At 42.7% G+C, this 121,896-nt stretch overlaps 21 protein-coding genes across 46 annotated transcripts; 9 read left to right on the plus strand and 12 right to left on the minus strand.

Moving 5' to 3' along the window:
• Positions 1–18,134: 18,134 nt before the first annotated feature.
• On the minus strand, positions 18,135–23,078 carry Syx7 (syntaxin 7). Of its 2 annotated transcripts, none has more exons than XM_089259463.1 (6): positions 22,946–23,078; positions 19,707–19,942; positions 19,567–19,636; positions 19,329–19,473; positions 18,842–19,258; positions 18,135–18,780 (listed from the first exon to the last, which is right to left on the minus strand). In XM_089259463.1, the coding sequence occupies exons 2-6, from the start codon at positions 19,870–19,872 to the stop codon at positions 18,685–18,687; spliced, it is 894 nt and encodes a 297-aa protein (XP_089115589.1). In that variant the 5' UTR covers positions 19,873–19,942; positions 22,946–23,078; the 3' UTR covers positions 18,135–18,684. The 2 variants fall into 2 exon arrangements, with proteins under 2 accessions (XP_089115589.1, XP_017957966.1); XM_018102477.3 differs by lacking the exon at positions 22,946–23,078 and adding an exon at positions 20,148–20,333.
• On the plus strand, positions 21,277–23,680 carry Alp1 (Alkaline phosphatase 1). Its single transcript, XM_018102475.3, has 4 exons — positions 21,277–21,467; positions 21,710–21,969; positions 22,030–23,137; positions 23,206–23,680. Exons 1-4 carry the CDS (start codon positions 21,395–21,397, stop codon positions 23,334–23,336), a joined length of 1,572 nt encoding a protein of 523 aa, XP_017957964.1. The 5' UTR covers positions 21,277–21,394; the 3' UTR covers positions 23,337–23,680.
• Positions 23,644–29,672, plus strand: Cpsf6 (cleavage and polyadenylation specificity factor subunit 6). Of its 3 annotated transcripts, none has more exons than XM_018101075.3 (7): positions 23,644–23,930; positions 24,142–24,840; positions 25,875–26,018; positions 26,394–26,878; positions 26,939–27,238; positions 27,303–27,368; positions 27,429–29,672. In XM_018101075.3, exons 1-7 carry the CDS (start codon positions 23,862–23,864, stop codon positions 27,628–27,630), a joined length of 1,965 nt encoding a protein of 654 aa, XP_017956564.1. In that variant the 5' UTR covers positions 23,644–23,861; the 3' UTR covers positions 27,631–29,672. The 3 variants fall into 3 exon arrangements, with proteins under 3 accessions (XP_017956564.1, XP_030238781.1, XP_017956565.1); XM_030382921.2 differs by having other exon boundaries at positions 27,432–29,672; XM_018101076.3 differs by lacking the exon at positions 25,875–26,018.
• Positions 29,552–31,398, plus strand: BI-1 (Bax Inhibitor-1). Of its 2 annotated transcripts, XR_016196689.1 has the most exons (5): positions 29,552–29,783; positions 30,019–30,472; positions 30,531–30,701; positions 30,794–30,932; positions 31,179–31,398. XR_016196689.1 is itself a non-coding variant. In XM_018101088.3 (4 exons), exons 1-4 carry the CDS (start codon positions 29,716–29,718, stop codon positions 31,218–31,220), a joined length of 735 nt encoding a protein of 244 aa, XP_017956577.1. In that variant the 5' UTR covers positions 29,552–29,715; the 3' UTR covers positions 31,221–31,398. The 2 variants fall into 2 exon arrangements, 1 of the variants encoding a protein (XP_017956577.1); XM_018101088.3 differs by lacking the exon at positions 30,794–30,932.
• A 217-nt stretch (positions 31,399–31,615) lies between these two features.
• Positions 31,616–33,582, plus strand: Gr66a (Gustatory receptor 66a). Its single transcript, XM_089259460.1, has 3 exons — positions 31,616–32,002; positions 32,056–32,658; positions 32,725–33,582. The coding sequence occupies exons 1-3, from the start codon at positions 31,762–31,764 to the stop codon at positions 33,480–33,482; spliced, it is 1,602 nt and encodes a 533-aa protein (XP_089115586.1). The 5' UTR covers positions 31,616–31,761; the 3' UTR covers positions 33,483–33,582.
• Sbp2 (SECIS-binding protein 2) lies at positions 33,479–34,806 on the minus strand. Its single transcript, XM_018099258.2, has 3 exons — positions 34,129–34,806; positions 33,846–34,066; positions 33,479–33,794 (listed from the first exon to the last, which is right to left on the minus strand). Exons 1-3 carry the CDS (start codon positions 34,758–34,760, stop codon positions 33,568–33,570), a joined length of 1,080 nt encoding a protein of 359 aa, XP_017954747.1. The 5' UTR covers positions 34,761–34,806; the 3' UTR covers positions 33,479–33,567.
• Positions 34,807–34,948: 142 nt separating this feature from the next.
• On the minus strand, positions 34,949–37,258 carry LOC108651409 (uncharacterized). Its single transcript, XM_018101074.3, has one exon. The coding sequence runs from the start codon at positions 37,256–37,258 to the stop codon at positions 35,141–35,143; it is 2,118 nt and encodes a 705-aa protein (XP_017956563.1). The 3' UTR covers positions 34,949–35,140.
• On the plus strand, positions 37,131–39,183 carry LOC108651417 (BTB/POZ domain-containing protein 1). Of its 3 annotated transcripts, none has more exons than XM_089259461.1 (4): positions 37,131–37,272; positions 37,689–37,808; positions 37,863–38,199; positions 38,262–39,183. In XM_089259461.1, the coding sequence occupies exons 1-4, from the start codon at positions 37,265–37,267 to the stop codon at positions 38,859–38,861; spliced, it is 1,065 nt and encodes a 354-aa protein (XP_089115587.1). In that variant the 5' UTR covers positions 37,131–37,264; the 3' UTR covers positions 38,862–39,183. The 3 variants fall into 3 exon arrangements, with proteins under 3 accessions (XP_089115587.1, XP_017956571.1, XP_089115588.1); XM_018101082.2 differs by having other exon boundaries at positions 37,267–37,509; XM_089259462.1 differs by lacking the exon at positions 37,131–37,272 and adding an exon at positions 37,438–37,576.
• wrm2 (wurmchen 2 transmembrane micropeptide) lies at positions 39,082–39,729 on the minus strand. Its single transcript, XM_089259464.1, has one exon. It carries the CDS (start codon positions 39,727–39,729, stop codon positions 39,556–39,558), a length of 174 nt encoding a protein of 57 aa, XP_089115590.1. The 3' UTR covers positions 39,082–39,555.
• wrm1 (wurmchen 1 transmembrane protein) lies at positions 39,082–40,731 on the minus strand. Its single transcript, XM_018101091.3, has 3 exons — positions 40,550–40,731; positions 39,968–40,391; positions 39,082–39,909 (listed from the first exon to the last, which is right to left on the minus strand). Exons 2-3 carry the CDS (start codon positions 40,259–40,261, stop codon positions 39,733–39,735), a joined length of 471 nt encoding a protein of 156 aa, XP_017956580.1. The 5' UTR covers positions 40,262–40,391; positions 40,550–40,731; the 3' UTR covers positions 39,082–39,732.
• A 139-nt stretch (positions 40,732–40,870) lies between these two features.
• Positions 40,871–43,753, minus strand: eco (Establishment of cohesion). Its single transcript, XM_018101070.3, has 2 exons — positions 41,284–43,753; positions 40,871–41,215 (listed from the first exon to the last, which is right to left on the minus strand). The coding sequence occupies exons 1-2, from the start codon at positions 43,653–43,655 to the stop codon at positions 41,011–41,013; spliced, it is 2,577 nt and encodes an 858-aa protein (XP_017956559.1). The 5' UTR covers positions 43,656–43,753; the 3' UTR covers positions 40,871–41,010.
• A 215-nt stretch (positions 43,754–43,968) lies between these two features.
• Positions 43,969–46,420, plus strand: lark (RNA-binding protein lark). Of its 2 annotated transcripts, XM_018101083.3 has the most exons (4): positions 43,969–44,120; positions 44,422–45,279; positions 45,549–45,787; positions 45,850–46,420. In XM_018101083.3, exons 2-4 carry the CDS (start codon positions 44,587–44,589, stop codon positions 45,965–45,967), a joined length of 1,050 nt encoding a protein of 349 aa, XP_017956572.1. In that variant the 5' UTR covers positions 43,969–44,120; positions 44,422–44,586; the 3' UTR covers positions 45,968–46,420. The 2 variants fall into 2 exon arrangements, with proteins under 2 accessions (XP_017956572.1, XP_017956573.1); XM_018101084.3 differs by lacking the exon at positions 43,969–44,120 and having other exon boundaries at positions 44,128–45,279.
• On the minus strand, positions 45,397–50,403 carry Cln7 (CLN7/MFS domain-containing 8). 4 transcript variants are annotated; one of them, XM_018101078.3, is made up of 5 exons: positions 50,250–50,403; positions 48,213–48,467; positions 47,498–48,153; positions 46,845–47,441; positions 45,397–46,787 (listed from the first exon to the last, which is right to left on the minus strand). In XM_018101078.3, exons 2-5 carry the CDS (start codon positions 48,402–48,404, stop codon positions 46,631–46,633), a joined length of 1,602 nt encoding a protein of 533 aa, XP_017956567.1. In that variant the 5' UTR covers positions 48,405–48,467; positions 50,250–50,403; the 3' UTR covers positions 45,397–46,630. The 4 variants fall into 4 exon arrangements, with proteins under 4 accessions (XP_017956567.1, XP_089115584.1, XP_017956566.1 ...); XM_089259458.1 differs by lacking the exon at positions 50,250–50,403 and adding an exon at positions 49,128–49,261; XM_018101077.3 differs by lacking the exon at positions 50,250–50,403 and having other exon boundaries at positions 48,213–48,572.
• Positions 50,404–50,595: 192 nt separating this feature from the next.
• LOC108651415 (uncharacterized) lies at positions 50,596–52,304 on the minus strand. Its single transcript, XM_018101081.3, has one exon. It carries the CDS (start codon positions 51,944–51,946, stop codon positions 50,696–50,698), a length of 1,251 nt encoding a protein of 416 aa, XP_017956570.1. The 5' UTR covers positions 51,947–52,304; the 3' UTR covers positions 50,596–50,695.
• Positions 52,305–52,306: 2 nt separating this feature from the next.
• On the minus strand, positions 52,307–53,046 carry Srp19 (signal recognition particle 19). Its single transcript, XM_018101090.2, has 2 exons — positions 52,860–53,046; positions 52,307–52,800 (listed from the first exon to the last, which is right to left on the minus strand). Exons 1-2 carry the CDS (start codon positions 52,922–52,924, stop codon positions 52,392–52,394), a joined length of 474 nt encoding a protein of 157 aa, XP_017956579.1. The 5' UTR covers positions 52,925–53,046; the 3' UTR covers positions 52,307–52,391.
• A 233-nt stretch (positions 53,047–53,279) lies between these two features.
• qm (geranylgeranyl pyrophosphate synthase quemao) lies at positions 53,280–58,083 on the plus strand. 2 transcript variants are annotated; one of them, XM_018101087.2, is made up of 7 exons: positions 53,280–53,579; positions 53,782–53,936; positions 56,306–56,414; positions 56,490–56,750; positions 56,811–56,913; positions 56,981–57,108; positions 57,182–58,083. In XM_018101087.2, exons 1-7 carry the CDS (start codon positions 53,514–53,516, stop codon positions 57,335–57,337), a joined length of 978 nt encoding a protein of 325 aa, XP_017956576.1. In that variant the 5' UTR covers positions 53,280–53,513; the 3' UTR covers positions 57,338–58,083. The 2 variants fall into 2 exon arrangements, with proteins under 2 accessions (XP_017956576.1, XP_017956575.1); XM_018101086.2 differs by having other exon boundaries at positions 53,282–53,579; positions 56,270–56,414.
• A 355-nt stretch (positions 58,084–58,438) lies between these two features.
• On the minus strand, positions 58,439–61,359 carry CTCF (transcriptional repressor CTCF). 2 transcript variants are annotated; one of them, XM_018101071.3, is made up of 4 exons: positions 61,199–61,359; positions 60,687–61,028; positions 58,682–60,627; positions 58,439–58,625 (listed from the first exon to the last, which is right to left on the minus strand). In XM_018101071.3, the coding sequence occupies exons 2-4, from the start codon at positions 61,021–61,023 to the stop codon at positions 58,518–58,520; spliced, it is 2,391 nt and encodes a 796-aa protein (XP_017956560.1). In that variant the 5' UTR covers positions 61,024–61,028; positions 61,199–61,359; the 3' UTR covers positions 58,439–58,517. The 2 variants fall into 2 exon arrangements, with proteins under 2 accessions (XP_017956560.1, XP_017956561.1); XM_018101072.3 differs by having other exon boundaries at positions 61,089–61,358.
• A 218-nt stretch (positions 61,360–61,577) lies between these two features.
• LOC149091370 (putative RNA-binding protein Alsin2) lies at positions 61,578–64,557 on the minus strand. The gene has a single exon (XM_089260202.1). It carries the CDS (start codon positions 64,417–64,419, stop codon positions 63,142–63,144), a length of 1,278 nt encoding a protein of 425 aa, XP_089116328.1. The 5' UTR covers positions 64,420–64,557; the 3' UTR covers positions 61,578–63,141.
• A 259-nt stretch (positions 64,558–64,816) lies between these two features.
• Positions 64,817–66,825, plus strand: LOC108652475 (U4-U6 small nuclear riboprotein factor 60K). Its single transcript, XM_018102666.3, has one exon. It carries the CDS (start codon positions 64,969–64,971, stop codon positions 66,589–66,591), a length of 1,623 nt encoding a protein of 540 aa, XP_017958155.1. The 5' UTR covers positions 64,817–64,968; the 3' UTR covers positions 66,592–66,825.
• A 15,258-nt stretch (positions 66,826–82,083) lies between these two features.
• On the plus strand, positions 82,084–121,636 carry Mp (collagen XV/XVIII-type protein multiplexin). 14 transcript variants are annotated; one of them, XM_089260355.1, is made up of 24 exons: positions 82,084–82,191; positions 82,465–83,003; positions 103,386–103,475; positions 103,686–103,748; positions 103,836–103,910; positions 104,096–104,162; positions 104,259–104,404; positions 104,619–104,756; positions 106,536–106,673; positions 108,584–108,613; positions 109,084–109,203; positions 112,037–112,255; positions 113,084–113,161; positions 113,229–113,481; positions 113,724–113,804; positions 114,604–114,776; positions 114,953–115,045; positions 117,347–117,469; positions 117,840–117,866; positions 118,552–118,566; positions 118,951–119,081; positions 119,669–119,848; positions 119,909–120,136; positions 120,282–121,636. In XM_089260355.1, the coding sequence occupies exons 1-24, from the start codon at positions 82,101–82,103 to the stop codon at positions 120,403–120,405; spliced, it is 3,222 nt and encodes a 1,073-aa protein (XP_089116481.1). In that variant the 5' UTR covers positions 82,084–82,100; the 3' UTR covers positions 120,406–121,636. The 14 variants fall into 14 exon arrangements, with proteins under 14 accessions (XP_089116481.1, XP_089116483.1, XP_089116484.1 ...); XM_089260357.1 differs by having other exon boundaries at positions 120,294–121,636; XM_089260358.1 differs by having other exon boundaries at positions 120,300–121,636.
• LOC108652124 (uncharacterized) lies at positions 96,021–97,095 on the minus strand. The gene is made up of 2 exons (XM_018102218.3): positions 96,765–97,095; positions 96,021–96,709 (listed from the first exon to the last, which is right to left on the minus strand). Exons 1-2 carry the CDS (start codon positions 97,014–97,016, stop codon positions 96,233–96,235), a joined length of 729 nt encoding a protein of 242 aa, XP_017957707.1. The 5' UTR covers positions 97,017–97,095; the 3' UTR covers positions 96,021–96,232.
• Positions 121,637–121,896: the final 260 nt, after the last annotated feature.

The raw sequence follows: 121,896 nt of genomic DNA on the forward strand, positions 1-121,896 counted from the left end.
TTGAAATTGCAATAGCAACAGCAGCAGGAGCAGCAGGAGCAGCAGCAGAGGCACAATAAACTGCGCCTGAGCGACTCATTTGGAAATGGATTGGCAGATAAATCTATCGGCTGCAGTTTACACATAAACCATATGGCAGCCGGGGTCCAGAGTCGAAGTAGGTGCTAATTTATGGTAACGACAGCATCCAGCGCGTAACAAAAACAGACATTGTATTTTGGCATTTGAATCTGCATCGATCTGCCCTCTCGCTTGGCAACCACCTAATTGGCATTGGAATCGATGGATCGCTGGATCGGTGGATCGCTGGATCGCTGTTCACATTCATCCGCAACGGCACGGTAAATATTTATTGCTTTGTTTAGGTAACCCAGATTATAATATAAAGCCAGCAGCAGGCAGTAAAATCTTCAATTCCCATCTAAATGGTATTGATCGGATCATAGATCATAGCGATCTGGCAACGCTGTCTGTGCGCCAGTCTCTGCCAGTTTGGATTCAGATCGATGGATATTAATTTGTTTGCAAACACATTTCGAGCGTTTTGCCCAATTTGTAGCCGAAAGTATCTGTAAGATACAACACATGCCAAACTCGTGCATCTCTAGCTGTAGCTGTGAATGTGGATGTGGCCTCCTCAATGTCTGCTGCACTCATGCTGAGCGTCGAAAAGTCTACGATTTCCGTTCGTCATATAAATCAAGTGAAAAACCTAAAGCAACAGCATTTCTACATTTTTATTGGTGCTGAGCATCTATTTTCTTCTGCTTCTTCTTCTTCATCGTCTTCATCGTCTTCATCGTCCAACGTGCTATTTATTTGTGCATAATAAGTTGTTGGGCAGGCGCAGGGCTCGAGACGGTGCGGTTGGGGCCAGGTCGAGGGGCCATAGACGCCAGCCTGGGGCGTGGGTGTGGGTGTGTAGCCGCTGGCTGATGCCTGAAAATTTGTTGTCGATATCAAAATACCAAACAAATCGTCAGCTCGTCATTTTTCAGTCAGTTTTTTCTTCAATTTGTTATGGGCGAGAGAATGTGAGCAGCTAACGAGAGACTATACACTGGCTGCTAAAAGTATGACAAGCCTGTGATGTTGGATGGAGTCATGAGCAGGGATGGAGTGGGAGGATGTTAGATATGGATAGATAAATCGATAGATGGATAATATAGATACGTAAATAATATGAAATAGAAAAGCTAAAGTGGGTAGATAGATAGAGAGATAAGTATAGGAATAAATGTCAGCAGATAGGATAATGGATAAATAAATAGCTGAAGCTAAACAACAAGAATAAATAGCTGAAGCTAATAAAGAAGAACATTCATATTATTAATAATAAATACAAATATAATTTGTAAACCAGATATTTACGTGTTTATTCTGGTCTCATTATATATAATTTTATTGTTCTATTTATTCGCTAAAACTCACCTTTTAACTGCTCTTAGATTGTTCAACTTGTATGCCTATAGAATTACTTATTATTCCCTCCCTTTTATTCCCATTCTCTTCATACACTTCCCAACTGTATTATCCTACTGCCGCTGTACACTGACTTCTGCTACGCACTGTACACATGCCAACCTGATGCTTCATATAGACATTGGGGCGCGCATGTTGTTTCTTATTTATGTACATACATATGTATTTTGTTGTTGTTGTTGTTGTTGTTGTTGCTTCTGCTGTTTGAGAAACAATTCATTAATGAATTTTAAAATGCTTCTAATCGATCGTTTGCGCTATAATTAATGTCAGCCAAAAGGCAATTGGAATGTGCGGCGTGAATGTGTTGCTCGGATATGAGAACCTGATTCATGTTTCATTCACGAGTGGCTCAAGTTGGGATTTAAGGCTGTGCACCTGCTGTGCCACTTTGACCGACATTGCCAAAACTGAAGAGAATGGGAAGAGAAAATGGCAAGCATAATCGAAATCGAAATGGATATAGGAAGTGAACTAGCTCTCGGTTTGTGGCGATGCGCGGAATGCGCTAGAATTCTATTCTCTGCCCCACTCGCCACACTGGCATTTGTATTTATTTCGCTCATAGCCTCATGGGATGTGAAACACTTGGTGCCGCGCTGTCTGCACGAGCCGCAGCAATAATAACAAGAACCACAATGACTCGGAACATGGGCGGTGGTGCTGGCGGCGGTGGTGGCGGTGGCGGTGGCAATAATTGTAACAACAACAAACAGCAACACACGCGTCTACTGCATATTTATGCAAGAGCCAACCACCAGATGCAAATGGATATAACTCAAAAACTGGCCTGACCCGAGGAGGCTGTGCGCTGTTTTTCCACGCCTAGCGTGAAAAGTGAAAAGTGTTGAGAAAAATGTATAAAACAAATGGCAAAGTCAAGCCAAGATAGCGAGCGACAAGGCTAACAGAACAGACCAAACTGCAAATGAGCGAAGAGGCGACTCGACTCGACTCAAGAATTGCTGTAATTTTTAACCAGTTTACTGAGCAAATATTTTATCAACATATTTTCAGAGACAACAATCAAATGTTTGTCTTGAAAATATTTAAATATTTACATTGTGAAAACAACTGCAGTCAACGAAGAAGACGATGACGACGACGACGACGTCGAGGAGGAGCAGCAGGGGCAGGAGAAGGAGGAGCAAGATGTGAGCAAGACTTTGACGCTTTAAGAAACTGCGAATAGCTACTATATTTGACTAGCATATACATATGTATGTATGTGTGTGTGTGTGTGTGTGTGCATGTGACTGTGAGTAGAGGCGTGGCTAGGTGAAGGCTGTTGCCTTTTCCAATTGCCTTTAACAATATATATAAACAGTCAATTAACTAAAAAACACGTATCTGTCAGAGGATTGCACTAATTAATTATGCCCAAACACAAGCTGGCAAACACCGACAAGCACAATGATAACAATAGAGATTTATATTGTATTTGAAACTGTGAAAATTATCCGAGCGTAGCAGCTGGAAAATTTGTCGTCAATGGCGCGCGGTTAAGCAAACAAAACGCAGAGCGAAAGACGGACAAAAAAAGCAGCTAAAAAGTAAAGATGCAGCCAAGGCCTTGGAGCCACAAGTTGAGTGCGGGTGTGGGTGTGACACACACACACACACACACACACACGCACACACACACCAGCACATGTAGAAGCGAGTGATTCGAGATTTCGCAGTCAATTTAACAAACGCCCCTGAAATGATTGCAAGGCGCGTGTGAGTGTGCGTGTGTGTGCGTGTGCGTGTGCGTGCACAGACGTCGCGCTGCTGTTGATAAATACCCTAACCCAAAATGGAGCATATTAATTGGTAAACATCAACTTTTTTTCCTCTCCTTTTATTATTATTATTTTTTGTCTGCGACATAGTTTAACAAGGTAGTTGAGCCGCCATAACTTAACCCTGGCTAAGTACAATGAGCAATTTCCTGCTGATGCTGCGGCTGATGCATTGGCTGTGTCTGTGTCTGTGTCTGTGGCTATGGCTGCCTACACACACTCACACACACACACACACTCACACACTGACAATTTTGGTCCTAAATAAACATTTCAACACCAACGAAAACGACGTTGACGACGACGATGGCTTTGACTGTGTGTGATGGCAGCGCAGCCTCCGTCCCGTCGCCTCGGCGTTAAAGCGTTTCGAAAGTGGCGCGCGACGTGGACGAGAGAGTCTGTTAAATTGTCTGGCCAAACATATAGCAGCGTTTAACCGCAGCCAGTCGCTGCTACCCCTGGTTCGCGCACTTCCGCAGCCCGGGCCTCCTCCCATGCCGCGGCAGCCCTTGGCAGCCAAGCGTCGCTCATTCGCCGTCGCAATATGCTAAGTAAACATTGGGCCACGTCATGGCTTATTGAATTGTCACTTATGCCCGAATTTGAGTTTTTGTTGCCATCACTGCGACTCCTGCTGCTACTCGGCTGCTCTCTAGCCGTTTCTCCCTCTGTCCCGAGTCGCTGCTGCCCTCTCTTCCGCTCTTCCGCTCTTCCCCGTTTCCCTGCTTCCACGTTTCACTGTTTGTCACATCATTTCAATGGGCATTCATAATGGCGACTATCTGACGTCTCCTTCTGCCGGCGGCTGCCAGTTGCCAGCAGAGTGCTTCCATTTAATTGGTTTTACTCCCATGGAAATTCAATTTCAGCACTTTGCAACTCGAAAGGCTCAAATGCCTCACATGAGATACCCTAACATAATCAATAATCGATTTATGTTGTTTACACAAAGCGCTGCAGCAGAAGTCGGGGAATTCAGTTTTGAAATGAATTCCATATTGTTTATGTGGCTTAACTTAGTACAGAAGAACTCTCTTCATGCGAATTATTAACGAGGGATCACACAGTGTTCTCTTGAAGATCTTTGGACTGGAGTGTTTTTTAATGAGCTTTAACTATTGATTAGATATGGCGATGATTTATATAATAGATTAAATTTTTTTATCTAGCAAATCTTCAAGTTAATTGTTAATTGAATTTCCATATTCATTTCATTAAATTATATTAATTAAGCTCTGCCTATTACCAAAATCCTCACTATAAATTGTCTAATAATTTACTAGAAATAAAAATCTTATATAAATCAAATTTTTTATCTAGCTCACAAATCAATCGATTCACACATTTGGTTTTTTCTTTCATATTAATTAACATCCACATACATGTGTGTGTGTGTGTGTGTGTGTGCACTGATATAGAAATCAAATTATGCACTGACAATTTAATTGAAATATTGCAAATCTATGCGCCATAAAATGTTAGAACAAATCTTCCACAAAATAACAACAACAACAACAACAGCAACAACAATAACACACAATAGCAACAACAACGGTAATAACAATTGAAATAACAAACAATAAATGGCAATCAAAATTGAAATGTTTCAAGCTTCATTTAAAAAATAAAACAACACAAAAAAAAAAACATATTCTATGCGCATTACATAGATATACATATGGAGCATATGGAGCTATACGAATTGATGCGCCGGATACATTTCAAATAAATAACAACAATGCAGAAAAAACAGCGTGACTGTATTACAATACAATTACAATTAGAATTTTCCATTTTCCATTTTGCATTTTCGTTTTGCATTTTCAATTTCATTTTCATGACTTCCGTTTAATAACAAATAAATCGCATAATCCAAAACATAATATTTTTACAATTAAAATTTCAAATAAATTTTAGCAAAGCAGCAGCAGCAGCAGCAAATCAAAGCAATTACAACAACAACAACAACTCACACACAAACACAGATTCAAATACAATAAAATAAATTAGCACAATCGTCAAAAAAAAACGAAGCTACGTAAATATAAACGATTATTGACACAAACACAAAGCCAATAAATGATTGGGCTGGCAAGTGGGCGGGGCAAGTGGGCGGACGGACGGTAGGTCGATTGAGATCGATTGTGCGTGGCGCGCAAATAAACAGCAAAATTAGCGAAATTATGCAAAACGATAATAAACATAAGTCCGGACTCCGGAGACAGCAGCTAGGCTACGAGACAGCAGCGGCAGCAGCAGCAGCGGCGGCAGCAGGAGACGGACGACCTGCCCAGGTTTATCGGCGGCATGTAATAAATCAAAAAAATCGCAAGCAAAATAAATAAGAGGCGGGCATGAAATAAAAATTAATCAGCAGAAGCAAAAAAAAAAAAAAAAAAAACAAGTAAATAAAATAAAACTAAACTAAATGCCAAGAAAAAGAAGAAGAAAAAGAAATATCAGCCAAGCAGCCATTTTCGATTTTGCATTTTGTGGGTCGTTTGGCAAACTTTTTCATAATCTTCGGCCAAAATAAAGCTTTTGCACCTTTTGCGGCATTACAGCAGCGGCACAGCTATCTCGCTCGCACTCAGCGGCGCGCGCTCGCCAGCGCTCTGTCTCTGTTGCACGCGCTCTCTCAGTCAGGCGCAGTTCACACCTTGGTTAAACCTTAGCAAAAGTATCTATCGTGCATAAATATTTATGTATCTAACTGGGGCGTGCCGCTACAGTAACAATAACAACAACAACAGCAACAACAACAACAATAACAATAGCGACGACGAAGGCAACGGCAGCAGCAGCAACAGCAACAACAACAACAAAACAAGTTTTAGCATTTAAATGAGCGCCAAAGTTCGCCAAAAATTGTTTTGCTTGGCTCCGCCCACTCGCAGCCGACGCTGACGCTGACGCCGCAGTCAGCTGCAACGACGACAGCGCACAGATGTATCTCACCAATACACACGCACAGCAACGGCGCTGCTACTGCTGCGGTTGCTGCTGCTTAGAGCATTTATGAAAATAACCACCTCGACTGCGCAGCCAGCGTCAGCGGCAGCAGCAGCAGCAGCAGCAGTGACTGCGAGAGCGACTACAACAATTGGCATTTGGCAGCACCGGCATCAACTCGTTCGGGCCGCGCAGTCTGGGTCGCAGCAGCGGCCACATTCACAGCCATAGCCAGTGGTTACTTCTGCTGTTGTTGTTGTCGTGCTTGTTGTTGTTGTTGTTGTCTTTGTTTTGACCAGTCGATCGCCGTTGCTGGCGCTGCCATTGCCCAGTTCGCTCTTGCTCGTTTATGGCCGCCAGCAGAGCCCGCACATAAATTACTCGCTTCTGCCGACCTACCGTTCGCCTAGCCCACTGTCCACCGTCTGTCCGCATGTCGTCAGCTGTCCATCCATCTATGTTAGCTAGCTGGCTGTGACTGTGGCTGTGTCTGTGACTTACCTGTCGACACATACACAGGCATGTATATATAGACTACATCAATGTATTGGTGCCTGGTGAAGCAGTGCGTCCTTCTGTTTTGCCGTCGCTACTTTGACTCCGAGGTGAGTTTGCCATTCGTTTTGGATGTTGAGCGCTTGAGAGAGGTTATTAATTATGTAATAAATGGGTAAAATATATTAAGTATTAATTGAAAAGTATTTTAAATATTTATTAGAAATATTATGAGGCTTACTGATATATAAATTGAACGGCATAAATCTTTTTTTTTATGCCCTTCATAAATTAAAATTTAATGTACAATAATACGTTTAATATATAGACCTTAAGCCCATTCGAATTGAGAGTTTATGATTGAATTTGTTTATGACTATATAAAGACTGATTTTTATACAGTATTCTCTTCTAGATAGTAAGTCTATCTCTATATTTTCTGCGTATTCTCTTCTAGATAGTAAGTATATATCTATACATTTTTATAAAGATAGACTTACTATCTAGAAGAGAATATAGTATAAAAATCAATTATCAATTCTATTCTTGTAGTATTTCATTTAAATATGCATTTTTTATATTACTTAAATTATTTAAGCAAGAATAAAATTCGTCAAAAGTCTGCAGCTCTATACTAAATATATATAAACCTAATTCTTATCTCATATATAGTTGATTCATATAACAAAATATCCTACAACATACATATATAATCACTATGCTATTCTGTTCTTAGAGATTTTAAATATTATGATTATTTTATTTATGTTTTATCAAACATTGAGTGAGTAAGTTAAGCTTTCATTTACATTGATGTAAGAATCGTCCTTTAGATTGTTAAGTGAACTTTAATTTTAGTTGCCATTTTATTTGTTTCTATTTAATATTTATTCATTAGTCAATTAAATGTAATTTCATATTCAAAGCGTAACTCGCCTTCACTTCATACTGTATATGGCTATTCTTTATAGACTCGAGAGGCATAAAAAGTCATGGCAAGTGCCATTCGATACGATGCAGCAGAAATCCAATAGATCACAGCTGGTGGCCATTAAACCTCCAACCACTGCAGGTAATTGCATTGCAGGCGACAATTGGAAACCGCGACGATGGAAATTTTAAACCAATTAAAACAGCTGCTGCGGCTGCTCCTGCTGCCGCTCCTGCTGCTGCTTCTGCTGCTGCGTATGCGTAATGAAAAGCAAATATTAATAAATCATACGTGACCAATCAATTTCATACTGCGGGGAATGTCCACCCAATGCAATAAGGATACAAACGCACAGATGCACACGCAGTTGCACATGTACATGTGTGTGAGTGAGTGTGTCTGTGTGTGTGTGTGTTTACAGAAGTTGGCCAACTGACGGGGAAGATTTGATGAGCGCCAGCAACTGTAGCCCGAACGCACGTCACAGAATCAATATTTAATTTATAATTAACTTTACAACATGAAAAACAACGCAACAGCCCAGAGTCGAGAGTCGAGAGAGAGAGACTGAGAGCCAGAGCCCCAGATCCATGTTTCCAGGCGCCGTCGTTTATCTTTTTAGCACACAAAACCAACTTTGAGGCCTAGGTGAAAAGCCCGAAAGAGACAGCGGCAGCGGGAGGGTGACTGCTCTTGACATGAGGCTGGGGCGGGATTTGTGGCGGCTTTAAACGTTTGCCACTATGGGCAATTAACGCGCCCATACGCAAACACGCTCCTGATCCTTTAGACAAACAGACGAGACGGTGGCCAGGCACGACAGAAAAAGAAGAAAAAAACCGAAGCATTACGCAGAGCTACAAAGACTGAACAAAAAGCAATCGAGGGTAAGTTAGCCCAGCAAGAGAGAAAAAGAGAGAGAGAGAAAGAGAGGGAGATAGATACAAAGATGGGAGAGCGTAAACTTTTCGGGGGTGCTAATTGAAAAACTCAATATTTATCTATGCGAACAACTTACAGTTACAGCGTCAACTGAGTTCGCTCTCAGGGTGGTTCAACGAGCGGCCATTTTGTACAGGTCGGAGGAAACTCCAGATTACACGCAGCTACATCATAATGATGAGAGACATGATTAAGTTCAGCTACCAAGATCGTTGACAAACTTGTGGAGCCGAAGTGGAACTAACTTTTACCTCCATTGAGGAAATGTTGTGACCTCTTGTAATTGGAAGTGGAGCACAGAAATCAGTTAAATAAACAGGAAGCGCTCTGCTTGTAATTGAGCCGGGGCTACACGCTGACGTCGACAGGTAGAGCCAAGTATCAAGGGCACTTTCAAAGGCCGGGAGAGTGTCGTTGAGAAAATATGTTAATTTCTGTTTCTTAATTATAAATGGAGACGATCAGAAAAGTAAAATGTGCGCATGTAAAGGGGAATATGGGCTTGTAGGTATACGAAATTGTATGTTAGGAAAATGTAAAAGGGAATAAAATGTAAAAATATATGATCAGATGAATCAAATAAAAATTCGATGAGTCTCCTATGCGATTCTCATGAAATCAAGTCTTGATAAATAGTTCGGAGGCATGGATAAAATTACGGCAAAGCATTGAGCACTTATAGCAAAAGAAACTACTAAAAAGAGTTTTATATCAGAGATATATATAAGATATAAGAGGACAACTCTTTGGCAATGTCTTCTATTCGAATTTCCCCTCACACCCACAGCTTTTCATCCACAATTAATCAATTAGTCACAGTTGAATCGCTTCGCCACGCTGCGTCAATTGGTCTAATCGCCATTTAGCACTAAATATATACTATATATAGAGAATACAGCACATATATATCGCATTATATTTCAACGATGTGGCCATAAACTGCAGCGTCGTTCTGCACCTTTTTAATGATCTTATTGCAGTTATGCGCTCGCCTGAGTTTTATGGAGCTGCTGCACACCGTAGACGTTGCGTCGACAGTTTTTTCCCAGAAAAAAAAACACACATGCAATCAGCACCCGGTCAAATACAGATATAGCCCCATAGAGTGAGTGAGAGAGAGAGAGAGAGAGAGAGAAAGAGAGAGAGAGAGCAGTTGAGCCCTGGCAAATGCACTCAGCACTTATTAGGCTTTTGATATATGTATGTCCGAATGGAGACGACAATGGGGCGTGGCTGGATGGCCAAATGTTTGTATTATTGTTGGAAATAAACTCGGATTTTATATTGTTGGCATTAATGATTTTGTTCCCCTAAATTTGTTAATTACCAGCAAACAAATTTGTGTATACAAACCATGCTTGACTTTTTATGCATTTTCTATAGAATTTCTGAGTGATTGCAGCGGGCGGAGAATGCGTAAATTGTGGATAGCAAATGAGAAGATGTTGCGAGAGTTAAACGTTTCTACAAATCCACAGAGAATACAGATATATTGCAATATCTATATATTATATTAGCTCAAGTGGTTCTCCGCATTTCAAATCATCTCGGTTCCAGCAGCTAAGCCAACCAATATTAAGCACTTGATGTGCTGCTAATTGCACTCCAAATGGAAAACTGCAGCGATCGGCATTAGTTTTAAAGCAATACAAAGTAAACAAACAGCTCGACATGTGTTTAGACACGAAGCAGGGCTGAGCAGGAGCCGGGGGGAAGGAGGTGCCAATATATCAATTACATGTCGATGTCGACGTCGATGTCGAACATAATGCAAGATCTAATGCAATGCAGCATGCCAATGACTACCGGAAAACCCCAAGCAACAACAACAACAACAACAACAACGACAAACAGTGTAAAAGTGCCCGAGCATCCATTCAGAAGGGGAGACCAAAGAACTAAAGCGTATCACAAGGCAGGCAAGAGGCCGGGGCGGGGCGGGGCGTGGCGTGGTGTGGCTGTCAGCTCAAGTCAATCAAATCGTCAGTTAGCATCGCTGAAAAGCTACAAATGCCTTATTGTCAAAACAAACGGCAACAATTAGTTTACCAAATTACAAGAAAATATTTTTTAAACGTTCCACAAACATGCAACGAGACTTGACACATGGTCTCTGGTGGTGCGTGGTGCGTGGTGCTGCTGCCTGGTGGGTTGACTCCTTACAGCGATCAGGGGCGCTGTCACAGCGCAGTCCATTTGTGGCATGTCGCCGGCATCTGTGCGCCTTGGAGCTGCAGATTTTACATGATTCTGTAAATATATATATATATGCAGGAGCACTTTGCAGTTGGCTGCCCCTTTCAGCTCTCGCTCTCTCTCCTCTGCTCTCTACCTCTCACTCTTTCTGCAGTGTGTTTTATTTCAAATTCACACGAATGGCGCACGCAAGATTGCTTGGTTTTGGATTTGAATTTGGATTTGGATCTAATCATTTTTTTTTTTGTATACAATAACGAGTAGAGAGATGTAGAGGCGAAACCATGGGGAGTATATCTCGTAAATTAACGGCGTTCCTAGGCCCCAGCCATTGTTGCCGCAGCCATAAAATAAAGTTTCGAGAAGCGTATAAAATTTATAGCGCCCGCTACCCAAGAAAATCTGACAGCGAACACCTTACGTCTTGTGATTGACAGGACCGCAGGGGCGTTCTCTTCTTCTTCTACTCGTTGTTGTTGTTGTTGCTGCTACTGTTGCCCTAATGCAATTCGCATTTCAATGCAATTTCACAGGCAATTTCGAGCAACTGCACAATGGGCATTAAGCAGCTCACACAGCCTACAGCCTGCAGCTCAGCCGAATTCCCAATGGATAGAGCCATGGACGATGGCTTGGACCCTCATGCGCACGATTAGGCTCGATGTGAGAAAAATATAAACAGTTACAGTTAGCTCTAATGCTGTTCAGTTATTTAAGGTGCTTACATGGGTTGCTCTTTTATTTTTTACGAACAATTGTGCAACAATTTGTCTTGGTGGTGAGCTTAGCCTGGCCGCTGGCTAACAGAACAATCTATTCGCTCTCCCCCTCTCTCTGCCTCACTCCTCTCTCTCTCTCTCTGCCTCTCTCTATCTCATTGAACTCTCTAGCCAAGTCCAGAGCCACTTCAACCTGGTGGTCTTTGCAACCCCTTTTTTGGCAATATGCCCCTGCTCCACACACACACATACACACATAGAGAGAGAGAGAGAGAATTCCCACTTAGCATAACAATGGCGTTGCGACTTCTTCCTTTCAGGGTTTATGGAAATTAGCCCTATACACAGCCTCCAGCCTTCAGGATGGGCTGCTCTCGATACACGTATATGTATGTGTGTGTGTGTGTCTGTGTGTGTGTGTGTGAGCATCAACTGAAAATTAATTCATTTATATGCAGAAAATTCAACGTTTTGTTGTTGCGGACAATGTTACAATGTTATCAATTTTGGCCCAGCGGCTACTGTGGCTCCAGCCGGGGCTTAAAGGTGTGTGGCCCGAAGATACGAATACAAATGTTCCTCTTAAGCAGCAGCAGCAGCAGCGGCAGCAGCAGCAGCAACAGCAGCTGTTAGGTGGGTGAGTGGGTGGGTGGATGCTTAGAATTTGACGATAGAGTTAATTGATTGTGGGCGCGTGCAATATAGGCTTGACTGGGATTTGATTGTGGGCATAGAGATGCGTAGTTAATTCCGGAAATTTCTCAGCTTTATACCGAGAGCGACACTTGCACAGTTTTTATATCTTGTTGCTTTAAATTTAGGGTTTCTGGGCTTATTAAATGCTAATTAAGACTGCATTGAGTTGAGCTGACCTTGGTAGTTCCATTACTAACAGATAATATTCTATATTTAATATAAATTCATTTCACATAACATACGTTTACTTTAATTTCAATAGTTTTTAGATTTATCTGAGAGTCATTGAGTCAACTTTCAGTTTGAGGGCCGAAGAGTCCACCGCTGTCACGCCCATTTCCCCTCGGCAAAAACCGTCACGAATGTAACCCAAAACAAATAATCATTCAACTTAAAATTTCGGGGTTTCGGTCATCGCCTTAAGTATTTCCGCATTGCAGCAGAGCAGACCGGAATAAGTGTTGGAGGAAAGGCGCGACAAATACTAATTTCCATGCAATTTCAAGTGCATATTCAAATTACACCCACACACACATAGAGAAAGAGAGAGACACACACACAGAGAGATGATATACTTAACTGCCCAAAATATTTGAATGGGTAGCAACGGACCCCGTTAATGAAACATGACACGTATTTCCCCTGCGCCGCTGACCCAGCTTCAAAGTGTGGATCTGAATGTGTGCCTATCCCTGTCCCGAGCTCGATCTCGAGCCCGTGCCCATCGTCAGTCCAATGTCAGAGTGTAATAAATATGAGACTCATTAAGAAAACCATAAATAAATGCAACGTCAGTGCATGACCAACAATTAAGAGCGAGGAGCTGTCCCAAGATGGAACCGAGTCGAGCTGGGCAAACAATGTTGTGAGCCCAGCTCGGCCCGAGATCGTGCTGGATGCAGCTCAAGCTCATGTAACATGAACAAATAGTGCCACAGAGCTGAATGATGTCTAGAAATTGTCGCCCGGCAGTCTGGCATGCTCGTTGGGTCCACTCCACTTGAGGCGAACAGGCGACAAATTTTTGAGACCAAAAATAGCATGACACTTGAATTCGGATTGGTCTTTGTGACTGGGACAGGTTTTATGGTTACGCACTCATTGTATAATTTACTGTATGCAGATGTTGCTCGTGTTACGCAGCGTCTGAGGAAGCACGGGAATGCCGCTTGCCCCGAAATTCTATTGAATTTCAACAGAACTGGAAAAAGGTCTCCGTCTCCGTCTCTGTCTCTGTGTCCGTGTCCGTCTCCAAGTCACTCACTGGCTGCCTGCACCGAGCTCCTAGTCCAAGTGCCATGTGAACTTTTGCACCTGTGCCACTGATATACAAATATACATGAAGTCTATTATAAATTGTGACCCGGGGCTTCTTATGGATAAAAAACAATCAGGCACAAAAAAAATATGAGCTACCAATATGTACCGCAATATATCCCTATATGTGCACACACACACATATATACATATATATATATATAATACATACATATACTCCTAGCCGCACCGATGCGAGGCGAACCTTTGATTTTCCGGCAGCTCTCTTTGATTTCACTTCAAGCCAGTCCAGTGGCAGTGGGAGGCGGCCCCGCCTACTCTGGCTTTTTGCTTGCCAATCGATTGAAAATTTTTCGCATTGTCGCGCGCTCTGGCCAAGCAACCGGAGGCTACTTGGCCGCGCCCCATCTGTGTCCGATCTGCGCCCCCAGCGTGCATATGAAATGTTGTGAACACATTGTAAGGAGTAGGGGCATGGTCATGGGCATACGCAACCCCCTCTTGTATGATACGACAATATTTACAATCATAATATTATTCGCGCATATGGACTTGAGGTTGTAATCCATAATTGGTTTGCCTCTTACGCAAGGAGTGAACTGTCCGGGTTACTGGCTTAATTTAATGAAATTTTATTAAAGTTGCTTTCTCTGGATCTCTGACAGAATAAATCAAATTTAATGTAGTTCAGCCAAATCAAAACTGAACACAACTGAGGAGTGTTCAGAGTTCTTGGCATATCTTGTGTAAAATATAAAATATAGCAAATTTATATATTGATCTATCGATCTAGCAGTATAAATTGAGAACTCAAAACGGCATTGCTATCAGCTCATGTTAAGCTGAGTCAATAAAGAGCTCACCTAAGACATAAATCAAGATATGGTGGCTGTATCTCTAGCTTTACCTCAACTGCTTGATCAACATTCAAAGACCAGAGCGTTAAATCATTTAACCTAATGCCTTTCAAATTAGTCCATAGCCCATTGCATCCGGAATGGCATATGAATCATTCTGCCTAATGAATGTGTCTGTCACTCGCTGTCAACACGTTGCTTGGTCGGAGCCCCCTCTGACGGCATGATCTCGCAGGGCGCACGTATATGACTCCCAAATATGAATTGGAGCTGAGAGTGTGGAACTGTCAGACAGACAGACAAGCAGACAGACAGACAGACTCTCTGTGGGCAGGCTATATTTAATACAGAGTGACATTAATGTCAGCCACAATTAGTCGTGAGGAGCGCCAATGGATATAAGAGGAAAATGCTACCCAAACACGAGCAAATGAAAAAAACAATCAAAAAACGATAAACGAGACGCGCGGAACGAGCCACAAGATATAATTTGACATGCCTCCGACTACGTCGAAGAAGATTCATGGCTGGAAGATGATTTTGTTATTGCAGCTTTGGATTTCGATTTTGATTCATTTCTCGTCCGCTCTTCTCGTTCAGTTGGTACGTGTGTGAACCGCTGAACTATAAAATCTCTTTTAGCCATGGCCTTTTGTCTGGGCTTTGTTGCAAACTGGTAAACAAACAATTACACAACAAAGCGGCTGCAAATGGGCCACAGATAGAGCTAGAGACACCTACCAAAATAATAGAGAGCACAATAGACACCCGAAACTCAAGCACGGTGGCATCCCCCTATGCCTGCCCATATAGCCAATCCCATCCGATCCCAGCCAACATCAATTGTTTCACCCCTAATCCCGTCCTGCGGCCAACAGACAACTCAATATACACTTTCCTCTGCTTCGGCTACAATTGCGATTTTTCACTGCGTTTGCGTTTGCGTTTGCGAATCGCCGCCGCTGCGCTCGAATTGATCTTCCACGGGATCACATTGCCCTAGGGGAGATCTGAGTTCTGTTCGAACTGGGGCTGCGGCTGTTGCCTCTGGCGTTGGTGTTAATTTATAAAAAACAGCGCCTCCGTTTCGCATTTTTGCAGCGTTGACGCTTTTTTTGCAGGCGGCGCGTGGTATAAAAACCAAATCAGATAAAAGATATACTACGTGTTTATATTGAGAATAGCACAAACGATACTAAAGTGTGGCACAGTGGTTCATGGTGCTTGACTAACACAATATTGGATACTGCGAAAGATCGATTCGGCTTGAAGAGAAAATTATATTCATTTATTTTAATATTATTTAATATTTAATATAGATCATTTTTATATCCAAATTCATTGACCGATAGATATTCATCTCAATCAATCCACTTGATGGTATTCACCCACTGTACAGAGTCAAGTAGCTAGACAGGCTCCACTGTGGCAGCCACATAAACGCCTCGACGGCGTCTGCGTCGTCGGCATAGATCAAAGCAAACTGCAAAACGGTTAAATCTTTTGAAATGTGCGCACTTTTTGACACCCAATTTGTTTAGAAGTGTACGCCCCACCAGTTCCAGTATAGTATAATGTAAATGTATCCACGATAGGGGCCTGAGGCCTGAGAGATCGTGCTCAGTTGTAGCTCATGAGAATGAGACGTGGCAAGGTGAGAGCACTTCATTCGGTTCGTCAGTGGGCCAGCTTTTCTGCGAATTTCATTAATAAAAATGTCGAAAGTGTTGGGCGTAAAGTGTGCAGCGATAGCAGCCGTCCCAGCCCCCAATCTTCGCCGTAAAAGTCCACTCACACACACACACACACACACTCACACACAGGTGGCACAATCAAACGAATTTCCATTTGGCGCTTTTGTTTTTAATAAAAATTCAAAAGATTTACAGGCCACAAGTAATTCCACTTAAATTGCGGTAATAGTGGAGACGGACGGAAGGGTGGTGCTAAATAAAATTAGGGCTGAGAGAGCAGCAGTTCGTCAGTTCATTCATAAAATTGTAGCCAAGGAAATGCTTAATTAAGATTTTTCCGTATAAAAACCGAAGAGGGGGACCTGAATTGTAAGATATGTATGTATATACGTATACATTGATACATATGTATGTGTGTAAGGTATGTAAGTACTCGTAATAATAAGTTTATTGATTTGGGAAATGCCACAGCCGGATGTTTACGTCTCGGCTACTGCACGGCTATGGCTAAGGCAAACCGTAAGCAACGTGTGAAATGTGCAGGGATTAGACTGCAGCAGCAGCCGATCGCTTACCAATACCCCGATCCCGTCCAGCAAGTTGCTAAGTTGGTAAGTCAATCCACGCTTAGCGCAAAAAAAAAAAAAAGAAGAGAAGAACTGCGGAATTTCCATGTGCATTTCCAATGCTCCTCGGTGGCAAAGTCCAAACATGCGGTTTGTGTGTCCGCGCATTAAGTTGGGAAAAATAAGAGGAAGAGTGGAAGAAGCAATGCAGAGGCTGGATTTATTTGTACAAAATGACTTCGCAAATGAGATTCTGTGCTGACCACCGAATGTGTCAATATTATCATGGGCCCGGCCTATGCAAACACAGCAGAGCTCGCACACGGCGCGGGCCATCCGGGCTACCTGCTGAGCGAGGTGTGCATGGTCCTGTTAATGTCCAACACCTACGCATTCGAATCAGCCGCAACGTGACCTGTGGCCTCGGCACTGGATTTTCACTTATGAATGGATGCGTCCACGGCCAGGCGATGCCAAGTGCCATGTACATGCACCGATAATCGATGTGATTAGGCCGTGTCGTAAACTGTAAACCTCAACCGAGCAATCAATAATTTATTTCAAAAAAAAAAAAAAAAAAAAAAAAACATGGTGACGTATTTAGACAGCCACTGACAGCCAAGCAGGCTCACAAGAAAGAAGAAATAACAATATTGATTGCTACAAGCCGAATCTCTAATACCCTATCACATATATGTATATAGCAGAGTGTAAGTATTAACCCACTACGAGCTGCTTTCGAATCCACGTCTTCTAGCTCTAGAATCAACTTGAAATTGCCAACAGTTCGGCATAGTTAATGTACCACTCTCTGCAGTTAGGGCACAGATATGTCTTAGTATTAAAAATAGCTGGATGACAGCGCACAATATTTGGCTGCCCCAGGGCGATAGAGAAGGAAATGAGCTGCACTTAAATGCATGCGAGAAAACCACTCGATGCCAACAAGTGGATAAGAAGCCACCACCACGACACAAACGATGCCCAAACGAACTATCAATGTCAGTGAATTGGCAAAAAATTTAAACTCAATTTGTATGCAGGCCACAGTCCGAGCCCGAGCCCGAGCCCGAGCCCAAGCCCGAGGAAACCCTTTACTTGACACACCTCAACAACGGCTGTGGCTCAAGTGGCATCCACACACACACGCACACATATAGATAGGCAGACACACACACACACACACACACACACACAAATACGTAGATCGATACCGTCTGCCGTTGCATTAATGTGATGTGATGAACACCCAGTTGGGCAGCCCAGTAAGCACAGGCAGCACTTCAGCCAGGGGCTAAGCCGCTGAAGCATGCGTATCATCAGTGCACAACAAATCTTAATGATCGTTATGGCTATGCGCGAGGCGTTGATGACGCGGCCAGGGCCATGATCGGGCACATTTTGAATGCCCAAATGGTGCTGAACTCCAGCCCATTCATCGATTCATTCATTTCATGCAATGCCCCGAAATGAAGTGCTCGAAATGCTTTGTTAAAGGATTTTGCCCTGCATTGATCGTACATATCATATATACATGTATTTTTGTTTCGTTAATTTTATATTTTAATGTGTATTATCATGTACCACCGTATATTTATATACTTTGTATGTCACTTAAACTTAAATACAAAGCGCTAGCAAATGAGTTTGGAAATGTTTTAGAAATTGTTGCTAAACAAATTTGAGAATGCGCCACTCAATCAATATAATACAATACAAAGTGCATTATTTATAATCATAATACATATACATATAAAATATAAGATAACTTGTTAGAGAATAAGAATAATATTTATATAACATATGGATGCGTGCATGTATGTATGTATGTGTAAGCGCCGCTTAACTCTGTGCTAAACACGTTTCGATTCATGCAACTGAGTTGACAATTTTTGCCATCATTTTTAAGAATTCTTTAGCCAATTAGTGTTTGGTTTCTTTTGTTTAAGTTAAATAATAGTATTAAAGCCACGAATGCGTCTAAAATACGGATGGGAGGCCTGCATGGGGCAACACTTGTCTTTTCACAACAATTTACTAGTTTTTATTTAAATTTCTTGATGCTCTTTAGTATATTGGATTCCCATTTTTAGTTCTTAAACTGAAACACCATTATTAAAACAATGGCTAACAGAACAGCGGTCAGGATGGCAACCAATATCAACTTCTTCTTACGCACTTTGTTCTGCAATAAATATTAAATGTAAATTATGAACAAATTCAGATTAGATATGCACAACATTTACCCGGTAAGAGCTAGCCTTGCGCAAATTTTCAGTGCCTTGTGAAACGAAAATGCTTGTTTGCTCCACCTGAGACTCGATCGAATCGACTGTTAGGCCTTGTTCGTAGACCATAACACCTAGCTTTTTGTAGATTTCATTGACGCCCACTATGTTGTTCTCCAGCTCGCGTATGGCACGCTCTTGCTCCTCAAGTGCTTGCAGGTCAACATCTTCCTGCATTTGCGTTTGTATTTGCTGTTGTTGCTGCTGATTTGATTTACGATTGAAGAAGTTGTCCTCAAAGAAGGAACCATTGTCACTGCTACTGGCATTGGTATTGGTTCGTGTCGAGCCAGGTGGATGTGAAATACTGAAGTTCTGGGCGCGCGCCTGTTGTAAAGCACTTCTTTCAATATCAGCTGTTTTACGTTGAATAGCCTGCAAAAATAAAAACAAATAATGATGACTAGGGTTGTTACTTTGCTTATCATTAAACAGATTAGCAAACCTGGAAAGCAGTCAATGCCGCTGTGAACTCATCCACTAGACGGTCGCGTTGTATTTTCAGGTGCCGCTCTTTGCACTTGTCCACCTCCATCAACTGATTGTTTGTATCGGTCACCAGCTGCTTAGTGTAGGTCATTAGTTGATGACTATGTACAGAAGACATATTTTGTTTAAGTATTACAAATATACGTTTAGCTTTGCTATTTGATAACTAAGGCAAAACTCTCACAAACACTTACAGCTTCTTCTTCAGTTCGGGCGAGTCCTGTGGCGTGTTCAGCTGATTGACCATTCGCTGCATAGTGGAGACTGTGTCGTTCGAGTATGCATAGTAAAGTGATTAGTCATAGATGAAAGATATACGCCCCAAACGACTCACCATTTTGTTGGACTTTTTGTATGCTTGTCGCGATTATTTGTGCTAATCGCTGAAAATCAAATTCACTTAGGCCACCGCCCACACCTCCTGCTCCTCCTCCAGCACTTCCTCCTCCTGCCACACCGCCTCCTCCGCTGAGGCCATTCTCCATATGCTGTAAGTCCATGCTTTCGTATGCAGACACCTTGCCAATGTTCTTTATATTGCGACGGAAACCAGTTGTTACTCTTGCTTTTCTGAAATTTGCAATAAATTATTTGCAATTAAATAAATTGTTCACTGCAAGATTTCTACTTATATCATTATATGCGTTTCAGACAAATGCACCTGTATGCGAGCTTATGAGTGGTTGTATGTGTATTGTTTTCTGTTTTTGCTTATCGAAGGGGACTTGAGTAGTCTTTGTTTTACTTTTCGCTGATATGTCATCACATCTCTCACCTTGCTTGTCCTTGTCAACCAATCCAGCAACCTTTGCAATCAAAACCTAATCAACTGCATGTCTATTAAATAAATTAATTTACAGAGCGATTTTTTCTAAAAAAAAAACCAACAAATTTTGCAAGAAATATGTAAGTTTATAGAGGTGGAGAAATAATTTAATCGATTATTTTAAACAATCGTAATGACATTAATGAGTGTGACCGTTTACGAAATATGCAGAGATAAAAATGTACTATCGATATTTCACATTTCAACTTGTAGTAGTGTTAGAAAATGTAAAATATAAAACATTCAATTCAAATTCAAAAAGGACCTGAATGGATTATGAATCCTTTTTTCGTATTTACATTGTGTAATCACATAGTGTTTAAATTACCTAAGAAATCAATTCCTAACGTAAAACAAAAGTAAAATTTTAAAATATGCTCTACAATATCTTCTTTAAGCAATTATTTAAATCGTAATTAATTTAACCCTCACAAAGTTTTTAATATTATCTTATGAATAATGCATATTCACTCATTAACAAACTCTTGTCAATATAACAAAATAAACTAACCACGCTGTCTAAAACTGGAATTAAATCTCGCTAGAGTTCTAAAAGTAATTAGTTAAGTTTTTACTTTTTAATTAATGAGCGAGAGCATGAAGAACACAAAAAGAAATACTACAAAAATTTAAGAGCATTTCTTTAATTATTAAGAAACCTGTTTACCAGGGAATCACTTTTAATGTATTCAGAAAAACTGTCTACCCAGAGATTAGTACCTCTGGGTAGACAGTTTTTCTATAAAAATGCAGAAAATCTTTTAGAAAACGGAAAATATGAGATCCACTTATATATTCTCCAAAAATAGTTAATGTGTAGGCTGTAGAGTTGATGCAGTTGCATCTAACGATTTATAAAGCGGGTTGATCAATTAATTTCATTTGAATAAATCTAATTCATATTCAACACTCAGTGTGTTGCCCCCAGATATTTGATAGCCGTACTGCAGTTATGTTTCCTGAGCAACCGGTTACTTTATATACCAGATCGAGTTTTTAAATTTAATATGCTATTCATCTATACTACAATACATTTTGTTATGCCCAAAACTGATATAAATAAGCACGTAATTCCTTCAACACTGCTTAATCGGTTCTCGACCAACGCTGGAGTACGAAGCAACGAAGCCGAAGCAGAAGCTACCAGTTGACAGTCAGTAGTCGAAAGTTTTTCAGTTAGAGTTCATCAAAATTCGATGATGCATACTTTCTGGTTAATGATCTCCATTCAAGTTGCGTTGTGCTCTTGTCATTACATGTATGGGCCAGGTGCGTGACTTTTAACGGTGTGCCAGAAATATTTAAAATAAAATAAAAAAAACAGCGAGTGTTAAAGATCGTTAACCGAACGCGAGCACAAAACAAACAAAAGGTTTTTAATTACCATAATCGAGTATTAATCAAGCAAATGTGCACATGTGTAGGAATACAGAATTTTGTATCATTTTTTAAATAAATAAATATTGATCAAGAACTTTCACTTAACCACGTGATTAATATCTCTTATGCAGATCGTGCTTGGAATATACGCTCTAAAGATGAGCTAAAAAGCAAAGATTTTTGGTTTCATGATGCACAACGTACGGTATATGAAAAGACTTCGACTGTACCGAATCAGTATTTGGCCAAGAACATAATCTTATTCCTTGGAGATGGCATGTCTGTGCCGACTGTAACGGCAGCCCGCATCTATGATGGTCAAAAGAAAGGCATTGTAGGGGAACGAAATCGTTTGGAGTTTGAAAAGTTTAACTACGTCGGATTATCAAAGGTAAGCTAAAATATAGAATAATTTTTAATCAATACACAGCTTGATCGCTGTTTCCTTTAGACTTACTGCGCAGACAAACAAGTTTCAGACTCGGCCGCTACTGCCTCTGCCTATCTGTCGGGTGTTAAAGCTAATTATCTGACAATCGGCGTTTCAGCTGATGTAAAACTTAATGACTGTGAAGCAGCCAAATCGCCCAACAATCGTCTCTCCTCCATTGCGACATGGGCCATGCGTGGACATAAATCTGCGGGACTAGTAACCACAACTCGTGTCACTCACGCCAGTCCAGCTGGAGTTTATGCCCACACCTCGAATCGTGACTTTGAGAGCGATTTCGATGTTAAGGATCAAGGACATGATCCTAGCAAGTGTCCAGATATCGCGCAACAGTTGTTGTCCGATGAGGGCCAACGCTTGAAAGTTGTCATGGGCGGAGGTACTAGGAAATTTCTGCCAAATACAGAAAAAGATGTGTACGGCAATGTAGGCGAGCGCTTAGATGGCCGCAATCTGATAAATGAATGGCAACAGAGCAAACACGGCAATGCGGAAGTTGTTTTCAATCGTACTAATTTGTTGAGCATCAATCCTTACAACACGGACTTCTTATTAGGATTATTCAATGCCTCTCATTTGGCATACAAATTGGACGATAGCATTGATACTCCAACGCTCGAGGAAATGACTGAAGCTGCAATTAACGTTCTGTCAACTAATCCGAGTGGCTTCTTTCTATTTGTCGAAGGCGGTCGTATTGATCATGCTCATCACGAGACTAAAGCCAAGAAAGCCATGGAGGAAACTGTACAATTCTCAAACGCTGTCAAAAAAGCAAGACAGTTGACCAATCCATGGGAGACTCTGATCGTGGTCACCGCTGATCATGGACATACCATGACAATTAACGGATACCCCGATATAAATAACGATATAACTGGCCTAAGCTCGGAATTAAGTGACCTCGACTATTTACCTTACGCCACATTATCTTACGCCAACGGTCCTGAAATGAATCGCTTCTACGAGGTGCAAACTTCAAATAACACAGTTAAACGGGTTGATCTCCGCAATCTAAACATAGGTGATAAGGACGAAAGGTATCCACATGGCGCTCCTTACTCTGAAGAAACTCATGGAGGTGGTGATGTAGCAGTTTACGCTAATGGTAATAGTTAACAATTATAATAAGCAAAACAATATTTATTCATGATATTCTTTATATTGATTCTCTAGGTCCCTGGTCGCATTTGTTCAGCGGCGTTTATGAACAAAACACAATTCCCCATCTAATGGGTTTCGCTTCATGCATTGGTCCTGGCATAACGTATTGCGATCTCCGTCCGAAAGCCACCTACAATCCATAAACAATTATTTAGTTACTAATTTCGAGTAATTGTGTAGAACATTAAATCAGAGTTAAAAACAAAAATTACATTAAAAAACAACAAACAGTTCAACTATTTTAATTACAAAATACTAAAAATCACGAGTTTGGTATTATGCTAAAACTAGCGCTAAAAATGGCTAATTTAACATTTATATCAAATGGAAGGTACGGTCACTCTAAACATCTCCGCCATTTTAGCTGTAGCTGCAGAAAAATTTTCGCAACAATAGTTGAAGGAGCTGTTGTTTATAATGTAAATATATTATATGTGTGATTATCGCATATTCGTAACAGCTTTATAAATAGTAATTTGTCAACAACGGGCTTTACTTGCATTTATACGTACGCCGCACGCCGGTGGCTAGTTGTTCGACTGTACGAGCGGCTTGTGATTGTGTGCGTGTGTGTGTGAAAGTGGAAAAAGTGTGCACGGCACCGCTAAATAAATTGGTCGCGTGCGCCTAAAATCAATTTTGTTGTCCAGTTAAACGCTCACGCAACCATGGCCGATGGGGTAGTGCTGGACTTGTATGCCGAAGATTTGGACAAAGATTTTGCCGGGCAAGCTCAGGTAAGGTTGCATTACCACGCTTTGTATGTCAGATGTGTATATGTGCCATGTATACATGCATGCGCGCATTTATATGCAAACGTATGCGTGTGTGTGTAATGAGGGTATATTAAATAACAATGTTGATACTTTTACAAATATCGATATACATATATTTATTTTTGTACGTAAATGTATCGAAATATTCAACATACTAAAATTTTACGAAAAGGATGAATTTGGTGGCGACGGCGTCGATTTGTACGATGATATCGGCGGCCCCACCGAGCCAGTAGCTGCAGGCGGCGGTGGCGGTGGTGGCACCCCAACTGGAGATAATGCATCCGGACCTGGATCCATCGACGGCTCCTCTAATGTCGGTCCCAATGGAGTTTACCATCAGGGCAGTGGTAACCAAACTCCAACAATGAATCGCCGCTATCAACTATATGTGGGTAACCTGACCTGGTGGACCACAGATCAAGATATCTCGAATGCTTTACGCGAAATAGGCGTCAACGATCTGCAGGAGGTGAAATTCTTTGAGAATCGTGCAAATGGTCAATCGAAAGGATTTAGCGTAATATCGCTGGGCTCGGAACCTAGTTTACGCACTGTACTCGATCAATTGCCAAAAAAGGAGATGCACGGCCAAACCGTGGTAGTCACCTACCCAAGCAAGCAAGCGCTTACGCAGTTCGAGAGCTTGCAAAAGACACGTCCAGTACCGCCGCCGCAGCAAAATGGACCACCACGTGGTCCCGCACCGCCCAACATGGGCGGTCCGATGCCTCCACATCCGGGCGTCCCCCAAGGTGTGCCTCCAGGACATGCGCCACGCATGAATCCCAACTTGCCGCCAGGTCAATACCGACCACATATGTCGCAAGTGCCGCAGGTTGGACCCAATTCTGGACCTCCTCGAATGCAGGTGAGCTATTGCAGTCTTTTAGTTGTTCTCTTCATTTTGCTTTCTTTTACCCGTAAGTCGTAGCTTTTTCAATTTCCCGTTAGCAAGTGACCATAACAAAAGAGTTCTTGAGTTTGATTGGGATTGTTTGGCTCGTCAGCCCGTATTAACAACGCCATTTACATTTCTGTTTAACTATTACTCATTGAAATTGTTCTGAATGCAAAATTTGATATCTTCAAAGTCGAATATTTGGTCGTATAATTAGCTGATCAAAGATTGGTAATTTTTAATTTAACATAGATAAGTGGAGTTGAAAATATATCATTATATCATGACATTTTCTTAATGTTCTTGTAAAAGCAAGTAATGTAACTAGTCCTTAGCTGGACCTCTATATTTGATATTTATAGAACTGTATTTAAAAAGAATATGTATACAAAAATGACAATCCTAAAGTATTAATAATAAATGTTTGATTAATTTCAAAGGAAGCTAATATTTTTTATCACCTGGAAGAACATTTTTTTTTTATTTGGTTTATATTTGATAACTTAAGAGTAACTAGACATGCAAAAATACGACTGTAAGGTTATTATTGTTCATTATTATGATTTTAAGTACGAAACATGTTTTGGTTTAATAAAGAAAAATTTCAGAGCAATTTTATAGTATTGTTGAGTTAAGACATTATTATATCTATGAATTCTTTATGCATAAGCCTATATATTACCATTTGATTTTTTTCCTTTTAATGTAATTTAGTGCAAAACTTAATTGCAAATTGCCTAGACATCAAATTTGTTGGAGTATATCTAATGGTAGCTATCTTAAGGCAATACTTGTTACTGTAAATGTGCTGCATTTGTTTTGCGATATATATGTACTTGATATCTATGTACTATCTATTTAAATATAACTATATAAAAATGTTTATGTATTACGCTTTATATTTATATTCCATTCCATGTGTTTTATGACAACGCTTACGCACACTTCTACCCACCACAACAACAACTACATCTACAATAATAAAAAAATACGTAAATTATTAGCCGCCAATGCATCCACAAGGCGGCCCAATGGGCAATCAACAGCCACCTCCCAGGTATCCACCAGCGCAAGGTCAATGGCCAGGTCAACGTCCCGGTGGACCCCGACCGGGTCCACCAAATGGACCACTCCAACGACCACCAATGGTAACAAATTCCTAACAAAAAAAAAAAATGCAAAAACAATACCAAAGTTATCCTATATATTATATTATTATTTAAAAAATATCAAATTATAATATAGTAGAAAAAACGAAACCAAACTAACCCGAGTTAAGTTAACTTAGTGAACGACATTAGAGTGTCTCATCAATTGTATTCAGAACATTTAAATAACTGCACAAGTTTGTAACTGCAACAGCCACAATACACCCAACCCATCCACAGACACAGATCTCATGTACATCATGCACGACGAGGCTACTTCCACTCAACTGTAACTGGCCTTATTTAATTTCTAGGGCCTTCGATGTCATTTTAATTGCTGTTGCTAATTATTTACTTTATGCTTTATTTTTGCAGTTCCAGGGACCAATGGGAATGCCAGTGCGTGGTCCTGGACCGGGTCCTGATTGGCGTCGTCCGCCTATGCATGGCGGCTTTCCGCCGCAAGGTCCGCCACAGGGTCCACCTCATATGCAGGGTCCGCCACGTCCGCAAATGGGTCCTGGTCCACCGCCTGGCTCGGGTGGACCACATGGTGCTCCCGCTCCGCATGTCAATCCAGCATTCTTTAATCAACCGGGTGGTCCACCTCCGCATCCAGGTATGGGTGGTCCTCCGCATGGTCAACCAGGTCCACAGCCAGGCATGAATATGCCTCCTCAGCATGGACCACCACCTCATTTTGCACAACAGGGTGGACCGCGCAATCCGTGGCCAGGACCTCCGCAAGGAAAACCGCCAGGCGCTTTCCCCGATCCACAAATGGGGCCGCAATTAACGGAAGTTGAATTCGAAGAGGTAATGAGCAGAAACCGCACTGTCAGCAGCTCGGCGATTGCCAGGTAAGCCCAAAACTTATTAAGCATTTTACTTTTATAACCAAATAAATTATATTACTACAGAGCTGTTTCTGATGCCGCTGCTGGCGAGTATTCAAGCGCCATAGAAACATTGGTTACGGCCATTTCCCTCATTAAGCAGTCGAAGGTAGCTCACGATGAGCGCTGCAAGATTTTGATCAGCTCACTGCAGGACACGCTGCACGGCATTGAGGCCAAGAGTTACAATCGACGCGAACGTTCGCGTTCCCGCGATCGTTCTCATCGCAGTCGTCAGCGTCGTGAGCGTTCAACTTCGCGCTATCGTGAGCGCTCTCGTGAACGAGAGCGTGATCGTGATCGCGAGCGTGAGCGTGATGGAGGGTAAGTTTCACTGTGGTAGTTTATATTGCTCATTAACCTACAACTTTTGTGCATTCACCAACAGCTATCGAGAGCGCTCGCGCAGTCGGGAACGCGAGCGCCAGGCTCAGGACCACTACAGAGATGACAGGTAGTTGTGATCTTATAAATTAAATACCCTCGACCTTAACATTTTCACTTTGTGCTATAGCAGCAGCCGATCGGCACGGCCACGTAAGTCTCCGGAGCCTGTGGTTGCAGAAGCCGCTGAAGCGCCGTCATCTAAACGCTATTACGAGGAACGCGAACGTTATCGCTCTTCGGATCGTGAACGTCGTGATCGGGATCGAGACCGTGAGCGTGAGCGCGAACGTGATCGGGACAGGCGTGAGGAGCATCGTTCCAGGCATTGACTGCTACACAAGCGAGAGCAGAATTAATACAACAACCAATACACACCCAAATACATCTTACACCCCTAGACTCTTATTAACACAACATAATAATAATGCAGCAAGCTGAAGAAGGCCAGCCACAAGATTATCAAATTTTGATTTGTATTTAACATTACCAATACGTAGGATATGAATATGGTATAACATAGTTTCTCCTAGACGTACTAAAGTAAGCCGAAATGTTGACAAGCCTCTACAACAAATAAAAAACGATACACAATTGAACGACGGACTGCCAAGCCCACACAAATCATCATATTAACGGCATTAATACTGCATTGCATCTGCACACAGCCCAATTGAGGTCGTCAGCGCGGATGAAGGTACGGGACGGATGGACAGCAGCTACAGACGAAATAAACTTCAATCAACATCATCGACGTCATCTTCGCCGCAGAATTTCAATATTATTGTACTTTAATATTTCGGTTTATTTAATAAAACATATATATATATGAAAACTAAAAAATGTTCGAAAAAATACTCAAACTGTCTTGCGTTGTGTGTCTTCTTGTACCCTATATATACAAAAATATAGTTTACGAATCGATATACATATATATATTTATACATTTAAATTGTACAATTACAACGCATTTATGATAAATAATAATGTTATATTAACACTTGCATCTTTTTGCAAATTTCAAAGAGTTTGCCAAACAAAATATGGCCAAGAATCGTAATAAGCTCAATTGTATTCAAACTTTTTTTTTTTGTATATCTTGCCTCAAGCATTTGTTTAAAGTTGACTTTATTTATATAAATTTAAGCGAGCTTATTGTGCGCGTCTGTGTGACTGATCCATAACTATAATTGTTGACTGACCTTATCCAATGGATAAGTAGTATATATATTTATATACATTTATAGCTAGAATGACAATATTAATCAATATAATGTAAATAAGTGGAATGAATGAGCTGTTGTGTGACTGTGATGATAAATTACACTATTTATAAACATATTGAGGTCCTAACAGCATTTATTGTAGCGTTTCTAAATGCGATCAAGCTTTTATGTAGTTGCTATGTAACACTGACTTTTTTATTTTTTTTATATATACTATAAATTTGATTTTGATTTGTACTATGTACACAAACATTTGTAAATGAAATTTAACCTAAATCTTGCTACACTAATCCATATGATATTTGTGTATATTATAGTTTTCGACATTTAGTACCTGTAACTTTCTTAGGACTGATCTAATACGAAGTATTACGACCTATACGGCCGTTTAATGCTTCTAAGCAAACGAAATATGTCTTGTAGAAACTTAAAACTGTGATTTTGATTGAAAATGAATATACATATAACTGTAAATCATGAACAATACAGGTAACGTTATATAGACAAATATGTATATGAAAAATACTTTATAAATGCGTGTCTTGTTTAATTTAATCAGATAATATCAAGATTACAAAAACATATTTATGTCACCCATACCTACGGCAAATCGTCATTATTTTTCATTTTTCCATTATTGTTTAAAACCATACGCACAATAATTCATAATTTTCTATTTAGAGCAAAGACTAGTGCTAATGACCCGAAATAAAATGTAAATTTATAATTTATTACGATGGTTTCATAATTATTGATAATCATAGCATAGCTTACATACAAATATTTATCTTAAAGCACATTTCCGTCCATATTTGTCGTCAATGGTCCAACAATAAAGATTCCTTCAATTGAGGTGTCGAAAATTTATTCAAGCTCAATATTTCAAAAAGTTATCGCGCGCCGATTATTATGTCAAAGCAAAGTGTGCCCATATGTTCGTTTCCATACAAAACGGCTACCCTATCATCTGGAAGCTTCGCCAAGTGCGTTATTGCTCAACACTAATTGCAATAGAGATAAATAAAAGTGAAATACCAATACGGAAAGATCGACGTAGTATTCAGCGTAAAATCAGTCAATCCAATACACACGGCTTTACTGTTATAGTTCACATTTCGTTCACACTTCTCCGTTCGATTAATATAAAATAAAGAAACAACCAAATTTTCAATCAGAAAATAAGGATTCAGTATGGCGGATACAGCCCAATATCTAAACGACCGTTTCCAACGATTTATGCATGGCATCGGCGAGCGCTAGTGAGTATGCAAATATTTATGCTTTAAGCTAGTACAAAAGTCATCGTACGATACGTATTTGAGTCTAAGTGCAAACACTTTTCGAGGGGGTAAAGCGGGGACCTTGCGTCACTTTGTGGCTGACGTGTTGTTTTGTTATAAATCCACATCAACAGTTGGTCCCGTCTAATCAATAGTCCTTGAAAGAAATGGACACGCACAGTTAAACTAATGATTCCGGCTTTTCTGTTTTTAGTGAGCCATTCATCCGTCAGCACCTGTCTAAGGTGTATATGGTACTGGCTAGCACCACCGCTGCTTCGGCAGTCGGCGCCCTGGTCCAAATGCGTGGAACTTTCGATATGGGCATGTTAGCGGCCATTGCTTCATTGGTGCTGGTTCTTGGTCTGCACTTTTATAAAGATGATGGCAAAAACTATTACACACGCTTGGGAATGCTTTATGCTTTTGGATTCTGTTCGGGACAAACATTGGGTCCATTGTTGGACTACATTTGCAGCATTAATCCGGCGATTATCCTAACTGCACTAACTGGGACATTTGTAACTTTTGGTTCCTTATCGCTAGCCGCTCTCCTTGCCGAACAGGGCAAGTATTTGTATCTGGGTGGCATGTTAGTGAGTGTTATAAACTGCATGGCTCTGCTCAGTCTCTTCAACATGATCTTCAAATCATACTTTGTCCAAATTGTAAGTAATATCAAAGTGTAATCAGATTGATAGAGCTAATATATTTTCGTCGTTTTAGACTCAATTATACGTTGGCGTCTTCGTAATGGCTGCCTTCATAGTGTACGATACCCAAAATATTGTGGAAAAATGCCGCATGGGCAACCGCGATGTGGTACAACATGCATTGGATCTTTTCTTCGATGTGTTGAGCATGTTCCGTCGTTTGTTGATTATCCTAACGCAAAAGGTTTGTTGATAAAAATCCTAATTTCAATTGTCATCCGTTAAGGTAGCAATAGTATATTTGACTTGTGCTCAATGTTGTGACCTATCTTACAGCTCAAGAGCTTTATGGTTTGATAGACGTTAGAACAATTTAGCAACAAACCCAATAATGAATACCTTTGATCTGACAATTTTGTATCAATCAATACCTTTAAATAGTGCAAAGCAATATTTTTTATATTCAATCGATACGGTATTAACGATTTAAGCTTCTACCTATATTTCGTATGTCCAAGGCAATAAGTATACTTTCACAAAAGTCTTTAGGTGCTACTGGCTTTTCGCATTTGATTTTTTTGATGGAAGTATATTTATTTCCAGGTTTACGAATAACTCGCTTAAAGTCGATATTCTTACATAAAGTTCGCCATTTGTGAAACTATATTTATAACCTTGGAAGCAGTGATTAACATATTGTAATATTTCATTTAATTTTCAGGAGGAACAAAAGCAGAATGATCGTCGCAAGAAGAAGCAATAAGAAAGATGATCTACTGACAAATTTTAAATGATAAAATTTTAAAATTCAAATAAAAGGAGGGCCCGTGCTAATCTTTTGGCTTTCTATTATATATTACACCAAAATTTAATATATGGTACACGAAAACCATGCAAATCCCGACCTAATTACCATCTAATAAAACTCAATTCATTCAAAAGACTATAAATGTAATTCATATGGCCATATGCTGTTGAATAATTCTTAACAAAAGGTCCCAGGTTTATAACTGCATGTTGTTAAATTTATAATATATGTATCATCTATTTTGGGTTGATAATTATTTATTGTATTATATATACATACAGTGGAAGATGATTGAATAAAAGTACATTTTCCCTCATATAAACCCTTTGCTATTAAGCGAAAGGACCATTGAGATTGCATTCGTTGATTGTATCGATTAGCTGAACAATTCACTCGACCAACAAACCAATTTAATTAGGTAAAGTGGTAGTCAGCTAGGAATGTTTCTCGGTCGATTATTATTTACCATTTGAGTTTGTTCTGACCAGCGCGCAACATGTCTCAGCCGACGCCAATAGTGCAACCGTTGTTGTTGCAATTCCAGCAACTGTTTTTCTTATCCAAATTAGTGGGCGTATTGCCACAGGACTTGACTAAGTTTCGATTTAAGAATGTATTGGAAAAGTCGCGCAATGGCATGATCTATATGCTGGGCATGTTGATGCTTTATATAGTCCTTTATAATCTGCTAATTTATTCATTCGGAGAAGAGGATCGCTCGCTCAAAGCAACTCAAAGTGAGTAGGATTAGACAAGTACATTAATTCAATTAAATAACGAAAGCATTCAGGCACCTTGACATTCGTTATTGGCCTGTTTTTGACCTATATCGGGCTTATCATGATGGTCACGGATCAGGTGACAGCGCTCTTTAACCAAGGACGACTGGGCGACCTCTACGAACGCATACGCGTAGTTGATGAACGTCTGTACCGCGAGCAGTGCCTGGTGGACAACAGCACTATAGCAAAGAGAATTCGTATAATGCTTCTAATGACGTTTGTTTTCGAGCTCTTCATTCTGCTGAGCACATACGTTAAGCTCGTTGATTATACGCAGTGGTTATCAATATTGTGGATTGTCTCGGCAATTCCAACTTTCATCAATACTCTGGACAAAATTTGGTTTGCCGTGTCGCTGTATGCCCTTAAAGAACGTTTTGAGGCCATCAATGCAACGTTGGAAGATCTAGTGACAGAGCACGAAAAGTTCCTAACCTGGTTAAATGGAGATGATCGCAATAATTCCATTGAGGAGCACGCAGCAGTAGAATCTGTATCGCAGCCGCCACAATACGATACTAATCTGGAGTACTTATACAAGGAGCTCGGTGGTATCGATGTAGGTTCACTGAGGGGTTCAGGTAGCAAAGGCAAGAACAAGGTTGCCCCAAGTAAGTAATACAAATTTTTGACTTTCTGCTCACAATCATGTGGTTTGTTATATTTAATGAACGTAGTTGCCCACTCGCTGAACTCCTTTGGGGAATCAATTCAATCGCCTCGCAAGCTTCAACAGTCGAATGCAACTCCAATGATAAACATGGCTCACGAAAGCGAGCTAAGCAATGCAACCAAAGTCGAGGAAAAGCTGAACAATCTGTGTCAAGTTCACGACGAGATCTGTGAGATAGGCAAGGCAATGAATGGTTTGTGGAGCTATCCAATTCTTTCGCTAATGGCCTACGGATTCTTGATATTTACGGCTCAGCTGTATTTTCTTTACTGTGCCACGCGAGCACAGTCGATACCCTCGTTGTTTCGCTCTGCGAAGAGTCCCTTTATCACGGTGGTCGTACTGATCTATACATCGGGAAAATGCATTTATCTGATTTACTTGAGCTGGAAAACCTCGTTGGCTTCCAAGCGCACTGGCATCAGTTTGCATAAGTGCGGAGTCGTGGCTGACGATAACTTGCTGTACGAAATTGTGAATCACTTGTCGCTAAAGTTGCTCAATCATTCCGTGGACTTTTCGGCTTGCGGTTTCTTCACGCTGGATATGGAAACTCTGTATGGTGTGAGCGGCGGCATCACTAGTTACCTCATTATTCTCATACAATTCAACCTGGCGGCACAGCAGGCCAAGGATGCAATCAACTCATTTAATAGCTTCAACGACACCGCAGGATTGGTGGGAGCTGCCACAGAATTTGGCAATGAAAGCTCTTCACTATTCGATCTGGTTACTACTACCATGATGACACCTTTGAATTAGTGTACTTCACGAACATCAATTTATGTTTATTGACATATTTGTGTAGGCACCTTTTTGGCACTTTCTCTACTTGATTAAATAAAAATCACGTTGCAGTTAAGCATTTATATTGGTGGCTTGCTACATCCAACTCTTGAAGCAGTTGCTTAAACGTTTCATTGGCTCCATCGTAGTTCAGAATGGCGACGCACGATATTTGTGCTCGCTTGTGCAAGGCATGAGCTAACTCCCGACGCATTAGCGAAAAGCAGTAAGGCACATTTTGCTGCTGACACACAGACTTCAGCTCATCTATCGTATCGTCTAGGCCGCCTAAGCAGATGTTATAAATAAAAGGTTTTTACATATGAATATCTTAGTTACCAGGGATAGGACAGATCTCACAATCGGGTGCCAGGATAAGCAACTTCACTTTGTAAATGCGCAACCTAGACAATGATTCCCGAAAGCCCACCACGAAGCGGGGATGTGCTCGTGCTTTAATTTCATTGTGAGCGTAGGCGCGTTTCTGAAAACGATCCAGGTCATTTAGCAATTGAATTGTCAACTCTTTCAGGCGGGGTGTCGTGCAGTTATCGCAGTAGCTGTATACATATATGAAATTTGAGATTAGTTGGTGGGCAACATTAATTTATACTTTACGCACCTTCTAAACCGCCGGGAATGTATTTTATGTGTTGCGGTAGATTGGGCAACTTTTTTTGATGTTTTCTCATCCAGAGAAAGACATTTTAAGTCTTCTATAACTTGTATGGCAATGGGTTCGACGCCCTGATGAGCTGACGGATTCTGCTCAATTCCTTTATTTTCATTTGCCGTGACACAGAAAGCTAATTTATGGACCTTTTCTTGTAGAGTAGAATTAACATTTGTTATATCGAAGCCCAAAGCAACACATTCTGAAGCCGTTTGCACCTGTTCCACACATTTTGTGTTGTTATCAACAATATTGTGCTTAAAGCTGCGATAATTTCGAATGATGCGTTTTAGACGTGCTATTCGACGCTTAGGATGCAAACGCGTCTTTCCCTTTCGCTTGGTTTGAAGTGACACCGACTTTCTAGCAATGATCAGATGGGGCCGTCTTTGTTGTTTCGTTTGCTGCTTCTGCCGGGGCACCGTAAGAAAATCGAACAGACACAACTTTTGTTCGACATTGTGCTTGTTCTTATACTTGGAACTGTGAAGTAACTTTCGTCTGCAGGCCCCATTACCCTCTTTTAAAATTTGATATGTACTTTGGTTTATTATATTAACTTTATCTGAATATAGTGACATATTAAGCGACAGTGATGCAGAGGTCGAGCAATGTATTGGTATAAGTTTAATCGAAATATGTATGTTTATCGATAGTAACAGGTTTTACCATATATTTCTTCATACCAGATGGCTGGCCACACAGATATCGGATTTGAAAATAAAAATGTAGCTTACTTTGAAAAAAAAAAAAAAAAATCACATGTATGTACATTTCATATTACATTTATTTATTCTTTAAGTCTGTAACGTTTAGTAATCAACAAATACTTATCAATCAGTCAACGCTTATCTGTTGTCCTACTAATTCTTTAAACTAGACTTATTATCTATTAACGTATGGAATTCAAATATCCTGCATTAAACTTACCCAATAATTACTTGATTTTTAATTTCATATACTATAGCTTTATGCTACTTTCGATGGCTATGTGCATCTCATTAAATTGCTTTAGGTGTGACAAGATAATATCACGCTCCTTCACAAATATTTCCCAGTATCTCAAATATTGACTGACGTGCTGAAGCACAAGCTTCCCGGCAAAGTCCAAGCAACTCCGCGCATGTCGCAAACGTCTTCGACAACTGGCTAAGACTAAGCGTAACTGCTGCTCCGGCTCCAATTGAGCCAGTATGAAAGACATAACGTTAGCCGTGTCTACTCGCATATCAATTGGAAATATTGCAGACTCGGTGGGACGCGATTGGGGAAACACGAGCAGCGCCGGCGTCACTGACATAGTTAGCTCCCAAGGCAAATCGTTTGCCTGGCTATTAAAGCGTATAAAATTCACATCGGGACTTCGTAACATAGCTGCTACTTGCATCACTTCTTGCGACATGATGGCGGATAGTTCACAATCCGGACGGTGTATGAGTACTACATTTGTTGCATTAGCGCGTTGCAATGCCTGGAGCAATAAGTGGCGATTGTAATTCTGTATATATGATGCATCCCGAGATGGGGCAGAGTTTAATATATAGTTCCTTTGTACACGTGGTAGCTGCCGGGCATAGTACTGTTTAATAAATTCAGTCAGTGCCTGGTAGGTGAACGTCTGATGCTGTGGCATAACATGCACTGATTCTGCGGCGGCATCCACTATAAAAACCTGTACTCCTGAATTGTCTCTTCGGTGATTCCCATTCAAATGGACTTGATCGACGCCAAGCTGTTGCAGAAAATCTCGATATTTGGCGCCATCAAAGAGCACGACGGCCAGCGAACGATTCTGCGATAACTCTGCGGGTGAATGCTGCCACAGCAACTGACTATATTTGGCAAGCATCTTGGCTATGCCAATTTTTATGGCTGGCGTACCCTGCTGTGAATGGGTGTGCGCTAAGCAGCGATTGCGTCTGTGCAGCCCCATGAGCTTGCGTGTTTGCGACTCCAAGTCGTTTTCGTGAGAGTGATGTGACCATAGATAATTGAGAAACTCGTTAATGGAGTAGTAGTTCGTCAGTGTGGCTGCTGAAACCTGAAATGCTCGATAACAATTGTTAGCTAATTGCTCCGAAGTCTTTGCGCCTTCATACAGATGCATCGGCATCTGCATCAGTGACCTGTAACGCAACTCTTGGTAGTCGAGAACATCTTCGTGCGAGTATTTTTCGCAGTCAACATTTTCTCCACGAAGTGCCTCTTCGCCCATGGCTAAGGGCATTGCAGTATGCTCTTTATGCATTCGTATGCTCATGGCCAGCACGGGCATGTGACGCGCTTTAATCGCAATCTTTGCGGGTGTTCCATAGCCAGCTGCCTGTAGAGGATTAACCTTGGGTCGTATCCAATGCAAGATCTCCATTGGGCGCCATATATTCGATTTATTATAGCTGTGCAATCCATGCCGATTATCTATGAGCACTAGTTGTGGCAGTATTATCTGTTCCAATTTGAGAATTTCTTTAGTTCGTTGGCCAAACGTAACCGCAAACCGTACGTTCCGCTCCGGATCAAACTCCAGCCAATGTATTGCAGTCGCCAAGAAGCGCCTATAAGCCTGACTATCTGCCGATTCCAGCAGAGCTAGCACAACGGCATCCGAGATCCTCCATAGAGCGCCCAACTCAGAGGTCGTATGTATACGGTCAATAGGCTGTATTAGATTATTCATGAATCTTGTCAAATCTTCGAAATGCCATGCACCCTGGTACTGCAGCTTCAATTTCCGCCCATAGTTCACCACTAACGTGGGCCATTTGTCTGGATAGCCGCCGTTAATTGCCATGCCGGGAAGCTGTCGATGTGTGCGACTGCAGTTACATTGTAGATGCCAGCAATCTACGGCGCCAAATGAAGCGTAATCTTTGTAATAATGCGCCACGCCATCGTAGACCAAACGGGCCTGTCTGGCATCGCTCGACCAAGACACGTAGTAAAACATCAAAGAGACTTCACTAGCTGCCTCCAATTCGGCACGCATCAATGGTACATTGTATGTGGGGCACTCACTTATGGCTGCTTGAATTAGTGGCAGTAGGCCGACTCCGATCCAAATGTAAATAAGTAAAATCATTTTTATATGCGCATGTGGGTGTTTTACTTAATATTGAATTTAACAACGGCAACAGAAAACAGTAAACAGCTGATTCATCGGAGTGACCCTATTCTATAAAAATTCGCAGTTCTTATTTAGACGTTTTACAGCACCGTATATATTTTGCATCGACGCCGCAATTTTTATCCGTGCGCAAACCGCTCTTTTATTCTATTTTCTTTAAACTTTATTAGCAAAATGAATACGGGATCAAACTGGCAAGATCTCCGGTAAGAAATAATCAAGCAATTTTTACACGTAAGAAAATCAAATACAATGCGAAATTAATGTATATGGGTATGAAATGTCCTTATTGGCCATTAGAGATTGTTTTTGTGCAGATTACAAACATTTCTCAAGAATATCTTCCAGATATCAGTTGTTAACTATATTTGATTTTTTTTTTCAGACCGAGAGAACGCATGGAATATTTGTTGAGGACCGGCCACTTGTCGGATTGCAGTTTTGTTGTCTATGATAACGATGGTGAAAAAGTTATCTTAAAATGTCACAAATTTATTCTCATGAGGTGCGTAAAATATAAACTGTATTTATTCAAAGCATATATTAAAATAACTCTTAGTGTTTCTCCTGTTTTCGAGCGCATGTTTGAGGGCGACTTCGAAGAGGCAAAGATACCCGATAATATTGTCCTAGACGATGTGTCGGGAAATGACTTTAGGAAGTTTATGGAATATTTGTACTGGCACGATAATCATCGCCTGGACACATATGATCTACAGACATTGCAAACATTGATATATCTAAGCAAAAAGTTCATGGTAACCTTTTTTACCACCAATTGCTTGAATGTGATTAAACGGCGGCTATGCAGCGGCTTAGATGCGGATGTGACTATCGATCTATTTGAGTATAGCCACCAGCTCGAAGATGAAGAGCTAATCAGCAGCATTACATCGGTGAGTATTACTGACTTAAATCATATGGTAAGAAAATTCAATATTCGAAGTCATTCTTTTAGAAATTTCGTTTTAACCCGAATGCCTATATCAATGCGGCGGCAGTTTTTGATCTAAGCTCGGAGGTCTTTTTAAAATTTGTCGAGGAGCTAAATGATCTTGTTAGCGATAAGGTACGATTTAGTGTAATAGATCGTTATTGTAGAATACATGGTCTAGTTGAAAGCTCGGCAAAATCCTCACAACTGAATTCAATCGCTGACAGTGACCACGAATATGAATGCGGAGATTACTCACCGCTCACCAAAAGAATTAAGCCATTATTAGAATTACCAAATGCAAATATTCAAAATGCCGAAGCATCAGATCGAGAAATAGGGAATGAATCATTCAAGAAAGATGAAAATGAAAACGACACAGAAAACAGTTCAGATGCTAATACAGAGCAAATGACGAGTGAACAAAGCGACGAAAAAGAGAACCAGAAAAAAGTAGAATATATTAGTAATCTATTAAAAACTATTAAATTTACGTCGATGACTCCGTATGACTTTTGCGCTGGCCCAGGAACATCCAATTTACTAACAATCGAAAAGAAATACGAGGTGCTTTCTTCCATTTGCATTGCCGATTACAAAATGCGTCTGTTATCTACTTTTTAGTCATCCTTTCATATGTATTTGAAATTTAATACATATTTAATATAAAACGTTTCTCTATTTTATTGTAGAGTTAACAGTTTCATTTTCTCTTTTTTTTTTTTTTTGGTAAAGTCGATTTCGAATATCAGCTATCTGGAGTCGTTTAAGTTCATTCCATAAATATATGGCTATCCAAAGTATATTCCACCAAATTTTTTAAACTACGCGATCGACTTTAAAGTTCCGTTTCTATTAAAATTCAATTTTTATTAGTCAAATGTGGTATAAATGTTTTTAATACAAATGTAAAGTTTGTTTCTAAATTATGTTCCTTATAAGTGCATTATATCTGGTTTAATTCAATATAAAAGGGCTATAAACTTTTCTGTACGTACCAAAAGGGTATATATGTATATGTATTTTAAACTGAGCACTCTTAAAATTCTAGAAGACACTTGGACGGCAAACATTTCTCATTGAGATATTGAAGGCACATTAGTTGTAAGTTTTCGTAATGGAATGATTTAAAAGCTTGCTGACGAATGCTAACTAAATGTAGAAGGCATTTTGTACTGCGTGTATGTAAAATAAAAATTGTGCAATTCCAGCAGACACAATTAAATTTTGTTGTGAAAAGTTAGTTATGGATAATATAGAAACTTATGAATATGGTTAGTTGAAGTGGTTGCGTGTAAAAACATATGAAAATGGCGGATCAGGCATAACTAATCTCATGCTCGTAGGTCTTTTCCCGCATGTCATGATTGTCGGGTAGAGCATGATGGCGCAGCCCGCATAGACGCGGCCCATAGCGTAGCATGACAATGATGACGCCAATAACGAAGAGAGCTAAGGCAGCTACGGCGGGATATAGAATATATAGAGCCATGGCTTAAATGTCACTTTCACGCTTCTGCAACTCAACGTATTCTTCGCGCTGGCGTTGCTGATGCAATGTACGACCCTCTGGGCGGGGTGGCCGCTGCTGATGATGCGACTGATGTACTGGCTCTAAATCGTCAACGGAAACGACAACGTCACTGGGAAACACTTGCTGGTGAGTGGTTGGCTGCAATGCATTAATATGTCATGTTGGGAAAGCTTTAAAAGTTGAATTGTTTACTCACGTGGAATCGATCGAAATAGCTGGCTTCCTGTAGCTCAGTAAAGTCAAGTGGGGGTTGCTTATGCGGTGTTGAAGACCAAATGGAAACTAGCCAGCGATTGCCCGTATGCCGGTCTTGCCAATACTTACGGTGTTTGGAGCAGCAGCCCAAGATAATATTCAATATAATTATCGAGCCGAGCACAACTGTGCAAATGGCAATAGTCACATAAAACGGCTTAAAGCTGCCGTATATGGGTCCAGTGAAATATGGATTATTAATATACGCTTTACGCTCCTCTTCGATTGTGGACATAGTCCCACACGCTCTGCCTTTATTGACTTATAAGTGTAATTGAAGAAGCCGATGACTGATGAAGTCACTGGCCTATTTCTCTATTAGCTACACGCTTTTGTTGCTGACCACAAGTGCAACGCCGTATTGTCTGGAATATACATACACTCAATAAGAAACGTTGACAACTATCTGCATTCAACCCCAAATACTGCTGTTGATTTTACTTCAATTCAGTTACTTTGGGCGTGGCACTCATTGCCGCGTTGCTTTGCTAGCCACACCATTTATTTCATTGCGACGACTTACCATTTGCGCTCAATTAAGGATAATTGCGGTTAAAACTTAGCACGTTTAATTTCAGTTTCTGGACACTCAATATACGTTTGTAATTAATAGTTTTTATATTTCTTGATCTATAATGAAAACAACGCCCAAAGCCTGGCTCACAAGCTAAACTCACACACTAAGATATCGATGCGTGTGTTGCAATGCTGCTAGTGATCAATATTGAAAATATCGATATATTACTATCGACTAATATTTGGAGTATGCATTTTAGAAGGCATCTCGAAGTATGCTTCGAATAAAAACAAACCATATACAGAAGTGAAACACTATTATGCAAAATATTGCTTAAATATAACATAATTTCATTCCAAAGTATAAATTTTCGTTCTTAATAATTAAAACAGAGATGTACAGTAAACGATATTCAACAGCGTCAAATTACTAGCTATTCAATAGCCAAACAAATTAGGTTTCTCACTTCACTGGTCGTATGTCAGGAAATTGTCAGTCTGCGTAAATTGACGAATCAAAGCGCGTCCATCATCTGTCGGGGTGCTAAATGCAATTCGATCACGATGTATTTCAACGCCCAAAATGGTGTGATATTGCACTGCGCGCAGCAATTTTGTAGCAATTCCTTTACGACGTTGCAATGAGGAAACCCAAATACGGGAGACACCGCAACTAGATCAAATATAGAGAACTTTACTAGTAATAAGCGGTTAGGATTAGTCTTAACAGTTTCCACTTACCTAGCCTCAAAAGTCTCTTCGCTAAAGTAGTCGGTGCCATCGACTTGAATGAAACGATGCGCCTGCGTCAGCGGGTGAACAAGGCAGAGTCCCACGATTTGCTGTTTACGCACAGCAAAGAAGGCGACAAATGTCTTTGGGACAATATACGAAGAGTAGCCCAGTTCCTTGTCTATTACCTTGATCAGTTCTGTAAGCCGCTGTAGGCGGGCATGAGGTGCACGTTCATTCAAACGTATAATCCGTCCATCAGGCGACCACTCCGGATAAACGGCTACTATATCTTCATCTATCCAGCCCTTAAACCGTAGCACATGGACAGAATCATGATATTCCCTATGCAACTGTTCCTCCTCCGGCTCATGGACGGTATAGACTAGTCCACATTGTTGACACTGCCTGGCTCCAAAAGCCTTTTGACCAGCATCGATTTGATACTGATTCGAACCACTCGCACCAACCATTAACCTCATCGAAGAATTAGCTTTATGACGCGTTGACTTTTGTGGCATTGGTTGGAGGCGTTGTGTGAAAATGGGAAACAATTTAGCTTGTGGCTCAACGGGCAATGAAATCGTCTCTGCTTTGTTGCTATCCACTATATCCACCGCTGGACTCTCGTCTTTTCCAGGTACATGCTCGATTTCAGTTTTAATGTAGTTCTGTTCTTCAGGCTCTATAAGATCCAACTGATCTGCATAAACTACCGTGTATAAATTATCGACAATGCGCGTGGCCTCCTCTTTGTGATTATCTGGATCAGCTATGAATATTTCAAAATTCTTATCTGTACATATGTTATTGGTGATTAAAAACTCCAGCAAGAGTGTTTGCTGTTCAATGACAGCCGGATCATCTGTTTTGTACGGCAATTGCTGACGGTACTTTTCGTATGGATCTGGCACCACCAGCGGCTCCTCTATTTCAGGAACAGCCAGAGATTGAGAAACTGTTTTCTGTTGTGATTCTGGTTCAACAATTTCATCGACTACGGTCTCGTCGAGATTTCGCAGTATTGCATCCACGGTTGCCTGTTCTGCTGAAAATATCGTAGCGGATTTAACGCGCACTTGTCGATGTGTTTTTATGGGGGCCTCCATCAACGATATCTTGCCCTGGCTGACACTAGCGCGAATGTTATCAGTGATCCGCACCTCCATACACGTACTGCTGCGTCTGCCGGATTTAAAGAACTTACGATTGTTGGGAGGCTCGGAGTTAGGCGATGTGTCTGTTGGATTAGTATGACGTATAATTGGTATAACTGGTTCGAGTTCCATAGCAACAGGCTGTGTTTCCTCGTCGCTAAGGTCAGAAAAATCCAGGGCAGATAAAAATTGTGCTTCACTTTCCTTATTATTATTATTATTGTTATTATTATTATTGGCGTCGTCGAGAGCGATTACACTTAAAGGTTTAGCCATTTTAATCGGATCTTCGGCTTTGCGCAGTATGTCGTGGACCTCCTCTATCTTAGCGCGTTCCTCCCTCTTCGTGGTAATCAGCTGCCGCAATTTCTCATTTCGCAACGAGCCCAATATATCATCCAAATTAACCGATGCACTCGCTCGCTGACGTTTTCGTATGTTATGATGCACGCCCTTATTGATACCCAGTCGAGGGCGAGACGGGGGTGAGATAGTCTTAGTCTTGCGTTGGTGTTGCGCAGATTTGCGTGTACTTTTCGAAGACATCGAACCTGATTTGCGCGAAACGCTTTGAGCACTGTTGGAGTGCGAATAGAACGCCACTGTCGGTATACATTCTTTTTCCGTCCTGCGCAGCTTGCACTGCGGCGACGTAGTGCTAGATTCCGGTGAAGACTCGATTGTCACTGCAGGCATTTCATGTGCTCTTTTAGTTATCTTTCGTTTCTGGCCAGTTGAAGACTCGTCGGTATCTGTGCTAGATTCATCAGAGACTGCGGCATGATCTCGTGCCTTGGGTGTGCTTGGACTGGAACTGTGACTTTGGCTGGTGGTGCTATTGCTATTTATGCGCATAGTTTTAGTAAACAATTGCGGTAATTGCTCCACCGTGCCCAACGATACAGTTGAGCCACGTGTCTTCTGCATCCTCTTGTTTTCCTTATTGGTCTCGGGAGAACTGCCTGTACTACTCCGATCATCTCTATCAGCAACACTCTCGAACAGGTTGCGACCATGAGTTGCCTTTTTAGTTGCTTTTTTTGACGAACTTTGTTGTCTTGGCTTCAGAGGTGCAATGCCCAACAAGGGGTCCTCCACATCACCGTCGTCTTCTATTTGATCCAACATGGAGCTGCGGCTACAAAATAACTGTTTCTTGCGCTCGGAAAGGCGTGGAGTAGCAGTTCGCGTAGGGCGTTTAGCACGCCCAGTAGGAGTTTCCATAATTATTGTTTGGTTACAACTACATGTATTTCCCGCTTTTTTAATAAGAGCGCTAATTCAGAATACTAGTGTTGCAAACTGCAACAATATTGCATCCCTTATTTATCGGCAGCTTTGATACTGTTGTGCAGTATAACACAATATTTTGTTATACGTTGAAGTTGTTAAATGATCGCAGCCGAGTACCATTGTCGTAATAAATATAAAAACGTAAATAACAATGATAGTAAGCAAGTGCGATAGTTATAATTTTTGTAAGCTTCACCGAGTGTATCGATATTTCAACTCGATGCTTATCAACAAGGACAAGTTTGATATAATCGATATATCATTTTGCAGCACTGGGACCACATACACATAAAAGTCATTTTGACTAAATGTTGGAAAGCGAGTCTTGTGTGAGCTGCTGAACTGAATTGTGAAAAAATTTGGGAATTATTTTATTTTATATTAGGAAGTGCACAGGTAAGAAGTCTTTAAAATTTGAACTCATATACAACTATAGAAGCCGCCTTCCTGCACTACTGCATACTACTGTTTCTTTCGCCTTGCCGCCGTCGCTATCGCCGCCATCTTGTTTTGTATATTGTGTGGAAATTATAATGATTTTTCACGCGTTGTGCATGTGTATGATCTTAGAGTTTAATGGACGCGTTGTGACCTTTCTTTGTTGTTAAAGTTGTATCGAGCTACTTGTCTCTTGCCCTGCCTCAATATAAATCAAAATCAAAATGAAAATTTGCATTGCTTCTTCTTTCACTTTGAGGTCGCGGTCGCCGCCGTTGTCGTTCTCAAGCTGTGCTCCATTTACGTCAGTAACGCGTAAACAAACCAGAATCCAAAACTCGCGTACGCTAACGCCTCAAGCTTCCCAAGATATTGAATTAACGCAAGAACCGTGGAAGACGCCGCAGCCGAAACCGTCGCCGTGATGCCCGGAGCCGGCACGTTCAAGTTGTTCATCGGTAATCTCGATGAGAAGACGCAGGCAACCGAATTGCGTGCGCTATTCGAGAAATACGGTACTGTCGTCGAATGCGATGTGGTGAAGAATTATGGCTTTGTGCACATGGAAACCGAGCAACAGGGTCGCGATGCCATACAGAACTTGAACGGTTACGTTTTGAATGATAACGCCATCAAGGTGGAGGCCGCTAAAAGTCGACGCGCCCCCAATACGCCAACAACGAAAATCTTCGTTGGAAATCTTACCGACAAAACGCGTGCGCCGGAGGTGCGCGAACTATTTCAAAAATACGGCACCGTTGTCGAATGCGACATTGTGCGCAATTATGGGTTTGTCCATTTGGATTGTGTCGGTGATGTGCAGGATGCTATCAAGGAGTTGAACGGTCGCGTTGTTGATGGCCAGCCGCTGAAGGTGCAGGTGTCTACTAGTCGTGTACGCCCCAAACCGGGCATGGGCGATCCGGAGCAGTGTTATCGTTGCGGCCGTTCCGGTCATTGGTCGAAAGAGTGTCCGCGTTGGACAGGCACTGGTGGACGCGAGCCTCCACCGCCACTGAGCGCCGGCTACAGAGATCGCATGTACAGTCGTGATCCGTATCCGCCGCCACCTCCACCACCGCCATTCCTGCGTGATCGCATAATGGACGGTTTTAGGGTAAATGCAGACAAATATGGCTACTCTCGACAGGTCGGCTAAAAGATTTAACTGCTTAAATATGAACGGTTCATAATGATCTTAAGAGATGTGTAATTTAATAGTTTACAAATTGAATATTTTAATTTTAAATTAATTACCAGGGTTTTTAAGCAGTTATTCTATAAATCGACTCGCCGCGAATACCCTTTAAATATCAAATTACACAATTCATTTTCATCCGAAATGTCGCACCTTAAAATTTACAATAACACTTTGTTCAACTCTAGGACTACGATTACTATGACCGCCGCTTTGAGGATACACGCGATCTATACGAACGTCGCTATGCGTCATCACGCATGCGTGATTTTCCACCGCCACCAATTTCGCGTCGTGAACCTATGCCATTGCCCCCACCGCTAAGCGGCAGTTTGCGCTCCTGTAGTGTATCTCGTGGATACGATTCCATGTTCAGTAGGCGGTCTCCTCCGCCGCCACGCAGCAGTAACGGAATGAGTCGCTACGGGTGAGAATATATTTATAAATATGATAATGCGTAGATGTTAATTATTATATTTTGTTGAGCAGCTCACCGACACCGCATGGATATGAGGACTTTAGTCGCGATTCTTTTGACGAGCGCATGATATCGTCGCGTGGCATGCGCGGTCCTTCGCCGCCAGGTCGCCGGTATGCGCCCTACTGAGATGAGTTTTACTATAACGGCAGCAGCTGAGTGACAGCAGCAGCAGATTTGAGAGGTGCACTTGCAACAAGTACACCACCACTAGTACCCGTTTACAACTATAATGCTTTTAGCGGCGCATCATGTTGGCTCCTATGCTGGTCGCCGACAATTCATCATTATCACCAACTGCAGCAGTTGCCGTTCTTACATATGTGGATACCACCTTGGTAGTCCCTTACACGTAGCAGCAATAACACAACAGAAGAAATATTCATAGTCCCTTTAGCATCCCTATCATACTAATCATAATTAAGTAGCATTGTCTGACTGATAATGACGACGTCAATGTTCTGCTGCTGGCAACCAAGATTGCAGGCATCACAGAAGTTGCATCATTATTTCATCAAAGGAGTTCATTCTTAACCGTAAATAACTACGAACTATTGGATTTGTGTGATTAGCATATATATATATACAAATAAAAAGTTAAGCACCAATGCATGTTTGTGCGATTGTGGAAAAAATGAAAAACCCTGTACGTATGATTTTTACCATGTAAATGACCTAGTATTAAAAAGCATCATAAGTTACTATCAAAATATATTTTATGTCTATAAATTCATAGTGAATGTGTATACTAAAGGCAGTCATTGGGATAATATATTAAAGTCCACGATGCTGCTATGCCTGCGATGAGGGCACTATGCGTAACGCCTTTGATTCCACCAACAGCTCATCTGACTCGTCGTTAGGCGTAGCATCGTTTTGTTTGTCTTTCGGATGTATCACCTGCATAGCTATCGGTGGTTTCTCAAATACTGGTGGAATAAGTACACGACTGCAAGTAGGACGGAGGTTTAGAATGTTAGGGATTAATACTTAGTGATATACTTACTTGCTGAACAGCAGCCATATCATAGAAACGAGCATCATAATAGATGTAAAACCGAACGTCCAGTAAGTACCCAAACGTGTGTAAATGGAGCCAACGAAAACAGGGCCCATCACACGAGATAGACAGCCTGCAGCTGTCATAATACCCATCCACACGCCTTGCGGTCGCGGACCAAGTACCTTGGAGAATATTGTTTGTATAAGAGTAACGCCAATTGGATAGCCAACGGACGTTAATGCAAATCCAATGATGAACTGCGTCAATGTCAACGCTGGCAGTTCTGGGCACCAATCCTGTGTGACCGGACAGCCCAAATACAAAGGATCATCGAGGGAGAGATTTGAACTGGCATTGTAAGCAATAGCCAGCTTTGGCGGATCCGGTCCCCACGGTATGTAAAGTAGCCGACCCACCACCATCAACGAAAATCCGCCCCAGATGAGAACATAGCGCTCGGCAAATATTTTGCAAAGTGGTTCAATAAGTACAAAAGTAACCAGAGATATGATTGCTGCAATGGTCATAAAGATGCCCATGTTGTAGAGTGCCTCATTATTCGTCCAGGCGAACATATCCATGGTCAGCGACGTTCCCAAGCTGTGAATACATGAAAAATAGAGTACAATTTAAGAACAAGTGGCTGTCGAACTTACGTTTCTAGCAACACAAAGTTAAAGACCAAGACGAAGAATGCCACAATGAGTGTCCAGGCGGAATAGTAATTTGGTTTAATTGCCTTCCAGGTTTCGCGCTCAGATGTGCCGCCCTGCATCACCATGATCTCACGTGCGGCTATTCTGTGCTCCTCAAAGAAGCCCGGCAGAAACATTACGAAGTTGCCCAAGCTCATGATCACATTTATCCAACCGGAAGCGGTGTACATGTTCACATGCATGGCACCCCAAAACCAGACCTGACCTTTCCGACCTAGCGGTGTCACTAGTGCCTGAAGCCCAGGACCGATGATAAAGCCCAGTACCTGGGCCAGGGACACCATGGAGACGGCATGGGTGCGCTCGTTAAGACGTGTAGCCGCTGACAAATAGGAACGGCAGAGCGCAATGTTGGCCGAGCTGACTCCGATGAGGAATCGGGAGGCAAGCATCCAGTACTTAACATTGTTTACGAGCTCCAATGACGAATACAGCGCACTGGCCACAGAGAAGAGCGCCAACGAAATGAGGAGAGGAAGTCGTATAGTGCCCAGTTTGTTGCCCCACCGACCGAAGATGGGACTGAAGATCATCTGGCCCAACGGATTAGCGGCCACAATCAAACCCATAAACTCCTTGCCGGCAGTGGGGTCTAGCTACAGAGATGATTGCGTTTTAGTCTTTGTACATAAGTATATATAGAGGAAATAAGTACCTCGCTCAGGAATGGCCAAATGCCGGTGAGTATAATGCTGAAGCCGAGAGCCATCAAGAACATGGTAAAGTAAATGACGCGCACGGAACGCCAGCGCTGAGTGTACTCCTCCAATGTCTCCAGATCATCGTCAAGCTCTGTGGTCCGATTACGTGCTGCCACGCGTTCCCGAAACTTTCGCCAGTACTCCATGATGTACCTGTGGACGCCGTTGTAGTAGTTGTGTCCCTTCAATGTTACCGTCGCTGGCTCATGCTTTGGTTCGTAAAGAGATTTGTTCATTTTGATTGGTTCAGTTAAGATATGAGTGATATGTATGTATGTATGTATGTATATGTGTATGAGTTTATAAATATCGTATTCTCCTACAAAAGCAATTTATATTCGGCTTGCTACGCCTTGAGCTTATCTACTTAAGCAGGTGGCCGAACTATACAAGGCGGTATTAAAATAATTAATTTAGTATACCCTAGAAATACATACATATATGTTTCTATGTATATATGTATGAGTGTGGATGGCGGGACAGCCAAGGGTAGGTCAACTCTGCTCGTTGTTCGCTTTAAAAATATGTATATTTACTTGCTAGAGTCTGGCACGCCTCCGTTTGTCTGTTACATACAGCCATTATACCCTAAACTCTCATTTTTATCGAGTTCAGGCTATAAAAACATTTTAGCGTATTCAGAAAAAATGAGAAAAAATCTTCACTGGCAATCGACAAGGGTATATAACGAGCTTCCATAAGCTTAGTTAAGTATGAACAGATATTGAAAATATTGCTAAAATATATACATACATAGCTGCTCATCCTTATCACTAATTAGCTGAGTACAAAGCTGGACACACACAACTAAACTATTTTCCCGTAGATTACATGCCACTCGTCGTTTAGCTTTATCACAGCCAACTTACAGACTCGCAGATAAACAAATGCCGATTTCTCAGCTGTTTTCATATTTTTTTGTGGTTGTGTGAGTGTGTTTTTTATATCAACCAACAAATTCATGCACTTATCGTAGCCAACTAGTTAATACAACCGGCTTTATACATACATGTATGTATGTGCGTTTGCGTATATGTATATGTGCATATGCATGTATGTGTTAACGATGTTTGTTATTTGGTTTAATCACTCATCGCTGTTTTAGTTATCATTTATCGCATTAGCTGTTGTGATATTTTATCATTTAGTCGTCCCCAGTTAAGCAAAAAACCCATATAAAGCTCCCATATTTACACAATGTTGTTGAGAATTCGGCTCCGGTGTCGAAGATCAGATTGTACGAATAATTTGCAAGTGAACCCATTCAACAGGTGCTTTCAAAAGGGTTTCATTTATGTGCCATATGTACATAAATACTATTAATATGAATATGGGTGTACACATGTATACATACATATGTATATTTATATTATTAATTAGACTGCCAGAGATATGAATCACATTCATTGATTCCACATTTTAATTGACCAACAAATTTCAATCAGCTTTCTTGGGGGTAACAACTATGCTCTCTCCAGCAGTACAGTACAGCCCAGCTAATTCCTATTCTTGGTTCAATGAGCTCTATCACACATATGTATCTGGAGGCGCATATTTACATTTTTGTCTTTAAATATATATAGCTCTGATAATATCTCTTGCTTGTTTCAATTCCTATGTATAGATAATACATAACGCACGACTTTACTTCTTTGTTTTTATTTTTGTTGCTGCATACGTTCACATACTCACGCACACATACACACACACACACAGTTGAATTAACACACAGATACTTATTGTCATCTGCTGGTGTGAGCACCAGCAAACACAAGTGGGGACCAAGGGAGCAGTCACTTAGCCTTCTATGTTTTATTTTATTTCATTTTATTTTGTGTACTTTGTTGCACTTTGTAACATTACAAATACATTGATAATGAACTGTTTGCACTTCGCTCGTCTATACGTTCGCGTTTAACCCGTCGCACTGCGTTCATATAGTTCTTCTTTGTTTTTTCTTATTCTTTTTCTTTTACCAATTTGTTAGCTACCTGTTGAAACGCTGCTAATATGTTGTTAAAATCTCCTCAGTGCAGAGCAACAGCTGAAGACGCACTGGTCGCTCCAACTGATTTACTCAACTGAAAACCGTTGGCGTCTGTTGCCAACGTTTGACCGACTCGTCGCTCTCTTTATTGCTCTTCCGCGACAATTCATTTTCATTAATAGCGATCCTAAAAAGTATGAGACACTACTCTGACTTCTTAGTTTAAAGGAAATGCCTAAAAGTATACAATGTAATAAAGCATATGATTGCGTTGCTATATGTATTTTCTAAATGCTCAAACCATTTGGGTGCCTTTAGTTATATTATTGTTAAGAAATATTTATTTGCGAATAAAATTTACAGGCCAAAACAACAAACATACATACACAGCCATTCTCAAATTCCTTAAAATATAAAACATAGATAAATTGAATTATCCAAAATTTACATCTATTGCTCTCCACGGAAGCGCCTCAAACGTCGCTGACGCAGCCAGGGCAGGAGAAGACCACGGGGTGCCAGTGGGGCTAATGGAGCCAGGGGTGCTGAAGGTACAACGGGTGCCCTAGTAGTGGGTGTGGGCTTTGGCTCGACATCTTTGTCACGAATATTTTGCCTAAACCTTCTAAAGCCCTTCGCTGGTCCCTTGCGTGGAATTTTCTTTGGTAGCACATCGTTCATAATGTTAAGACTGAAAACATCACCACTGTCATCATCGGCGGCTAAGTGACTAACCGTGTCCTGTAACACGCGAGGAATACGCTCTACTACCTGTAGAGCATCACGAAATGGACGTATATCTGGCTTGGGCTTTGGCGCTTCTGTTGCGGGTACTTCTTCAATGGAGTCGGGTCTGGTATTGCGTGAAAAACTTTTCTTTGACTTTCTAGTTTTTTGACTGTCCTTCTCGCTGAGCTGATGCCGTTTAAAAAGGGGTGCGGGACGATTGAGTAGTGGTGCTGTCTGCTCCAGGAACCATGGTTCCCGATGCCCCATTGACATTGGCTCTGCCGCAGCTTGACGTTTAAACGCGGATTGTTTTGTCTCGCGCTGCTTCTGGGCGCGCGTGCCCAATGGAGAAGGTCGCACTAGAGAACTGGCAAAATCGTTAAACCACTCCAAATGTTCCACGGAACGTTTGTGACGTGCCAAATTCGATTTGTCTCCTTTTGTGGATGGTGATTCCAGTGCGTTTAATGACATAGCCGGCCTTTTGTCTCCCGACCTTGATGGCTTGTAGATGGTAATTGTGGAACGACGACTACGGGCAGCTTTGATCTCCCCAGCAGGACTGGCCAACAGTTCACGCTTTTGCTCGAACTCCTTAGCATTTCGCACAAATCGATTGCTGCTAGGTCCCTGAATGAGGATCTCAAATGGTGTGTTCAGCGTGCGCGCGTTCACCTGCATAGTGTGGATGCATTCCGTGTCGGAGTTCTCGTTGTTGCACTCGCAAATGCACTCCTCGCCGCAATAAAAACCAAGGCAGCCGCAATGCTCGCAGAGCGCCTTACAGTTTTTCTCGTGCTTATGCTCCACGAGCGGATTATCATAGCGGGATGTTGTTGTTTGTACAGTAGACGCAGTCGTCGAGGCAGTGGTTGGTACACCAGCGGAAGTGGATATCTGAGTAGCCAGCAACACTCCAATCAACATAATGGAGATGGTGATATTGATGATATAGTGTTTAGCCCGTATCATTTTGTGTGCTCTGCCTTAGTGTCTTTCCAATTGGGTTTTGGCTGTGCATTCGCGACGCGCTGAGTGTTATATACGCTGACTGGGTGAAATCGTAGACGTTATTTTAGTTTTTCGTTGCTGCCGCTTCGTGACTGTCAGTCGAATTTTGATTTGTTTTGCTTTGGCGTTCGCCGGAATTTTCGCTGACACTGTATGATCTTGAGACATTTTTAATTGAGCACATATGCAATCGTTATTAACTGTTTCAGTTTTAGGGTCAGCTTAGACATACGTACTAAATATATAAATTTATATTCTTATATTTGGCCAAGGCCAAATTCTTGCACTTGAACTTCATACCAGACAAGAGATGTGTTGCTATTTCACAATATATTTTGAATTTATTACAAAAAACCAACTAAACAAATTTCACAATTCTCACAAAGAAATGTTTGCCTATAATGCTTTATCGGCGCTTGCCCTTGCCCTTCTTGCCACCGCCTCCACCACCAGCTCCAGCCCCACTTGACTGCGACTGCGGCTGAGGGTCATTTGTTTTGTTCTGCCGCGTTTTCAGCTGCGGTATTTTACCGGCTACATACTTCATGACAGACTCGCGGGTGGAGAAATCGTTGTTGCACAGTGTACCGTCCGCATTGCGTAGTTGCACGCGCACTCGGCCCCGGAACTGCAACTCTCTGCTCTTTTCGCGACAGTACTGTTTATTCTCCACCACAAATTGCAGGTTAGATACTGAGAGTACATCGCGGATTTCCACATACGTTGGATTCTCAACACAATTCTCTTTTGGCAGGCGACGACCTTCCTGGCGAGTCTTCTTGCTGTTTATGTATGCTGGGTAAATGCAAATCCATCTAAAAACGAGGTGGCAGGTGAAATTGATGAGGCTGTTCTTTTAATTTGCGTAAGTTACCTCTCCACTTCATTGTGTTTCATATTTGGATGCCAATTCATGCGCACAGGCTGTGATGTAGCCATTCTTAAAAATAGCTTTTAATAAACAAATTGATGGAAATAAAAGTTTATTTATTTTCCACGCAGGCACCTTACTGATTAGTTCATAAAACTATCGATATCGATATAATTCGAATTGCTGAGCTGTCATTTCTAAAGTGCTGCAAAACGATATTTTTAAAGCAAATGCTTGGGGTACTCCTATGCGAAATAGTCCAAAGAATTATTTTAAAATCAGCTGAAATGTAATACGATATTTCCTAAATTCATATTGAATGGATTGTTGCCCGTTTTTCTATTTAATCCAACCGATAGTAGTTTTCTAAAAAAAATCCTATCGATATCAGTCGTGTGCAAGCTTCCAAGCAGTATATATCGATTAGTCGATGATATATCAACAACTTCCTCATTCTGTTTATAGTTGGTTTAACTGCTGTGATGTGCACTGCGTCTGTCTGCTTTCGAGTTGAGCGGCCAAACAAACAATTCTAGTCACGCGTATTGAAAGCTTGGGCACTTCAATAACCCGCTTGCATAGCCAGCCTTTGCTGTGAACAACCAACAAATACAAAATAAACACAACCGCAAAAGCTCACACAACACGCTCCACAAAATGGACGAGCTGAATGGAATATTGCAAAAAACCAAAGATAAATCAACTCAAAGGGAACAGGACGAGGTACACAACCCACCCAATCCCAAAAACCAGTTAACCGTTAACCAGTAGCAGCGATGTCATTTGTGAACTTTGACATTTTTGAGCTGCCTGCCGCCTGTTTGCTGACCAAAATCCTAACCGTAACCTTCTGCGCTTACTTCATTAAATTTTTTTTTTTTTGTGGCTTATTTACATGCCGTTGACATCGCCCACGCACAACCAGATTCTACTGCAGCCCTTTACATATATACAGCAAATACCTGGCAAACAGTTTCGCTCCGAATTGGCCTTGGCCTTCAATCACTGGTTGCTTATACCGCCCGAAAAGTTGACGCAAATTGGCGAGATTGTACAAATGCTGCATAATTCCAGTTTGCTGTGAGTAAAAATAAAAAATATTTTTTACATTTAGATATAAATTAATAAATTTAATTTATGCATAGCTTTGTTAATATATTGCATTTATCTTACTAATCATTTGACCTTTTCCCGATTCCACTTTATTTCGCTTTGGCATTTTGCCTTTTTGACCTTTGTTTACATTAGCTGTACAACCATCACATTCGCACCATTACCTTCACCTCATGAACCATATCGCCCCATGCTTTATCTCATTTCACACTTACACATTTGCTATTTACATATGTTTATTTGTTGTTGCTTGCCTCTTTGTTGCACTGTTTACGATTTAAGTTCAAAATTTATTAGCGCTTAAAATTGAGAAAAATAAAAATAGAACCAAAAAAATAGTTTCCTGTGAAACTGAAAACTTCTTTCACTGGAAAAATAGGCAATTTTAATGAACAAGATCGAATGTTTTTTTGAATTATACTTAAATAGAGGTAATGAATTCCATTCCAGCTGGGAATATTTAAACTTAATGCAACTGCAGTTTTACTTTGTAAACTTTTTATAGTTATAGCTGACTTCATTCTTTGGCAGCTGTTAGGTTAACGAATTCTAGAAGTTGCGCAAATAAGAATTAAAACTCCTCCAACAATTTTTGTCTGTTCAGGTTATCCCACAGCTGGTAAAGTTATGAATTTCATTTCACATTCATATTTCATATCAGACTTTTTTTTTGTATATATTTAGCATTATCATCATTGTGTTGGCACTTAGCAATGGGTATTTGTATAGAACTTGGACAGATGACTCAGACATACGTACACACACACGGATCCACTGGTGCCCAAGCGCCACCCCCCGGCCTTGTTTGTGTGTGTACGTACGTGTGCGTAAATTTCGGTTATTTGCCTTCGAAATCAATCGAAAAATTTGAACAAAAGCCCGCAGCATTCTGTTTATGATAAAATTCAATTGAATTTGTTTGCAAAATGTGCCTTCTCATTTCCCAATATGGAATCGCATTAAATGTTTAGATTTTTCATTGTTGTATCAAGCTGAATGCAGACCCGAGAGTACATTCATATACATATACATATATGTATGTATGTATCTGCTGTAGGGTATTAAAGATACGCAACAGTTAATCTTTGAACTTCTTCAATTAAAGTGCCTGACAAAACGTCGCACGCTTCAATTGATGCATTGCCATGCTAGCTGTTTTTCTAGAGAAGTTTTCAACGAAAGCTGGCTCAGCAGCTTCTTGGATAAACGTATATATGTATGTCTACATATACCAATACATATGTACATATATATGTATGTTTTCGTATATATAGCTATAAGTCGCTTATCTGCTTCCATTGTTTGGTTGCGCTTTCCGACTTGTTTTTCGCTTCAATCATGCAAGCTAATCCCGTCTCGTTGCCACCTGTCGCACCATGCACCCACCAACCCACTGCTGCTGCCTATTATTCAAATGCAAATGTGCTGAAATGTCCTTAATGCCGCTTAATATCCTGCATTGTTCGCTGGCACCAGTTGTCGACAGTGCCTGACAGCTGAGAGCTGTTATCACAGCGTCTCGGTGCGCACTTACTAATAAATGGCTTTCTACCCACGCACACCCACACACAAGGCGTTTGGGCTCGTGTTTTTTGTGTGTTCAAATGCATTTTCATATCGACAAAAACTTGGTTTTACAACTATGCCAGCATTCGCACAGTGGCATGAACGAACAGCTTCAAAGGCGTCAGCGCCGTCATCGTCATCGCCATTGTCATTAAGTCAGCTTGTCGACAGCCATTGTCACAATATTGTAACTCTTGCAATGCAACAAGCTCACTCCGCTCCACTGCTCTGCCCACCCACCCGTTTGCCACCCATTCTCCATCCTTCTTTCAGTTGGGTTGACTGCCTTTGCGCGTCGCTTGAACGCCCACGCCTCCAATTCCCCACAAATGTTTGCAGCCCCCTCCTCAACACGCGCAAACATTTTTTAATTACGCAAAATGTGTCGGCTGCCCAGTTTGCCTTGCTAGCTGGCCTGGCGTGTTATTGAAGTGATATGGGCCTCAAAATGAGTTTTAAATTTATGTACATTTAGTTGATGTGTTCTCTAGCATATTGCGAGGGCTGCCCCATAGCCACAAATTATATTCGCCCTCACATTTGTGGGGTGAATAGTTAACAGCTCTAACTTTGATCCAAGTCTTGTTTGCACTTTGATAAACTTAATTACAAACATTATTTTTAAATGTATTACTTTAGTAAATTAACACACATAAATAACATCTGTAGAAATTAACTGAGTGCTTTACATATACATATATATGTGTTCTTGTGTTCTGACTGCTAACTTACAGCATTGATGATATTGAAGACAATTCGATACTTCGCAGAGGTGTGCCCGTTGCGCATTCTATTTATGGCGTGGCGAGCACCATCAATGCGGCCAATTATACTCTGTTCCTGGCGTTGGAAAAAGTGCAGCAACTGGGCCATCCAGAGGTACGCTTGTTCACCCTCATTCATCAGGCCTTATCAATAATCAATAAATTGTTGTTTGTTTATTGTGGGTGACAGGCAACCAAGGTGTACACGGAACAGCTATTGGAACTGCATCGCGGCCAAGGCATGGAGATTTACTGGCGCGATAGCTTTACATGTCCCTCCGAATCTGATTACAAACTGATGACTATACGTAAGACTGGGGGCCTGTTCATGCTGGCCATACGCCTGATGCAGCTGTTCAGTGAGAACAAGGAGGATTTCACAAAGTTAACAGCCATTTTGGGCCTATATTTTCAAATACGTGACGATTACTGCAATTTGAGTTTGAAAGAGGCAAGTGGACCGTAGTAAGTCATTGTAAGTCTATATACTATTCTCCTCTTGCCTTTGCAGTACACGGAAAACAAGAGCTTCGCGGAGGACTTGACTGAGGGCAAATTTGGGTTTCCAGTCATACATGCAGTGCGTACGCAAAAGCAAGACAAACAGGTTTTGCGTAAGTCTTTCGAACGCACCTCGTAACCCGTCACAATTGCTTATTCAACTGTTGTATTACTTCTCAGACATTTTGCGACAGCGCACGCACGACATTGAGGTCAAGAAGTACTGCATTAGCCTGTTAGAAAAGCTCGGCAGCTTTCAGTACACACGCAAGGTGCTCGAAAGTCTTGATGCGGAGGCGCGTGCCGAGGTTGTTATGAACTTATGCTTCTATTCCTTAGCAATCATGTGACTAATACATAATTCTCTTTATTGCTTGACAGTTGACTCGTCTGGGTGGTAATCCCTTCTTGGATCGACTGCTCAATAAGCTGTTGTCCTGGAAGAACAGCGAGAGCGCCAGTATCACGCAGTCGAACCAAATCAATCACAACAATGTCACACGCAGCCCCAACCAGAACACGCTCAACTGCAATTAACAGCCAAAGAGGCAGAAGAGGGAGCAGTTGTGAATTGCGAATGGCAGAGCCAAAGCCCGTGCCGCAGCCGCCTCCTCTTTTGCTGCTAATCCAAAAGCAACGCAACAGCCACAGCCACAGCCACAGACGCAGCAGCAGCAGCTACCACGACACCAAGCAGCCTGCTTCAGTGCGCCTTTGTTGCGTTTTCTTCGTAAACTAAAAATCTTTTAAGGATTTAATATGTACATGTTCACTCACTTTGCCTCCCAAAGCTGCTCAATGGCGAATGTTTGATTTTATTTGATCACACAACCTAGAAATTCTTGATTGATTACAAAAAATGTTAAGCCAAAAGTTAATTGATAAGCCAAGCTTACGAAGAGCTAGCGAAAAGCCATAGCACAGCTTCCCATGAATTTGTTTATTTTACTAAGCCCTATATGTTAATTTCAATTTAATACTAAGTATTTAGTTGGTACTAGAGTGTAATTATATAAGGTTCCTTCATTTTGACTGTTGTATTTCTAAATGTATTTTGTATGGGTGTACTTCATAATGCAAGCAATTTTTTCAAACGATTTCTAAATGTCTCATTATTTAATTTGTGTCGAAGATATGATCGAATCTTTTTGTGCACTTCCCTTATTGACGTTGTTCCATTTTACATTAGTTAAATGAAATGTTCAAATAATATACAATTACAACAGAATACAAGTTCTAACAAATTGTTAACGTTTGAAAAAAAAAAAAAAAAAAACGAGAAACATATTTAAATAAGAAAAGTGTTAAAACATACACTGCACAGCAGACAATTTTTTGCACATATATATATATATATATATACATAAACATATATAATATATATTTTTATTGTATACATGCACGAGAAAAAACTACTAAAAATGCTGAAGAGATTTATTGTAAAAGAATGGAGATGCAACAAAGAGCCGAGAATTTATTGTGCACGCCAAAATGCACCTCGTTATAACTATGTGCGAATATTACATACATATATTGTCATACACGAAAGTATCTGAAATATTTAAATAAAAATATTGTATTTATGCCAACCGATTGTATATATGACGTGATATATTCCGGTAGAAACAAAGCAGTGTATTAATCAAGTATGTAAATCCAGTTTATATATTTATTAATACTCTATACATTTGTTCCATATATTTACTTTACTGCTGACCTATGTATCCTGCTCAATCATGTCCATTAGCTGAAGAAACTGCTGCGATGTTGCATCCACTTCAGCTACAGGCTCCACATATTCTTCGTATTCAACATTGGCGTCATCCTAAAACAGTTGATAAATATATATTAAATATATTTGAAATTACGTAATTTTCTCACCTCGAAGCCAAAGCAATTATCGGCATTGATCTTGGGTTCACGCTTGACCACTACCTCACTATCATCGTTAACCAGCTGAACGACCATAAACTGCTCGTCTTCACCTTCAAGTTCTACTGTAAATTCGTTTGCATCCGGCTCTTTCTTGATACGGAACGTGCCGGCTTGCGTAGTTCGTTCGCGGTGCGCACGCGGAGCCTTTAATTGCCGATTGATAATGATCGGCTTATTGGATGAGCTCTGTGCTCGATCTCTTACAGCGACAGTTTTATTGTCCCTTCTTGTCCTTATAGTGGGTGCAGTTAACGTTTCCTCGATGGGTTCGCTTGGCACTGACTCTTCCTCATCAATCTCCTCGAATTCAGTGATCTCGAACTGTTCTTCGATGTCAATGGAAATGGTGTCGCTTTTATCAAATTCCTGAACGTCGTCACCATCTAAAGTCACAATGCTTCCATCAGGCTGAAGGCGAACGTTACGCCCAAGTCTTAATTTCAACTTCTGCTCCTGCGCATTCAAGGAATCATCGTGTGATTCCATATGACGCATCAGGTTACCCTTATGCGTAAAGACACGCATACAACTGGGACAAGAGTGAACCTTTACACGTGGCTCCGGTGGCTTGTAGTCCTCATTGTGCATCAGGTTGATATGGCGACGTAGCAGTTGGCGCTGACGGAACGCCTGGGAGCAAAAGTCGCATTTAAACGGCTTCGAATCGGTGTGTATAAGCATGTGGGAGTCCAAATGTCGTTGAGACACTGAAGCATAACTACAAAGGGTGCAGCGATAGCATTTCTCGCCCTCATGTGACTTGATGTGCAGCTTGTACTGATAGCGATCAGGCAGCTCCTGGCCGCAGCGCTTGCATGTATGTCGCTTATCCGAGGTGTGCATATTGGCCATATGGGTGCGTAGGTCAGCCTTGCGGCCGCATGTGGTGGGACACAAAGTGCACTGAAATACTGGTTTATCCACCACGCTATGAATAAGTTTGTGTGCCTTGAGCGAGTTTGATTGAGTAAAGCGGGACTTGCAGATATCGCATTGGTACTTCTTCTCGCCAGTATGAATGACCAGATGCCGCTTTAGCTTAAACATATCCTGTGAGGCATATGTACAATGCGGACACTGGTACGGACGCTCACCCGTATGGCAAGTCATGTGACGACGTAGCTTTGTCAGCTCAACGCTGGCATAGCTGCACTCCGTGCATTTGTGTGGCTTTTCCTTGGTGTGCTTGTAGCGGGTATGCCTTATAAGCTCTCCGTTCGTAGTGAAAGCACTCTCGCACAGCTTGCACTTGTGAGGCTTGTTGCCCATGTGTGTGTTTAAGTGATTGACCAGCCCCATGTTAGACTTGAAGCCGCGCTCACATATAGAACACTTGAATGACATTTCCGAGTTATGTGTTCGAACGTGTCGTGAGATTAGAAACTTCTTATTGGTCGTATAGCTACAGTGAGAGCAGGCAAACTTCTGCGATGCAGAAGTGGCTGACGCCGGCTTTAGTTTGAACTGATTTCCGCTGGGCACGAAATCCACATCCGACTTGGCGGTTATATTAGCAGCATTCTCGTCAAACTCGTAGACCTCCTTGTCCGAATCGTCTTTGGTCGTGTTCAGATCTTCGGTTAGGCTAGTATCATTTGCAGTGGCAGTTAGCTCTGATTGGTCTATGGTAACATCACCGCCACTCGGATCATCTACAAGTTCTTCGAACTCCATTACCTTTTCTATTACTATTTTAGTTTTCGGCGGCGACTCTGGTACGGACTTTGCAGATCTAGTTGAAGAACGTAAGTATCCTCTAGGTGTGTTAACTGGTGTAGAAGTTGTCATCTTAACTGGAGTTCTTTTTGGTGGTGCGGGTCGTATATTTATTGCCTTCGGACTCCCCTGAGCAGATGCAACAGGCTTCGGTTTCGCAGGACGCAGACTAATTTCTGCAAAATTAAGGTGAGCTATGAACATACGCTTGCGTTGTAGTTTAATCTATACAAACCTTTAGACGTTTTGCTGCTGGCGGCACGCGTTGTGCTACGGATTGGGATTGAAACATCTTCTTTGTCTGATGCTTTCGATGTTGCTTGTTGTTTCAATTTCTTTTTGAGTTGTTCTTGTTTCCTTGGTGTGGTTTTGATATAACAGTTGCCTTCGTCGTCTATAAAATATTTATCGTCGTCATCATCGTCCTGGTTCTCTTCCTGTTGTTCCACCTCAGTATCATCATCTGCTTTGACTTCTTTGTCATCAACACTGCCATCTTCAATTTCTTTGTGAAAATTCCTTAGATATGTTTGCAAATCCCCTGAATCGGAGTTGCGCGTGCCTTTTGACATTCTGACTGCAAGCAATAACCATTTTATAAGTTAGCGCCAAAAACAAGTAGCTAATAGCGACCTACAGCGGACATAACGCTATCAGCGACCCCAAGCGGCTATTGATTTCTCGCACACCCAAACATGGCTTGATAAGCTACGCTATAAGAATCTATGGCTTTATGGCATTACTTACCTGTACTAATAATGCTTCCAAATAAAGCAATCCAACGTACAGATTAAATCTGCTAATTAATATGGTTTTAATAGTAAACTTAACTTTTAGTGCAAAGAATTTCCGTCAGAGGCGAAACGACAGCAGCTGCGCAAAAGATGGCGGAATGGCTTTGGCGTTGCCACCGGTTGACAATTTTTCCTAACAGTGCCTTTTTGAGTATTTAATAGTTTCAGCGATTCAATCGTAGTTGGATTGGCGCGTTAACAAAAATTGAAATAAAAACAGCATCTAATTATTATTACTTTTATTTTATTTGCTAATTTTCAACTGTCAGGTTTTTGAGTTTTCGGACCAAGTTTTAATATATTCCACAATCAAAAAATCAGGATAAATATATAATATAACCCAAAACAAATTTTATTTGGCTTTATTATAAATTACAATTTGTGAATTTTTGTACAAACTGGTTATGCCCAATATTGTAATTAATCTTAAGATTCTAATGTTCAAATTCAATGTAAAACTTAATTTGCATAGATCTTACCCACGTACATGTAAAAGTATCCCACAAAATTGATGTATCTTTATATTTATTCCTAATCTTCATTCCCATACTAAAAAATCAACAAAAATCGATTACTATTGAACGCTATAATAATTACAAATAATTTTTTTGTTTATATGTATAATTTAATCATAAGATGTTGCCCGAATACTCACTTACTAAGCCAGTAGTTGGGTTAGCCCGCATCAATCATATTTCTGTGTAATTTAGGTATAACTACTTTAGTATGAGAAAGAGATTAAGTTAAATATGCGCTTGGGTGGTTTCGTAACTACATATATATATGTATAAACCGCTACGGGAGATTGCATTACAGAGTTTGATTTGTTGATTTTGGGAAAAATACGTACGTTAAGAAGTCCTCATCGAACCCTACGGAATCAACACAATCCTTTAAGCTTGGGCATACGTACCAATATTTGTTGCTAATTCATGTTCTAACGATTTCATAACAAAACGCTTGTATACATACCAAACAAACAACCACTCCCAATGAATAGATAGACGACGAATACGTACCCAAAGCAACGAACCGAACCATATGTATGTACATATATCTTGTATATGTCTATCAAATACTCAAATCTGCAATTAGCGAGATCCGTAGCTTTTCAAAAAAGGCTAGGACAGACGTTTGTGTTTTGTCAATATGCACTCGATACGTACCCAGCTTTACGGCTTTTGAGCTGCAAGGTTACTTTAAGTAGAAAAACGCTAAAAGGTTACAGTTTATAGTTTGTTGATAGAGTGAGGCTTACCCTAAAAGGGGCGACAATACTCGTAGGCGGTACACACATACACACCACTCGGGGGCGGGCACACCCACAGTCCGGGACTGTGCTTATAGAAATTATGATAGAGCTCTGTTTTGGATTTTATGTTGAATGTTTTTTTTTTTTTTTTTTTTTGTCTTTTGTTTGGTTTGTTTGGAATTCGTTGCTGGGCACATAGATTATATATATATATAGAATTGTACATTTTAGTGTGGTTACTCGGGACTTTGGTTCTACGTACCGTACATTTACTCAAACTCAACTCTGGTCGGGCTGTCAAACTATTTAATTATAGTTGTTTACTTAACAATTTATATAGTTGCAGCTCACACTTTTTGTTTCGCTTTTCTGTTAGTTAACACTGATGAGAGTCAAAGATAAGGATTAATAATATTTTACAAAAATATCTGACTTGCAATCTAAGTGTATATTTAAGTCATTTATTAATTAAATAATAATGCAATTAGTTAGTTTCTCCTGCTCTAGTTTTTTTTTTTTTTTTTTTTTCTGTTTTTGTTGTTTACTTTTATGGTGGTTATTAATGCTACGTACGTGCGCTGGACACTGCCGTGTGGAACTGGCTTCCACTGGATCATCATGTTAACTTTGACATGTCGACATTTCTAGCGGCGATAGCGCTCGCGGGAGAAGGATCGGCGCCTATTGCCGAAATTGTTGTTGTTGTTGTTGTAGTTTCGGCGATCTCGTGGTGAACGTTCTCTCGAGCGTGATCGACGCCTTTCATTGCGACGGTCTCCACCACCTCCACCCCCTCCTCCTCCTCCTCCACCATTTCCTCCATAGCGTCCTCGATCATTTCGCGTGTTACGGTCTCGGTCCCTTCGATCACGCTGATCTCTATCGCGATGATCGCGAGCATTGTTGTCAGGGCCACCACTTGCCCCTCCGCGACCAGATCCACGGTTGTCACCATCACGTCCTCGCTGCGCTGACCGCTCACTCTCAGCTTCTCGGGCACTGGCTCTCTCGTCGTTTCTATCGTTCGATCTATCATTGCCTTGTTTCTCTGCATCACGCTGTCGCTGACGCTCTCTTGAACGAGAGCGATGAACGCGCGAGCGACGGTCCAGCTCGCGCCCACCTACAAAGTACCGATTTCTGCCTCGGCCGTCCTCTTCTCGATCTGGTATCTTACCCGAGCGCTTCAGTTCTGCCTTTCGTGGTGCCGCCGTCTTCTCCAGCTCGATAAGTTTCTCGCGTATTGTAAGAAAGCCTAGATGCAACTTACCACCAAAGTGGTCCGCCAGACGGATATCATTGTCGTGTATGCCCAGGTAAGCGGAGCACACCTCACATACGCGGAGCTTCTGTTGTTGGTATGTGGACGCTGGCATTGAAGTTCTATATTCATGCTCTGCCTTGATCTTTTTGGCGCGCAGCTCGTCAATTTCCTTCATTAGTTCCATGCTGTCTTCTACTTCGCCAGCTTCTCCCAGTGCCTCGGCCTTGGCCAGTTTTTTTCCAATTTCTTCCGCCAGGCTATGAACCGCGTTGGCTTTCTCGGCCACCTCTGCTGTCAGCTCCTCCTGAGTTTCCTTTAACCGTTGTTTGGCTGAGTCTGTGCGTCGATCGCAGTCCGCTATGAACGCTTGCAAATGCTCCATGGCCTCGATGTCATAGTAGTAGTCACGGGTCTTTGACGCACTTTCGTAATCTGCACGAAAAGCCAGATCATGCACTTTGGGACACTCACCGAGATCCATGCGGGTGGATGCCAGAATGTCGTGGGGGCAGCAATCCAACAGAAATGACTTGCAGACGCGTGCATCTGAGAATTTAAGGCCGCGTCCATCGTCTCCGTTTCGCGTGGTGCCCATCAGTTGGTCCAGCATTGCACGCATCTGGTCTGTTGCCGACATTTTATTGCTCGGCGCGCTCATTGTGCAGGCCGGTTTTTATAGTTTCAATTGCCTTTTTTCAACTTTACTTTTACTAGTGAAAAATAATAAGCAGAGTTGTTCGGAGTTCAGAAAAGTTCGATTGAACGGTTCACAATACTGAACGGAAAAATAAGTCACTTCTGAACTTAGTTCACAATTTTCTGCCACCTTGTCACTGCTTACGCCATGTTAACAATAACATTCCGCCAACTGTTATTTTCTACAGTTTTGAAAATATCAGCCAAAATTTTTGTGAAATGTTAGATGCTAATCAATTATTTATATATTTTTCATTAAAACGTATTTTTGAGTAATTCGTAAGTTATTTTGATGTTGTGTTAAGAAAATATGAAATGAAATTAACATAACAGAATGAATGTAGTCCATGACTGCATCCCAACAGCCATCGTTATTTGTATATCATCCCTGTAAAACATACATTTTCTATTTCGATATATCGATGCGATAAACGTTTGCAGTGGCTTTTTGTTGTTTATTTCGTTGGCGTAATTTTTGTTTTAAAAATTAATTATTTTGGATTAAAAGATAATGTCAGATGACGATGATATCCAGTACATAAAGCGACAGCGTACTCTGCATTATGGCTCGCTGGAAGAAACAGAACGCAAGCGGCAAGCTGGCGCGGCGTCTTCTGTTACCGGCACAACGCCGGCTGCAACAACAACTGCCGCCCAGCTGGAAGACATTGATTCTGACGAGGACTATGAGGAGACTAGCAAAAAGTCCAATGCCACAAAAGTCGGCATGCCACCGCCCACTGCAGCGTCGTTGGCCAACAAAATTGACGATGATTACTTCGATTTGGAGACCGAGATGGAGCGCGACAAGGTGGCATTGCTAGAGGAGTTCGAGCGAAAAAAGCGAGCACGACAAATAAATGTGTCCACAGACGATGCCGAGATCAAGAACAATTTACGACAATTAAACGAGCCAATTTGCTATTTCGGTGAGGGTCCAGCGGAACGACGTCGACGACTTAAGGAACTGCTCGCCAGTTTGGGTGAAAACGCTATCAAGCAGAAGCAGACCGAGGAGGAGGAGCGTAAGCTGCAACAACGAGAGCAGGAAGCCACATGGTATCACGAGGGACCGGAAACACTGCGTGTGGCACGCCTTTGGCTCGCGGACTATTCCCTGCCACGTGCTCGCGATCGTCTAGAGCGCGCTAGGCAGGCATTAGAAGTGCCCAGCGCAACGCGAGCCGGTCGAATGGTGGAAATGCAAAAGAAGCTACAGTCATTGGCACCGCTCTGCTCACAGGTGGGAGACACGCGGCCCGTAAGTAGTGCAGCCTTCAGTGAGGACTCTTCGCTACTGATGACTGCCTCGTGGTCGGGTCTTTGTAAGCTCTGGAGTGTACCCAACTGCGAGCTGAAGCAAACGATGCGGGGCCACGCCAGCTATGTGGGTGGCGTAGCGCTCAGGCCTGGAGTAAAGCTGGATGAAGAAAATGTTGTGGCCATGGCTTCGGGCGGCCACGATGGCGCAGTCAAATTGTGGGGTTTTGGCAATGAGGAATCCATTGCCGACATAACGGGCCATATGCCACATCGCGTGTCCAAGGTAGCATTCCACCCGTCAGGACGCTTTCTTGCGACAGCCTGCTACGATTCGTCTTGGCGTTTGTGGGATCTGGAACAAAAGACGGAGGTCCTACATCAGGAGGGACACGCAAAGCCGGTGCATTGCCTCAGCTACCAGTCCGATGGTAGTGTTCTGGTGACCGGCGGCTTGGATGCCTTCGGCCGTGTCTGGGATCTGCGTACGGGCCGTTGTATCATGTTCCTTGAGGGTCACTTGGGGGCTATATTCGGCGTAGACTTTTCGCCCAATGGCTTTCATATAGCCACCGGTTCGCAGGACAACACCTGTAAAATCTGGGACTTACGTCGTCGTCAGCCCGTCTACACCATACCAGCGCACACAAATCTCATTTCGGATGTTAAGTACCAGCAGGATGGCGGCAGCTTCTTGGTTACCTGCTCCTACGATTCGACCACAAAGATCTGGTCTAACAAAACATGGCAGCCGCTGAAGACACTGCAGGGGCACGACAATAAGGTGATTTCCGTTGATGTCTCCCCCAATTCGCAGTATATAGCGACGACATCGTTCGATCGCACCTTCAAACTGTGGGCGCCAGATAGTTGATTACCATACACTCATATATTCATCGGCTGCTTATACACCCGATTTGTTATAAGCTCAATTTGTATTTAACTGTTTTTCGTTGAAACACAATAGCCCAAACGTTTTCTTTCATACTTCACATTTCAGTTTTTATAACACAATTTGTTATTTTAGTTAGGCGAAACAATGCATTTCGTACATATAAGACTTTTGTATAGAAATTGTTAATAAAAAACAACATTTTGGTATAAAAGATATTCGCATTGGAGTTAAATTTAACACTAACTTTGAGGCACATTGACTTCCGCTAACATTTATATTAAAAAGGTTCCATAGATGGCGCCAAAGGTGACAGTAATACTGCCATCTAGTGTGACTCGCAACTAAAAATACTGAGAATAGCTGTGTTCCTAAAATCTCACAAGGTGTCGCTTTTTAACGAACTGTCTTTCCAATAGGGTTGCTCTATGAATTCGCTTGGTTTAAGAACTAACCAAATGGGAAGTTATTATCATAATGTGTTCTCAGTATTTGAATGTAAGACACGAGATGGCGCTCAGTTGAATTTCTGTATGCTGCCACGCTAAAAAAAAGTAACATATTAAACATGCACCATTTAAGATAAGAATCACTAAAGATCTGAAACATATTTTTCGGTTTGTGTTGGAATTTTTATTGGAGCTGTTTAAGTTTTATTCGGCTACTTAAAAAGCAGTTTCGACCACACAATAAAACTAGATCATTAAAGAAATCGGTTTGCATTTGATTACCCGATCAGGTTTAATTTCAATGCCTAATGAAGATGAAAGCGTTCAAAAATAATCAGAAAATATTGACACGTTGCATTATGAAATTGTTTATTTCATTGAATTGAGCTATTAACGCAATCGCAATTGTGCTTGGCTTAGCCGCTAATTGAATAGGCAAAATCACGGGCAGCAATGCAATATTTATTCTATTTGTTATTGTTTGCTCAACTCGTCTTTATGCAAATCAGGCAGAAAATGTTTGAATTTAGCACCAAGCGATGGAACAAGTTTTAGCTTATTTTGCGGACGGCTTTGCGTTTGTTGTTGTTTTGTTTTGTTTTGTTTATTATTATTTTTTTTTATGCTCGAGCACAGGCCACGGCCTAAACAGAGTTGCTTAAAGTGTTCAGCTGGCATTTGTTTGATCTCATTTGATTTTCTTTGTCTTTTGTTTGTATATTTATGCAATTGCAGTCGAGCAACAGGTGCGCTTTTTGCACTTTGCTGATAAAGGCCAAAAATTGTTGTCAGAAGGAGGCAAGCGCGCATGCATAATTAAGCAGCGCGTGTGAAAAATGCAGAATAACCAATGCGCGACCAATTCGAATGACTATTAAACAGATTACATGGCTGGCACTGAAAACTGTTTAAGCCCGACGACATCCCCGATAACAGCAACCAGTCGAAAGTGCAATGAGACAGCCAACAACACGGCGCAACCAACAAGAGCATGCAATAACACAGCTACCAGACAAACAGATGAATACCCAAGCGGCATGCGGCAGCCCCAACAGACAACACAGAGAGTATGTGTGTGAGAGAGAGAGAGAGAGAGAGAGAGGGGGAGAGTAGGTGTAGAACTCCCTGCAACTTGTTCAGTATGTCCGCAGTCCAGGACACACATGCTTGTTTAAACGATTGACAGCCGGCAAACAAACCAGTCGCCGACACAGACACCGGCTCAAAGATGACAACGGGCGCAGCAGCCACTGCAACAAGCAAGCGAACAACAGGCCGAAATACTCCATTCAGCTGCTCGACTTTCAGATGCTGTGCAGCAAGACTCGCGCATCTACGTTTACCTGTTGCTGCCTACCAGGATAGCTCACACTCAGTGTTATTTAAAGACAACATTGTATATGTAGTCAATATACCCTCCTCATACCCTCCAACTAGTTGCAGGGTATAACAACGCGGGGCCGCGATAAAAGAGGCGCTCTTAAAAATAAAGTTTTTCTGCTGTACGTATACGTAATGTGTTGATAACGCATGCAACATTCCCAAACATACACACACACGCACACATACACACACACACAGTGGCCGGCAATGTTACGCATACGGCACGTGTGATGCAGTCGTCGCTGCTGGCGCCAATACCGACGTCGACGCCGACATCGAGCAAGCGCCTTTTGCCGGCTTACGCTAACTCAAACACACACACTCTCTCTCTCTCTCTATCGCTGTCGCTCTCACTCGCCTCTGCTTTCATCGGCGCTTATTGTGCCGGCTGGCGTCAACAACTTGTATGAATGTGTTTTCTATTTTCCGGCATTTTTGCCTTTTAACGCCAGCGTCTATGTAAGGGCCTACCCTGAGGTCCCTTCCCCCCACCCGTAGCTGCTTTGTTTTTGCCATTTGTATCAACTGCTTTTCAAATTATTTATAGAATTTCAAATGAAGCACAGGTGCGCCAGTGATGTTCTACATGAGCACACGCACACACACACACACATATATATATATAATCAGATAGTAATATGTAGTTGTTGTGCCTCAAAAATTATGCTCAGCTTTATTGGTAGCCCGTTTTGTATAAATATTTAAGGCCACATGCGAGGCACCTGTGGGAGCGACCCAACTGTGCACGAGTTGTTAAGTAGTTGAGGCAGATCCCTGAAGGTAGAAATGGGATCTACCTTCAAGCCAGCGGAGTTAGTGCTTAGGAATCGCCATGACTCTATTAAGTCTGCCAAACTCGAGCTTCTCTAATCACACACATACACACATGTATATTTATATTTCTATTAATGAAATGATTACAAATATTTGCATATATTTATGTTGTAAGTTTATCAACGTATACAAAGCGTATACGCGGCGCAACGTCGTCGTTGGCGTCAGCGTCGGCATCGGCGTCGCGTCAGCGTCGCTTCGCTGCTACATGCTGGGCCTCGGCCTGCTTCGCCTGCGCTGCCTCAGTCAGTCTGTGTTGTGAAGTTCAGCCGGTCGCTTCGTCGTAGGCGGGCACACACTGAACGCGAGCATTGGGTGCCAACGGCTTTTACGCGTGCGTTCCTTACAATATATTTTGGTGGCCTGTGCGCGTTGTTAACACGAAAAATACAAAATTTCAAAATAATAAAGAAGAAAACAAAACAAAACGAAAAATGCAAAATTTAGCATAATATTACGTATACATTTTCACTTGAATTACTCACAGTGTGTGAGTGTGTGTGTGTTTGTGTGATTTCTTGCCGGCTTTTGCTGATTGTTGTTGTCCGTTAGTTTGCGCTCTTTCACATTGTCTGTTTTCTTGTCGCGCTGCTCTTTGTCTCAATATATTGTCGTCAATATTCTCTTCAATTGTTGCATCTCTTCTTTTGTTTTAGTTCTGCAACAAAATGCATAAATTATATATTTGATTTCAATAAACCAACTTGCAATGTCATTTCCGTCAACTGCCTCAACGATCGCAATCTGTGCAAGAGCTTGTATGTGTGTGTGTGTCAAGTGTCGCATTCGCTTGTGTGAAATACATATTTGAAGGCCGGCAAATGATTTTATCATTTAATAATCTTGTCAATTCGCAGCAGCGTCTGCCATGTGAAGTGAACTAAAGCGAATAACTAATGCAAAGCTAAACAAATATTCGTTAAATGCGATAATCAAGTTCGAGTCAACACACACACAGACATTGGCACATCCGCATTCAGAGATCGGAAGCCGCTGCTGCTGCCCAAAACTATGCAGCATTAGACTCAATAATAGATTCCACGAGCTATCCACACATCCACACAACCACACATCCAATATATACATATATATATATATAGACGCTGAGGTAAGTCAATAATAGATCAGTCGATTCTTTTGCCTTGGTAAGGAATTTTTGATCACGTAATTGAGCTCATAAATGTATTACGCAAGTAGCGTAAAGCACTTGAAGTCGAATCACAAAATCGCTTTACGATCCATTTTGATAGTCACCTATTTATATTCGTCTATTGTCTTCGACATTGTCTGCGATAATTGATATTTACCTACCAAATGCTGTGCGCAGATTTTATTTTCTTTTCCCATATATACATATGTATATGTATACATTTAAGTATATGAATATGAAAGGCAGCTGCAGCATCTTTAGCTGATTTCGCACGCTCCTATCAGTCCATTCATTCATTCATTCATGCCAACTGTGTGTGTGTGTGTGTGTGTGTGTGTGGATTGATAGGGAAGGGCACCATCAGCAAAGAGACAAAGACAAACAAAATATTGTGAGCGACAACGAGTTGAAAACAAATTATGCATATATACGCGGCTTATTTTAAAGCACATATTTACATACGAATGCGGCTAAACGAAACACAGCTCTCTATGATACCCTCTACATACATATATGTATGTAAGTCAAATCAATAACCAACTGGCCCATCATCGTGTCTGCTCATTATTCATTGAGTCCGATTGCCTGACAAGTGTGCCAATCTCTTTTGTAATAAATAGATCTCTTTAATTTCCTGCTGAACGGCATATACCTCTTGTCATGGCTGTCCACTTAGAGGGTATTGGGGAACTAGTGTATCGGATGCGAGTGCGACGGATGCTCGTAACTGTGATTTTACGAAATCTAAAACGATTTACCCTATACACAACTACATACATACATACATACATACATACATCTTGTTTGCATATGAATATCTGTGTTTAGTTGTTTTTCTGCTTTTAATGTGCCAATTGCTTGCAGTTAGAGTTTCGCCTCTTGCCATTAGACTTGGCTACATCTATGTATGTATGTAACTGTGTTTCGTTGAAGTCTAAGCTAGGTGCTACCTCCAGCAGCAGCAGCAGCAGCAGCAGCAGCAGCAGCAGGTACTAAACGCACTCAATCAATAGAGTTCGACTTGTTATTTTTCAGTTTAACTTTAAGTTTAAGTGTCACTCTTAGACTTATCGATTTAGCTTAGTTGTTCACACGCACATATACATTAGTTTATGTGTCTGTCTTGCGTTATGGTCAAAACGATAATTAGTCTATGCACAGCTCACAAAATTATCTTGTTTAACGTTCTGTAATTAAAAACAAAAATCAACGCTCTGTCGAAACTCAAATACCCTTGCAGGCATATTGAAAATTTGCAAAGTCTCTATGCATATGTATTTATTCGCTGTCTATATGTATGTATGTGTATATGATAAATTAGCAGCATAGAAAAAGCTGACAGCAGCTGAGCTTCAGCCAAATATATTGAAAAACAGCAAAGCGGCAGATTCCTGAGATAGAAGTTGAATCTGTCTACGCTGCATATATTATTATATTACACTTATACATACATGCATACATACATATGTGTTACATATTGAGCAAGAATATTAGAGTACCCTATAAAGTAAGTCCAATACTCTGTTGTAAGATATTTCAACTTTTGTGAAATATTTTTGTGGCTTGAACCTTGTTCTAAAAAAGGTTAAAATATTAAAGTCGTATATATATGTATATATATTTTTGTGAATTTATGGTTTTTTTGTTTATTTATTTTATTTTATTTTATTATTTTTTCGGGTAATTTAAGCTACCTGTATGTGTGTGCACACCTGCTAAGCAACTTGTCCTGCGGCTATATTTTGTTATATTCACTGCAGCCCGCATTCAGTTTGCTTATTTTAATTAAAAATGCTTTTTTCGCTGACTCTTGTGCAGGAGCCGGGCTCACAGGGAAACGGGCCAACTTTTACAACAATTGTGACTCCTGCACACATTTGTGTCTCTGTGACATGCATTACAATTTGGGCCATTGTTGAAGTCTCTGCTGCTGCTGTGGCCGTTGTTGTCGCTGATGTTTTGCCCAATTCGCTGGCAGCCAGCAGCATTTGTAAAACAAACGTACTTTGATGTAAGACACACATGGAACATCTGTATGCTGAGATGCAACAAAGACAACAGCAGCGCCCAAATTAGTTGGATGCGCCGGGGGGCGACTACGGTATAGAACCGCCATTGAAACGGAAGCAAACTGTGCGCCAATTCCACCAGAGCGTGTTACGGCTCACAGCAAGAGCGCGACGGGCCGACGTGCTCGCCCGCCAGTCGAGCGCTGTTGAAGCCTATAATTATTTAAAATATTAATCAAGCAGGGAGGAGAGAAAGAGAGAGAGAGAGAGAGAGACAGAGAGTTGTTGCTGCCTGTTAGATTAATATTTAGAGATAGGCATGTTTCTGAGTCAGCCACAGAGATTCTGTGAAGTGAGCAATTCGCGTTCATTGAAAGTGAAAATATACAATTACAAGTTACATTCAAATTGCTGCTGAGTTCTGCTCAGATGCAATTTGCCTTCGATGACACTTGGCTAAATGCTGTCACGCCTCGCTGAGGGGCCGCTGACTCAGCCGAAAGTGACGACAGCAACAGCAACAGCAAGATGTTGTAATAGACACGGCGCACGCCTAGAACTAAACAAGCTAACAAATTGGGTCACTCTTCTGAGTGAACTGCGGCCGGGAGTCGCGCTTGCGAAATATTTAAATGAGGAACATGCGCGTGGCCGGGCAGTGGCTAAGCAAATTGGACAACTTGTTGCTGGGCTTTGACCAACGCCAGTCTGCGAATCGAAAGCCACAGACGAACCCCCTCTCGATGCCTGCCCTCTGCTAATGCAATCAATATGCGCAATGTTAGCTCCATCCATAGTCGATCCGCATGCTGGTAGCACGAGGCGGTGCCAATAAACTGCCGGCTCAGCGTTAAAAGTGCCTCTGTAAAATATAGTGAGATATGAGCCCAAGTGCATGGCAGAAGAACAGGTTCGATAAATGAGCGCTCAGCCGCTCCAGCGCCACGGAATGAAGTGCCCTGACATTGTTTACGTAAATATACACAAATATATTATGCGCATAATTGTGGAGCTTTAGTCTCGGTATTATGCAAAAAGATGAAGCGTGAGTTATTCGTTAGGGGGCGTAGAGGAACTCTGATTAGGCACCACGCCCGTAGGTCAAGTATAATCTGCATATTGGGCCCATAACAATTTCTCTTTCCCACGATTACTTGAGAGCTCGAGTTGAGATTTTATATTTGCCATAGATAAGGAGTAGCTGATTAGATAAGACTCTTAGCTGGCCTAACAACAAAACTTCCAATTGAGTCATTAAACTATTATAATATATAGTATATATAGTATTAGGTATATGGGTAAAAACAGCATAAAAATATATTTTACTAGCCACAACAAAGTATTATATTAATAACGGCACTTGGGTCAGGGCATGAGCAACACATGTAGTTATGGATATAGTATATGACTAGACTGTATGTATGTTTTTGAATATATTGCGGTCTGGGATTCCGTCATGATTTGACCTTCATACAAAAAACGAATGCGTATGCGTATTCCATTCCATTCCATTGCGTTCCATTCCGTTCCTTGGCCTGTCTGAGAGCATTATACATGGGCGCATCGTAATGAAATACATATGTATGTATGTATGTATTTATGTATGTATGTATTTATGTATGTATGTATGTATGTTTGTATGTACAGTTGCTTGTTGTGAGAGGAATCTTACTCATATTGTAAATAACTGAACATTTGCACATGAATCGACAACTTTTGGTTGTTTATGCTGCTGCACTTGGCATTGCCTCCCCTGCCCCTTTGCACCCCTCTGCGGTCCTGCAACTGCCCACGCAACTTTTGCACTCCTTTGTTGTGGCTCGAACAATGGGCATTGTCTCAGGAGGAGAATATGAAGGCCTACGATCACAGAGTACTGTCAGCAATAAAGCACTGCAAGAACAAAAATGAAAATGCCAACGATAAATAATTATTTTATATCGTTTACAATGTTCCGTTTATTTCTGCGATAGCCAATTAGCCGTCTGTCTGTCAGCTGTCGTCCGATTGGCTTTTAATTGCCCTTGCCAAAGTCTTAATAATAGATATTTAATATATGTTATGCGCAACGCTTAGCGCCGTCACCTGAGCAGGCGCCTTGAGCTGGCCCGCCCACCTCTCGATAGGCGTCTGATAATTGTCGCTGCTAGCGGCAGTTGCTTTGAGCGCATGTCCAAGCCGTTCAACAGCCTCAACCAGAGCAAATTTCCGTCGTTTATCTGGCCACTCGAATCTCAAGACAATTAGCCAAATGAGTTGGCATCGATTTTGGACCGGCTCTGTCCACTGTCCACTGGCTGCTTGCTGCTGTCCGTGCCCGTGCCAAAGCCTAATTAATTGTCAGGCATTGTTTGCTTTGCGTCTGGCGCCTTTGATTTGGCGGCATTCCAACTTGGCACACAGATCGCCAATCGATGCAGCCCGATTCGATGGCGTTTGATAAGCCAGCGCAAAGCCAGTAGCTGCATATGAATGCGTCAACTGAATAAACTGCTTTTAAATATATACATACATATATGTATATAACAGTATATATAAATGTATTTTATACGCTCACATATGTGTGGATTTAGTTATTTTGTGTAAATTGTCATAAATCTTTGCATGAGTTTTAATGTTGCAATGCGTCCATTGAAAATATGCGAACCGACTTGTGGCTCAGCTGCTGGCGATTGTGGTTGTCCTCCAGCTGTGGGGTTTGCTAACTTTGCAGCCAGTTGCAATTTATGCGAGTTATGCAAACTCATTTATTGGACATCAATTTGACGTAATGGGAATTAGTACATATACATAAATACATATGTATACATACATTGAATTTGTGGACCAAACTTGTTTATCTGCACAGGGACTGTATTTACATTGTCAGCGAGTCATTAAAGTCGAGTTATCAAAGTCGTAAAATGGCCAATGAATCACCCGGAGAGACGGAGAAAATGATGTTGTTTGGCTTAGTGGAAATTTGATAGAGCCAACATAGCCGGGAGACATTCGAAATCGATGCAATGCATTTAATATACATTCTGTGTGGTCTATAAAAAACAAATATAGACTTGCTATAGATATTGAATTGTCGCAGTAGCAAAACATCTTAATGCTTTTCAAAATATTTTGGTATTTGCTAGAGGTATTTCTGTTTATTGCTGCCATTAAAATTATTTTAATATATAAATTATATATTTTCACGCTGATTGCTTTCCTGCTCTTTTTCTCTTTCTGAAGCTCTTTATCTCTTACATTCTACCGCACTTTATTGCTCTCTTCCATCTCATTGTGCCACATTTGATGCCGCCTCGTCTCAGTCCCTGTCCGCGCGCCCTTCTATGCGATTCGCATGGCAACTAGCGAGAACTTTCTCGTTCGCTCTACTACCCTAAATACTCTAAATTATCATAAAATTTGTTTATATTTTAATGGAATCATATGTTTGGCAATATGTATGCATGTATACAAATGTTGCTAAATATTGCTGGAGCGCTCTCTCTTTCTCTCTCTCTCTCTCATATAATCTATAGACGACCAACGATATTTGTACTTACGAAAATAGCTCTATGGCATATTGTGGAATGGGTAAACTGATTCGCTTTAATCATATGCTTGTCATAAATCCCCATTTATTGCAAAGACTTTCATACCATCTCCTATGTGTATTCCTATGCTTGGCTGCAAACCAGACGCCCTATGGATCCAATGTGCTCGCAGAGCTTCTAAGTGGCAGCCGTGGCGAGTTGTCTGCTTATCACATAAATTACTAAAGTTGCGTACAAATGTATATATAAATATACGTATGTATGTACATACATATATACGAGCAGGCAGAAGTGTGTGCATCGATTTGAATATAGAATAAAAAATAATCTCTGGACAGCGAACAATAATAAGTATTGAATCATTTCTATTTTTCATTATTTAACTATTTACATGTGGTGTAATATATGCAAACAGACTGCGAGTGACTTTGCTTGTGACAATGAACCAAATTCAATTGTTCAGCCCAGACATGAATCGAGTAGACTCGAAGTTTTGTTAGATCACATCATTATCTCCCTGGCGCCAATTGTTCGTGCTTCGATTTCAATTAAGCTCCGATGAGCGCAGAAAACCCTTGACTAACTTATTGGCTCATTGACATAATGCTGCCTGCCACTCGAATACTGTGTGTGTGTGACTTATCGCTGTCCATCGGGCAATAACTTCCGTTTCCTGCTTGGCATGAACGGGCGCCAACTAGGTGCTTGACCTTTGAAGCAGGACTCGCAATCCACTGCTTATTAATGAACGTCCTTAGCCGCTGCCTGGGGGTCGATACATTGGCTCTTGCCTGTGCTGCTGCCCGTGCTGGCAATCAGAATCATCTGCGAAATGAGTATTAACTTCCGTCGTCTCGAGCAGGAGCTAATACAATTTTTGTGCCTGTCCACCTCGATGACAGCCATTGATTGCCAATCAACTTCAGTCAAATGAGTTTCCCTTCAACTGGTCCGCCTTCATTTCGATTCGCTCTGCTCGTCACGAGCTGCAGCCGCTCTGATAACAGTCCAAAAACCGCAGACACACACGATTCCTGCCAGCCGTACGAAGCCTACGGCAACAGAGGGTCTCTTAAATATAAATACGGCTGAATTTATTGAAATTACGTTCATTAACTTCTCATAGAATATTTTTCTAGGGTATTTTGTGTTCGGTAAGCAGCAGACTTAGGCACTGACGTAGCTTTAAGGCACTCCAGCGTAATGTCTCAATCATTATTTTGGCCAAATAATTTATTGAATCGGCTTCAGCTTAAGCACTTTAGTAGGTGGCGGAATTTTTTTTGGCATTTAAGAATTAAAATTCCGAATTGAATTTAAAATAAACCTGTTGCAAGCTAATTTAATCTATAGGCGATGTCAGAATCGGCGACGTTTATGAAATGGAAGCTATTTATAATGGGTTGCGTTCATTTGCTTGCCATAATTTCGCATGGAGTGTGAGGCGGCGCTGGACGTTTGGGAATATATTTGGACATGTCAGCGCCTTCCCGTGGGCAGAAATGTGAAATTGGTCGCGAGCATTTGATGAACTTTTGGCCCATTTCAAGTCACAAATCGCCGTGCTGGCTGACTGCCAGACATCATAGCCACTGCTCAAGTGTATCTCAGCTCCAGGCACGCAGCACGCAGAGGCACGCAATGTTGTCCACTCATTAGCTGAAATGAGATAAAAAGGCCTGCGCCACAGGCTAACCTTGAGTCGGTTTACAAATTAAAGTCCTGCAAAGTCAACGCACTCGCTGACTAAAGAGGAAGAGTGGGAGAGAGAGAGGGAGAGAGGGAGAGCAGGAGTTCAGCTACCCGAAGTCGCCTGGTTAGCAGCGGGTTAAAGAGTAACAGCCAAAAATATATGATCCAACAGGCAGCAGCCAATTGGCAAGCGAAACGGCCAGCAGAACAAAGAGCGCTATAAATAACCCGAAGACAGATTTTAATGACAGCAATAAAGAACACAATGATGACTCGGCACACCCCATTCATCAATATCCGAGCGCTGGGAGGGGGCATCCCCCTGACCATATTAATGCCATTCTGATCACTCATGGAACTTCTTTAGCCCGTTGCGACAACGTGTTGCACATGGCTGCCGGCGAGTGGAGAGTGGAGAGAGGAGAGTGGTGTTTGGCGAGCGGCGTGCGGCGAGCGGGTGTGGACAACGCCCACAGCTCTAAGTGCAATATGAGGAGCACTCGACGCTTGAAGATTATTTAAATCGCTGCCGGCAACAGGCTGGCAATGCGTTCGGTGGCAGCTGTTGCAACTGAAAAGGGGAAAACTGGGAGTGAGGCAAACACACTTGGCGGCCAATGTGGTTGCAGCGGGGTGCGGCGTGCGGGCGAGCTGAGCAACTGCTGATGTTAATTACCGAAACACAGCCGCAACACTCTCCACCAGTCAGACTATCTGGACTGCCAACCGACTCGACTCGGCTGCGCTGGGTTGGGCGAATGGCTTTGTGCCATTTTTGGCTCATGTTTATTATAACTTGATTTTGTTGGGCTATTTGCGCGGCGGCAATTCCCATGTCACTCGCTCGTATGCGAGTTTTTTATTGTAGCTGGATAAACGGACGTCTTATTTGGTTTTAGTGAATCAGCGATTAACCCAGTTTGCCAGTCAATATTTCAAATAGCTAAATATGAAATATGCAATAACAAAGTTGCAATAACAAAGTTCACAAAACTACACTAAATAATACACAAGTAAATTAATTTCTTGTACTTAGAGTATGATGAGTAATTGTGAATTTGCTTAAATTCCATTTTCTGGGAATACAACTAAATTGGTTAGCCCACAGAGTGGTTAGAGAGTGATTCTGGGAATCAATTACTAATAGCTTGAATGTAGGTGCTTCAGCCATGAAATTCGCAAAACATATCAAATGCCATTCATTAGCTTTAATTAGCTGGAATTCACTTACAAAATTATGCAAAGTAATTGATAAATGAAATATATTCTGGGCATTATTAATCCATTTTCAGTTTATAGTCTTATGCCACATGTGGAAACTAGCGTGCCACACGTCCGAAGAGCATGAGATCATCTCTCGAGACGTTTTCTTACAGACAGCTACTATAGTTTATCTTTATGTGCCTTAACATGACTTTAATTGTTTATTTGCATTTTCTTTATCAAACTCAACCTCTACTTGGGCCAACAGCTACAAATTTGTGACGATATCGGATTGCTGTTTTGTCTTGGTTTTTGACGTCATTCAGATTAGCATATACAAATGTATTTGGGTTTATATGTTTCGCATGCAACAGCTCGGATCTCAGCTTGGCTCTGTCTCCACATGCGGGCTAATGATCCGAGATCGAGATGTGGTAACATGTGCCGGCTATTGGCCGGCTTAGGGCCGTTTTATTTATGCAAAGCTCTTTGGAAATTATTGCCACCTTGAATGGAGGCACTTAAATTGTTAACATGCGAAACAGCCAGGCGAGCATGTGCCAAGTGTCAAACAAGATGATGCGTGTGTGTGTGTGCAGGCCTTTAGAAACAAAAGCGAAAACAAATAAAGTCAAATTTGGCATGCAAATCCTTTAAATCAAATAGAACAAATTGCGGGCGCTTGGCCTTAATAAAAAGTAAAAACGGGGAACAATAAACGTTGACAAGGCGTCGAGCGGAGTGACAGCGCGCTTTTGTTTTGCATTCTTTTTTTTTTCGGCACCCTTCACGTCGCGCTTAGCTTAGCCCCAGCCCCAAAAAGATGTTCACCCTCGCAAGCAGCTGTTGCGTTTGCTGCTGCTGGGGAAAAGTACAATAAATTGGAAAATATAAAATCAACAGAGCTAATAGTTCACTTAGGGGCAACAACTCATCGCCGCAGACGTCGGCATAGGGTGGGGCTGTTTGGCTTGACACAGTGGCACACATTTGCCTGCCACCTCCCCCACCTATACGCGGCATGGCCAATGCGCTCCGGAGCCCTTTTCATATGGCCCGTAGTCACATTGAGCCGATTTACTATTGAAAATAAAATTTTATTTGATTTTCTTTCTGCTCGCCTTTGCCACATTTGACAGTCTTCTTCTGCCTCTGCTTCTAATACTGCTTCTGCTTCTTGCTCGTCAGTGCCTGACGACTTTTGGATTTGATGTGAAAGTGCGTAGCTTTTTACGACTTTCAGTTTCCGATTTGTTTCCATTTCAATATATGTATATATATGCGTTTAGGGCGCCTCGGAAACATATATTTTGATTTTGATTTCGATTTCGATTTCGAGCAGTTTGTTTCGGATTTTCAATCAAATTTGGCTGCATATTAGTTTGACGCTTCGCATATGGCTCCGCGTAAATCAAATGCATTACAAAATGCACGCACACTGAATCAGAAATTTACGAGTGTGAAATTTGATTACGGTTTCCGGCTGTTGGCAATACAGCTAATACAGCGCATCTTTATTATACTGGCATTGCTGGCATCGGCCACGCCCCCGCGACTGAGGCGACCGAGTGCTGTGTATCGTGTAGGTTAGGCCCTACTAATCGGCGTTACGTGCGTTCCATTTCAAGCACTCTTCGCACTGCCATCCGAATTATGTTCTAACAGCCAGCGTAAAGGCGGCCAGACAGAGAGACAGACAGACAGAACGTATGCCTAGGCGGCCCCAGCCTCGCCTGTGTACTGCATAAATGCTGCCTCATTATAAGAATAATTCAGCTATAGAACTTTTTCAACTTTTCGGTGATCTGCGCCAACTGTCAACACTCGATTAAAATTCATAAGATGCTTGTCTTGAGAGTGTCGAATTTCCACGAATTCTTAGAGAAATAAAGATATCAACAGCCACATCAGTTTCTATTTTGCTTAAGATGTATAAATTTTTTTGACGTTTGCTTTTCAAGGGTCAATTCAATGAATTTGTCACTTTGGAATATCTTTGACTGATTGGAGACATGTTGAACATTCCAGAATTGGCATCATCAAAATGTGATAAACACAAATGTGCTCTTAATTAATAGAAGAAAACACTTTTCTTTGCCGCTCACGCAATTGACAGTCATTTGCATAGGCAAATGTAGCTCTCTTCCTCTCTCTCTCTCTCTCTCGTGACTGTTGTGTGCTTTTATAGGGTATTTAGTTTGCTTCGCTTGTCATGTCGTGCGTGGCGCTAAGCTTGATAAATATTAATTGTTTGCCTCTGTCCAGGGAGACAATTTGAGGTCAGCTACTCGCTCTTGTAGAGCCCATTAATTGCATTAGATTATGCATCGCAAAGGGTTTGGGAACCAGTTCGAATTAACGCATGCTTCAAGTGTGTTGACAATTTGAATTTGAATATCAGCAGCTGCTGCTGCTGCTGCTGTTGTTGTTGCTGTTTGGGAATGTGTAATTAAAGAAATGAGCCCAACCCACTTCGATGATTTATGATGTGGCCAATAACAATTTTATTTGGCTGCTCAGTTGACAAATTTTGTTTATGGGCAATTGGCTGCTCGATCTCTGACATTTCCACATGCTTACATTTACATGAACTCCCCAGCCAGATGCCAGCTGGGTGTGTCTATCACAACTCTTCGCCCAAATCTAAGCTTAGGCAATATAAATAACGATCTCACAATTCGGCGATCAGCACCACATCTAATTGTCGTTAATCTTGACTTGAATGAGCCATTGTCTGGCACATAGTGCGCATGTATTCATGCAAAACTTGTCTCGCGTGCAGCAGTGACGCATTGAGTTGTTTGCCCAAGAGAGACCACAAAATTGTGTGGCTTCTAGCTGGATGCCTGCGGTTGCAGGCCGTCGGTGGTGCTGTGCGCACAGGTGTGGCTGTCCACCCACAATGCCTAATTGCAGGCAAGTCTGCAGAGCCGCAACTGAGCACGTGACCGCTCCAGGGGGTCTCCACTGTGAGTTAACGGTCTCGCATTACCAACGATTGCGGCCGGTAGATGAAGTGTCTGTGGTTGCTGCTAAAACTCGTCGCACAGGTGTAGCCACGTCACTTATTTGTTGGCTGTGGAAGTGATTCTAAGCATGTTTAATTATATGTTAACATTGCTCTTAAATTGATAGTTTAGATAATTAGATAATTACATTGTAAAATATAAAACCTATGTTTACTAATCATCCTCATCATTATCATCATTATCTTCTCTTTGCAGCACTAAATCTGTTTGAAATGCGTTCCCTTTCGTTCGTTGTGGGGCTCGTGCTGCTGTGCCTGGCTCCGGCTCATGATTCACTCGAACTGGTGGGCCAATCCATTAAAGGTGAGCGTGTTTGCCAATGTCGTAATGCTCTGTTATATTTGCTTTACGTACGGCTTCTTAATGGTGTAGTTAAGCCTAATTGTTTGTTTGTTGTCAACAGCAATCAGTGCAAATAAAGTCAACAAATGGAAATTGTGAAAATTCATTCCACACTTTTCAGCTGTTGTCGGAAATATTTTACGCAGATTTATTTCGTTGCATACTTTTGGGCGGGCATCAATTAGATGTGGTTAGACTTATACCCTGCCTCTTTTAATTTGCTTATACCCCCAGATGAAATGGGTGAACATATGCTCACGGATATCATGTACGACAATCAATACACGGGCATAGACTTCGTCAGCGCCGACGATGGCTACCCGGCCTTCAAGCTGCTGGCGACGGCCAACGTGAAGTCCCCATCGACGCTGATGCTGCCGGAGAAGCTCTACGAATTTGCCATACTGGTCAAATACCGCCTGAACTCGCTGAAGGGCGGCTATCTGTTCAGCGTTGTCGACTCGCAGGAGACGGTGCTGCAGCTCGGCGTCCATCTGTCGCCGGTTGTCAAGAACAGCTACAATGTGACGCTCGTTTATGGGCAGCCCGACGTTCCGGCCGGTCGGAAACTGGCCACCTTTCCGGTGCCCAACGTGCCGGACAAATGGAATTCGATTGCGTTCCAGGTGTACAGTAACAATGTGACTTTCTACTACGACTGCGTGCTGCAGAACGCCACCGAGGTGGTGCGGGATCCGTTCGAGCTGTCGTTCAACAAGACTGCGGTGCTCTTCATTGGCCAGGCTGGTTCCGTGTTCCACGGCCACTTCGAGGTAAGTTCTGGCGGCGGCCAATTTGCTTTCATCTAATAATTATTGCAACAGCAGACGCCAAACGGCAGCACACGTGTCCATTTAATGCAACAGGGCTAACAATTAGGCAATGGGCAATAATTCGGGTGAAGGTTTCTTAAAACTTAAAGAGCAACGCATCAACGCATCGCCAGACCATATGTCTTCCCCACACCCCCAATCGATGCGTACTCGAAATCTTGTGCAATGAACTATGCGTACTCGTAATAAAACGCCTGAGTACTCATTCAATTGTCTGCAAGTGGCCGCTTGAGCCATTCAAACGCTCAACCACCAACGGCTCTCTGTTGAATACGAATATAGCTGTGAAGCTTTTCAACACACCTGACAGCAGGCATTCTCACCACGGCAGCCTTGTAGGGCGCCAATTTACCACGCAGCGGCCAACTTTGGCGAACAACTCAGACTCGGCACTCAGTTGGCTTCACTCAGTTCGCTCAGCCACAAGGTGCTCAGACTCGCCGAGTTTAGCTCAAGGCTCACGGCACGCTCCCAGAGTTATTCAGCGCCCGTGCGGACGAAGCGTTGGCCAGCACGAGTGAAACTGCGTTGTCTAAGGCACGAGCTGAGCGGCATCCAGTTGGCCCTGTGTCTGTGTGCGTGCGTGTGTGTGTGTGTGTCCTTGTGTGCGCCATGTTGCTGTGATTTGGCTTACGCTGGGCCTGGCCGAGACGAGTGCGTTTACCTTTCAGTCGCGTTCGGTGCCGCAAACAGTTAACATGTGCGTACGGCAAAGACGGCATAGCATTTACATATCCATACTGCCACAGAACGCTGAAGTCGCACTCTGACTCGGTCGTGCACATCGTACACGTTGTCGTCCTCATACACAGCCACGGCGGCTCGGCGCTGTCGTCGTATCGTGAGGCGTAAGCGGCTATGTGTGAGCCAGGCGTAAATGAAGCCATTGTGCGAGTTTAGCCGCAAAAAACGAAAGTGATTTATGCCCAAATGAAATATGTTTGCATAATATTCAAGTGAACCGAAACGTGTAGAGCGTAATGTGAGCCGAAACCAAGGCAGCCCAGCCCCCACGGAGTCGAGTCAATTAAAATTCAATTATGCGCTCAAAGATGATGGAAAGATGGCGCAAACGTTTGAAATTGCGGCCACTCACCTAGCTGCCAATTCAATTGCCATTGGTAGTATCAGTGTCAGCAACAGTAACAGTAACAGTAATCGTAACAGTAACAGTAACAGTAACAGTAACAGTAACAGTAACTGTCACAGCAACAATTACAATCACAATCACAATTGCAGTCACAGTGCTCGCCAAGAACATATCAAGCTAAACACATCACATATCACACAGCAGTCCTGGCCACATTCGTGCCGGTGATTGTTGCGCGTGTCGTTTGCATATCGCGTGCAGTGGACTAAACTCCTGGCCAGATTTGCTGCAAAATTAATAAACGTGATGGTCGCGTATTACCTATAGCGCTCAAAATTATCCAACATATCCCCCCGTGATCGCCGCGCCGGCTACGTAAATAAGGAGTTCCGTAGAAGCGAAACGAGAAGAGAAGAAACCAAACGGAGAGAAACACAAATTTGTTTGCCCGCTGAGCAAATATTTACAATTAGTTTGGCTGGCAGGCTCGCGGCTGTTGCAGCAGTTGTTGTTGTTGTTATCCTTGTTGTTGTTCTTGTTATTTTGTTTGCCCCCTTCGTGTCCGTCGCCGGGTCGAGCGTGTGAAATTTTCGAAAACTTTACGTGTGCAGCTGAAACTCGAACCGGTTCGACTAAAAGATGAAAATTTTAAAACTCACAACTTTTCGCTATTGCCACTGCCACTGCCAGTGCCACTGCCCAGATCCCATCGCCAACGTCAGTGAATTTGTTCAAATGAAAATCAATCAATTGCACAACGTTAAAATGCATGTGGTGTGAAAACGAGAAAAATTGATTGCGCGCAGCGGGAGCCAACGGCTGGATGTCCAGTTAACAAACGCCAATCGCCGCAACTGTTGAGCACAGACACCGAAACGCATTCGGTAATTCGTATTTGTACTTTGTTCATAAAAAAAAAAAAACTGTAAACAAATAATAATAAAAAAAGCCCGCTGTCATTTGTAATTACAAATGATTTTCAACTTGAACGCAATAAAAGAAAGAAAAAATAAATTCGCAAAGTGTGAACCAAAAATAATAATAATAAAAAAATAAATAAATAGTTTTGGTCTTGTTTTTTTTTTTTAATAACTATTTGTAATTAAATTATCTGTGATTTCGTCAACATATTCAATATTATCAACGCGTACATATTTACGAAACGAATACAAAAACATATTCATAAATACATTGCCGGGTTATATCGTTTAGTTAAAGCTGACTTTTAACGCGCTCGGCTCAAAGGTAAATACATGCATAAATTAGTATTTAATATATATATGTATGTATATGCATACGTATGCATGTATGTATGTGCATATGTGTATATACATACATATATAGGAAGCACTCAGCTGGCATTAGTGGTACAATGGGCCACACAAATGGTTTGAATGTCGCAGGCTGTTGCCTATCAAATTGAGCATTGGCTGCGCATAAATTATGACAGACTGGAGGCAGAAGGGGAGGTATAGGCGTAGGCAGCGGCTTACCATATTGGCTGAGCCTTATTCGCTTTGGCCCAAATCAAAGGCAAACTCATTAAGGCAGCCTACTGCAACAACAACCATGAATAACCAGCGCGCACACTAACACACTCACACATGTGCATATTAAAAGAGCACTGTGTATGTGTATGTGTGTGTGTGTGCGTATGCGTATAATATTCTGTATACGTAGATTTTTGCTGGCTCGCTCACTCGCTCGCTCACTCTTTCGACTGCCAGCCAGGCTGCCTTTGCCTTTGCCTTTGTCTTTGTCTTTGGTGTTCCGGTGCTTCGGCCGCTAGGCAAAGGCATATACATTTTATTTATTAAATAAAAGGCCTTTTAAATGTCTGCATTGTTACAAAAGATATTTGCCGCTACTTACTCTGGCCTCTGGCATTCAGACGTGAGGCCAACAGCTGCACAAAAGATAAGCCAAGCTATTGATGACATCGCGCCACTCCCCCTGTCCATAGATGTAGGGCACATGTTAAATATTTCAAACATGGCTGAGTAATTTCTCGACCACAATCGCCGAACTCCACTGCTCCTGTGGCTAGCAACGGCTCTGCCTTTAATTGTGGCCTCACGCATGCACGTCCTCGTTTTCACATAAAAAAAAAAGAAAAACATGGTCTATTGAAATTCGAATTTTTGAGAATTTTCAGCTTTTGGTGTGCAGCCAGTGCGTGCATTTAATTAAATGGTATAACGCATTTGACATATAAAATACCAACAGCAACAACAGCTGGAATCGTAACAAAATCCAGGATTTTAAATACTATATAAATTGGGTTTCACTGTGGGGCTTTGCTCGGGCCCATGTTGAGGAGTGGCAACAAGCTTGAATACATAAATATGTATGTAGTCATAAATTATTATAGTTTCTATCTCTCTCTCTTTCTCTCTCTCTCTGTGTGTGTGACGTACATTTAAATATCAGAATTTGATTGTGTGTTCAGCTGGCTTTATTTGTTGGCATAGTTTGTTAACACCGTCTGCTTACATGCCTGCCCCTTGCTCGGAGCGGGCCTTCTATTCCGTAATATGTAATTTTGATTTGCAAATTTATCAATTTGGCATCATAATGCAATATTTTGACCCGTTCTGTTGACACAATTTAAAATTCAATTTAAAATGTTTATTTACACATCCAGCCAAATTGCCACCCACAATAAGTTGTTTTCTATTGACCGCGATTGTGTTTTGAAATTAGTTTGCACTCAGCCATTGTCTACAAATATAAATTCACAAATTTAAATTATATGTATATACATATATATACCTGCTAATAATCTACAGAGTTATTTAAGTGCATTTGAAATGCGAGCGCCGTTCTATGCGATTTTCAACGCTTTAAAGTGGCTTTGCTTCCGTTAACTAAAACGTTTCGCTTGAGCAATTCAACGGAATAACTCTCGGCTCTCACGCTTTAGCTCCTCCTTCTGCTTTCCTTCGCCTTTTGCGCTGAAGCCCTTCAATTTAGTTCGTTTTCATACTGAATTTTCATGATATTTTCAAATATTATTTTTGCTTTCATGTGGATTTTTTTAAATGTTGATTCTCACTTTCATTGCGTTAGTCCGGACGTGTTGAGGAGATTAACTTGCCCAGAGTTTGTTTTTGTATGCAAGAATGTACGTTTTATTGCTGATAAGGATGCAGCTCGTTAAATTTAAATACAATGCTCATTTTATGGCCGGCTCTGTGATTTGTGGATCGACTTACGCACCGTGAGCAAACGGTCAGGCAACTAAAAAGTGCCTCCATCAGAAATTTAAACCAATCAAAAAGTGGGTAAAATAAAATATTTTATGATTTTATGGCTGCTGCCCGATTGGGGCCTTTAAGCAAGGGAACTAGCAGCCGTTGCCGTTGCCGAAACCTGGCACCAATAAAGATAAATTATGCAAACGTTGGACTTTAATTATACGACTAGTGAAGCGGTTAACGCCCCATCCGCCTACTTGCCATAAAGGCTGGGAAATGCGCTCGACTAGTTGGCTCCTTATTAATTTAAGCAGCTCTTTATGCGCCCGATGGAGCATTCGAGCATTGGAGCGTCCACGCAGAGAGAGGGAGGGAGAGAGAGAGAGAGAGGGAGAGGACATACATACGCATTTACACACACGCCCAGTGACACATTGAATCACATGTGGAATGGGGTTGGGGGTTTGGGTACAATTGTCAAACAGTAGGCAAAGGAGCTGCTATCGATCAAACTTGGCCAAGTCGAGTCGAGTCAAGTCAAGCCTGGCCCTTGCCAAGGCTGGGGCTGCTTAGACATTCCTTCTGGTGACATTTTATTGTGCTTGCTTCTTATTAAGGATGCATGTGTGACACATGTTTAACCCCTGCTCAGTTGGAACATCAGTTAGTCATTGTTACTTGTGCTAGGAATCAGACAAAGGCAAATCAAATTATCTAAAGCGGAAGTCACTCTGTGTGTGTGTGTGTGTGTCTACTGTTTATTAAAAATAACATGTCAAAATGTAGAAAAGAAAACCGTACAGCGACACACACGCCTATGTCACTTATATATGTGCATGTGTGTGTGTGTTTGTGTGTTGGTAAGGTTAGCCTTTTTAAACATGTCAGCCCATTATCTTCATTAGGCGTTAACGTTTTGGCCAACAAACCGTAACCGTAAACGAAACCAAAACGTAAACGTAAAGGCTCTCTTTGTGCAGTATTATTATTTTTGCTTAAATAATGCATTCAACGGCTTACGATTCGGCTGCCATGACAACTTCAAAAGTCATTACTCATTTTGGCGTACTTAATTTGCAAGTAGATATGAAATTCCTTATCGTCCTCCAACCACAGCCCCGCAGGCAGCGCCCGTTTTTGTTTTCCTGGCTTTTCTCTCTGTGTGTGGTTTTTCGTTTTTCGTTTTTTTTTGTACGGCACAAGTTTTGCCCCTTTTCATTACGCGGCCAAAAACGCAGCCGAAAAAGTCCAAGTAGGTAATTTCATTAGGAAACTTGAGCCGTGTCAAACTTTAAGCTTAAACTGCTGAGGCAGCAACAGCAGCAACAGCAGCAGCCGTAGAATTTTAATGCTGCGTGAAGAGCGCTACTGAGGGCAGAGGGCAGGGGGTAGGGCGTAGGGCGTAGGGCGTAGGCAAAGGCAAAGGGAAAAGCAAAGGCAGCTCCACTCTCGAGACTCGACTCTTGGGCGCATAAAAAAAGTTTCCTTTTGACTTTCTTTTTTGGGCACACACAAAAAAGTTTGTTTTACACCACTGACTCAACCGTTGACTCAATAACTGCCTGTCGTTTTAGAGTGGGTGTGCGGGCGTGGCTGGCCCGTGAGCAGGTGAGCGCGTCTGTTTGTTTGGACCGCGCTGCCGCTGCTGCTGCTGTGGCTGCGGCGGCTGCTGGTGTTGCCACTGGTAGACAGACACGATTATCGTAATTATGCGCTGACTGTAGCATACTTTTGTGCGCGCTGAGCCCAGCGCTTAACTGTTCGCTCAATGAGCGCGTGTGGGTGTGTGTTGCTGTGCGTGTGTGTGTTAAAGGATACTTTTGTGTGTGTGTGTGTTGTGCGCCAACTTTTACCGCAATTATGTAGGTTGCAAAGTTGGCGCTCGTTTTTTATTTCATTTTCGGGGCGCTCAAGGACACGCCTGCAGCCCCATCGCATTCGCCGTTCACCGTTCGCCGTTCGCCTTTCGCCCACCACTGGCATTCGGCTTATGCCTTTATGCGCTCTAAATAAAAGCCGAGACATCTTTAGCATGTGGCCAAATCTAGGCAACGCATTCTGTAGCTCGTCTCTTACGCATTTCGCCTGCCATGACGTGGCTATAATTCAATATTTTCGCAAATAAACTTGTTGGCAGCTTAACTTTTCATAAAGTTTCACTTTTTTTTATATATGTACGTATATATTGTTGGCTTTTATTTTTTTAGCCATCCCTTTGGTGGCGAAAATCGGTAAGAAAATGCTGACAAGCGAGCATAGCAAAATTATAGTGAGAGAGAGGGAGAGGGAGACATATATAGGGAAAGCAGGAGCAAGAGAGACAGAGAAATTAAATAAAACGTGTTACATTTGTTGCGCTCAGAGGAAATGCCAGTTGCCAGAGCCTGAGAAGAGGCTGATATGGGCATTTGAGAGGCGCGCGTGTTTGCTGCAAAAAAAAACAAAAAAAGCTGGCAAGGCAAGGTTAATACGTGCCACAAAAGCCATTAGGTAGCCCTTAGAGGCTCCGCAGTCGACGGCAGCAGAGGCAGCAGCCACCCAAGGGTCAAATACATTCAAGCCGAGAACAACGCATTCAAACCATTTGTATGTGGCCCGACCGACCAGCAGCAACAATAACAAGCCACATCCAATTAATATGCCAATTCATACATCTTTTTCTGTTCCAGGCAATCGAGTGTGTGTGCGTGTGCGTGTGCGTGTGTGTGTGCCATAGCCGAGTTGATTTCTAGTGCTAAGTGTTAAAGTGTTGCAAGTGTGTGTAAATATCCAAATCGAAAACATGGCTATGGTCATTTCGACGCGCGCGAAACTCGTCATAACCGCGTTAATACTCTTCTTCCTGCTCGGCATTGTCCTCGTGACGGGCTCGACGAAGGGCTGGTTCAACCCCAATCGCTTCAACGGCGAGCGTGTGGCAGCCAGGATACAGGTAACTAAACATTGAACAAAAACCAAAGTAGAATAATCAACAAGTTTTGGGTCCGCTCTTCATATCAAATGGCATCTCATCAACTTTAAAAACTCGCCAATTAATTATAATTACGAGTCTCTCGGCAACAACGAGGCTTGTGGCTGCAATTTATGAGTTTCTGTTTCAGCTTTCGGCTGCCATATGTAGTTTTAGTTTTAGTTTTAGCTTTAGCTATAGTCGTTGTCATAGTAGCAGCTGCTAAACTGTGCAATTTGTAATACGTAATATGTGTAATGTGTAATTTGTAATGCTAAATGCTTCATTTCCTGCTACGGCTCCTGCTCCTCCTGCTACTTGAAATGCAAACAAATGTCTCCAGTGCGGGGAGGAGGCGGGAGGGGGGCGCGTGGGTCGCGGTTTATGCGACCCCAGCACGCACACACCACACACAGGAGGCCACAAAATGCTTAGACTTGCTTTTAAATACCCTAGCAGCAAATAAATTATATGTAAAAAAAAGAAAACAACAACAACAACTCGAATACATTTCTACACTACACGAAAGCAAATAGAGTTTATTGTGACAAATGTTTCATGACAGCAAACCATTTTGTTGCTGTCCACATGTGTCATATGTTGGAGAGTGCTCCTGCCCCTCTGTGTGTGTGTGTGTGTGTGTGTGTGTGTGTGTGCTGGGGCCAAACGCACACGACTTGAGTTGACCAGGTGAGTGACTATCATGTCACTGCATGTCGAGTGTCCGAGTGTGTGTAAGGGGTATAAATTAAAAAGAAACTATTGTAATTATCAGAAAACATTAGAGACGCTTGCTGTCCTCTGCCCTCTGCCCTTTGCTGGAAGATAAAGTGGCAAAACTGTCCAGGGTGTTGTTAGCTGAAAATGAGACGGACTTAACATATATATGACTTGCTATGTGAAACCTTAGCTAAGTATAGCATCAGTTTAAATTTACTGAACTGAAATTATGGCTCATATATATGTATATATCTCTTTCAGTGAATAAACATTCAGTTCGATACTCGATCCGGCTAAAGACAATTTGAGATCCGAAAATACTTAACCCGCTGGGCACACACGTTAATGAATTTGGTTTAAGTTTTACATACAGTGCGTATACGTAATACGAGCTCTCTACGTTAGTGTGAGCTCAGTGAGCTCAGGTGGATTGCTGTTAACAGGTGGATGGCTGTTACACACAAAAACCACTCAAGTGGTACTTTAATGACCTCACAACCATGTGTGTGTGTGTGTGTGTGTGTTGCCACGCTAAAAATTTGATACTTTGCCCATATTTAGCCGGATTATTTCAAATAAACTCCAAAGTGTCTAGAATTTAAGCCTTTACCCGTCAGGTTGAATATAATACGCATCGCAGTTAATACAGATCGGTACTGTTATTGTTTTTACACCAATTCCTTATTGGCTGGGCTGCCAAGAGTGGGCATGCCCCCCATTCCGATGCGGACACCGCCCGTTGTTTACACCTCTTGGCGGCTAACAAAGAAACTGAATCAACGCCGTCGCGTCGTCGGCTAATACCTGCATAATTGTTGTGCTAATTTTGCCAGCACGCCCAGTTAATGTTTCTATTGACACCGACGACTGTGGGGTGCCCCTGGCCCGCCCGCTAACCGCGGGTGCTGTTTGCCAAGACCGGCCATTTAGGTAGTTACAGTAAACTACTGCTACAGTGTGCACTGCTTTGACATTGTTTACGCTTACTTATGGGCTTGGCTGCCGGCTTTTGCCGTGGACGGGCGAACGACAGACGGCGTGGTCTGCATGGTGATTAAACTAATTTAATGCAGCTACAAGCCGCAACGGCGAGCTAGGTAAGGCCAGGCGGGGTAAAAAGCATTTAAAACATTCAAAGTGTCGCATGAGAAGGACGCTCAAGTCGCAGTCAAACGACAGACGTTAACGAGCTGACTTCGATAGACGCTAGCGTTGCCCTGCTCCTGTCCGCTGTTGCTGTCCCTGACCCCAGCTCGTTTTCACTTGCTGCAGACGAATGTGTGCCACAGTAGCAACTGCCAAGTGGCGAACAAAAAAGCAACAACAAAAATAGAACGAAACAAAGTTTAGCAATAAAAATCTAAATAAAAACCCGAGTACTGCCAGCGACACGGCGCGGCTGCTAATAAAGTCATTGCTGCATGCTGCCGGTATGGTGTTCCTCCCTCACCCACACCCACACCCCCACCCCCAGCCTTATCCTCATTCTCACCCTGACCCTGCTAAGGGGCGTCGCCAGTGAGTTCATTAGCAGCAGCTAACCTTACAAAGCCTTAGCGCGTCTCAGCTGTTGTTCCTGTTGTTGCTGTTGTTGTTGTTGTTGCTGTTGTTGCTGTTGTTGTTGTCCCCCCCAAGTTTTTCGCACAGTTGCCACAGCCGCTGTTAATTATAGCTGAAACTCGAGGTGAACGCGCCGCGAGGCGTCTCTACGGTAGCTAGGTAGGGGCTAGCGTGCACCGTCCCTTACTGGAAATTTATAAAAGTTACACGTAGATTGACAGGCAATTTGTTATTGTATTATATTGAGGCGGTTATTTGGCTGCCGCAACTAGCTCTATTGACTGAGTGTAAATGCTAGCGAGTGGCAGCACGCGTGTGTGTGTGTGTATGTGTGTGTGTGTGCGTGTGTGTGTGGGCTTTGTACGTGTGTGGTCTGCGGTTTAACTGTGTGGCTTTTGCAGCAGTGAGAGCAATAACAACCACTATTACTACAACAAGCGGCAACAACAACATCAACAACAACAGCAACATCAACAACAACAACAAGTTCTGTTCGTATTCATTAGTGGACAATTAACCAAAAGCGAATTCTATCCAAAAAGGCAATTATTGTAAATGCGTCGCATTAGACTTGACTCTTCAACACGAGCCTGAAAGTTGCTCACACACACACACACACACACACACACATGCATACATGTATATACACATATGTATTGACCGCTATTAGCAGTAACCCAATGCAGGTGCTGCACAACAGTAACAACAACAACAACAAGAACAACAACACACATTATGGAACTTGACCAATTGGTGGTTATTGAATCTAATTGCTATCGCACAAGTTCATAATTCACACGAGCCCAAACACTAGATTGGCTTGTGGGGCTCGACTATGTAATACCCTGTGACATTTCATCACGATAACTCCCGAGAGACGCGTGTTTTCGCAAAGTGAGCAGAGTCACGCAACCACAGAGACCTTCGTAACGCAACTTAAGCCGTAAGCCGTAAGCCGTAAGCCGCGCTGCACTGCAACCGGAAATAGCTGCAAGTCCGACAACACAATTTTCCATTAAAATCAAAACGTTGTTCCTAAAATCCGAAACGAGTTGCATTTGAGTACTGTCTGATAAAATCAGCAGGGCATGCCCAGGAATGGCATAAACTCGGAATGTTTTCACGAATTCCAACTAATTGTAATTATAGAACTTCATTAATGCAAAATATAGTAATCTAAGCAGGGTAGCACTCGGCTGGGCAGCTCTGACCAGCGCAATCTTACATTTGTGTAACAATTTAATATTAGTTTAGGCAAAATAATTGATTGATTACGGACGTAGAGTTAGGTGAACCGTTATGTCAGCACAAAAAGATTTCATGCCACAGCGATTCGTGGAGTTTTTGTACTTTATTTTGTGTATTTCGTTTTCAGTTTCGTATTCGTTTTCGTCTTCATTTTCAGTCCCTTTCTGGGCTTTCGTGTACAATTTGTAGTGAGCAAAGGACCCGGGACAAATAAAATGTAATGTCATCGAGATAAGTAGCATGCTCCACACAAGGGGATTGTAAAGTATCCAAACTCGATATAGGCGAGCATAACTATATTAGTCTGCTACGCAATCTCTCTCTCTCTTTCTCTTTCTCTCTCTCTCTCTCTCTCTCTCTCTCTCTCTCTCTCTCTCTCTCTCTCTCTCTCTGGCCAATCCACACTCTCGGTTGAGTAATAAAAAACTCACGGAAACATATTCCATTAGATTTGCTGGGGCATCGCATCGCAAGTTATATATATTTATGAATGTAGTCGCAGTCGTTCGGCTATTCCGCAGCTGGCGATAAATAATGAAAGTCTCAAAATGTGTGCCCCACTGACACAACAGGGGCAGCAGGGGCAGCGGATATTCGAGCAAAAGTAAAGAAAAGAGTTGGCCCCCGAAGTAAACAGCAGGCGGCGCAGAACTTTGGCATGTTGCAAGTGGAGTGTGGGATGTGGCAAGTGGAAAGTAGCTGGCGCCAACATTCCGGCTCGTGCGCACATATTTGTGAATAAACATATGAGAAACTATCGTCTGTTACGTTTATGATAATATTTTATTTAAGCAGGAATCGCAGGAGTGGCAGGAGTGGCGGGAGTGCGCGGGTCGCTCTGTTGCATAAAGGTTAACGTCAGAGATGGAAAACAAAGTGATAGGTTACGCACACACACACACACACACACGCATACACACACACACACATACCCACACACACACATACATACACACACATGCACACTTAAACTCACACACAGCCACACCCACTTATTACGAGGCACGCCCCGCCAAACATTTGTCTATTATATATTTATTGTGCCACGCACTTGGCCCTCCGCCCCCGCCCTCCAGTGTGACATGGCCCGCGGTCACAGTGGCAGCTGTTGCTGCCCTCGCGGAGACACTTGATGGCATCGATAGCGCAACTTTGCAGAAGCTGCGCTGACTTTTGCGGCTTGCCTGCGATAGGCACAACAAAGTTTTCTGTCAGCTGTCGCCCGCCCGCTCTGCTCCTGGCCGCTCTTCGAGTTCGAACCCAACTTGTTGCATTGACAGGCAACTTGGAGTGCAAGTTGCGATGTCGATTTGCTGCCACCGTGCGCAGCATGTCAGAGATAAGAGCATGTTGCAAGTGAACTTTTGCAGCACAGCGATGGGGAGGGGGAGGAGGGGGCGAGCAGGGAATCACAGTATGTGACTCGAGTGGTTATTTTTGCAAATTGCATGTTACCCAAAGAGCAGTCGGTAAGCGTGCTGACAAGCTGCAACTTCAGCAAACATCTAGCAGGAGACAGCAGCAGGCACCACCCCACCGCCCACTCAACCTGGCCACAATATAAATAGCACTGATTTGTGCTCACACAAATGCGAGCGAGACTCGTGCGGGTCTGCTGCTATCTGTAACCGACTGCGTCGACTTGCTGGCAGCCCAAAAGTTAAGCCCAACCAACCATACAACCCATTTGTTTATTATGAAAATACAGGCGGTCGGTGTGGGGGCGGCTGGATGTGTGTTTTGCTGCTGCTCTCGGTACTGCTGCTGCTGCTGCTGCTGTTGCTGCCCACAAAAACCTTAAACTGATGACACACTTCACGTGGAGGTTTTTTGCCTCTGGCCCGCTCAGCGTTCAGTGCTGAGCGCTCAACGCTCCACGCTCAGCGCTCAACTGCTGCTGCTGCTCGACTCTCTGCTGCTGCTGCTGCTGCTGTTGCTGCTGTTGTTGTTGCATTTCCGCCTGAATGGCGTTTGTGCTTGAAGCAACTAACTGCCTGGGATGGAGTGGGGCAGAGATTGGCAGAGTGGGGCTGCAACTGTGGCTGTTTGTAGCTATCGCAAGTGTGTCACCGAGCAAGAGGCCCAGCCACGTATCTGTATGGGTATGTGTGTGTGTGTGTGTGTGTGCGTCGTTAACGTTAAAACTCTACTCCGTACATGGCACACTATATTGACTTTGAAGCATAAAAAGCTTTTCTGGATACTCCAATTCACAAGGGGGTGGACTCTTTATTACAACCCTCTCAAATGAAGCCTTCATGTGTGTATGCATGTGACTATCTCTGAATGTGTGTGTGTGTGTGTGTTTGTGCACTTGAGTGTGTACGTTTCGGTTGGCTCGGGCTCGGGCGAACTAGAACAAAGAAACGGGCTAATAACATCCAGCGAACAAAACGGGACAGTATTACGTGGATATCTTCTTAGTCGGGGAGACGACAGAGCTGTTCTGCGGATTTGACGAACTCCATTCAGACTCGAATAAATTACAAAAGTCCTGAACAAAGCTCTTCAAACTAATCATGCGACCGTGCAGCTCGGTAAAGCTGCGCTCATCGAAGACTTTCAGGCGTATGCGATCCTCTGTGTCCTTGGTCTCTGAGGCACGCTCCAAGTACCCTTTGCGCTGCTTCAGAAGCTTGGTGCACTGGCGACTGCAACAAGTCACAAAAGTTACCATGTCCTTGATCAGACTCTGAGCCAGGAGATAGCGGTCCAAGTCATCCTCCTTCTCCTTCTCTTCAGCTGACTTCGCAGCGGCTACCTTCTTAGCAGATTGGTCCGGCTTGAACTTGTCCCAAATGAAGGCTTGAAACTTGGCTCCAATGGCCTGCAGCTCATCCGTCATGCCCCGCAAGCCATTTAGTATGAGATGCATCAGACCCTGATGAAGGTATATACATATGAATATCTGAATAGCATATGAATCGATTGCTTACATTCATTTCGGTCATGTAGTGCATGTCGGAATGGATGCTGTAATCTGGCCACCAGTCGTCGTCCGCATCATCTTTATCATTTTCAATCTCCGCCTCAGACACGAAGCGCGTGGAGACTATTGTACGCAGCGTCTCGAAACGCGGCAGCATCAGCTCTACGATAAGGCCTTTCAGCTCCGGATTTACATACAATGGGTTGCGCTTCGTAGCGCTCTTCTCGATCTGATTACTTTGGATTTTTGGAGCTGGCATTTTGAGCGAGTAAATGGAAACTATGTATAACTGGCTGCTGTTTGAGTGCTGAGTGATATGTGAGCTTACTAAATAATACAATCGACATAAATGAACTGAAAGTTTGATGTTACAGCTGCCTGAGGTTTTAGTACCTACTAGGGTCTTCAGTTCTATACAAAATAATCCATTAAATTACTATTTTTCTTTCATTTCGTGTGACATAAGCTAAATCTCAATTAAAAAACATATTTCAACAATGGCAAATCAAATCGAAAAACGTCCTTTGGCTGCTGTTTGATTATGTATACGCAACGTTCGCCGGCGCATATGTATTTGCCATAGGGTTTATAAAACTGTCTGAACGGGCACACGTGCAGGACACTAATACGCAGATAACGTGTTGGTTTATGCAAAATGCAATGTGCGTTTATATGAATGTGTGTGCGTGTGTGTGTGTGCATTGCTTGCTTTAAGCTAATTGTTGCTGGCGCTTTTACCAAATGCTCGACGCCATTGTTGCAGTTCCGCTTGCTGCTTCTGCTGGTTTTTTTTCGGCTCCCCTTCCAACTGTTGGCATAATCCACGTAGTCTATATATATATATGTGTGTGTGTGTCTATGTGTGCGTATTCATTGTTTGTGTTTAAACCACAAACAAAAAAAAAACAAAAAAGTAAAGAAGAAGAAAAAACCAACAGAGCTCGCAGTTAGTCGTCGGACTGGGCTGAGCCCAGATGCACAGCCAAACGGAGCGACAGAACTTGGTGACAGTTCTGCCTGGCTGTCGAGCAGACAGTGGGGCAGTGAGTGGTGCAGCACCGGGGCAGCCGGCAAATATGTTGGTGTAACAACTTTCGAGATTTGTGTCAGCTCGTTTGAGAATTAGTCGTAGGTTTTAGTAAAATTAAAAAAATGCTGTCACTTTGTGCGGCTGGCATTTGCCGTCTCATTGTTCTGCCGTTGCGTCTGCATATGGGCACACATACACAGCCAGACCCATCTACCCATATAGACATGCCCGAATAGACTTATAAATGTGTGAAGAGATTTGGTTTTATTTCGGGCTGGGCGTGGGAGCTATCTTCAATTATTTATGCGCCGCAAAATGTGCAAAGTAATTTATTCAGATGATATGCAAGAAACAGCCAGCGAACCAAACAAAATGTATAATAAAAAACAAACAGAAAAGGGAGCCAGCCTGGAGTGAAATGAAGATGAAGCCCTTTTCAAACGGCCGCCAAGTGTCCAGAGTCAAGTGCAGAAAATTAAGCTCTGCACACCTGCCGGATGCTTGGCGGCATCTACCTCAACTTGGCCGTAAAATATTATGTTGCTATAATTTAGCTTTAAAATCGCACCACACTGTCGCCGGCGCAGGCGGAGGGGCGTGTGGACGGACAGCACCTTGGCGCACGCACTTAAACGGAAATAAAATAAAATTACAAAAAAGTGGGCAACTTTTTTTCTTTTTTTTTGACATGGCGATTGTTATCCTTGCCGCTGCTGCTGTTGTTGTTGTTGTTGCTGCTGCTGTAAACGGCTGACAGAAAGTGATTTAGAAACTATGCCAATGCTGCTGCTGCTGCTGCTGCTCCTGCTTCTGCTGCTGTTGCTGCCACAACTGGCCCGCTACAGTCATTCAGACTTGGGGTTGTGCCGCGGCGTTTGGGGCCGTTGGCAGCCATAAAGGTGAATTTAAATTTGGCATTTTTTTTTTTTTTGCCGGCTCGCGTTTTCATTTGTGCCGCATAAAATATGCCATTGAAATTTGCAATTGAAATTGAAATGGAAATGGAAATTGAAGTGCCTTAACAACTCTCGACTTGTAAATAAACGTTTAACTGCCACGAGTGTAATGCAGCATAAATCAATACGGCAATTGATTGTCCCGCTTCACGTGGCGCACTTATTGGCCCGCTCAAGGTCTGCCCGTTTGCCTCTCCGAGTGCCAATATGCCGGGAATGTCAGAGCGGCGTTTACATATTTAATGCGCTCTAACTGGCTTAATCAGCATTACAAAGTAATTAGAGTTAATTCCTTTGTACTCGTACGCTTCTCATGTGCCCGCTACTTTTTCTCTCCCTCTCTCTCTCTCACACGCTCACGCACACCTGCGGCGCTAGCACACGGAATTTTTGTCTTGCGAGAATGATGCTGCGAATATTTGTAAACTGTTGCGTGGCAATTTGCATGGTTAATTATCTATTAACCTGCGCATAACTTTTATACAAGCGGATGGATGGGGGGGCCAGTTACCTGCTACTTGTAGATATTAACACACACACACACAGACACAGTCACACTCCTATATATACACACACAGAGACAAACAGAGCAACGCGCACGCAAGACAAATATGTATGTATGTGTGTATGTATATCCGTTTCCGCTTGCTGCTCTGCCGCAGCCATTGTCGCCGTCTCTTTCCTGTTTTTGTTATATAAGAGGCAGACAACAAGCGCCGAGAGGAAACGGAAAGGGGGGTAACGGTATAAAAACAAGTTATGCTAATCTTAATGCGATGCCATTTTCAGTTGCCATTCACAATTTAAAGCAGTCCTTTTGTTCTGATGCCGTCCTCATCGTCGTCGTCATGCCGCTGCATGCCGTAATTTATGCTTATTAAATATTTGTGCTTAATTAAAATTTAATTTTAACTACACAACAGCTGCCTGCAACTGGCAGCTCCCAGCCAAGAACTGACAAAATGAGTCCAGGTCGGGACTCGGAACCGTCACGGATGTCGCCTGAGAAAGGGTATGCAGCGAGGCCTTTCCCCAGTCGCTCAGAATGAAACCCAGTTCAAGGCCATTTTTACCTATTTATTGTGCATGAATTATACATATATTTTCGGTATTGTGATTGATAGTGGTTTGGGCTAATTTAAAAGAGGAAGAGCACTCCCCTCTGCTCTTTCATAAGCTTCAGTGGTCAAGGATGCAAAAAAAAAAGTTTTGGTATTTCAACTATTTTAATGTAGATTTTTCAGCAATATCCGATGCAAGGTAAACATTTTCCGGATGCTGTGCGAAAACAAATACTGGGGAATACAAGCCCTCTCTAATTGAACCATTTGGGCGTGGAGGGATACTTATAATCAATTTGAACCCTTTTTCGCTTAATTTTTAAGGGGCCGCAATCATCCTCAATCGATCTACATTATTGACACATTTTTAACAAATTGCCAGAGTGCATGGATTCCGTTTGCGGGCAGTGTGCTTTCATTTTTTCTCAGTTTCTTTGCTGTTGTTGTTGTTGCTGTGTTTTTTTTATATCTGAAACGTGTTTGGCATCCTAGAACGAAAGGAACTACTCGCAAAAGGTTGCATACCTTTCGACCCGACTGGGGAAGCAGGTCAACGGTGTGTTATATTTGTTTGTTTTACTCTCAACCCTTGTCAAGTGCAACCCCCGCTGCTGGCATTGCTGTCCTGCTCCTGACGTTCATTTCTGACTGCTCTTCTGGCATGTCCTTGCTCCGCTTTGGCGCCTCTGCGCCCCCGCCCTGCCCAGCTTGGCTGGCCTTAATTATGTGCGGCCCAAGACAAAATCAAATGCACACGCCACTCACATGCACAGAGTCCTCACCTCACAGCTCCGCTCCCCCCGTTCCACTGCTGCCAAGCCTCAGCCTAGTTAATTGCTCGTAGCGCCACTTGACCGAGCTGCTGCACTGCAGCACGCTGCCTACTGACTACTGCCTACTGCCTGCTAGTTACGTTTACGTTTGCGTTTACGTTCGGGTTGACAGCTTAAACTAACCGCCCGCTGCCCCCACCCACAACACGACTTTACTTTCGGCCGCCTCTGGGTCCATTTTTGATTATTTAAAGAGACTCGGCGACCATTGTCTGGGCTTGACCTCCCGGCTGGCCCGGCTGTCCTGGCTGGCCTGGCTGAACTGGCTTCCTGCCTCGGTTGCTTCTCTTGTTTATTTATTTGCCAACGCCTTTTCGTCGCTGCCTGGGCGATGTCTTTGTCCGGCTCGCTGCGTTGCCATGCACAATCTTGCAGAGAGCTTGCTTTGATGTGCTCCTATCAGAGCAGTTCATCGTGCTCGACTCGTGCGCTACAGGCCCTCAGAAAAAAGGGTTCAAATTACGAGTACTGATTTGAACTAGCTGAAAGGGTCAGAGCCATTGTTATCATTGCTCTTTGGTCAATTGTCACGTGGCACTTTAAGGCACGTTCCGAGGCGACTTCTGAGCCATTTTCCTTTGTGCTGAATATCTCAGTTAATGGCAAATTCATTTCTTTAACGAAAGTCTGGGCAAACATTTTCATGTCTCAGGACATTGGCCAAAGACAAGATATTTAATTGCATAGCAAATTTTTTTCAATTTCATTTCGCAGTCCAGCTGGGAGCTTAAGCTGGACCGGAAGTCTATGTATGTGAGTGTGTGTGTGTGTGTGTGTGTGTGTGTGTGAGTGTGTGTGTGTTTCATCAGTATAAGGCTGTCAATTCATTGAAATGCCTGTGGCCAGCAGGTAATTGTGAATGTCACCCCTTGGCAGGAGACGGGGATAAATGAACGGAACAAGAAATAACGACCCCCATCCAAAAAATGCCACATCCAGCTACTTAATTTCCGTTTCTAGTGAATTTCTTTGCGGCTAATTTTGTTGCACAAACACACACAGGGAGAGAGTAAGAGAGAGAGAGAGAGGTAGAGTGGCACCGGCTTGAAAGCAGAACTGGGCCACTCACACAAAGACAGATTTGTACAAATGAGTGTGACTCTACATACACTCACACACACACACACACACACTTTCATTCACATATATATAAGTACAAATGGATTTTTAGTGCTTGCCATTTTCGCTGGGCAGCCGTAATGCTCGGCGCATAGTTTTATTCAACCGTAGCATAGCCCGAGCGAACTAAGAAATTATAACCAGGTTGGGCGTAGGTGACTAGGGATTGCCCTGCGAACCATTAGTTGACCGAGTGAGTTCTATATATAGATAACAACAACTTTAATAATGCAAATCGATATCTGGCTTAATGGCGGAACTATTATAGCACATATTCTATAACAATATGAAATCTCCTTGTCATATAGTCTCTCGTTCAGTCTCATTTATCCAACTGCACTAGACTCTGTTTTATGTGCATATTCCATGGGAGCTATAAAAATGCGAAACCCTTAACAGTCTGCCGTCAATGGCAAAAGAGCAACAAGCTGCAGCTGCAGGAGTCGAGGCCAGGCCAGGCGGAATGCATCTGAGCGCGGCGCTCGCCTCAATGTTTATTGGCCGCCATTTAATGCAGCATTGTACGTGTGTGATGCCGAGTGCTGTTGTCCTGTTGTCGTGATGTCCTGTTGCCCTGCGGCCAAGCACCGTTCCGCATTTGGCCATTCAATCCTTTCGTGCTGTGACAGCACTCCTATGCTGCTCAGCGTTGAGCGTTGAGCATATTAAGCCATCCAGAAAGCCGATTGCACGCTTTTAACCCGAAACTCAACGACTCGCCGTCTCAGACAGAACTTTTAGCTGGGATGCATAAAAGCCGCATGGCCATTACTATCAGTTACAGTCTCTGCAAAACAACAACAACAACAACAACAGCAGTAGCAGCAAGGATAACAACAATGACGGGATGACTGCTGCCATTGTGCTTGGCCCGCACTCGTATTGCCAGTGAGTGTTTGCTGCCATTTTTATTTGAAAGAGCCCAGAACAGGGTTCATGGCAGATGTGCATTCACTTACTTTACCTCCCAATCTCTCTCTCTCTCTCTCTTTCGATTTGTGCCTCTGTCTGAGGAAGTGTCTATGTCTGTGCAATAGCATCGCATTGTCCGTGGCTCATTGTCTTGTAGCTAGGTTCTCTAACGTCTGCGGTTAGCATTTCTATAGACTGCTGATAGTAGTGCAGTTCCCTCCATTTTCCACTCATTTTCCAGGTAAGTCTGTCCCATTGTGAACTCATGTTGTGTGTTATGGGTGGCACCCCTTTTCCGCATCGTTGTGCCGCAGACTTTCGTCTGCCACTTTATCGGGGAATCGGTGGGGAGGGAGGGGATGTGATGGGGGGGCGGCGCACATTAGTTGCGTGGATGGCTTGTGGCATGTGGCAAGTGGCAAGTGCAATTTGAAATTAACATCAATAATTAATTTCGATTTGCTGCAATTACAATTGGCACAGCACAGAGGCAGTCCGGTGCTGCACTACCAATAGGTAGGTCTCTGTGTGCATTCATTGAAATGATTCGCAAATTGATTGATTTATTATAGATATGTATATTTATCGTTGCATTAGTTGATGTGGGATTTCACGTGTGCTGCTGCTGCTGTTTCAATAATTATTAGAAACGCATTTTGTTAATATATAAATCTGGATAATTATCCAAGCCCTCATACAAACACATCTCATGCGCAGGGCTATTTAGTACAAATCTATGTGTATGAGAATCCGGAAGGCTTTAAATTTCAATGCAAGGCCCCAGAGTCGACGACGGCCGTGCCAGTGGTAAGTCCATCAATTGCAGCTCATCATCAGACTGCAACGGCTTCATATATTATGTAGCACATACGAAAAGCAATTAATCAATTAAGAATTAGTAAGTCTTTGGTACGAATATTCCCAAAGTGTTTCATTTTAATTTCTAAGTATTTTTCTATCATTTTTGCTAATTTCCCTTTCATTTGTTTATTTCTTAATATTTTGTTTACAATTAAGGAGGAAAATGAAATATCCACAGACTCGGTTGCCGAAGCTCCAGTAGATCCCGATCTAGAAATGGTTTGTTTTATTATTTTTTTTTTATTTTTATTTCTTTTGCTTTATTTTATATATATTTATTTAATTCCTTGATTTGCATACACCTAGAACTCCCCACCTGATGAGCCCGTTGTCGATGAGAATGACATAACCAGAGAGGATTTTTGGTCTATAGACAATGTGGTTAGTTACATATATCCCAGGCGATATCATAATTCGTTTACTTACCCAACTAAGCTAAGCAATAATCCAATTTAATCCCATTTGGCAGCTCGATTTGGAATTATAAACACGACAGCAAGTGCTGTGTATATATATTTGCAATAGTCACTTACTACATGTCCTTGTCGCTCTCTTCTTCTTCGCAGGCAACTGACATTTTCGACGACAGTGGTATTCAGCCCAACGGACAGACGCAGCTGACGCACGAGAGACGTAAGTTCAACTGCAGCTGGACCTTGTCCGGATTTTAATTAGGCAAACGGCTAATGGAATCCATTTTGCTTTTGCTTCTATTCTATCCTCCGGCAGCATATCGTGGCATCAAGGGCGAGAAGGGTGATCGAGGACCCAAGGGCGATAGCATACGCGGTCCACCTGGGCCGCCCGGTCCGCCGGGCCCCAAAGGTGATCCAGCCTCGTATCCGCCCTTTGTGGAGACACCAAGTCCGGGGGCTGTAAGTATTCAAATGAACCAAGACCACACCGAGCGGAGGGGGGGCCCAAATATTTGCGACACCAGAGCTGCACTTGGATTTGAGCTGAGAGATAAATGCAATGCCAACTCTGGGTGTCATCCTGCCAGATGCAAATATAAGCCCTGTCTTGGCTTAAAAGCGCTTTGGCTTTGGCTTAAATGACAAAACTATTCGTGTGTCCATTCGATTGCAGAAATACACTGGCGAATGTACATGTAATGCGTCTGATATCCTGGAAGCCTTCAAGGACAATGAAGCGATACGGGAAACGTTGCGCGGCCCGCCCGGTCCGCAGGGCAGAGATGGAAAGACCGGAGCCCCTGGACTTACCGTAAGTATATGCGACTACTTTCGACTTAGTTTATACAAGGGCTACGGATTGGCCGGCCAACATGGCAAAGGCCAATATTTGTCATGGATCTAACGCATTTTCAATTTCATTACACACATCTTCTAATCTCGATGTGAATGAGGGAGCGGTAATAGGAGTGCGATGCTTATCGCTGGCCGGTAACACGCACACACACACACACACACACGCACACACGACTGCCAAGTCAAACATCATAATTGGTGCGTGTGTGTGCGTGTAGCCGGAAACGAGGAAAAGCGTTAACGTGAAAAAAGGAAACGAAAATTTCTTTATAAGTTTTGCGAGCAAACGGCAGGCAGCTCAGGCTTAAGCACTTATCCACTTTGGCTGCCACTGGCACTCGTTATATTATCTCATCAGTTGGCTACGTCGTTCGCTACACAAGTTGTATCTATGTGAGAATACAAAGAGTCCATTCTCCCTCTCTCTCCAGCTCTCTCTCTCTCTATCTCTCGCCTATCTATGTCTGTCTATCGTTGTAACTGTGTGCCAGTTAGCGGTTAGTTTATTCAGCGTACATATGTACCCTTGTGTGCGTGTGTGTGTGTGCGGGTCAAAGGCCAAGTCCACAATGCTACAACGAGATGTTAGCCTCAACATCCACTCAACCCGAAAGTGCCTGTCACGGCAAAGAGCCAAAGATACTCGTAACTTTTATGGGGTTAGCCAAAAATATAAAAACCCCTCAGATACGTTCCGTCTAAGCACACATAGAGTCTCGCAGCCTTAGCCAGAGAATGAAGAATGAAGAAGGGGGAAACTACATGCAAATGCATTTTATTTTGGCCTAGTCAGAGTCAACACTTTGCCCAGTTTCTCGACAAAAACTGAACTCAACTCATTGACAATGTGCTTAGCAACCTGTGGAACGCAGCCTCTTCAATGCGCTGCAATATATCAAAAGAAAAGCGGTATGCAAAACATTTGTGTGGCTAACAACAAGCAGCTAGGCGAATATGTCTTGCCCGAAACGTAGAGAGGCCCCAATCTGACCCCTGTTGTCCTTGCTGCTCGTCCACCTAAAATGCTTTAGTAAAATATGGCCAACTGCTGCGCATACCGGAAATTCCTGCGACAATTTTGTTGCTCTACTGCTAATCCCTTAACTAATAGCAATTAATTTAAAAGACGACGATAAGCAACCGAGCATTATAGCGACAACAACAACAACAGCCACTGAAATAACAATGTACAAAGGACGACGGCAACACGGACAATCCGAAGGCAAACACAACACGCAAATGGCGCACAGCGTGTCCATTTTGCATAAGATTAAGGACATCGAGAGACACATTTTTTGTGCAACACCACAGCCAACGTACCCACAGCTCGACCCGAAACCAAACCGAAACGGAAAACCCATACCCTTGGCCTGGCAGCTGGGCCGCGTAGATTAATGAGCTAGGGCTAAAACGCGACGATTATGTAAATCGACCGCAGCCAGTTAAGGCAGCCAGCTGGCAACAGGCCTCCAAATAGTTCGTAGTCTATATACATACATACATATACATATATATCTATATATATCTGTATATAAATACTCTATATATATGTATGTATGTATTTGCTCAGTTTATGTAGCTGTAAATGCAGACATAGCCGTAGACATAGTCGTAGTCGTACAATCTATATGCACGCCCACTAATGTGATTTATTTCTTGGTCGCCGGCGGCGCCGTTTTTCCTTGTCTCTTCCTTTCTCTTCCCTCTCTCTGCCCTTTCTCTTTTGCATTTACAGGGTGCCACTGGCGTAACTGGCGCTCGCGGCCCGGAAGGTCCGCAGGGGGAGAAGGGCGAGCCAGGCGTCGACGGCATGCCCGGAGTGATGGGTCCACCCGGACCCCCGGGCCCGCCTGGCTTGCCAGAGAGCTATGATGTGAGTACAAGTTGAATTCCATTTTATAAAAATTAATTATACGAATAACACGAGTACAAATTGTCGTGCTTACACACTTATCTTTTCATCATCTTTTAATTTCATATTAATTTAAGTATTTAAATGTGAAACAAGACTAACATGATTATACAAATATCTTTCAAGTTACATTCATAAATATTTGTGCTTTGGCATTCTCAAGTCTGCTTAAAATTTGTTATTATTTATTTTATTATTTTTCCAAGAGAGTGCCAAGGCCATACCCTGTGAAAATTTGCATACAGGGTATTCTACATCAGTCAAACTCTGTTCATTTGCCATACTAATCCTTAACTAAATACTCTGGCAGCTAAAGCGAGGGTATCGAATCTTCGGCCAGCCGAAGATTTACGAAATTTTCAGTTTACTTTACGCTGTTTCGTTTGCATTTGGCATTAAATTGCAACTTTTACGCTAGACCCAAAACGTTAAGGCGCTCGTCCGTTTATCTATATATCCGACGGATGCCTCCAATCACGCACGTTCCTTTTATGAATTGTGCGCCGCGGCGTCGCATTTGGCGGCAGGCATCGGTCATGTTCTGCTCGCCACACAATTTGCCTAAACCAATTTCCTTCCTGGGGGCAGCGGGGCAGGGCGGCAGGCCGAGCGAGCGGCAATCGACTGCACCTGTACACTGTGAAAAATTGCTGCCCAGATTTGGGCCTGGCAGGCAGTCGGCTCAGGTTTGTTGTCGCAAATGGGTTATCTCTGCTAATAATCTTAAAACCACAAGGCTACAACAGCAATAGCAACAACAACAGCAACAGCAAAACCAGCGCCTTGAACAACATGAACACCTCGCCGAAATGCCGAAACGTAAGTGTCCTGAACACGCAAACCGAAAACAAGCCAAGCCCAGTCCCAGTCCCAGTCCCAATCCCCGTTCCAGTCCTCACTGGAGTTCCCCCTTTTGGCGACGTGCAACTGACTCTGGCCGTGGCTCTTGCTCTGGCGCTGGCTTCGGCTCCGGCTCCGGCTCTGGCTCTGGCTCTGCCTGCGGGTTTCTGATTCAGGTCTTACGGAGTGCTGGCATGCCAGCTTGTGGCAATTACTGTTATCAGCGCATGGCGCGCAGTTCACGCGGTTAAACGCGCTAACACGCATACAGATACGGCTGGCTCACACACACACGCACACACACACACGGGCACATTTGTATTGCCGGCTTTTAACCCTTTACGGAGAGCAAAACTTTTATTTTTTTCGCCAGCTTTATCATCGCATTTCAACGCCGTATGTTGCCTGCTTGGGCGTATCTCAGCGGGCTCTGCCTGTCTGTGTGTGTGTGTGTGCGTGCGGTTGTGGTCGTAATCATTATCGCGCTGTTACGGTTATGAGAGTGTCAAGCTACTTATGGCTAACGCGCCAGTTAAATCAGACTCTCGCTCAGTCAGCCTCCCATTGTTTTATGCGCTCGTCGGGGGTTTATTATCATTATCGCATCGCTGGGTTTGGGGCAAGGGGCGATAGGTGGGCGTTTCCGATTGCTGTTGCTCTTGCTGTTGTTGTCAAGCGTTTTGACCTTGTTACAGCCATGTACCCAGGGAGGGCAGAAAAGCTTTTAAGTTTATTAGAACGACTTTTGATTGTTGACACAGAGACAACTTTTTCAAATAATTTTCGACGGCCCCAAACGAATGATACTAGGGGGCGCAATGGAGTAAGTATGCTGTTCCCACCCCCTCACCACACACATAAATTTGTAAAAGTTGCAATTTTACTGCCACAGCTTGAACTTTGAACATCAACGAATTGAAATCATATAATAATACGCTTTAATTCCACACCCATTGTTTTATGCTATATATTATAAACAAATCGTACCACACAAATATGTATTCTTGTAACAATCAACACATAAATAACAGATAAATTGGAATCCTACCAGGACTTTCAAGGTATAAATATTTAACAATTTCATTTTATGTTCCCACTAAACCAAAAAAAAGAAAGACAAAAAAGAAAACAATAATAGAAATATAACAAGAACAAGAAAACAAAAGCACAAGTTTGCTCCGGGTAAGCATTGGCCGCAAAAACCTAATGGACTAGAACCCCTCGGTGTCATTAGTCCCAAGCATTAGGGGCGTCGCACACACACACATGCACACACACAAAAGGGGGCTCATCAGGTCATTAATCAAATTTCCCGTGTGTGTCCATGTGTGTGTGTGAGTACTACGTGTATTCTTGTTGGGTCAACGGGGCCATCAAAGGTCGCCCGCTGCTTAAAAAATGGCCCCAAAATACATGTATCGAAATATAAATTGTACAACAAGCAAATATTTAACAAATTACTATGCTTACCTTCCCTCACACACACACACTCACACACACACGCATACACTTACATACCTATACACAACAGGAATCCTTAATGGGCAACTCGATGACCGGCCTACGCGGCTCCACCGTTACCCAAGCAGGACCTAAAGGAGCGCCAGGCGAGAAAGGTGAACCCGGTCGTCCAGGAGAGCGCGGTGAAAAGGTGAGTCAAAGTTCAATTCCAGCATTTTTCCAGCACATAAATGCTCCTGCGTATGCAAGTGTGTGTAAGAGAGTGCGTATGTGTGTGCATTGAAAATTATCCGAACCACATTGTTGTGTCAAATAATAACTTCTGCTCTATTGATTACTCAATTGATTCCGAGGCTAGAAACATAAAATGCCAATGACGGCGGCCACAGAGTTGGGGATTTATGTGCCAAAATCCAGCATCCAGTAGCCAGTCCCTCGCAGTCCATATGCCATATATGGAATCACACTCAACATGATAGATGCCCCAGTTTTAGTTGTCGCATTTGTACTTCAGCTCGCAGCAAGTGGCCATCGTTTAGCTGAAGCTCTCAGATTTATTGCATTGCATTCATTTGCGTGCCCGGACTGTCCATAATATGACGCATAAATTTCTATCAGACTCGAGCCACGCGAGGGGATGTCGTATTATTTGTTGCCCTGCCGCTGGACCCGGGCCAATTTGTAAGCGTTTATAGCTCATTTGGCTGCCAGTTGATATGATCGAGGTGCTCTCTAGTTTATTAGAAATCGTTTACCAAAGTCCATTCCCTTGAATGACCCCTGCCATTCATCCAGTCATCCAGTGGCTCAGTCATTCAGTCGCTCAGTCATTCAGTCATTCAGTCTGTCCAGTCAGTTGAGTCAGTGTCTGGCAGTTACTATTTCTACTACTCGCATTCTGTATTATTTTTATAATAAGTTTTGGCCATTTCTGCAGCTCATCCTGCTTAGACGGCGCTTACTTCCCTCCCATTACGTTTCATGCTATTTAGCAGCTTAGGGACCCGGACTCCCAGCGAAGCACCGCGCCGGCTCCTGCTCTCGGACTCCTCGTTAGCAGGGCTCGCCGAGCTGGAAAAAGTGGCGCGCATATTTCTTTTATGTGGAACCTCAAAACTTTAAGCTGCCAACACATACTCCCAGGAATATAATACGCTTGTAGTATGTTTGCCATTTCGGTGGGGCGAAGTTTGTCGCACGTGGATGGGAGCTGAAGCATGAAGCCATGAGCCATGAGATGGTACAATAGCTGGTGGGCGTTTCTCGGATTGTCAGCCGACTTCCGCTGCTGTTACACCTCCAATTTCTGTGTCTGTGTGTGTGTGTGTGTGTGTGAAGATTTATTTGACCTTTGATATATTACGTAAGTACCATATATTTATGCTTATTTGGCTAGTGGCAAAGTTTTTGTAGGCCTCACTTCGGGTCTATCCAAATAGTTGAGTGCTGTCTTGGGGCCACGCCCCTCTCGGCGCCGCCCTGGCAAACCATACTTAATCGGTCGTGAAATAAAAAGAAATTATGCAAAAACCTCAGCATCCCTCAGCTGTATAAAAAATTGATTTAGATTTTCTGATGAATTTACGCTCAATTTACGGTCACGCACGCACAAACATGCCAAAAAATTCGTTATTGCATTTGAATTTTCGAAACTAATATTGAAATTAGCATTTTAAACGTATAAATATACGCACAATTAGGTACATTTCATTTAACTTAAAAGACACTCCCCCTATTTCCCCTCCCCCCTCCTCTCTACAGCACACAAATGAGGCCTCGTTTCAAGACAGCCCGAAGGCAATCGCGCGTACTCTCTAATGTTACACACACGCACACGCACAGACTGTCATATGTGTGCATGCGTATTTTTGGGTGCGTGTGGGTGGCTTATTAATTATTCATTAGTTGGCATCGAGCTGGCGCTATGGTGCGAAGCCTGCAGCAGCAACCCATGCAGTCGCAGGGTCAGGTCAATTTAAAGCAGACCCGCACGGAAAGAGCGTTCATCCCATGCTCCACACTTCTCCCTCCTCCTGCCTCCCGCCTCAGCCAAGCCCCACGCAAACTGCGAGTAGGCGCGCGCAAATTTATGGCAAACCATTTAAGGCGCTGATGATGTGGAAGACGACACTGGGGATAAATCGGGAGCACTTGGCTGGGCTTGCTGGTGACGGCAGCGGCAGGGACAGGGATTGGGACAGGGGCAGGGACTGGGTCTGGTTGGGAGTGAAACTGCAGAACGCCAGTCGCTTTGCAAACTGCCACAAAGCAAAGTCCCAAAAAGGCAGAAGTACACATGAGCAATAGAATTCAGTTCGACTCGACTAGAAAATACCCGGGCTATCAATTTGCATCCCCTTGAACAGAATACTTAATTTTGAAAATTGAGTGTGGATACTAAAAACAAAAATTATTTGTCTGTTAATATAAATTAAAATATATACAAAAATATAGATTTACGATTTCAATTCAATTCATTTTTAACTTCAATATGATTCTTTAGTTAAATGTTAATGGAACCATAAACTTATTGTTCCTTGGAAATATTACAATCTAAATGCAAGGCAACTTTATGTATTCAACTGAGAATAGTTGATTAGAAAGTATACCCAATACAGGCATAATATATCGCTTGAAAAGTTTTTTGAGTTCGGGTAGAAAAGGAAACTCGGGGGTTTCGTCTTGTGGCAATGGTTTTGTGTTTTCAGGCTTGTCACTAGCATTGCATACATTCTGGCGCATAAATTTATATATTTTGCCCGTATGTGTGTGCGTGTGTGTGTGTGTGTGTGCGTGTTTGCGTGCGAGTTGGTTTGATTGTGGGGATTGTGGATTTTAGAATTGATTTGATTTCAAAATGAGTTTGAATTGAATTTTTGCCGGCGACAAAACGTTTGAAATTGAGTTTTACGGCCAAATTAGGCGTGAGTGCGCCCCCTGGGCATGTACCGTATATTTAATACCGTAAATCATTTTACACACACACGCTCACACGTTCTTCTTTCTGTTCGCTCCAATAACAGGGTCACAAAGGAGCTCACGGACCCGCTGGACCCAAGGGTGAGCCCGGAGCACCGGGCCTACCCGGATTGGCCGGCCAGCCGGGCGACGGCAACGGCACCAAGGGCGAACGGGGCGAGAAGGGCGAGAAGGGTATGCGCGGCCGACGCGGCGGCACCGGCCCGGCCGGTCCAATCGGACCACCAGGCAAACCGGGACCCATGGGCGATATCGGGCACTCGGTAAGACACTCATAACTTTTGCATCCATATTCATGAGGCGGGCCAACTTTCACATGCCTGCGCCCATTGTTTGTGTCGCTCGCTGAGTTCACTTATAGCCAGTCCTTCAGACAGACAGACAGACAGACAGACACTGGCTGGGATCGTCGCAAACGCGAGCTAGACAACAGGCGAAAGCGAATCCGCGCAAAGCGAGCCCAACTTGGCGAAGTAAACTCAAACGAAAAGTATTTTAAGTGCATTTTCATCACGGTTATTCAGGACGCTGACGCAGCACACGATTCCAATTGCAGTTGGCCCAGAATTTCAGTTTCAGCCATTATTCCGCAATAACAGCAGCTGCAACTAAAGCATCTACAGCAGCAGCAGCAACAACAACAACTACCATTACAATGGATAGTCTCATATAGAAGGGAGAAGTTTGCTTTGGCTGCCTGCTCGCTTGCCAACTGGCATCGTTTACCGCCTCTCGAAATCAAAGTCAAGCTACGTATTTACATGAATGGCGCGCCGAAATGAAGCCAAACGAAAGTTTGACTCAATTCCTGGAAGTGGCACAGGCACCGCACCACACGCGCAGCACCACCGACAAAACATCAAAGCGTTGCAGCTACCAAATTGTTGCACTCTAAACTGCGAAACTTTGGCCGTTTTTGGCGATTGTTCAACTTGGTTTTTATACGGGAGTTACTCCACTTGTTAGTAGCGATTCCTGCCAGCCGCGCGGACCCTGCGTTACAGCTGCAAGAGTTGACCGGGGCGATTAAAACACATCTTTTCTGAGCGTAATAAACGTTTGGCTATCATTTATGAAACTCTCGTTTCTAGGGACGCCCTGGACTGATCGGGCCGAAGGGTGACACAGGACCCAAAGGTGCCAAAGGAGACGCCGGTGGCCGTGATGGAGTGAGTCTTAGCAGTTAATTTGCGACAAATTGCTATTCAAGCCTGTCCATCCGTCCATCCATTCTAGATGAAAGGCGAGAAAGGTGATCGGGGCAACGATGGCCGTGACGGATTGCCCGGACCACCTGGCCTGCCGGCAACAACAGGTGGCGACGGCGACAGCAGTGGTGTGCAGTACATACCCATGCCCGGTCCGCCGGGGCCGCCCGGCCCACCCGGACCACCCGGCTTGCCGGGCCTATCGATAACCGGACCCAAGGGAGAGGCGGGCATGGACTCGCGCAGCTTCTTCGGAGATGCCTCCTATTACGGACGACCAGGTGAGCCGACGGCCGCTCAAGAGTGCCAACAGCAAATTGTATATATGTACATGTATAGTTAGGTGCCCGTACTTGTGCCATGCTTCATAACTGTACATATGTGCCCTACCCACACACACACACATAGACACAGACACATATAGACACAGACAGACAGTTACTCAAGTGCATACCCATACCCATACCCATACCCATAATATGATATCAATTCCAAATCATTCTGTATTGTACTCGTAATCAAGGTGCGCGCTCATCTTTAGACGAACTTAAAGCACTGCGAGAGCTGCAAGATCTGCGCGATAGACCCACAGATGGCACAGCTGGTAAACCATCCAAGTCAAATCATATCAATTCATTCAAAGTTGGCGTAGTGAAATTTCCTTTTCGATGTTGCATGCCTAAGCGTTCTATTCCATATATAACATCCAATACTCTATGCATATTGATATACATATGTAGTAGTGTGTATAAACACACACACATAAACACAACACGCCCATCATGTCCTTGGCATGCCTTAAATCTAGGAAGGGGAATTGGGCTCATTATTTGCACATCATCATCATCTCATTTGCGTTAATGAAGTACATGTAAACATTTTGCACAACATTTTTACAGAGTCATGCTTTCACTTACCAAAAACAAAAACAAAACGAAAACACACAGAACATGACAGAGAATGCTTGAAAATAAACTCTATAGATTTCACCTGGTAACCCATAAACGCCAGTGCGATGCCCTTGTCTGGCTGTAAAGGATGTCGTTCGAAGCTGAATAGATAAGATCTGGTCAAATATTATTATCTGCTTTGGTTTCAGATTGGTTTGCAGTGCTAGGCAAACCCAGAGTCGCATGCCTTTACCTCTATGAGGTCTTTTATATGCCATATATGTATATTTTTATTAAACTCTTAGTAAATCCACACACATCAAATTATATATTATTGTTATATAATGGGTAAATTTGTGTTTTATTGCATATTAAGTAGCATTCAATATTGCATTAGTTAACAGCGCGCGCACATACATATTTCAATGCAGTTCATTATGTATTTAGACGTATTTAAGCAGAGTTATCTCAAATCGATGTTTAACACGCATGTCTCGGAATCATCATTTGCAGAGCCACCGCGCCAGACGTCGCACTCGCACAAGCACGAGGAGGCGCCCCATGCCTTTGCCATGGGCATGGGAGATGGCGAGGAGCTGCCGTACTTTTCCGCATCATCATCGAACATGAACATGAGAATCGTGCCAGGTGCAGTCACCTTCCAGAACATAGACGAAATGACAAAGGTGCGTTGCCACACACACACACATATATACACTAATACATGCAAACACGCACATCTACGTGCATATGTCCACGGAGCATATCCGAGCATATAAACTTAGCAGCGTATTTTTATTCGTATTTATTTATTTCTTGTTTTTGAACTCATTTAAATTTGGTGTCTTTGACGTTCCCATAGAAGTCGGCGCTTAGCCCGCCCGGCACCCTGGCGTACATTACCGAGGAGGAGGCGCTGCTCGTGCGCGTCAACAAGGGCTGGCAGTATATAGCGGTAAGTGGAGCTCTGGGAAGAACTGGGTTAAATGTTGGGATTGAGATGGGATTGGAAATGGGAGGGGGAGTGGGAGTGGAAATGGGAGTGAGAGTGGGAGTGGGTTAGAGCAAACAAGTGCGGCTCGTGCGTGCGCTCTCAAATGGCAAATATGGCAAACAAAAAGTCGCTGGCGGACGCCATTATTTTATGGAGCAGTCTCTGCGAGTCGCCCAGCCCCATTGCCTGCTTTCTATATATTATGAAAATATGGCTTGGCAAAACAGAATAAAACAGAACAGAACAAAGCAAAACAAAATGAAATGCAATAAAAATAGAAGGCTGAAGGAGCAAGGAGGGCGACTCTGTGGCAGGAGGCGGGAGGCAGGAGGCTAGGCAGAGAGACGTCTGACGTACATATGTTTGTTTTGTTTATTTTGCCTCTTGTTTTTGGCCATAAAATGGGGTTTTTGTTTGGCAATGTCCTTGTCTTGGCGGCGGCTCCTTTCGGCTTTTTTATTTGCACATTAAATGTTGCAGACGTTCTGACTGATTGCCAACGGATCGGCAACATGGCCCAAACCGTGTGTGTCCCGTTATTCAATTATATTGACTCGCGCCTGGCTTTTCACTCAAGCGAGTTAACGGTACAACTCCTAAGCGAGGCACGAGGAGAGCAACGAAGTGCCGCCTCGAACACGTAATACTGACGCAAAGCCAATGGACAGACCCAGGCAGATGTCAGCCAATTTCAGTCCCCAACACACACACACACACACACACACACACGCACACACACACAGTCACTCAGTCACTCAGTCAGCCAATCACACAGTCAGTCAGCAGCTGCGACGCGTCGCTTCCAAGACGAGGCAGCAACAAAACAAACGGAACTTTTATTGGCAACGAATAAAACATGCATATGCTTGCAGAGACGCCCGTTGGGTCATAAACCTTAACTGGAGATTAAGCATAATATTAAATGGAATTGCGAATCGAATATTTCTACACAAGCGGCAATTGGAATATTTTCAACTTCAGCACATTCGGCCGCAGCTTCAGTTTGTGCAGTGCATTATCCAACACTGCCAATTAATCTTGCCTGTCACCAGCGCTGCCCGTCCAGGCCGAAGGTACAACTGAGCCAATTTGGCTCGGTCAGCACTTGTGAGGCGCACAAAGAATGACCTGAAGCGTTCACAAATTACACGCAAAATTGAACCGATTGGCAATAGCTTGTTACCCATTAAAGTGGCCACAATTTGTGAGCAGCTTTCGGCCGAGTTAGTTCCAGATTTGTGGCAATGCGTTATTAAAAAGTATTGCATGATTTTGGGGGGCGGAGGGGGGGGCGCCTGATTGTGCACACACACACTGTGGTACAATACATATGCTCAAAATTGTTCAAGATTCGATTTCCGCTTCCGTTGCTGCATGCACAAAGCCAATGCCAGCACAGCACAGCACAGCACATCAGAGTGGGCGTGGCCAGCAACCAACTCGTTCTCCACGTGCTGCCATGTGCATGCCCACAAGAAGGGAAATGGAAATGAGCTCGAAAGTCAGCGTCAGGATGCAGAGATGGAATGGGATGGATAGGGATGGCATGGGATGGATCGGGATGGGATGAGATGGTGCCTGCTCAAATCTGGTGCCTTTGACGGCAACATTTAAATACTTTTGGCAACAGAACGTGCATGGAGCTTTCCTTGAATCAAAAAAAAAAAAAAAAAAGTGGGTAAATCAAGCAAAAGCTCATTGACGCTGCCAGCCAGGGCTTTTATGTCCTTTGCCTGGGCTGGCATCTGGCTGCCTAAGCCACTTGCAGCATCAGTGGTGACACTCGCGTCCTAATTAGATTTCAGTACACGAGTCGACTACTTAAAGTTCAAAATAGTAATTAAAACTTTCGCCAGTGCACAGTGTCTTTCAATTCTATGCGCAGCGCAGCTAAAAAAATAACAACAACAACAGCAACAACAACAAATGAAATCTTGAATTATTAAAAATTACATTTAGTAAAAACTTTACTCTTGATGTTTATTAAATTGAAGCCTGATTAGCTAAAAGCAGCAGCGCTGTCAAATACATGGCAAACGCGCTCTCCCATCGCTTTATTATAAAGTTAGCTGATGCTAGTGGGGAGATGGGAGATGTGAAATGGGAAATGGAATTTTTGAAAAACAGGAAAGAGTGCCAGCTTCGGGGACTGTGGGATTCGCTCTGAATTATTGATGCCTGAGTTGGGTCAACTGCAATTGCTTTTAATTACCACTGACAACTGTACTAAATACGTCTTATTATCTACTTATCTATTGACAGCTTGGCACCTTGGTGCCCATTGCCACGCCAGCTCCGCCCACCACAGTTGCGCCCTCTCTGCGATTTGATCTGCAATCGAAAAACCTGCTGAACAGTCCACCTCCATTGCTCAACACACCGACGGTGAGTGCTTAATATATATATGTACATACATGTATATAATTACATATTAACTTACACACAAACATAGACAATTGTTCTTTAACTCTGCCGAGGCACTTGTGCAGCTGCAACTGTGCATTGAAAGCCAGACAAATGCATATTTCAAATAGTTTCATTTCATCCATCATCATCATCATCGTTTGCATATAATTGCCGCTGCACAAGTGCCTCAAGTGCGTAATATGCCGTGACTCTCGAATCGAATTACATTAATATCAGCTCGTCACTCGATGGCTTTAAAACTTGTATAATTAATACCAAGCGAAAAATGATGCAATTCAGTTAATAAACACTACTAAAACCATTTATTATTAATTGTCATTAAATGCAGTTTACAACCGCGCCCGAATATGAAACGGTAATTAAATAAAATATCATATACTGAATTCACACAAACACACACACAGACAAACACTGCATAAAGAGAGAGAGAGAGAGAGAGAGAGAGAGAGAACAAAAAAAATCATACTAAATCGAATTAATGTATCTCTTGCACACACATAGCCACACACACTCACACATACACTCACAGAAATAGACAGATAGACACACACAATTAAATAATCCGATTTTGGTTTGGTTTGCCTTGCTTTGGTCAATGAAAACGTTTCTAATTAGTGCAAATTGTGTTTTGAGTTCTGCTCCATAACGAGCCGATCAATTTGTGTAGCTCTGAGTTTCTATTATGATTATGAATTATTTATGTGAAACTTATTGTATGTTAATGCTTATATCAATGTCGAACATGGGCCACATCCATGCTTTTTAATTCGAATTCACTTTGCGTTGCTTTTCATTTATGCAGTGCATCTTCGCTCAACTGAAAACAGGCCAATAGACTATGGAGTTGAGCGTTTCTTTGGTTGTGTTTTGTGTATTCTTGAGCTTCTCTATAAATACAAATCTATATATATATATATATATCTACCTCAATGTATCTTATAATGTACGATCTTTTGCGCCCCTCCCACACTTGCTGCATCAAATTATCGGAATCTCTAACAATGATGCCCAATCGAATACCATATGAATTACATGCTCAGTGGTATCCGCGGATGGTGAGTGACCTTTCAGTACAAATAAGAATACCCCATACATGATGTACATATCTCAGGCGACCCAGTGAATGCCCTTTCAAGCCAGACATGCGTACATGTGTGTGTGTGTGTGTGTGTATGTATGCGAGTTCCTTTGAACCTGTGGCCTCTGTAGGTTTGTTTGCATTCCCCAGTATTGCTCAAATTGAAATATCTTTTGAGTTTTTCGCTATCGTCTCGCACACACTCGCATCATTTCAAGAGCCCCATCCTCGAGTTGGCTAAGCAAACAATTCGCAGCCATTAAATTCTTATATTAATTAGATTTCAAAATGCTTGACATAAACTCCAAATTAATTTTCTGCCATATTTTCTGCGCTCCCCTCCACCCAATCCGGACAATAGCTTCGCGTGGCAGCCCTCAATGAGCCCTACGCCGGCGACTTGCAGGGCATTCGAGGCGCGGACTTTGCCTGCTATCGCCAAGGCCGGCGAGCGGGACTGCTGGGCACATTCAAGGCGTTCCTCACCTCCAGGTAAGCATGAGGCAGCACTATGCGTGCGGCTGCGGGCGTACGGGGACCGGGTGTGTCTTATCTGTCCTTAGATTCTTTTTACGCGTATTAGGCATGTTTTTTATGTTTAGTTTGGCACTGTGCGCACTTTAAGCTCGGCACTCGAGGATTTCGAGATGGCATTGCTCATACGCAGCGCTGGCCACCGCCCGGTGGCGCCTTTGGAACTCATTAACTGGAATATAATCTTGATATTTGAGGCAAAGCAAGAAAAGCGCACAGGAAATATGAAAACAAAAGCCGCTAAAAACAATCTCGTGCAATTTATTTACACAGCGCCGAGCACACAAAGCGCTGAATGGATGCCAAAATAAATGCTCAGGCTGCCAGAGTAAAGCATAAATAAATAAATAAAGAAATATATACTTATATACTATATACTGCTATATGCATTCGCCAGCGCAGCCATGCTCAAGAGCCGCCCGCTGCCTCTTGGACAGTTCGTAGGTAGTTTGCTCACCTGCTTTGGCTGTGCTGCAGCGGTACCCTGTTCGTGCTCTTAATCCGCGTGCTACATTTATTTTCCCTCTTTTTGTTGTCGCTCACAGGGTGCAGAATCTGGACTCTATAGTGCGTCCGGCCGACTGGGAGCTGCCAGTCGTAAACACCCGCGGCGATGTGCTTTTCAATTCGTGGAAAGGTGTCTTTAACGGCCAGGGCGGCTTCTTCTCCCAGGCACCGAGAATCTACAGCTTCAGCGGCAAGAATGTGCTCACCGACCCCTTGTGGTAAGTTCCGCCATCTTGTGCGCGAATGTGCATATGTACAGGGACTCCTTTTCGCTGCAGGCCGCTCAAGCTGGTCTGGCACGGCTCACTGCCGAACGGAGAGCGCTCCATGGACACCTATTGCGATGCCTGGCACTCCAGCTCGCACGAGAAGTTCGGCTATGCCAGCAACCTGCTGGGCAACAAGCTACTCGATCAGGAGCGCCAGCCCTGCGACGGCAAGCTGATTGTGCTGTGCGTGGAGGCCCTGTCGCAGGATCGGCGGAAAAAACGCGACCTCAGTAGCAGGTGAGCGGGGGGTGGGTGTTGGGGGGGAGAACAACAATGAAATGAGCTGAAATGAAATGAAATGAAATGCTTACACGTGTTGTATTGATTTGGCATTAACTTTTTTTATGGTGCTCGCCACGCACCCGAACTTTGCTCATTACAGTCGCAGTCACAGTCGCAGTCACAGTCACAGTCACAGCAGTCACAGCAACAGTCCCGACGAGCTAGAGCTGGAGTTCACAACGGCCGAGGAGTACGCCGAGCATTTAGATAATTTACAAGTGTAAGAGCCGCAGGAGTCGGGCAGTGGGTGGTAAACGGTAACGGTAACTGTAACTGCAATACAATACAACACACAGAGACACACACGCAGACACTCACAGAATACACACATTAAATGTAAACGTATATCATGGCCATGCATAAGTACATATAATCAGCGAATTCCAAACTAAACCAAAAAATACTCAAGTAAGCGATGGATTAATGATTGCATAGTAAAATATGAACATAAACCTAAATAATTAAATACTTAATTACGAGTAACTAGGCATATATATATATATATACATAAATATATATACAATAATTTGTCATATCTTATAATTTGAGCAGACGAGTTGGATTTTTGTACAAGCGAGTTATATAATATTCGTAATGGTAGCCTAATACATAGTGAAAATTAAAAACTAAGCAAAAAAAAAAAAAAAATAATAATAATAATTCGTAATTAAGTCACAGCGAGGGCGAATCATATTTGCTGTTGCTGCCACAGCTGCCATTAAGGTTAGTCCTAGTTCCAGATCCAGGATCTACCATTCGAGAGCTGGTGCCCCACAGCTTTAACAACTGAAGCACTACCGAATATAAAGACCAACAGCAGCACTTACGAACTGGCCAAATTAGTCTCCTGCATCCCGCAGCTGGAGGCGAATCCATGCGCAAATACATTTCCACATGGCTGTATACGTGTATAAATGTATTTTGTCAAAGACTTCTAAATGTGTAAATCTTAAGCAAACAAAAGAATCAATGAAATCAAGAAAGTCAGAGCAAACCTATTTAAGCCCCGAAACCCACGTTTTTAACTAAATCAGCTCCACTGTGCATTATGTTCTATGCCAATCCACTTTTCTATTCCACTTACTAATAATGTAGTCAGAATTTTCTACATTGAAATACTCGTTATTATATAGAGAAGAAGAGGAAGAAGAGGAAATGACACAAGCGTAAAGCCCATTTTTATATGAGAATGCAATAGAATAACTGAATTATAGCAGCGAATGCAATAATTTAAATGTAATAAATAAATGCACATGCATATGCATACGTATATGTATATGTATATGCATATGTATGTATGTAATGTAACTTATTGTAATTCTAGTACGAACACTAACGAGTAATGCACCAAATTACTTGTCCCAGTCTAGTTAGTTATATAATTTAATTTGCATTTAATTATGCATTTCCAGCTACAGATCTGTAATGTAATAAATTAATAATGTAATTGTATAACTGAAAAGCTTATCATTTTTAACAATTACCAATTAAAGAGCAGCAGCAGGAGTTATGCTAATTGGGTTCAAGTCAATCCCCAGCAATTATATACATACATACTACATGCTAAGTATCACACACACATACATGTCCACATGCATGCACGCATGCAGGCTGCATGTGTGTGTGCGCATGGGACGAATAAATACTTTTAGTGAAATCAAAATGAATACTTAAATCCCTCTAGTCGTAAGCCTAATACTTCTATGCAATTTGAG

The sequence above is a fragment of the Drosophila navojoa genome, chromosome 4 (genome assembly GCF_054131105.1).
Source record: "Drosophila navojoa isolate 15081-1374.11 chromosome 4, UAZ_NAV_1.0, whole genome shotgun sequence".
Taxonomy (NCBI): Eukaryota; Metazoa; Arthropoda; class Insecta; order Diptera; family Drosophilidae; genus Drosophila; species Drosophila navojoa.

What these genes read in the sequence shown, in the direction of transcription:
- Syx7 (XM_089259463.1), bottom strand. Translation starts at nt 19,872, where the DNA reads ATGGACTTACAGCATATGGAGAATGGCCTCAGCGGAGGAGGCGGTGTG. An exon ending in ACAAAAAGTCCAACAAAATG is followed by an intron (nt 19,637 to 19,706) that starts GTGAGTCGTTTG and finishes CGAACGACACAG; the next exon opens with TCTCCACTATGCAGCGAATG. An exon ending in CCCGAACTGAAGAAGAAGCT is followed by an intron (nt 19,474 to 19,566) that starts GTAAGTGTTTGT and finishes TTCTGTACATAG; the next exon opens with TCATCAACTAATGACCTACA.
- Alp1 (XM_018102475.3), top strand. Translation starts at nt 21,395, where the DNA reads ATGATGCATACTTTCTGGTTAATGATCTCCATTCAAGTTGCGTTGTGC. An exon ending in TCATTACATGTATGGGCCAG is followed by an intron (nt 21,468 to 21,709) that starts GTGCGTGACTTT and finishes TCTCTTATGCAG; the next exon opens with ATCGTGCTTGGAATATACGC. An exon ending in ACTACGTCGGATTATCAAAG is followed by an intron (nt 21,970 to 22,029) that starts GTAAGCTAAAAT and finishes TGTTTCCTTTAG; the next exon opens with ACTTACTGCGCAGACAAACA.
- Cpsf6 (XM_018101075.3), top strand. Translation starts at nt 23,862, where the DNA reads ATGGCCGATGGGGTAGTGCTGGACTTGTATGCCGAAGATTTGGACAAA. An exon ending in ATTTTGCCGGGCAAGCTCAG is followed by an intron (nt 23,931 to 24,141) that starts GTAAGGTTGCAT and finishes TTTTACGAAAAG; the next exon opens with GATGAATTTGGTGGCGACGG. An exon ending in CACTCCAACGACCACCAATG is followed by an intron (nt 26,019 to 26,393) that starts GTAACAAATTCC and finishes TTATTTTTGCAG; the next exon opens with TTCCAGGGACCAATGGGAAT.
- BI-1 (XM_018101088.3), top strand. Translation starts at nt 29,716, where the DNA reads ATGGCGGATACAGCCCAATATCTAAACGACCGTTTCCAACGATTTATG. An exon ending in AATCATACTTTGTCCAAATT is followed by an intron (nt 30,473 to 30,530) that starts GTAAGTAATATC and finishes TCGTCGTTTTAG; the next exon opens with ACTCAATTATACGTTGGCGT. An exon ending in TGATTATCCTAACGCAAAAG is followed by an intron (nt 30,702 to 31,178) that starts GTTTGTTGATAA and finishes TTTAATTTTCAG; the next exon opens with GAGGAACAAAAGCAGAATGA.
- Gr66a (XM_089259460.1), top strand. Translation starts at nt 31,762, where the DNA reads ATGTCTCAGCCGACGCCAATAGTGCAACCGTTGTTGTTGCAATTCCAG. An exon ending in CTCGCTCAAAGCAACTCAAA is followed by an intron (nt 32,003 to 32,055) that starts GTGAGTAGGATT and finishes GAAAGCATTCAG; the next exon opens with GCACCTTGACATTCGTTATT. An exon ending in CAAGAACAAGGTTGCCCCAA is followed by an intron (nt 32,659 to 32,724) that starts GTAAGTAATACA and finishes TAATGAACGTAG; the next exon opens with TTGCCCACTCGCTGAACTCC.
- Sbp2 (XM_018099258.2), bottom strand. Translation starts at nt 34,760, where the DNA reads ATGTCACTATATTCAGATAAAGTTAATATAATAAACCAAAGTACATAT. An exon ending in CATTCCCGGCGGTTTAGAAG is followed by an intron (nt 34,067 to 34,128) that starts GTGCGTAAAGTA and finishes ATATGTATACAG; the next exon opens with CTACTGCGATAACTGCACGA. An exon ending in TGAGATCTGTCCTATCCCTG is followed by an intron (nt 33,795 to 33,845) that starts GTAACTAAGATA and finishes ACATCTGCTTAG; the next exon opens with GCGGCCTAGACGATACGATA.
- LOC108651409 (XM_018101074.3), bottom strand. Translation starts at nt 37,258, where the DNA reads ATGATTTTACTTATTTACATTTGGATCGGAGTCGGCCTACTGCCACTA.
- LOC108651417 (XM_018101082.2), top strand. Translation starts at nt 37,478, where the DNA reads ATGAATACGGGATCAAACTGGCAAGATCTCCG. An exon ending in TCAAACTGGCAAGATCTCCG is followed by an intron (nt 37,510 to 37,688) that starts GTAAGAAATAAT and finishes TTTTTTTTTCAG; the next exon opens with ACCGAGAGAACGCATGGAAT. An exon ending in TAATCAGCAGCATTACATCG is followed by an intron (nt 38,200 to 38,261) that starts GTGAGTATTACT and finishes TCATTCTTTTAG; the next exon opens with AAATTTCGTTTTAACCCGAA.
- wrm2 (XM_089259464.1), bottom strand. Translation starts at nt 39,729, where the DNA reads ATGGCTCTATATATTCTATATCCCGCCGTAGCTGCCTTAGCTCTCTTC.
- wrm1 (XM_018101091.3), bottom strand. Translation starts at nt 40,261, where the DNA reads ATGTCCACAATCGAAGAGGAGCGTAAAGCGTATATTAATAATCCATAT. An exon ending in GCTATTTCGATCGATTCCAC is followed by an intron (nt 39,910 to 39,967) that starts GTGAGTAAACAA and finishes AATGCATTGCAG; the next exon opens with CCAACCACTCACCAGCAAGT.
- eco (XM_018101070.3), bottom strand. Translation starts at nt 43,655, where the DNA reads ATGGAAACTCCTACTGGGCGTGCTAAACGCCCTACGCGAACTGCTACT. An exon ending in GAAGAGACTTTTGAGGCTAG is followed by an intron (nt 41,216 to 41,283) that starts GTAAGTGGAAAC and finishes TATTTGATCTAG; the next exon opens with TTGCGGTGTCTCCCGTATTT.
- lark (XM_018101083.3), top strand. Translation starts at nt 44,587, where the DNA reads ATGCCCGGAGCCGGCACGTTCAAGTTGTTCATCGGTAATCTCGATGAG. An exon ending in GCATAATGGACGGTTTTAGG is followed by an intron (nt 45,280 to 45,548) that starts GTAAATGCAGAC and finishes GTTCAACTCTAG; the next exon opens with GACTACGATTACTATGACCG. An exon ending in AACGGAATGAGTCGCTACGG is followed by an intron (nt 45,788 to 45,849) that starts GTGAGAATATAT and finishes TTTGTTGAGCAG; the next exon opens with CTCACCGACACCGCATGGAT.
- Cln7 (XM_018101077.3), bottom strand. Translation starts at nt 48,494, where the DNA reads ATGAACAAATCTCTTTACGAACCAAAGCATGAGCCAGCGACGGTAACA. An exon ending in AACTTTGTGTTGCTAGAAAC is followed by an intron (nt 47,442 to 47,497) that starts GTAAGTTCGACA and finishes ATGTATTCACAG; the next exon opens with CTTGGGAACGTCGCTGACCA. An exon ending in ATATGGCTGCTGTTCAGCAA is followed by an intron (nt 46,788 to 46,844) that starts GTAAGTATATCA and finishes TCCTACTTGCAG; the next exon opens with TCGTGTACTTATTCCACCAG.
- LOC108651415 (XM_018101081.3), bottom strand. Translation starts at nt 51,946, where the DNA reads ATGATACGGGCTAAACACTATATCATCAATATCACCATCTCCATTATG.
- Srp19 (XM_018101090.2), bottom strand. Translation starts at nt 52,924, where the DNA reads ATGGCTACATCACAGCCTGTGCGCATGAATTGGCATCCAAATATGAAA. An exon ending in AAACACAATGAAGTGGAGAG is followed by an intron (nt 52,801 to 52,859) that starts GTAACTTACGCA and finishes CCTCGTTTTTAG; the next exon opens with ATGGATTTGCATTTACCCAG.
- qm (XM_018101086.2), top strand. Translation starts at nt 53,514, where the DNA reads ATGGACGAGCTGAATGGAATATTGCAAAAAACCAAAGATAAATCAACT. An exon ending in CTCAAAGGGAACAGGACGAG is followed by an intron (nt 53,580 to 53,781) that starts GTACACAACCCA and finishes ACGCACAACCAG; the next exon opens with ATTCTACTGCAGCCCTTTAC. An exon ending in AGCAACTGGGCCATCCAGAG is followed by an intron (nt 56,415 to 56,489) that starts GTACGCTTGTTC and finishes TGTGGGTGACAG; the next exon opens with GCAACCAAGGTGTACACGGA.
- CTCF (XM_018101071.3), bottom strand. Translation starts at nt 61,023, where the DNA reads ATGTCAAAAGGCACGCGCAACTCCGATTCAGGGGATTTGCAAACATAT. An exon ending in CAGCAGCAAAACGTCTAAAG is followed by an intron (nt 60,628 to 60,686) that starts GTTTGTATAGAT and finishes TTAATTTTGCAG; the next exon opens with AAATTAGTCTGCGTCCTGCG. An exon ending in ATAATTGCTTTGGCTTCGAG is followed by an intron (nt 58,626 to 58,681) that starts GTGAGAAAATTA and finishes CAACTGTTTTAG; the next exon opens with GATGACGCCAATGTTGAATA.
- LOC149091370 (XM_089260202.1), bottom strand. Translation starts at nt 64,419, where the DNA reads ATGAGCGCGCCGAGCAATAAAATGTCGGCAACAGACCAGATGCGTGCA.
- LOC108652475 (XM_018102666.3), top strand. Translation starts at nt 64,969, where the DNA reads ATGTCAGATGACGATGATATCCAGTACATAAAGCGACAGCGTACTCTG.
- Mp (XM_089260355.1), top strand. Translation starts at nt 82,101, where the DNA reads ATGCGTTCCCTTTCGTTCGTTGTGGGGCTCGTGCTGCTGTGCCTGGCT. An exon ending in GCAGCTGACGCACGAGAGAC is followed by an intron (nt 104,163 to 104,258) that starts GTAAGTTCAACT and finishes ATCCTCCGGCAG; the next exon opens with CATATCGTGGCATCAAGGGC. An exon ending in CTCCTATTACGGACGACCAG is followed by an intron (nt 113,482 to 113,723) that starts GTGAGCCGACGG and finishes CTCGTAATCAAG; the next exon opens with GTGCGCGCTCATCTTTAGAC.
- LOC108652124 (XM_018102218.3), bottom strand. Translation starts at nt 97,016, where the DNA reads ATGCCAGCTCCAAAAATCCAAAGTAATCAGATCGAGAAGAGCGCTACG. An exon ending in ACTACATGACCGAAATGAAT is followed by an intron (nt 96,710 to 96,764) that starts GTAAGCAATCGA and finishes TACCTTCATCAG; the next exon opens with GGTCTGATGCATCTCATACT.